The 142,582-nt window shown below is 34.9% G+C and overlaps 5 protein-coding genes across 8 annotated transcripts in view; 4 read left to right on the top strand and 1 right to left on the bottom strand.

Annotated features, from left to right (window-relative positions):
* Positions 1–16,877, top strand: part of LOC110458139 (amyotrophic lateral sclerosis 2 chromosomal region candidate gene 12 protein-like) — a 46,926-nt gene extending 30,049 nt beyond the window's left edge. For both annotated transcript variants that reach the window (XM_021509726.1, XM_021509725.1), the window contains 14 exons: positions 465–575; positions 2,852–2,963; positions 4,313–4,425; positions 5,134–5,157; positions 6,033–6,126; positions 7,040–7,101; positions 7,521–7,618; positions 8,745–8,897; positions 9,820–9,923; positions 10,988–11,059; positions 11,819–11,908; positions 13,159–13,268; positions 13,758–13,857; positions 14,509–16,877. In XM_021509726.1, coding sequence (XP_021365401.1) covers positions 465–575; positions 2,852–2,963; positions 4,313–4,425; positions 5,134–5,157; positions 6,033–6,126; positions 7,040–7,101; positions 7,521–7,618; positions 8,745–8,897; positions 9,820–9,923; positions 10,988–11,059; positions 11,819–11,908; positions 13,159–13,268; positions 13,758–13,857; positions 14,509–14,883 — 1,618 coding nt within the window. In that variant the 3' untranslated portion in view covers positions 14,884–16,877. The remainder of the gene's footprint in view (positions 1–464; positions 576–2,851; positions 2,964–4,312; positions 4,426–5,133; positions 5,158–6,032; positions 6,127–7,039; positions 7,102–7,520; positions 7,619–8,744; positions 8,898–9,819; positions 9,924–10,987; positions 11,060–11,818; positions 11,909–13,158; positions 13,269–13,757; positions 13,858–14,508) is intronic.
* Positions 16,878–33,185: 16,308 nt separating this feature from the next.
* On the top strand, positions 33,186–59,091 carry LOC110458129. The gene is made up of 23 exons (XM_021509706.1): positions 33,186–33,291; positions 34,516–34,569; positions 35,363–35,485; positions 36,685–36,744; positions 39,361–39,405; positions 40,016–40,093; positions 40,717–40,794; positions 41,243–41,287; positions 42,508–42,579; positions 42,777–42,842; positions 43,083–43,133; positions 45,036–45,113; positions 45,397–45,444; positions 47,536–47,607; positions 48,587–48,673; positions 49,791–49,829; positions 50,475–50,531; positions 51,365–51,448; positions 53,692–53,742; positions 54,948–55,001; positions 55,772–55,938; positions 56,570–56,689; positions 58,805–59,091. Exons 1-23 carry the CDS (start codon positions 33,264–33,266, stop codon positions 58,910–58,912), a joined length of 1,665 nt encoding a protein of 554 aa, XP_021365381.1. The 5' UTR covers positions 33,186–33,263; the 3' UTR covers positions 58,913–59,091.
* A 3,720-nt stretch (positions 59,092–62,811) lies between these two features.
* Positions 62,812–93,499, top strand: LOC110458140. 2 transcript variants are annotated; one of them, XM_021509727.1, is made up of 23 exons: positions 62,812–62,851; positions 63,593–63,646; positions 66,153–66,212; positions 66,831–66,875; positions 67,941–68,018; positions 69,035–69,112; positions 69,676–69,720; positions 70,768–70,839; positions 73,407–73,472; positions 73,773–73,829; positions 74,758–74,835; positions 76,760–76,807; positions 78,656–78,727; positions 80,344–80,430; positions 81,100–81,138; positions 82,677–82,736; positions 83,792–83,875; positions 85,803–85,853; positions 87,323–87,361; positions 88,376–88,429; positions 88,698–88,864; positions 92,440–92,559; positions 93,167–93,499. In XM_021509727.1, exons 1-23 carry the CDS (start codon positions 62,824–62,826, stop codon positions 93,272–93,274), a joined length of 1,590 nt encoding a protein of 529 aa, XP_021365402.1. In that variant the 5' UTR covers positions 62,812–62,823; the 3' UTR covers positions 93,275–93,499. The 2 variants fall into 2 exon arrangements, with proteins under 2 accessions (XP_021365402.1, XP_021365403.1); XM_021509728.1 differs by lacking the exon at positions 88,376–88,429.
* A 1,284-nt stretch (positions 93,500–94,783) lies between these two features.
* On the top strand, positions 94,784–106,306 carry LOC110458137. The gene is made up of 4 exons (XM_021509722.1): positions 94,784–94,955; positions 100,471–100,525; positions 100,758–101,680; positions 104,887–106,306. Exons 2-4 carry the CDS (start codon positions 100,482–100,484, stop codon positions 105,054–105,056), a joined length of 1,137 nt encoding a protein of 378 aa, XP_021365397.1. The 5' UTR covers positions 94,784–94,955; positions 100,471–100,481; the 3' UTR covers positions 105,057–106,306.
* Positions 106,307–111,122: 4,816 nt separating this feature from the next.
* Positions 111,123–125,825, bottom strand: LOC110458131. Of its 2 annotated transcripts, none has more exons than XM_021509707.1 (5): positions 125,731–125,825; positions 119,919–123,561; positions 119,567–119,610; positions 118,250–118,418; positions 111,123–117,545 (listed from the first exon to the last, which is right to left on the bottom strand). In XM_021509707.1, exons 2-5 carry the CDS (start codon positions 123,379–123,381, stop codon positions 117,220–117,222), a joined length of 4,002 nt encoding a protein of 1,333 aa, XP_021365382.1. In that variant the 5' UTR covers positions 123,382–123,561; positions 125,731–125,825; the 3' UTR covers positions 111,123–117,219. The 2 variants fall into 2 exon arrangements, with proteins under 2 accessions (XP_021365382.1, XP_021365383.1); XM_021509708.1 differs by having other exon boundaries at positions 111,123–117,542.
* Positions 125,826–142,582: the final 16,757 nt, after the last annotated feature.

Here is a 142,582-nt window from a genome sequence, read left to right as displayed (position 1 = left end):
AAAATTTATTATGGTTTATAATGGCAAATGATACTTTGAATATTACATGTTAATAACTTGATTGGAATTATAACCTTGAATTGACAGTTTGATACTTTGAAAATTTTGAGCCAGCCCTACCCCCAAGGGCTGTAGGGTGGGGCTCAAAGGAGTCAGTGTGCTAAAATTTCTTCATTTTCCTTGTTAAGAATCAGAGGTGCTAGTTTCAAATCCTTTTTAGTCTGAAATCTGTATGCTAGATATTGAGTAAGGTGGTTTTATTGTTTTTGTCACTTTGAATAATATTTCTGTTCATGTTAAAAACAAAATCAACTCTCTGTATAAACATATCAGGTGACCGTTAAGGCCCATGGGCCTCTTGTATGGTAAAAACTGTCGAAATTTATATAAATATGAGGCTACATTGGCTACTTAATTTTTATTGTCATGAAACTGATGAATTTGGTTTTTTCTCTGTGTTTCAGATCGACCCCCGGTACGATGAGGGTATCCTTTCAGAATGGGGCAGGATCTCCAGCTCGTATGCACCGTCCAAAAACAGCAGCATCAACCTTGTCAGTGTCGCCTCGCTCAGAGTAAGGTTTCTTTATTTTGTACATCATCAGTACTAAAAACAATATATAGTTTTGACTCAATCACCCCTGAATTTTCATAATGAGCTATTCCAACCTTTAAATTGGAGGAGTTCAAATGTTTTTTTAGGGGTATGAGTTAAGGTATCATGACACTAAAGTTTGACATCGAGTATTTGCTTATGCAGCACGATCAGTTTTTCTAGTTTTTTTAATTAGAGAAAATAAGTCAAAACTGTTGCTTTTAAAATAGCTTCTGTCAGAGGCACTAATTAAAGCTCATATTAAGTTTGTACTACGTACTATTAGTTAAGTACTAAGTATTTCATTGTCATCTCTGTTTATTAAAGCATGAGTTTGTCATATATGTCACTTCAATTAGTGTTGGTTAATTAAGATGGTCTGGTTTCCACAGGTATTTTGATTGAACAGGATTCGGTTTAGACAGGTTAAATTGTACTAATATGACCAGTAAATATTACAAGTATATAGACTAATACAGGTTATAATATTTGTTATGACAAGGCTTAACATGTGTATATGTACTTAGGATGTCTATCAAAAGCTTTCAAGGTATATATGTAAATCAATATTGTCATAGCAGGATGTAAGGCTTAAGTACGGTGAATTAATTTTAGGCCCATTTCTGTTTATTCAAAATCGTGACATAAAGACAGTCTTTAATCTGATGCATACAATTGGAAGTTAAGGAAGCCTGTTCTTAGATTTCTTATTCTCATATTTTCTAAAAAAATAATAATGATATTTTCAGTTGGTGTCACAAATGAAAACTTAAGGATCACTGTCCCACTGCACTGTAGTTTTTCATACAAAGAGTTACCTCCCTTAACTTCCATTTAGATACAACTGTAGCACAGTTGGACCAGGACACTTCTCTTGACTGGGTAGCTCAGTGGGTTAGAGCGATAGTACAACAGTCTGAGGTCCTGGGTTCGAATCCTAGTCTAGCGCCGCTCAAATTTCACACATGGAACACTATTGTTGATTTTAGTTTTGTTTATTTCAACTTCATTATTTTTTCATAAAAGTCCTGCAAGGTTTGGTTTTCTATTAAAAAATGACTCATCAAATCTTAAGTCATGCTGGAAAAATCAATTTTGAACAATAAGTTACAGGTTTGGGCACGGGTACGGGGGATCCGGGTTATTACACTTACGTGGTAATGTATTCATGGCAAAATGAGAGTGATTTAAGAGGACCCTGTGGAAGATTAGCTTTGCTAAACAGGTTTTGTATCCTCAATAAATAAAGTTTATTATTATTCAAATACGACCAAGTCTTTTCAAGATTGATTAATCTCCAAAAATAGAAAATGAAATTGAAACAGATGTGATTGTAGTGTAATATTTCATTCATACTGAAATTGATTTTTAATGGACATGCTTCATAAAAGGACCATTTTGGAACTTGATACATACATATAATGTATATATTTAGTACGAAATAATGTAAATGTGTGATTTTATATTATATCTTTTATTCCAAACAGTTTTGAATAAGTATTGGTATCAGTCTCATGTACACTAACACCTGAAGTGTCAGATAAATTGAAATTGATCTTTTTTTAAAGAAATTGATTAAAGTGAAATCCTTTGCAAATTCTGATGGCATTTGGTAACTGTCAGATATGATAAATTAGAATTAATAATAATCTGAATTTTTCGGACTGAATTTGTGGTATAAATTTAGTGTTCAACAGCTTTTGTTATTCTGTAATGGAGGAAAGTGATATAGGTAGTGAATAAGATCATATTTGGCTCTGCTCATACAAAACATTACAGTTAAGGACCCCCGTACCACTGCCAAAAACCGTAACTTATTGTTGGAAACTTTTTTTTCTCGCATGACTATAGCTTTGATTTTGAATTATTTCTGAAAAGAAAACCATACTTTGGAAGGTTTTTATGAAAATACAATAAAGTAGAAATAAACAAAACATTATCAGTAAGACCTTGGACTATGATATGTAGCCAGCAGCATGCTTGGATAAAAATCTATCAAGTTTTACTAATGAAAGTTCTTAACTCACTTTCAACTCTGATTTGTAGACTTGCACAAGCCCATAATTCGTGTGTTCCAGCCTTGTTAAATGAAGATTACATCAAGTCTTGCTGTGTTGCGGTCACATTTTATTTATTCTTTATTCCGTGTGACATATAACACACATTATCTAAGATGATTTGTACTTTGGGAACTTAACACAAATTCCACATAATGATTATTAGCTTTATTAATTGATTAATTTCATTTATGCTTAGGTGTGACCGAGTGTTCCAGGTGGAACGTGAGCCAACACGCAGACACAATCTCGAGTCACACATACCCCACAAACGCTCCGCCAAGGCACCGCCATGGATGAAAAATGTAGAGGTAATACAGTCACAATAGCAAAGATTTTTATCCGACTGCTTTTCCTTCAAGATTGTCATGTTATCAAAATGTTAAGTTTTCATTCAGATTGAGGTAAAACATACTATACTATGTGTTTGTATTATTTTTCATTTTATTTATACTTTTTCTCAAACTGAAATACACAATATACATATAAAATTAACTATTTTTCATTTTTGTCTCGCTTCCGCCACGTAGTAGCAGAAGCGAGACTAAGGTATTGCTTTACCGGCGACGGAGTCAACATTAAGTTTTTGCGTTTTAGTTTCACTGAAAGTATAGATAAGTGTTAGACCAAACAAACTTGAACCATAGATGAATCTTAGGAAGTACATGTCAACCCATGCATCAAGTGCTGGATGCGGCCTACCTTTCATGGTCCATTGACTTTGTCAGCATCTCCATCAACATTAAGTTTTTGTGTTTAAGTTAGTTTCTCTGATATGTGCATTGATAGTCAAAGCGGGGCACAGGCGAGATATAACAATCCAAATGGCTTGTTATTCTTGAAATTTATATATATTACTACTTAATAAACAATTTATAATACATCTATAAATATTTATCCAAGTTTTCATATTTCCATGTACAGGTAACTGGTCCTTAATAGGCGGTCCTGTGTGCCAAAATGTACATGGAAATATGAAAACTGGAAGAAATACTTATAAATGTACTACAAATTGTTTATATTACTAGGTTTATAGACTGGCTACCAGCCCCTAAGTTTTTATGAAGAATTTTCATCTGCATTTTACTACTAGTTAACTCCCCCTATTTTTTTTTCTCTCTAAATAATTCAATTTTCTAGAGACAGTCTACTAGGTACAATGTATATATAATTGTATATCGTTTGATATTTAGAGTCGATGCAGGGCATATATTTAAATAAAATTGGATTGCTAAACTTAAATTGTATTTATAAATATTTACCTAAGATGTATTTATTTTGACAATAGTTTGGTCCTGTGTGCCAACATGTACATGATTAAATATGAAAACTGGAATACATACTAATATATATGTATTACCAATGGTTTAAGTGATTAATACTGTCCACAATAATTTGGAGCAAACATGTGAAACAATCAGAAAAGGTAGAGTGACCGAAAATATCTTGCAATGCTGATTAAGTGCTAACTTTAGAAAAACTTGACATAATGTGTGAGTTTTGTCCGAAAATGTCTTCTGAATGCCACGATTAGCATCTGTAATGAATTAAGGCTTCTAAGAATAAACTAGTTTGATTTATGACTTTTCTTTATATAAAAATTAAAGAGATCACTGTCTTTGAGCATCACTATAGGGTATCAATAATTCCTTTGCTCCAGCCTCCTATGGTGCCCTGTGTTGTTGCCCCGGGATATCTCCTGTCTCGTAGTAAAAGCAAATTTGCAGTCACAATCAAAGATGAATTTTTTGACCCAGTCATAGACGAATCACAGTGAGTATATGGTCTGCATGATCTCCATAATTCACCTATCTTTCAAGAAAATTGTTAAGGTTTATTTTGGTGAACACATGCACTTGCAAGAAAGTTCAAGTTTATTTTTGAGAATACAGAAATCACCTCTATTAAAACAGGCACCTTTGCTGTTGGCCACTTTGAAAAATTGCCAATTGCAGTTATTTTCATGTTAAACTAATGCCATATTGTCATGATTATAAATGATTTTTTTACGTCCTTTCCAAAAGAAATATTCCATAAAAATCATATGTTGCCATGCATTTTTCAGAATCAAAGTTCTTACAGAGTTTAAATGCTTGAAAATAGAAAACTGCCAGGATTATACTTTTTCTTGTTGAAGTCTCCCTATATATATTAAATATATTGCCAAATCCCATCATTCCATAAAAAAATAACTTGAAAAAAATGGTGGCAGTGTTGCACGGTTCTATTGTTTCTGAATTGTTTCAAGCAATATGTCCTTGTATTTTATCTCTTTTTTTACTGAAAAATTAAATCAGAATAAAACCAGGTCAGATTTTATTTGTTCTATAATAGTCTGTGTGTTAAGATTATGTAGATGATCATTGAAAACAAGCATTTTGTTTTTAATATTTGATTACATTAGACAATCATATATAATAAAGGGATACCTATTACATCCAACAACCGAATAATAAATACTGATCTATTTCTGTTATTTAGGAAGAAACAAGCAAACAATGAAAGGTAAGTTTTACCAATTTATATATAACAACAATATCTAGAGTTGGGGGGTTTATTAAAGAGGCTGTACTTGTTAATGAAAATAGCTGGACCTGGTAAATGCTGTTTAACCTCACAGCGGTATCGGGGACCTTTTTTTATCCTAAAGATCCCCATTTCACTGCCAAAATCTGTAAGTATGTATTGTAAACTGGGTTTCTTGGCATAATTAGAATCATTTCTGAAAAGAAAACATGTGCCTTGCAGGACTTTTATGAAAAACGAAATAAACAAAATATGATCACCCACAGTGTTCTTGGTGGAAAACAATCAGCGGGGTTAGACCAGGATGTGAACACTGTACTTCAGGTTGTTATACTGTCTCTGTCACCTACTATATAGGTATGTGGTAGACTGAAGCGCCTGGCACAACTGTAATCCAGTTACATCCAAACTAAAGTTCAAGGGAGATAACTGCATATATGGAAAAACCACAGTGTTCTGAGTGGGAAAAAATTCAACTGAAGTTAAAGGGAGATAACTGCATATATGGAAAAACCACAGTGCAGTGGGACAGGAATTAATCCTTAGATTTGCATTAAGCATCTGTTACATAGTTAGGTATCATTTATGCATGTAAGACCTATATACATTGAGAAAAACAAGAAGAATTGATTTCTATGCAAATAATTACATATAGGTGAGTTTACTAAAAACTATATAATGTGAGGTAACAGTTCAACTAATTGTCCAATAGTACTATCTGAAGGGTAGGGCCTAGCTTATAACTCTTCAACAGATCAAATGTATAGTTAAAATTATAATTGATAGAAATTTGGACATTCAATAAAATTACAATGTCCTGTATTAATAAAATGTAAAATTTTGTATGAATTCAGGGAGTCCCTTGTTGGCCAACTACAGCAGCAGATATCAGATCTTAGCTTATACCTAGAGGAGGAGAGATTAAACCATCGACAGACAAAGCAGAAGGTAAGAAAAGACAACTCTGTATGTCCCAAATATACAGACAGACAAAACAGAAAGTAAGGAAAGACAACTCTGTAAGCCCCATGTATACAGACAGACAAAGCAGAAGGTAAGAAAAGACAACTCTCTATATCCCTAATATACAGACAGATAAATCAGAAGATAAGAAAAGACAACTCTGTATGCCCCATACAGACAGACAGACAAAACAAGAAGGTGGGGAAAGACAATTCTTTATACTCCTAATATACAGACAGACAAAACAGACAGTAAGGAAAGACAACTCTCTATATCCCTAATATACAGACAGACAAAACAGGAGGTAATGAAAGACCCCATATATAGATTTGCTGTTAAGCTTTTCCAAACCCCTTTTATTTTAATGTGTTACCTCAGGTAAATAATACTTCATCCTAATAATAATAATACTGTTATTGTTTGATATCTATTCAATCTGTCACTCAATTTTTTGCCATTAACTTCCTAGATAAAAAGGATTTAGTCATTATGTCTGTATGGCATAATATCACCCCCATATCCACATATATCATTGACTCTGATAGTATCTGTAAATCTCCCGTCATTTGGAGAGAAAAATCTGGTCAAAATAAATAAAAGATCAACTTTATTTAATACAACAATTATGAACAAATTATTGCAACATATATTAATCACTCTTGTTGGCCGGGATGGAAGCATGCTGAGGCGGCAGTGAGGGTCTAAATGTGGGAGGAAATCGGAGTACTTGGAGAAACCAATGTATTTGAGCAGTGCCAGTGCCTTTTCACGTTCGAATGGGGAATTGAACCCCGGCCATCTTGGTGAAAGGCTTGTACGCTGTCTACTGTGCCACCCGACCACCCTATCAAATATTTTTGAAAAGATTGACTCATATACATTCTTAATTTTATCTCAGGCAGAAGATTTTCTAAAAGACAAGGTGGAAGAAATGACTAATCACCATAAGGATAACATTAGGTAATTATTAATAGATGCTCTACTGAACTCATTCTGCAGGTTTAGGGTAAAAGGTATCAATTAATTGAATTATATTACTATCACTGTCACTGCAATTGTGGAATATATTTAAGTCCTTGTGGAAAAAAAAAATCCTTGAAAATTACATGTCATAATAAAATTTTACAGAATTATAATTGTTTGAAAATTGTTTTAAATTGAAAAAAAAGAGGAATTTTCCGGAATTTTCCTTGTCAAATCACAGAAAAAAAGACAACTATTTTCTTTATTGGTTGTTTATGATTTGAAAATTACTTCGTTATTAGTTAAAGCATTTGATATCTTGATACAGCTTCACTCTTTGAATATCAGGCTTGGAGATCAATTATTTTTGGAATCGAAACAAACAGCTAACACATTTCTTGCTTATTTTCTGTCAGGGAACTACAGGAGGACCAACAAGAAGAAATGGAAAAACTTACGAACACATTGAGTGTGGAACACAATCAGTATAAGATTACAACAGAGGCTCAGATCAGTAAGTTTACAGTTTCAGTATGTAGTTACAGTAAAAATTGAGGATGTAAAGTTTGTGACAGAGATTAAGAACAGTAATTTATTAGTGTACTTTCAGTGAAGTAGCAGTATAGATTTACAACCATCCCGACTCAATACAGATTCAGTATGTATTCAATACAATACAGGTAAAGTATTACAGAAGATGCCCGATTTAGTTTTTATTATACATTTAATAATATAAGATTGTACTCCCATAAATATCCTGCAATAAGCCCAGTGGTCAACACACAATCTCTCACTCAATGTACGGGGACAGTCTTATAACAGAACAATTGAATAGCAATATCTGTTTGAATTTCTACTGAACTGTAATATTTTGGATGGGCTTATTACCGAGCATGGGCTTATTTGTGGATGAATACATAAAAGATTATTTCATAATCCCTGGTCAGTTCAATAATCAGACTAAGTGTAATATAATACATTATTTAATAACAGTGTATACATGATAACAACAGTATCATACCATGATAGAATAGAACAAATAACATCAATGTTTAATCAATCACAAAACAGTTGTATAAATATGGAGTTGTATGACACTAGTGATAAACAAATGACATAGTATATCGGATAATATAAAATACTGACAAATTCAAATTGAAAAGTTCATTTCCGGTGTAGATCAAAAGGTTGATGGGGTCTGGAACTCGCTTTCATGCGCAGGGGAGGTAACTTGTGCAGTAAATGACTCGCTTACATATGCAATTAGGCATAAATAGTTCGAAATAAAGGTTGTTCCTTAAATAACACAAGGCTGATTTTATTTTGCTATTTTTGATTAACTTCAAAGAAATGATAATGTGAGTAAATAAGGAGCATTTATATACTGTATACCAGGAAATATTCGCCCAGTCAAATTTTTGTCTTTACTTTAAAATCCATTTTCACCCAATCTAAAATTCCCCCTTCACATTGAAGTAATTACTATGTATGTTCTGTTGTTAACAAATGATAAATGTGCCCTCATTACAGAGGGCAAAAAAAGACGAAAATTAAACTGCATCGAAAAAAATTCCTGACAATTAACAACTTATTGTGGAATAAAGTTTAAATTTCATTTTGATAATCCTTTATTTAAACAGCCAAGATGAAGAAAGAGATTGAGTTCCTTCAGGGAGCATTTGAATCGTACAAGAGCTCACTTCATGATGAGATGAATGAGAAGTGGAATAAACGGGAACAGGACCTTAATGTGGAATTAGAGGAACAGAAACTCAACTCCCTCCACGAATTCAGTAAGGCTCATGAACTAGAAATTGGTAACTTTATTCTTTTAGGATTAGAAAATAATTAACTGCATAATTAGATTACTTTAGGAGGTAAGAATTAATCTATCTTAAACAAGAAACCTCTCGATTACAGGGCCAATTTGTTCAATCACTGATTTTAATTAACAAGTTGTTAATGTTTTATACTGAGAGTTTTGGAGAAATATTTGAAAATTTACAAATATTTGTATGTTTCCTCAATGCAAGGTAATAATATTGAATATCTATGTATGCAGTTTTAGTTTAAATTAATATGAAAGATGAAAGTGTTGCGTTAAACATTTTTTACATAATATGTAAAACCTGTTTTTACCAATATCAAGAGTCCTAAATCATTTGGTTGGCTTTGAGACATGACTTTAAAATCAGGGCGTTTGAGTCCGAGAACCAGTGTTTTAGGACAATAAAATCAGTTGTCAGATAACACTGGATGTTTTTTCACTCAAGTGGACCTGAAGGCACCCGTCCTGTATTAGTAGCTCTGAATAATTCAAAGGTTTGCTTCTTTCCTGTTTTCCACACAAATCATTATTGGTCTAATATATTTGTACTAAGTAAAATATGAAAAGAGAAAATGTATTTAACAAATTCAAGGACGTGATATTTTGAAAGGCCAAAATTTTAGAAGCATTGAAAATTGTATGTTTTACAGTGTACTAAGATGTAACATATAATTTACAAAACTTCCCTTGAAGGACCATCATAATCAGAGGCTACATTTTTGCGTAACCAGAACTGTGAAATCAGAAGCAAAGAACCTGTAATGGGAAATCCCCTGTCATGAGAAACAAACTTTTTCGCTAGAAGAATAGCTGATCTGTTGAAGCATTTTATACTTTGTTCCTTAAGATGAACATCTGTCTTATTAAAATGATGATGTTTTTAACAGAAGCAAAGATGATGCAGGAAAAAAATTCTGAGAGGATATCATCGGGGAAGGAGCATGCCCGAAATTTGGACAGTCTACGCAAGGAGCACAAGAAAGAGTTAGACGTAAGTAGATTTATCAATGGAAAGATTTTTCTTATTTTTTCTTAACTTTCTAGTTCTACAATATACAGATACAATATATGGAGAAAATATATTACAACGATTTACATTATTGAGTGTATGTGTATAAAACACATTTTTTGTTCACAATAATGCCATCATCTTTTCCAGCAGAGCTACATCTTATTACCGTAGTTACTCTATATCACTACACGTCCAATGATGTCAGCACAGTTACAAAGGATTCATATATTTTTATTAAACAAAGTCAAAGTCTAAGGAATAGGATATTGCTCATGATCTATTTGTCTATGTGTAATACCTGGCACATGTAATTTGTATCGGAGAATATTTAATTACAGTAATTCATAATATAATTAAGTGTTTTTCAGACATGCATTATTGTGTGCAGTTGAGTTCTTTATCTAGCTCCCTTTATATAATATCTATTGTCACCAACAAAGGGCTTGTAAGTTTGTCATATCAATTTTGACCATTAAGCAACACTGTATACTAACTAGTGCTAGATCTATTTTGCTCAGTAAAATTTCTGCCCTCTAAGCATTAAAATTTGCCTTCATTTCAGGGGGCAAAACAGGCAAAAATCTTGATCCAATACATTCTATTTCTATTTATTTTTTCATTTAAAGAAGTTTTAGCTTTAGAATGACATCAATAAAGAGATCCTTTTTGTTCAAATGACTCACCTAACTTTCTAAATGAACACATTTTATGACCAAAATTAAGTAGAAATGACAAAGAAAACACTTATTTTTCTGCTTTTTACTGTATATAAAAGTTATATTTATGTGTAATAACACTTGAATGTTGATTAGATATGATTTATTATTGGGAAAAAAATGTATAGATCTCAGCTTTATCTTTTGTATAAAACATTATTACATGTGTTTGATGAAAGAAATATCAGTTTTCAAGACAGTCATTAATCTTGTAATAAAAACATTATTACATATGTCTGATAAAAGAAATATCACAGTTTCCAAAGCAGTTATTTTTATTTTGTGTAATAACATCTGTTATATCATTTTTTGTATCTCTGTCCTCAGGCAGTCATCAGGCGGTTTTCTAATGTGGCTGCAGACTTGGAGCGACTAAAGAAAACTACAGCAGAACTCAAGGTTGGGACACATCAACAGTCGGAATTAAAACACAAAGATTATGTGTACATACTTGTCAACTTTTCAAAAATGTCCATGGACAAGGTTACGCGTGGCTAGAATTAAATGCATAAATAAAAAGTGTGTATGTACACCCTAGGGAAACAAATAACACTTTTATATGGCATTGATACAGGTGAAATCATCAGAAAATAGGAATAGTTTAGCAAATTCACAATCGTAGGGTCCAAAATCGAAATCAAGATTCTCCCTCCTAAATAGGGAGAGGTAGCAAGTATGTGTGTATAATAAGTAGTCAAATTACACACAGAAAATTGATATCTAAAAACTTCCTACCTCATGGAATCATTGTGGAATCAGTTTAATAATTATTTAAAGAATACTGGCAGTAAACCTTAGGCTTGTATTTCTTATAATTAACTGACTCTGTTACTTAAGTTTAATGAACTCTCATTCATTACGGAATCTCTATGTACCAGTTACCAATAAGGTATTGAGCATTTTATGTAATGTTTTTCAACAATAATTATAGCCTGAGTTTTCTCCCGCTCAGACATCAGACTTAGACATTTTGACAGATAGACCATGCAGACATCTGTCCGTCAAAATGTCAAAGTCTAGTGTCAGGACCAGTGACTACAATAAGTACTACCTTTTCATGTACTCAAAAACAATTTTCCTATATCATCAAGATAACAGTTAAGGTATTATGCTTTGAGAATTTAGTGTGCATTAATTTATGCGTGTGTCTGTTTTCAGGAGATCAAATCCGAGATGGAACAAGTTAAAACAGCCTATGATTCTACGTGTCAACAAATGGCAAACACTACTCGGGAACTTGCTGATGCTGTAAGAGTTGTCTACCCTTCTTCTTTGAATTCATTAGTGGTTACAGTGCTTGAGTACATCTTATTGATTTATTTTCCATGTTAGCTTTTCTTTAAAAGTCTAATTTTGACCTGAAATAAATTCACAATAACATGTTAAAATCCACTAAAACTATACACTTTCGAAAGTTAAATATCTGTAGATTTCATTCAATAAAAAATAAGTCAATATTGATATTTACACATTTAAATTACTGACAGAAGCGCTGTATTTAACCGGGAAGGATTACAATGGTATGAAACATTTGATGATTGGCTGATTTAGTTGTGTGAGTCGTTAAGGGTCAGATAGAATAGTTTTATTTTTTACTCAGTAATGTCACAGAAAAATATTAGTAAAACAAATGTTATCAACAATAACACAGATGATTGTCATTCCCTGCATTATCTTAAAGGATCAGGAAAGAAATCCTTGTGGCAGACTCTTGTTTTTGTACAAAAGAAAATCTATTTCTTTCCTTGCTCTTTTGCCTCAGAAGTTAGTAAACGTCAGGAACTTGAAAACAAAAAAAAATGCTGCACAGATTGGAACTCTCCGTTGTTGGACATAAAAAAGAAGAACAAAACCACCAAAAATGTCAAGTTCTAATTTAGTATGGTGATTCATACCTTGATATAGATATTCCTTGTTTTGTTGTATTCTGTCTTTGCGTATTGCAGAGTTATCTTCTCTTGTGAGCAGGTATTGATTGTTACATCATTGGTTTGTGTGAGAAAATCATGTCGTTTTCTCAAAAATTGATGACGTTACTCTCACAAACCAATGACGTAAAAATCAATCCCTGCTCACAAGAGAAGATACCTCTGCAATACGCAAAGACGGAATTGTTACACTGGTAATATTTCTTTGATTGGGTTGAATACTTCTGATATTTTTATGAGTATGAATGAAACTCAAGATGAAAATATGAAATTTTCCATCCCCACCTATAAGTTAAGGGATAACTAATTAATCTTTTGCAATGGAGATCATATATATTCTGATGTGACAAAATACCATTATCGATAGCAAATCAAAGGACTTTGTCCATTTGATTATGATTTCAAAATAAGATAACAGAATGTGAGCTCTCTGATTGGTCAGTCAGTTGACAGTTAAAAAATAAAAAATATTTTTTTGTTTCACACAAGGAATATACAAAATGTATCTTAATTGAAAAAAAAATCAACAAAATGAAAACTGATTTTGGAAATCTGTGTTTGTTGATACAGAGAGTCAAGCTGATGTCCTATGAGGAACAGTTTGAAGACAAAGTATCCAGTGTTGATGAGAAGTACAAGAAGAAAATCCATGACCTAATGAGACAAAACATTGAATTACGGTAAAATAGTCTGAACATTGTAACAGAAAGTAATGATAATTCCACCAGTTGTGTTACACTTTTAATATCTTATTCCGGTCAGTGAATCATTTTCCTGAATCATATATAAATTCACTGTGCAGCATTGAACCAGTTAAATGTTTGCGTTGAAAATTTGACTATTGGATGACATGCTCTGATAATATAATGTACTGTAAATCGTAGGATTTCGGAATACATTTATTTCACGTTTTTTTTAAATCTTTTAAATTTTTCCCAGGGTTTGAATTCATAAGAGAAACCATGCCTTTGTTCTGTTATGTTGTTTAATTCTGACTGAACAGTTATTTGCAAGATATTTGAACTTATAATTGTACATCTGTCATTAACAGTAACTAAAATTGGCATTCTTTCTGCAGACCATAAGATGTAGATAAAAAGAAAGCGTTAAATGTATCATGTTATGTGTGTCTTACATTAACCTATTAAATGTTGTATTGTTCATTGCAGACGATTGTATGTAGAAAAGTGTGAAGAATTGTACAATGAGAAAGTACACAGTGAAGCAACACGAGTGAAAAGAGTCTCATCGGCAAAGGAAGTGATGCATGTAAGAAACTATGTCTGCCTCAATACAACACTAAACATATATATTTATATTTACTTTTTCAAGTTAGTATTCATTGATAGCAGTGCTTTTTAGTCCCTCATCGATTACCAGGGGGACTATAAGTTTGCACTCCATTCGTCCATCCTTCCATCCCGTCCGTCCTTCCCTCCCCGGGTTCTTCTGTCCGAGAAGTTTGTCTAGGATATATATCTCCTTTACTATTTCACCCGGAGTAACCAGATTTGGTGTACAAGGGCATCTTGGGATGGCGGAGTGCAAAGTGCAAGAGTTAGGTTACTCTGACTGATGACTTGACCTTTGACTTAAACTTTTGAAAAAGTCTATGCTGTAAAAACTAAAGGTTCACATCCATAGAGTTTCTCTGATATACTCAAATGCATTTGTTAGAAACATTAAATGGTGCCGTGTTGCATTTCATTAGTTACATTCACTAAATAATCACTCAATGTATTACTGAAGTTTTTATGTTGTCTTTTCATTACTGTATTCTGACCGTTTTGAAAATTTGATAATGTCATGAGAATAAAGTTAAACACTAAACATAAAAAGTTTTTACATTTATTTACTGTACATTAATTCACTGTTTTTTACTTCTATATATCCCTCTCAGACTAGTGTTTCTGTTTACAGTCGATGATAAAATCAAAGCACAAAGCAAACGTGAGTTTAAGTCCTGCTGTTCAACCTTCGTCGGAAACTCAACCAAACCAGTCCAAGCCGGATCGTCCTGGCAGTGCCCCAATCACACGAGTAGAGACAGACAGTGCTCAACAATTCGCTGGCAAGTTTGAGGACATTTTGAGGCTGGAGGCAGAAGAGGATGCAATCCTCAGTCCCTCTGTGATTTTACCAGAGGACAGTGAAGAAGTGGTAAGAATGAGGAAGGAGTTAATGAAAGACATAATGGAAAAAGCAAAAGAAGTTAAAGAGGAAGAGGATAACGCAGACAAGGAGCAGGAGGAAGAAGATGAAAAGGAGAATGATGATGGAGATGATGACTTTTAAATTAACAAGCCATTGTGACAATGATTTGGAGTTTATTAATAATGAAAACAAACAAAATAAATATTTATTTAAAAATATCAGTTAAACATGTTTTGTAGAAGAAGCTTGTTGCAGAGAACTCTTGCTTATAATGAATTCCTGATTCCCTGTGGAAGGAATCATAACCTACATCATACTCTATAGAAATTGTGACTTCTACAAACTAATTAATGCCTTAGCTTCCCTATTCAGGGTTCAGCACAGTTATGTAATCATGTTCTACTGTACAAACTACAAAAGCCATATTAGGTTTGATCAGAACAAGTAGTTTGTTACCACTTAGTAACAATAATAAAAGACATGCATTAATGCAGATTTCAAAATCTGTTGAAAAGTTTGTTTAGATACCTGAAGAAAATACCTATGATACAATATATTATGGGCACAATTTGGACACTTAAAGCATGAAATGTTTGGGTGTTTTTTTGTAAAACTTTTACCCTTTTATCACTATGTAACTTAAGTAAACTCATCAATGCTTTGAACTGGATGATTCCATTATAGTCTACAGTGGTGAAAGGGTTTGTGTTGATTTTTATCATACTTTAGTGTGTAGAACTACCTCAAATGACCGATGTATCCCCTAATTTTTTACCGTATGTTAAATTTCAGTTTATAATATTGTTTTCTGTATACATGACAAGTGACGAAGTGCAGATTATTTTTTTCCTTTAAAAGTAATCAATCGTCCACCGACAAAATATAATCTTGATATATCATTTGCATGGTAACTGTCATAAATTATTAAGAGTTCCACATGCCAAAATTTATTTAACGAGAAACAAGATGTGTAAAAATATGTAAGTGATGTAAATAATTCAAAAAATAATATATTTATATTTGTAGGTATTTGATTATTATATTATAAAATCTGTTTGAAGAATTTCATATATAGAGTCTGCAAATAAATTTCAAAAATCCAAATGTCATGAACATACTTCAATTTGAAGTATTATATTCACTGTGTTTCGATGAATATGGTCAAACACATACCAAATACCTATATATATATATATATAACCATATATACTGTTGGCTGTAGTTAAAGTCAAAAGGATTTCACTTTTTAATCACTCAATGATCAATGGCTGACAGCAATTTTTAATTTTTAATATTCAATTATGAATTTGGCTAAAAGATCAGTGTTGAAGATGATTTGTTGTTAAAAGAGTATTTCCCCTAAGATGTGTGTAAATATAGACTATGAGGGAAGTCTTATTGATCAAGTAAAAAGTTTCTACTTCTATGCCAGAGGGTAAAGTTTGCTATTCTTATTTAATTTTCTGAAACATAGATGTGAAGTTAACAAATGTAATCATGTTTCAATGTTTTATGTTTTATTTCGACATACAAAAATATGAATCTCATTAAAGTTGATATCATTATGATGCAGATCATGCCAGTAGTTATTTGTCGCAGAAATCTGCTCTCTTGAATGATTATGTGGAGCTATAAAACTTCTTAGGAGCGGCAGTGGTTAAGGCGTCTGTCTATTTGCTACCACTAGTCCTCCACCACTGGGTCGCGGGTTCGAGACTTGGTTTGTATTGCTTAACGTCCTGTCAACAGCTATGGTCATTTAAGGACGGCCTCCCCTGTGTGCAACATGCATGCGTGTAGTGTATGCGTGTGTGTTTTGGGAGGCTGCAATATGTTCGTGTTTGTCTCCTTGAGATAGCGGGGAACTGATGCCAAATGTTATAGTGCTACCTCACTGAAACATATACTGCCAAAGGCAACCAACAGGACACCCCACCTGGTCACATTATATTGACAACGTGCGAGCCAGTCGTCCCAATCCTAAATTGCTGAGCGTTAAGCAGTAGTAGAAACTACCATTTTTACCGACTCTGGTTTGTCTCGACCAGGGGACAGAATCCAAAGCCTTCCTCACAGGGGCGTACGCTCAACTAAAGGCCAAAAGTGAGGCATTGTCAAGGGAGACATTAGGAAAAAGAAAGTTGTTTAGAAAGAAGAGAAAAGATCTACGTGGGGCAGGCACCAGGTACTGGCCGTAGGTCGGTGGTTTTTCTCCAGAATCTCCAACTTTCCTCCACCACCAAAACCCGGCACGTCCTTAGATGACCATAGCTGGTAATGTGCGTAAAACACAAACAAACCAAATCTCTAAATAGATCATGTGACAGACAGTTTGTTTCGCTTACAACAGTTCAATTTGAAAAATATACAATGCATTGATCTATTGGAAAGTTAATATACTGAAGTTTGTTTAATTACAGAAGTGTGGAGAAATCTACACAATAAATGGATCTTGTTGAAAGTCCAGTTCACAGAGGCTAGCTACTGTGTGTGTTTAAGGCTTAGAATCAAGACTTGGTACAGAGGTTCTACTTATTGTATATTTTGAATAATGACAAAAAGGGTATAGTTTGTGGAACGTCTTTTTTTGTTTGTTTAAATGTGTTTTGGCTTTATTTTGCATGATATTCATACACATTTTCAGGACAAACTCATTTGTGGAAATCAGCATTGGACAGTTTTGTTTTTTTGTGTCCAGCTGCTGTGTTTTGCAGTTTGAACTCACATTTTCAGAAATATTCATATTTCTTTTATTTCAGGATTTGTGTTTTAATTTTCATTTAAAATAGATTTTGATCGGGGATATTTTGAAATATGTCAAGAACATTGCAGTTTTCCTGGGATGCAGATGCATCATGTTTAATGATTGCCTCTTGAAAATAGTTCAAAACTGAAATGTTTCTATTGAAGATTTTCTTTTTCTTCAAATTTTAAGTATAATTATTGTGTTTTATATGCTTTTTATGCTCAAGCAAAATCTTTTTTTTTTTTCATTTTCTTTTCGAATTCACTATGTCTGATTGTTCAATGGATATTTGGGTGCTGATGATATTTTCCATACATTCTGTTTGTACTTACAGAAACTAAGACATTTTTTATTAATTTATCATGAGGTGAATGTTTTATAGATCCAAGACTGCTGAATTGTTTTCGAAAGTATTTCTTGTAAAAGATATTCTATAATCTTAAGACCAATTAAAACCTTGCTTTTAGATCATTGTAATATAAAGGATACGTTTTTGGCCTCTGTAATATTGTCATACTGTAACAGGAGGATGAATTCAACACTTGAATAAGTGGGCCATGAATAATCTGTCAATGCAAAGACAAAACGATGATATGATGTAAAATTTTATCTAGTATTTGAACTCCTTTTTTCATTATATCAACGAATAGTGAGAATAATGCTGGTTTTTTGACAGAGCGATAGGTTAATTGTCAAGTGATTTGTTAATGTTAAGGTATTAAGTTAAATGATATAGTGTCCACTCTCATGCTCGCGATGTCATATGACTTGTGTACAGTGCAACCTCTTGAAGCTCTTTGAACACCATACTTGAGACATTTTTGACAGATAGATGCCCGGTATGTCTAGTGCTGGGGCCACATGAAAGTTGGGTTGCATTAATGGTTATGGTACATGGTAGCGTGAGAAATGTAATAGTAGAAACATTATTATGGTGGCTTTTTTGTATGATAATCAATTATTACATAACTGTTTTTGGAAATTTTCTAGAAACGTTAAGAGCTTTCCTGCAAATCTGTGATAGACATTTTATTAGTATGATTGTTTTTTTAATGTGAAAATTACAATAAAATATGAAATCAATTTTTTATTTTTTTATACTCTATTTACACAACAAATAACAAACAATGTAGGATAAATTCTGAGAATTTATTAACAAGTCTGCAGATAGGGGATGCTTATCACCTGTAGCAGTACCTCCCTTGGACCAGATGGAGAATAGTCGATAAGCTTTTGACCCCATAGTGCTGAAGAGCAGAGTGCTGAAAAGCTGTGGCAAACAATCTGGTTCGAACATGGGCTTGGATTACTGTCACTGACCTGAAGCTCATGGAAACCATAGCCTGGTCACTTAAATGTACGATAGTTGGCAAGAGTTGGGAGTCACATCACTTAGGCCTGGAGTTCAACCTAATGTCCTACCCTGGACCATATAGAGTTGATGTATACAGTCCAGCTAACTCTAGGTTCTAGAGTTGGATTGACCGATTTTGGGTGTATATCAACAGACTGGCAACATTAATAATCCATGCTACATGTTATTACATGGCCTCTAGTGAAGAGTGAAGCTGTTTCTGTTGATGGATGGTAAATAAGGTAGGAATGGAATATTACAGTGACAGGCAACTGATAAACATAAAGGCGGTGGTGGGGAGGAGGATGGTATGAGTGTATAGCTTGACCATCATATAAAACGACTCGGAAATTGTCTAGAACTTTTAGATCAAAGAGCACTAGTCATGTGACCATGTCAGGTCCTAAGATTGGATCGGATGCTCTTTCCCTTGTCAGTAAGGAACCCATACCCAATATGGTACATGTAAATTAGGCAAAGAGGGAAGACCCTCTGTTTACTGTGATGCAGTCAGGACATTGCGGTTATGGGAGGTCAGAATGCTCAGCTGGCTGTGCTGAGAGATAAGAATAATCTTAACCCCTGCATTACTTATTGGTTGTATGCATGTCCTTTCTATGACCGGTGATCATGATATGCAGATAGGGGAGAGGTCGTCTCGTGATAAGACCGTCTAGACCCCAGATGGCCCTGTGAATTATTTTTCATGTTGATAGGGAACCGAGGAACCAGAGTACATTCTATACTACATCTGCTCTGATGTTTGCTTATAATGAGATGGAAGCAGATGAAAGGTAGACCCCTTCTATGCTGTGCAAACCTAACCAATATTTCATATACATACCTGGGTTTTTTTGTGCTGGTATTTGAAAAGTTTGGTTTGAATAGAATTGATTTTTTTCAAACGAGCACATTGGGCATACAACTTTGATTTGGGGAGGCTAATACGAGGAGGGGAAGAGATTCTAATATTTTGAGAGAAAAAAATCGTAAATACCTCAAGATTCGTTGAATCCTATGTACTTGACCAAGTGAATCACCTCTCCCTATCAAATAAATTATCACATTGCAGCAGCACTATTACTATTACTATTTTCTGTAAAACTGAACATTTCCCGATTATCTATTGAAGCACCTGTGCATGTATTTTACTCACCTTTTAATGACCTGTGCTGTTAATAGGATATTAACAAAATAAACCCAAACCAAATCAAATTTGATATATCGTCGGCAACATGATGGTTTCAGTTGTCCTGGCTTTCACACGAGACATTTTAATGTATGTCGTTCTGGAGTCATTGTCACATGTAACTGCAGACATTACTGTACAAATTACTGGTACACAAACCAGGAAAGTATTTCATCACGAAAACAAAACTAATTCAAACACTGAGCAGTAGTGCTTGATAAGCACTGCGGTTCCAGCGCCGGGCGAGTGTCAGATGCAGTGTAATTCACTTTTTAGGCGGGCAAATTGTAAATTTTTAAGGTGTATGTAATCACATCCATCAAATGTGGACAAAGAACAGAACATTGTTGCACACCTGTAATTATATCAAATGTGGACAAAGAACAGAACCTTGTTGCACACCTATAATTATATAAAAAAAGGACCAAGAACAGAACCTTGCCGCACTCACTATTAATTTGGTTAATGCACACATGCCCTGTGTTTCAACAGTATTTAGACAGTCAGCAGAGAAAGCATATAATTGGTTATTGGTCAAGAGGAGAAGCGCTGGCGGCTAGCCACTGACCCGTAGTGTCTCATCAGATTGGCAGCTCCCAAGACATGTGACAGCCTGAAACCAGAGGATCTTGGTCAGGAACACACCCATAATATTGGAGACCTTTCAGCGACTGAGGAGCTTAGTACCTAGTACTTGATGACGACCAAACGCGGAGTGGCCCAGAGACAAACTTAGTCTTAATGCACGGCACCTCAACAGCAGCTCACAGGGAGGATGGATTGCCATGGAAGCCAAAAATATTCTGACCCAAGACTGCAAACAAGAGTGTCTGGAAAGATCTATATGAAGACCTTTATGGAATAGTTGAGACAGCACTTCAAGGAACTGGAATCCTTAACAAGACTAGTTCACACCGTCGGCAAAGAAAGGTTTGGACAGATCCTTCAGAAAACTAAAACAAAAAACTACACCTGGACAGACAATCAGAAGGCAGCGGCAGATCTAGGGACAGATGGTCTTGAGAAAGAGATATATAGAGGCCAGGGAAGAAGAGAGGTCAGACTGCAGCACTTGAGAGTGTCTCCCCTGAAATTGATGATGCAAGGAGATGCATTTTAAGTGTGAAAAAGTAGTATCTGGTCCTGTTCAATTTAAAGGTTATTTCTGTGTGTAACAGTGGTAAAACAGCAGGAATCATTTTGGGCAAAGAAATGATCGGCCAATTAGGATAAATTCAGGAAACATTTTCTAAGAAATTCTATATTAAACCAATCGAGAAATGGCCCATTACGAAAAACATTGATGAGTCATTTTTAATTTGAATGGGCAAATGCCCACATAGCCCCTCAAATAGGATTCCTGCTAGTGATACTAAGTTATCATAGCACACAAAATAAACAAAAACTGCTTTATGACTAGAAGTTCTTATTCGCTGATTGAATTTGATACTTAAACAAGATTGTATTTTTTTGCACTGTAATCCTGAACAGGGGGGCCAAGTCATTTGGCAGCAATGGCAACTCCATAATTTGTTATGTCTTCTGCTGTCATGTTCTGTGATGTCTTTACATTTATTGCACAATTTGCTTTACTTTGGGGGCGTTTTCTTCTCTTCTTAGCTTGGGGTTAGTTTTCAACGCGTTTTCCCGTTAGCAAATTGCAGGATTCTGACTCAAGAGCTGGGCCATTCAAAGAACGCAGCGCACAGGTAAACAAATCATTCTTGATGAGGCTGAAGGCGGGTTTTTGATCAGCTTCAGCTTAGACGCACCTCTCTCTGGCCAGGTATTCGATACAGGTATATCCATGATTGCCTCTACAATCAATACCATAAGGGGGAAGTTGACTTTGTACGTACACATCTGACGGCATATCCTTCGCATAACCCACTCAGTCGGGGATAATGTTCCAGACTTTATATCCTAGGATGACTTCCACTGAGCGATATCGTACTGTAAATACCCCACTCAGTCTGTGACTGAACTTTGCCTTCATTTGTTTGCAGATACTAGCCTCCATGTACCTCAACATGTTCCCTCCCATGACCTTCAAACCCCATTTCACATCTGATCGGGATGGCTGTGCAGTCAAACATCTGTAGTGCTGATAATATTGGACTGGAGTAGTGGAAGCGACAAGAAATGTTTCGGACAAGTGCTTCGGTATACTCGTGTAGCGGACATCATCTTCTGAACACTTGAGGTCTGCTAGAGCGAGAAAATCATCCTCGCCCATGTCCTCCTCAAACCTTTTTACAGCAGCTCCGGTTTCAGACAGTTGTTTACGTTATCCTTTGCAAGTTAGATTGAAGGTTCAATCGCAGCGAGGTTGATAGTGCCCTGCTGGAAGATCTTGCTTTCTTCACTGAGGATTGGTAGCGTTGCACCACAACCAGGGTGGAAATGTTCTTCAGCTTTGACAGCTCCTTCCGGATTCCGTAACAGACTGGATCACTCTTCGAATTCCTCAATGCTTGAAGGATTGCAGGAAGGTCTGATAAACGGCTTCCACAGCTTTGTCAAATAACAGCTATTTTGTGTTGCAAGCCCTTTTTAGCCTCTTGCAAGTTTTGTGTTTACGTTTTTCCCCCAGTTGAACGTATCGAAGTTCCTGTTGGACTGAGAAATACAGACAGCTTTTAAACGAATTGTCAAAAATGTTCCATAGCTGTATAAACTCGGTTTCAACATCTGTTATTTTCTTCAGGGAATTATTTGTATCTGTCCACGCAAGAGTCAACTCATGTCAATTGCAGTGTACAGAAACAAAACGGGGCATAGCCTTCTTAATAAGTGATCAAAGACCATTTTTTGTCCAGTCATAACAGCAGCCCCTTCAGTTGCAAGACCTCTAACGTTCTTTAAGGGTATCCTACAGGACTGACGTTCCTCGCTGATGACTTTGAACATGGTGTATGAATTGGCAAGGACATTACTTGAGAAGAGAAATCGACATTCTGGTTCCTAAAAGTCATTGATATATTGAATAAACCCCACCATCTGTTCCATATTACTGTCATTAGCAACATCGTCAACTAAAAGCGCANAAGATCTGAAATTTTAAAGATCACTAAAAAACTGTCAAAATTGTACCAATTGTGGTAGCGTGACGTTAGGACCCCTTTTATTTGTTATACGCTCGTCGTCCGACTGGTCGTATATTGGTATGGGCTGCGTTGTCCGTCCGTCCGTCCGTTAACTGTTTTTCCTTGTCATCGCCCTTTTGTTTTCATTCATCAACCTATCATGATGAAATCTGGTATACATATTGCATACTAATATAGCTCGAACGAGATCGCATTTCAGACGTTTGCGTGCATTTTTGGTGGAGGAATGCCCCTTTTATTTCCAAATAAGGGCATTGTGAAGTAAATGCAAGATATTTTTGATTTTTTAATCAATTTCTTTCAAAATTTGTACGGTAATGCTAGAAGCAATGATGTACAACACATATTACGTTTTTTTCTGTCGAGTTTCAACTTTCCGCGTTTTGGCATTTCACGCTTGACATAGAAACGCTAACTGTTCATCATTTCAGCCGTTAACTTTTGTTTGTTTACGTGATAACTCAAACATTTGTTCTTCAAATTTTGCCAAACTTGGATGGTTAATTACCTGAATGTATTGGATGAGTTCTTAAAACGTGATATTTAAATGCTATTCGGCAGAGTTTTGTCCCTTTTTCATTGCGGGGCTATGCTCCTTACATTGTCAAATAAGATCACTGTGTAGTAAATGAAAGAACTTTTTTTTAAAAATCCTTTCAAATTTGGTATGGTGATGCTAGAAGTGATAATGTTCCAACATATATTACGGGTTTTTCTGTCGAGTTTCAACTTTTCTTGTTTTGGCGTATCACACTCGATATATTAACACTGTACTTCATATTTGTCTTTAACTTTTCAATGTAAATGAATGACAAAGTCAGAGTCAACAAACGGTGGCAGTAAACACATTTATATCATAGGTCAATACCTGCTTCCCTATATCAATTCCCTTCCGAGGGTTCCAATGGTTAGAATTATATAGCGAATGGATCCTGCTGATGTTTTGTGAGAACCGTATTTGAGGAATATCCTAGACTTACGAAAATCCTCAAATTGAGGGAAGCTTTGTGAGAACGGGGCCATGGCCCACTTGTATAAAACATCTCAAAGTTAAGGAAAATCTCAAGCAATGTATTGTCTATGGGAAGTCTTAGACTTGAGGAAATCTCAAGAGTTGAGATGTTTTATTCAAGTGGGCCCAGGTCTTCAACTCTAAGATTTTCCTTCAAGTGTCCGCAAACTACCATTTTTGTGTGTTTTGTGTTGGCAATATACTCTTTGTCTTACCAATATCAGGATAAACAGCCTTTTAAAGAACAACATAACATACTTAAGATGACTTACAGTGACTGTAGAATGGTTAATGATGCCTCAGGTGGACAAAACAATAACATTTACATTAACAATTACAGTTTTGTCCTAGAGTAAATCTGACCCTTTGCAACTTGTAATTCAACGAATAAGTTTCTTAACAATATTGCATAAATCAAAATAATGGTATTAGAATAATTGCATTGCAACAAATTTTTTCATGAAATGTTTACTTGATGGTAAAAATATAAAATGAAATAAAATCGTGAAAATAAAAACAAAATAAACGATTTACCTGTTCTGTACGTTATCTTACTATTTAAAAACCAAGAAACTGCTTTGTTACATATTATAGGAACTCAACTTTTTATGTCAAATGTAATTATTTGTGACATTGGATTTTATTTTGACCGCTTCAGCCCTTGGCCAAAATAGTCTTGTATCGACCGCTTCATATTACTGTAACAGGAGCGAGACGGGCCCAGTTTATTATGAAGAAACCACCCCAGGCTCGCTACCTTTTCCTCACAAACCAGGTTCGAATTGGGTAGCTTGTTTCTGCTGGTGAAGGTTCTAACTCGACTCCGGGATGACATACAATAACAGCATTTATTAACAGAGATATATGAAGCAATGAAACATGAACAACACAGGCCTAGATGAAGACACGATTCAAAGTTGCCGAGACGACCCCCAACCCTACATAGTACTAGGCTACCAGACTAACATCCACCCAACATTCCCAACCTGGTCTATCTATCTATACATGAACGATCTCTAATCCGCTATTCTAACATTACAGTACCTACTATCCCCTACAGAAGTCTATGGCAGTCGTAGCAGGAATCTAATTCTTCGCTCTGCGCTAAAACCGAAAGTAACATCCCACTATAACGAAACATTCAAAGTACAAAACTCTCGACCAATGAAAACAAAGTGCTGACGCAGGCACAGACAGAAAAGCATGAAATCATGAAATTTGCCTTCAGTGTTGAGAGGTCTACATTATCGGCGATGAAGGTTGGGAGGCAGTTTCAGGTACGAATTGCTATAGGAAAGAATGAATTTGCATGATAATTTGTGGAGCTGTGTGGAATCTGGAATTTGTGTTGTCGGGTTCGCTGTAGAATTTGGAGGTTGCCATCATATGCCACAAGGCCGTTTATGATGTTATATATTAATATGGTGGACGTCATTTTACGGCGTTGTTCAAGGGATTGCCAGTTCAGGGTTTTGGAGCATTTCTTTAACACTACTGGTGTAGTTGTAGCAACCAAGGGTGTACCTGGCGGCTCTTCTCTGCACCATTTCATCTTTATGTGTAAGGGTTGCCTGCCATGGATCCCAGATGGGGCTATAAACAGTATTCAATGTGTGGGCGGACATAAGTTTTATACGCTAACTATTTTGTTTTTACATTGGTGGTTTTGATATTTCTCCGAATGAATCTTAGGGATGAATGTGCCTTGTTAGTAATGTTATTGATGTTGGTGTTCAATGAAAAGTTTTCAGTGATGGTTAAGCCCAGGGTATTTGCCGAATCTGCTTGCTTTAGAATTTGTCCATGGAGATATAGTTAAATTTGTGAGTTTGTCTTTTCTTTGAGATGTGTAGAATTTCACATTTATCAGGGTTGAATGACATCAATCAATTTTGTTCCCACTTTTCCAGCAGATTTAAGACTTTTTGTAGAGTTTTTGCATCAGAGTCGGATAAAATAGTTACATAGACAAAAGTGTCGTCTGCAAAAAATCTAACTTGGATTGTGATGTATATAGATTAGAAAAAGGCAGGGCCCCCTGGCTGAGCCTTGGAGGACTCCAGAGAGGACAGGACGAAGATATGGTGTTACTTTCAGCAACTTTCTGACTACGGTCAAGGAGAACATTTTGGACCGAAGCAATGATTTTGCTGTGAATGCCGACATGAGTGAGTTTTAGGATGAGTCGGGCATTGTCGACTTTGTCGAATGCCTTTGAAAAATCCATAAGGGCTACATCTGTTTGATGACCTAGTGCTAGATTATTATAGATGTCTGAGGTAAAAGCAAGAAGTTGTGTTTCGCAGCTACGTTTGGAGCGAAAACCATGCTGGAGAGGGGCAAGACGGTTATAGTTGTCTACGTGAGTAATGATGATTCTGGTAAGGATGTGTTCCATCAATTTACTGAGGATGCAGATTAGCGAGATTGGACGGTAATTTTTCGGTTTGTTTTTCGGTCCCTTTTTGTGTCGCCTGCAAAAAGCTGGTGACACATAGGTATTGCTATGCCGGCTTCGGTGTCGGCGTCGTCCACACAGAGGTTTTCGTGCGATAACTTGAGTTTCCTTGAGCCGATCAAACTAACTTCATACAGTGCTTCCTTACCAAAAGTGCTTGCTTGGGATTGCTTTTCAGGACCGAAGGTCAAAGGTCAAGGTCACTGTTAATATAAATAGAAATCTGTTTTCGTGCGATAACTTGAGTTTCCTTGGGCCGATCCAACTTCATACAGTGCTAAGCACAATCTCCCAGCTTCCTGCGCAGGCGACACATCCACTTCCGTGGAATTCTTGTTAAATACAGGTGCTACAATGGCAGTTTTCCTGTCTGAAGGAACTACACCGCTTGAGAGAGAACAGTTAAAGAGATCTGTGAAAATTGGAGCTATTTCAACATAAACAAGTTTAAGGAAATTTGGAGAAATTTTATCAGGGCCTGTGGCTTTCTTGGGGTCCAGGTTTTTATGAAGTTTAGAAACACCAGGAATTGTGATATTGATATCTGACACATATGTAGTTTGCAGGCTTTTGAGGGAACTTGGTTGGTAAAACAGAGTGGAATTGTCTGTTTAGTGTTTCTGCTTGGGATTTTGGGTCAGAGTATGCCATCGACCTTGAGTGGCGATACCCCAAACCTATCAGATTTGTTTTTTAACAAAGGACAAGATTTTTTTACTTTGTTTGGCCTTGTCGATATTTTCAGAGTCGTTGATTAGTATCGACATATTTGGAATCGATTGTAATGATTACAATCGATTCCAAATATGTCGATACTAATCAACGACTCTGAAAATATCCAACTTCATACAGTGCTAAGCACAATCTCCCAGCTTCCTGCGCAGGCGACACATCCACTTCCGTGGAGTTCTTGTTAAATACAGGTGCTACAATGGCAGTTTTCCAGTCTGAAGGAACTACACCGCTTGAGAGAGAACAGTTAAAGAGATCTGTAAAAATTGGAGCTATTTCAACATAAACAAGTTTAAGGAAATTTGGAGAAATTTTATCAGGGCCTGTGGCTTTCTTGGGGTCCAGGTTTTTAAGAAGTTTAGAAACACCAGGAATTGTGATATTGATATCTGACACATATGTAGTTTGCAGGCTTTTGAGGGAACTTGGTTGGTAAAACAGAGTGGAATTGTCTGTTTCGTGTTTCTGCTTGGGATTTTGGGTCAGAATATTGCCATCGACCTTGAGTGGCGAAACCCCAAACCTATCAGATTTGTTTTTTAACAAAGGACAAGATTTTTTTACTTTGTTTGGCCTTGTCGATATTTTCAGAGTCGTTGATTAGTATCGACATATTTGGAATCGATTGTAATCATTACAATCGATTCCAAATATGCCCAATAACTTTGCAGTATTTTTCTTTGAATTTCTGTTTTGATAAGTTTCATTTTGTGATGTAGTTTTGATTGATTTGCCAAGGAAGTGCTCTTAATTTTCTTATAAAGTTTGTCACGTTTTCTGATAGATCTTTTTATGTCTTTATTGATCCAGGGCAGGTTATCCTTTGATTTGGTCATTTTTGTTGGAACATGTAATTGGATAATACTATCTAGTTAAGTTTTTATGATTGACAATTTTTCTTCTGTTTGGAATTCTGGTTTGATCACAGGTATAAAGTAGTGAATTTTTTTTAGGTCAGTCTTAATGGCATCCCAGTCAGCTTTATTATGTAGTTTTTATTTGACGAGGTTGTTTCCGTTGTCGGCCAAAAATGACAAGGATTTTATGAAAAACTATGTCGTAATCAGCAGTTCCAAGACTTGACAGGGTTATTATTACGTGGACAAGAGATGGCTGATTGAGAAAGTAGAGATCAAGTGTACTCTCTTTACGAATAGGTATTTTCATAACTTGTTCAGGGTTGTGATTTTCTATGATGGTAATGAAGTCGGAATAAGGTGCAGTATTGCAAATGTTTTTATAGCATTGTTGTTGCAAGTCATACGTAGGGAGATTAAAGTCACCAAGTAGCCACGTGTGGGCATTTCTAGGGACACGTTGGAGGGATACTTCTGATTCAAATTCTCTTTTATTTCCTAGCGCCTTCTTGACAACACCTGGTGTTTTGCTTGAATGTTGAACATACGCCTAGGCCGGGACATACCAAAGTCCTTAACAATGGTAGTTGTTTTTCTCTGCTTAAATTCAGCATTTATGGAAATGGCAACAACTGGTTCACCCGTTGTTAGTATAATGTGACCGGGTGGAATGCTGTGCTGAGTGCCATCGATGGTATTTCGGTTAGAAATCACTATAAAGTCGGCATCAGATCCGCGTTATCACCAGGAGGCAAGCACACCATCATACCCTGACTCTTGCATACACACACGCAAGCACGCATATATAACACACATGGAGGCACGTCCTTAAATTGCCTTAGCTGTTAATAGGACGTTAAACAAAGTTAAAACCAAACCAAAATGAAGCAAAAAATGTCCAAACCGCAACGCTGGGGTTCGGCAAGTCAAAGGGAAAAGAGCAAGACGATACAGAAGGATATAAGGGAAACTGAAGAAGAGAACAGACGAGCTCAATCAGTCAAAATCGGAGGAATATGTACATGGAACCAGTGCACCGCAACGGAGCGGACGCTGACTTGGGCAGACAGTTGGCAGTACGAGCTAGGTAACATGGAACATATCCTGGCATCGTGCCAGACATCACTGACACAGGGCCGGTACAGGTGGAGGAATGATAAAGTCCATAGGGAGTGAGCAGACACACTGGAGCGTGAGAATAGGAAGACAAGATCTACAAAGAAGAGAGCACCAACCATGATAAACTTCGCAATACAAGAAGGAGACAAGCATGAAGCCAGTTTTAATTAACGCTTCGATCCTGGACGAGTCCGACCAGTGGGAGATGAGGGTCGACTAAGGAAAGAAGTTGGGTCTTCTCAGAGATTTTCAGACCACAAAGAGGCCATACATTGTGATATGGACTGCAGTTGAAAAACATGGCTTTTCCCGAATACGATTTGCGCGAGAGGATTCCATGCACAATCTGTGTTGATAATGCTAAGTGCCCTAGGGATCGAAGGAAGCGACAGAAAGCGAGTTGTTAGGAGACTTGGTGCATCAAGAGGGCGAAGAGCTGGCAGTTAAATACCGAGCATTAGTGCTTGATAAGCACTGCGGTTTAAGCACCCGGAAAAGCGTCGGATGCAGTGTAATTCCCTTCTTTTGGAAAATTGTAAATTTTAAAGATGCAGTGTATGTGTTTCTATCAATTGTGGACCAAGAACAGAACCTTGTTGCACACCCATATTTACATCAAAATAGGAGCAAGAATATAACCCTGCTGCACTTACAACTAATTAGGTTAACGCACTTGCCCTGCTTCAACTTTAATTCAGACAGTCGGCAGAGAAAGCATCCAGTTGGCTGTGGGTCAAGAGGGAGAAGAGCTGGCAGTTAACCACTGATCTGGGGTGCCTATCGCCAACAATATCACTTAATAATACTATTTTTTTTAAATATTGAGCTTAGCCTACCTTTCCCTATAACATATAAAAACCATTGAAACAGAAATTATCTCTTATCGCACGCCAGATGAATTTTGGTTATAAGACACTACACTAGGACCACTCACCTTCTCAGCGATTATCTCGTTACTGTTATCGTGTGCACCAAAGTGCGAAGTCAAACTCACTATCCAACATCTTGACTGGAAACTCGGCTTCAAAATATATTAGCAGGTTGAAAAACTTCAAATACGGAAACCCAAACTACTTTTGAAACCGAAGGGGAAGTGTATAAAACCCCTTACTAAGTTGAATTTTAGAAATAAGAGTAGATTTCTGCAGGTTGATTCAGAATAATAATGTATTCTATGAACTATGCCGCTACTCAAAAGACCTTATTGTGGCCATAAAAATTCGAAACTTAGCGTACTAACGACATCCACCAGTCTGCTACACATTGTATCTCTTAGAAGATGAACATAACAGATGAACCTTAGCCTAACACGATTTTACTGTAGATGAAATGGAGATGTTCAACGAAGATTACTGTTTTCGGCCGTGAAGTGAATGAGCAGTATAATTTGAATATAATATATTCCTGAAAGATAAACAGGTCACGGACAGGTCAATTAAGACTATAGTGTAACGTCACTGATTCTGCCGCATGGATCAAATGTCATCGTGTACGTTGAAGAATAAGTTTTTTATAAAGTAGAACGTTGAATGTTATCTCATATATACAGCCATATTTATTTACAAACAAACGTCATCATTTTAGGGGTTTAAAATTTTGTTACGTGTTACTGAAAAGTTATTTTATTGTCGTATTATTAATTGCTGCTTGAAACATTTTTTCTCGTTTCTTCTTCAGTAACTGCAATCGGTCATCTGTATTTTGTGAATATATTTTCCACGATATTACACAAAACGTCATACTGTTATCATAATCCACTTCCAATTATACTAGTCGTCAACTCACCATGTACATCAAAATTATGTTCTGCTATCTTTTGCGAAAAATATATTTTTGCGCTAATAAGGCATTTGGAATTATTTTAAGGAAATCATACGTAACATTTGTTAAAAATTAAAACAAGAAACTAAAGAAAAAGTAGCCAGTAGTTTATGTTTAATGGAAGGCATTACATAGTGGTTTTAATATGACGAAATGAACATACTGCAGCTGGAATTATAGCGTGGTTATGATATACATGAAACGGGGTTTATGACGTGATATTACGCTACACAAAACGGGAGTTATAACAGGGTATTAAATAATGTTTTCAAATACTGCATAAAATATCAAGAGAGTCTCCTTCTGAAAAATAATGATCTGATTCGACTGATATATATTCATATCAATGAATAATTTGAAGATAATTATCGGGATTTCTACCTGTCTGACAAACGTTTTATCAAGGATTTCCCTGCTACAACGCATGCGTATAGCACGCTATTTCATGGTAAAGAAAATGACTAGCCATGGGAGTTGTTGGTTAGTGAAAACCGTTACGGCCCCAGCTACGAAGCGAAAAGGTACCAAATGGTCAGAGGATAGCGCAAGGATTACGTTACGGAATCGTTATTGCAGGTGGGAAGAATTCAAATGAGAAAATAACTTCCCTAGCAGTTAGTACGGTGCATATATTCTTCCGGATAGCTGGTTAAAGCTAAAATGGAATCTTCAGAAGTTTCATGATGTAATGCTTAACATAACTTTAGTATGCACACACAATACCTACACCAATCTTTGTAGGTCAAAAACAAAATATCCAAATATCCCTACCGTGACGTAACCCATATCCCGACGACAGAGCCACCGTGTTGCCTGATAGCATACTAAATTAACTCACTGAATTACTGTGGAGGAACAGCCACAGACTGTGCAACCACCACCGGTCCAAGTGCATACAATCCATCGGAGGTAGTCTGACCGCGCCAGAAAGCCGCGGAATGACCTCCTGAAAGATGGACCCATTGAGGAGGGCCGATGACTCACAAAAGGTCCTGATCTCATGAGCTCTCACCTTATTACGTCTCGGTAGGGATATTTGAATATTTTGATTTTGGGATACAAAGATGGGTGTAGGTATTGTTTACGCATACTAAAGTTATGGTAATTATTACTGAAATGAAAATGCTGTTCATGTTATGAACACATATCTAAAACTATTTACCTCACTAGTATCTTTGTCTAAGTTGGTACACATATGGACTTATTTTGTTATTGTAATGGGCATGATCAGAGAGAGTTTACTTTGTGTTTCTATATACAGTAGTTTATGCGAAAGGAAGGGATAAGTGACTAGTTAGTTTGGTTTTCCTATGAGGCCTGCAGTTAGGGCGTAAGAATTGTACCTGCTGCCCCCATTGCATGATCGTAGTGTCGACTAAGTTCGCCATTGTGAAGAAGGCCATGGGTTCTGTCCCCTTGCCGCGACGTACCAGAGTGTGTACACATTGTTGTTTCTACTCCTGTTTAACGCTCAGCAATTAAGTAGTGGGACGACTGGTTCGCTCGTTGTCAGTTAAATGTGACCGGGTGGGGTCCTACTGGGTGTCTTCGGCAGTATGTTTCAGTGAGGTATCACTATAAAGTCGGCATCAGTTCCGGCGCTATCACAGAGATAAACACGAACATATCGCAGCCTCCCAAAACACACACGCATGCATCTTGCACACGGGGAGGCCGTCATTGAATGACATGAAACGGGGATTATGACGTGATATTACTGTACCTTAAACTGTAATTATGACGTGATATTATAATGCCTAAAACTGGAATAATGACATGATATGTCCATACCTGACACAGGGATTACATTGTATTACTGTACATAGAACAGGGATTATGACGCGATATTGCGGTACATTAAGCAAGGATTATGGCATGGCATTGCAGTTCATAAAACAGGGATTTAAACATGGTATTTAATTTGGTTAACTGTAAATCTGTTTACTAAAGCAAAATATAAAATTGTATAAGCGAAAAAAAAACCCAAAAAACATAATTCGGTCGTCTCGTCCATGAGTAGTTCCTACACGATAAGAGCGCCTGGGTCACGGAAAAGTTAGATAATGACATTGACTTCTTTATACTGTGAATTTAGTGAATAGCCTACTGTTATAAACACTACCACCATGGATGGTATAGTTTTCTTTCTTTTAGGTAAGTATTGTACTGTAAATTTCACACCTACTCTCTAACTTCATCGCAACAAATCAAATTGTCACGTTGGCGGATATATTGGTCCACATCAAATTTAATAATTAGTGCGTTGAGTTTGTATTTGTATATTATGTGTGAAGTGACCTTATAACGTGTAACAAGAGAAGAGAAATGCACGGCCAGACAAGGATTCGAACCCGGGACCCTACGAACTCTAGAAGGAATATCTACCAATTGAGCTACCTGGTTGCCGGCGATCGCCATGTCCAGTTCCACTACATTCTTCCCTCGTTTTTTAAGTCATCGCTCTCGAAGACAACGCTATTTATATCACAGGTACCGCTGTAACAGGAAAGGAACAATGCATGGCCAGACCGTGATCGACGGACCCTCTATCGACCCAGCCCTAAGTTTACAGCGACACTGGCTCTAATACTTAGGTGTTACATAACATGGCAATGGAATCTTATGGGATATGGAAATTGTTAAATGTATCTCGTGTTCTAAAATCCCTGTCTAATACAAAACCCCATATGTTATGCTACAAACAGCTCATCCCGATACCTTTCCTTTAACTTATGATGGCATCTAATGACCTATCCTGTGTTAATAGGCCGTTAGGCATTTAATAATAATGATATTATAATAGCACAAACGTTTCACGAGCCAAAACATCAAAATAATGTAGATTTGGTGAACAGTAAGTAAGATTGTGGTTATAATGCTTAGATTTTCTAGTATCGTGCTTACCAAATAATCAGGGAAATATGCTTAACTATTTGCAACAGCATTGTCAACATGAAAACCATTTCCACATCGTTACAATTAAAGTGAGTTTAAAAACGTTAATTTCCATTTTTATGTTATGAAGAGAAATAATATGAAGATTAGCTTGGTTTCTTTTTACTTCCTATTACAATCTATGGTCATTTAAGGACGAGCCAGGGTTTGGTGGTGGAGGAAAACAGGAGAAAAAATAACGAACTGTGGCCATTTCCTAGCGACTGCCAACGTAGGCCTCGAACCCGTTACTCGGTGGTAGCGAGCTAGTGATCATTGATGTCACACATGTTAACCACTCGGCCAACGTGCTTTTAAGCAAAATCTGAAGACATCAGCTCTCTTTGCAAAAACAAGTTTTTTCTGTACCACCCAATAGTTGTAATTATAATGTTTTTGGCATTGTAAGCAATGCATGTAGATGACATGTTTTGTTGCTTTCAGGGGGCTTATTGTCATTAGCTTGCTTAGTGGAAACACGCCAAGAAGCATCGAGGGGTAAGCACATTTTCAGACATCGTAAATTATTTAATATATCTGACTTTCTGTACTTATAATATAAGCAAAGCCATCAATTCGCACTTACAGCCCCCGAAAACGACGTTTGGGGATGATAGTAGTGGGCGGGGTAGATAGGAGTGACCCAGTCCGTCCACGAAGCTTGTAACTGTTCGTCGGATTTGTTTGTAACTTGGCAAAGTGACAGTACATTATGTAAGGGGGAAGAAATATGGTATTTTCGATTCGACTATTTTTCGGGAAATTATGGTCATTGGAACTTTACTTTCTTCTCTTTCTTCTCAAGAAACCTTATTCGGACAACTCCTTAACTCCGTAACTGTTTGTTGATTATTTTTTGTCATTTGGCACAATGAAAGTGCATGTAGATGTGCATGAAGAATGGAGTTTTTTTATTGGAATTATTCCTCTTGAAACTTAAAATTTCCTCTACAAAAAACTTGAAGGCGCAGCTCATCCTTAGCCGTTTGATGTTGTTTTTGTTACTTGGCACATTGGAAGTACATGGTATGTAGATGTGTATGAATGAAGGGATATGTGATTGAGGTATGAATTATACCACCTGCAAAAAACGTTTGAATAGGTAGATAAACATGGCGTGAGTGTTGTATCCTTGTGAGCTGGCTCACTGTTTCTCTATTTTCTTATTGGTGTGTGCCTTCAACTATGCACAGAAATAAATAATCGAATTTCAAGCAAAACTAGTCATATGCTGTTCATATTTAAAGATTTATGTATTATATAATCCAATTCAGGCATTGTTCTCTTACAGATCACACTTGTGCAGACACCAGTTATAGCTGTAACTATTGGGCTAGCAACGGGTTTTGTCACACCTATCAAAGCGTGAAGCACCAATGTCGTCTGTCATGTAAATTGTGTTCTTCGACAAGCGGTATGCAATTATAGCCATGTTTATTTGACAATTTAAATATATCGGCCACGCATATCACATAATTCCAGAACTACTTTTTGTTTATGTATATACATTTATGTGTTCGTGAAAATAACAGAAAAACAGTCATCTCGATTTGTATAAAACTTTGCTAAGGTTAATGTTCAATTCTGATATTATCAAATTTTCTTTTAAGGATAAACATTATAAACCCTCGACAAATTGGCTTACATGGTGGGATTTTATTCTAATTTAGTCTGGAGCATCTTGGGCGAAAGGGACTGAATTTTGTATAAACGGTGGGTGTGGCGCCCCTCGGGGCAGAGGGGCGGGGCCCATTGGGGGAAATAGAGGTAAATCTTTTAAATCCTTCTTCTACCATAGAGATTAAGGGATTTCATCCCAATTTGATCTGGAGCATCCTCGGGCAAAAAGGACTAAAATTTGTATAAACATTGAGTGTGGCCCCCTGGGGGAAGAGGAGCGGGGCCCAATAGGGGAAACATAGCAAGTTCTTCAAAATACTTTTTCTGTAGGAATGACAGGATTTAGTCCAAATTTGGTATGAAGCACCCTTGGGTGAAGGGGAACCAATTTTGTATAAATGGTGGGTGTGACCACCCATTCTATCCCCACCCCACCCCTTTGGGGCAGAGATGCGGGGCCCAATAAAGGATGTAGAGGAATAGTTTTAATATCCTTCTTCTTCCGTCTTCCGTTGGGATGAAGGTATTTTGTATTTTGACCAAATGTGAACAGTAACATACTATTTGGAAGGGATATCAATTTTGTATAAATGGTGGGTTTGAATCCCCTGGGGCCTGAGGGGCGGGGCCCTATAGGAGAAACATAGCAAATTCTTCAAAATCCTACTGTAGGAATGACAGGATTTTGATTAAATTTGAGATGAAGCACCCTTGGGTGAAGGGGAATCAATTTTGTACAAACGATGGGTCTAACACAAACACGAACACCATTTAAAGCTTATTAAACATTTAAGCAATCATCGTAACGTGATGGGTTTCATCTCAATCACAACACATACACAAAGAGTAGATTAGTTTTCCTTTTTTTTTGTTTTCCTTAAATACAAATATAAAAAATATATATGATCATATTGACATATTTGATGAGAATATCACGCGGACGTTTTGTTGGGTGTACTTTGTAATGAATAATTCATCTGAATCGTGTTGTAGCTTCTTCTACCACGAGCTTCGTTGAGAGTTATGACTGCCTTCAAAACAGGCATTATAACCGTAAGTATATTTCATTAATGTATGCGTGTGTGCATATTCCTTCTGTCAAAATCTGCACTGCTACATATTGTCAACATTGCGACATCTCAGGATTTCTTGTCCCACTAACATACCGTATAAACTACCAACATTTTGCATTAACTTTATTTCTTGTATAGCATTGCTGTTGATATGAATCACTTTATCTTCTGTGTGTAACAGGTTTGGTTATTAGACCTTAAAACTACTGTTTTACATTTAAAGTAGGGTAGCTTGTCAATTCTTAATATATTTAGGTCACCTGAGACAAAGTCTCAAGTGACCTATTGCGATCGCCTTTTGTCCGTCGTGCGTCCGTAAACAATTTACATTTTCGACTTCTTCTCCAAAACCCCTGAACCAATTTCAATGAAATTTTGTAGAAACCTTCCATGGCCAAAGGTCAACAAAAAGAGTTGCCGGTTTAGTCCCCGGCCCCAAGGGGCCTGAGGGGCGGGCCAAAAAGGGTCAAATTGACTAATATTTCAAAAATCTTCATCTCAAGACCCAGATATGGTAGAATCAAATACTCTTCATAGATGGAAGGGTCTTAAGGTGCTCTACCAAACTTTCTTGACCCTGGGGTCTCACGTTTCACCCTGGGGAGGGGGTAAACTTTACTATAGTTTATATAGGGAAATCACATTTTGGACCAACATTTGTTTAATTGCCATTGGAGGTAATTCAATTTAGGTTAGTATTATCAGTATTGGGTAGCAGTTTGATGGTGTGCACATATGAGCCCGGGCTCTTTAGAGGGGCCAAAAAGGGTTGAATTGACTGAAATTTCAAAAATCTTCCTCTAAAGACCCAGATATGGTAGAATCAAACACCCTTCATAGATGGAAGGGTCTTAAGGTGCTCTACCAAAATTGTGAATTTCATTACCCTTGGGTATCACGTTTCCCCCTGGGGAGGGGGTAATCTTTACTATAGTTTATATAGGGAAATCACATTTTGGACCAGCATTTGTTTAATTTCCATTGAAAGTAATTCAATTTTGGTAAGCATTATCAGTATTGGAGAGCAGTTTGATGGTATGCACATATCAGCCCTGACTGACCCCCCGGGGCTGATGGGTGGGCCAAAAAAGGGTCAAAATGACTGAAATTTCAAAAATGTTCTTCTAAAGACCCAGATATGGTAGAATCAAACACTCTTCATAGATGGAAGGGTCTTAAGGTTTATGACCCTAGGGTCTCACTTTTACCCCCTGGGGAAGGAGGGGGGGGGGAATTATTATGGTTTATAATGACAAATGAAACTTTGAATATTACATGTTAATAACTTGATTGGAATTATAACCCTGAGTTGACATTTTGATACTTTGAAAATTTTGAGCCAGCCCTACCCCAAAGGAGTCAGTGTGCTAAAATTTCTTCGTTTTCCTTGTTTAGAATCAGAGGTGCTGGTTTCAAATACCTTTTAGTCTTAAATCTGTATGCTAGATATTGAATAAGGTGGTTTTATTGTTTTTTGTCACTGAATAATATTTCTGTTCGTGTTAAAAACAAAATCAACTCTATGTATAAATATATCAGGTGACCGTTAAGGCCCATGGGCCTCTTGTTTTACAAACAGTTGCCTAAACTTACTAAGATTATGTAAGCTACTATTTGTTAAATATATTATACAAATAAAATTTATGATAATCTTTATTTGCATTAGACATTGTTGTCTTTGTGCTTGATACACTCACAATATCTGTAATATGGTAGTGGTATAGAATACGTTCTGACACACAGTCTTTATACAATCTGTACATAATATTTTCAAAGGGTAACAACAGCATTTAAAGCAAGTTTGCATCATTCTGAGCGGAGGAAACATTGACATAATTTAATGTAATTTTAATTTAATAATACTCCATTTCTAATTTTATAGCTTTATAAATACACATTGCTTAATTTCGAAATATGTTAAAGGGACATNGGCAGTTATTTTCTCCTTTGAATACTGCCCACCTGCAATAATGATTCCGTAACGTACTCCTTGCGCTATCTTTTGACCATTTGGCAACTTTTCGTTTCGTAGCTGACACGGTACAACACTTTTCTTTCGCTTACTTCACACGGCCAGTCATTTTGTTTACAAAGAAATGGTGTGCTATGCGAATGCGCTGGTAGAGGGAAATCCCTGAACAAAACGTTGGTCAGACAGGTAGAAATACCGATGATTTTCTTAGATTTAATCATTTTTATGAATCTATTTCAGCCAAATCCGATCGTTATTTTCCATAAGGAGTTTCACTTGATATGTTTATGTAGTATTTGAAAAAAAGACAAAAAATAAAGTTACTTCACCGTGATGCCCCTTAAATAGCAATTGACATACTATCAACATACAATGTACGACTCCAATTATTAATGCGACATTGGCAGGAGAACAAAAAAAAAGCTAAGCAATTTCGAACAATAACAGGGTTCAGAGCATAAGTTTCGAGTAAGAAGCAAAATACTTAAAATGGATGCGAACCTTCACGCATATTTTTTTCCAATGTTCTGTGATAATATCAAACAATGAGTAAGATTTGAATTGCAATATTCCCCAATAGAACAGAACTAATGCATAACTAATTGTATTAAACTTTTTGTTCAGACCTGAAAAGCTTAATTGGAAACAGCTGTTCATCTATGGATGAACGTAAGTACAAGCTTTGCAAATTTTCATAACAGCACACGTCTCTCCACTGTCAATGGTATCTGGTAAATAAACTGTTGGGTGAATATTCTGAAGACGTATTAGTCATCAGTCGATAAAGATCGAATTCCACCGTTGGTCAGCCTCTTCGTATATATTTTAATAATCGGAAACTGACATTATAAATGCCCATCGTACAGTTTTCATTACGATTGTGTCTATATTTAATGGTTTTTTTATAAATATCTTATAAGAGTGTGGACCATATCTCGCCCACTATGGAATAAAGTTATGAAATCAGTATATCGAATATCCAACAGTATTGATGTGCTGTAGATGTTTGTTCCACGCAAACAATATTAATTGTTGATGAACTTATACTCTAGACTGTGACTAGACGTCCTGAAGTTCTTGCACGTTTTTATTCACTTTATCCATTTTTAGTTTCGCACAGTTTTATAATTTGCTTCGACATGAAAAATACAAACTTACTTGCGGTAAACGCATGGCTAGACTATAACGGGACTCGAAACAAGATTAATTCATTTACTGTTACAATAAGTGAAACAGCAATGCAAAGATATTTAATTATATAGTGTCTGATGTTATACAGAATGGTATTACCTTTACCACTTGGTGAGTTCATCCGTTCTTTCACACTGCGCCAAAGACGCTGCCAGATATCTGAGAGGTAATGATTGAAACATGACATGATTGTCGATGTTATTATTTATTTTGCATGCTTTTTATTGTTTCATTGTTTGAGTTGTAGGTGTTTATAACTACGGAGATCGCACTTGACCTTTTAACCGATCGCGTTTATTGCTTTAAGTCATTGAAACATGTTTAATAACAATGACGCCATCTGATGATGGGACCACACAGAAACTATTTTTAAGTGCCCCATTGATATTTCGCAAGTAGTATGGTCATCTATTGTGTGAGCACATGATACAGTGCATCATTGGCATTTATCATATAATTATACATTTCATTTTGTTAAGTTATGTTAAGGAATGAATGAAACGGTGATTAAAAACGTAATTTTGAGTTTACAAAATGGCTGAAAAATGTTTAAACGAAAAATATATATAGAAGATTTTTTTTTTCGAAATAATGCAGTGTGGACTGATTTTAAAAGAATTCTAAAGGATGTTTTTTGTGTGTTTTGAACGATGAGATTTTTGTTTCAAATCGTGCCATGCAATCATATGCCTCGACCATATTTATTCGATTTTATACTCCATCCATTTAGGGAAGAAGTAAGAGCTATTAGCTTATATTTTCATTATTAAATGTAGCCTTGTATTGTAGATTACTACAGACACCATGCTCCGAGATCTGACTGTTCCTGTGTTATACAGAACGCCTCGCTTACACACTCAGTAATTTGTAAGTATATACATATTTAACCTCGATCTTATAGTGTCAATTTAACTGAAAGGGTTTCGAGTCTTGTTTTCGCCTTTGATCGTTTGTAAACGTCATTACTTTGTAAGGTTATTCTTGGTTAAAGGTGATTATACTAGGAAACCACTTTTTATGGCGAGAAAAATGTTGTTTGCATGTTCATATCTACCTTAAAAGGTTCTTTTCGCAAAGTAGCATTTTCGCGAGTCGGTCGTTTCTGAAATGAGTGCAAAAAGAAGTCGCCACGGAATTAAAAATATGTATTTTGATAGAAAGTATATATCAGCATGACTTCATAATTAGAATATAATGTTGTAATGTTTGTTCTTATTTCTTAACCGTTTTCTTAATTCAAAATTCAATTGATTGATTTATTTTAAATAATTGATTTTAACTGATTAAGTTAACCCAATACAAATTGTATTCTCAGCTAACACATTTCTGCAGTGCATGAGCTCGGATGAGAATTATAGAGGTAGGTACTGTCTATTCCGTCTTTGCGTATTGCAGAGTTATCTTCTCTTGGGAGCAGGTATTGATTGTTACGTCACTTGTTTCTGAGAGTAACGTCATCATGTTTCGAGAAAACGACGTAATCATCTCGCTAAAACCAACGACGTAACAATCAATACCTGCTCCCAAGAGAAGATAACTCTGCAATACGAAAAGACGGAATACGTTTCCTTAGATTTCTGGTGATAATCAACTTCGCACATACACTAACGAACGCTTTTCACTTAGCGTCTCTATTTGTGTTTTTCTGTTTGTTCGTTTGTATCTCTCTGTCTCTTTCTTTCAGTCTCTCTCCCTCTCTCTGTCTCTTTATCTATCTTTGTTTCTCTCACACATTGCTAAGCATGTACGTAAAACTGTGTTGTACACTTTTTCATAATAAATGCTGAATGTCAATAACTGTATTATTCGTCTTGTCACTTTAGCAGCTTTAGGTGTTGTAATTTAAATATTAAGTTTTGCCTGCAGGATTGCAAACAGCAATTTGCTATGCAGAAATGTAAGGTTTAACCTACTGTAGTGTGCCAGGTGTATGGTGGAAACAATAGTTTCGCCACAATGAACTATATACATGTATATAATGATTGCATATTTTCCAAATCCTGATTCTATTATTGTAATTGTGTTGACATTTACGGTTCATGACATCGCACTTATGATGAAACGGTACACAAACACACACACACATAAACACACCCATGTGGATGAACCCTAAGAACGTTTACAATAGATACAGCAAAAATGTGTGCACTGCATCATATAGCTATTTCGTCCTTCTAGGACGCGACGGTGATGCTAGGAGCAAACAAGTTGAAAATCTTAATTGGTCTAAACTACTGTTGAAACAGAAAAAAGGGGGAGGGGGACATAATAACCCTCTAATTTAACTGATTTCAAAATTAACAGAAGTACTGGTTGATTTTATATAACATAATGGGTAACTTCTGTTTATTACGAACCGTGTAACTACTCAAAAGGGATTTCTGTTGTAATTAAGATTACGGAATACCTCAAGTATTAGAGATAATCCCGCGAGAATCTGCATGTATATGGATAAGTGACTTATTAGTATTAGTGCAGCGGTATAGTGCTGTTATTTTCATAAAGATCGGCATAGTATATGCAGGACCTGTTTTTTAAATACGAATTGATATGTGGTATATATGTTTTATATTTCTACAGATATTTACGACACGACCTTCTATGACAGCCAGAGCACGCATCATGTGCGCATGTGTCTACGCCATGCTGAAGGTACAGACTTAGTTTAATAAAAATATTCTCGATTATTTTTTATGAAAATGGAAACAATAACAAATTAAAAGAAACAAGTCAAATTACACCATATTTCATGATCCTGAAATACGTAGACTGGTGCGAATCAAAGACATTCATTTGCAATCATAAAACCATATGACTAATTTGGTAGTAAAATCAGTTTTGTATTTCAGAATGGGGAAAACTGGCAGAAATAGCAGACAACAGTTGTTTTGTGGATTTGGTTCAACATTTTGGGAGTATGAATATTACTTTTTGAATATAAATCTACTCTTGTGACTTCAAAACAAGTAAATTTATGATAAAGGTAATTTTATAATTCAAATTCCTGCATGATACATTTGATATTATGATATCACTATTTCAAATAGTGACAAAAATAATCATAATAAATTAATTTAAAAAAGAAATGGGTAAAATTCATACCGTTCGTTCGGTTTTGGTACAAAATGAGTATGTTGAGTTGAATTCTTTTTCAGGAAAACTCTTTGTGAATCATGACGAAAGGTGTTCGTGTCAAACGACAAACGGTGAATATAATGCATTATTTATCACCTTAATCTTCATCAGCATGGGATTATAATTTTGCCTGATAAACAATAGTGCTGTTCTTCTATCTTTACTATCTATGCTTTCCTAGACATTTCTAGTGCTGCTTTAAAACAAACAACATATATCTATCGAGACTATAGGCAATATACAGTATGCTATTCTGGATATAATCTATTTTGCTTCATTTTAAGGATCCCCATACCGTTACCAAGAACCGTAACTACACATTGGAAACGTTTTTCCCTGCATAGCAACAGCTTTATTATATCATTTCATACCACATTAAACATTAAATAAACATAATGAACAAGTGTTCTGAGCTAAAAAGAAATCGAGTCACGGTACGGCACTGTGTTTATCTTTGAGCAAGATACTTTACTCCGCTTGTTCCAGTCTTCTCAGCTGGAAATGAGTACGTGGTGGGGCAGTGCTAGAATTGTAGAATGCTAGCTGTAAGCGCTGAAATGGCAGCACCGGCTGTATGCTCCCCAGAAGTTGAGAAAGATATAGGCTGGTTCCAAAGGCTCTATAACCACAGATAATAATTGTGAACCGCTTGAGACGACCTACCAACTAGGTTGTGATTAACCGGTATAAAAGAACCTCGAATTATTAGTATTATTAATTCAAACCCTGGATCTCCGGTTATTATACTATCGTTTTAACCAACAAAGCTACCAGGTCAACGAATGTGTCTTGGCATAACTGTTGAACAGCTACGTGTACATCCAAATCAAGATAGCTAGAAAACTCTGATTGCAGTGGGAAGGTGACACAATGTAAAAAAAATGTTTGTCAGAAGATATATGAAATGAAGTTGACAGCGTGTATTGCAACTTTTTCTTATTTACTGCTTGGAAAACGGTTTGATCCTGATAAATGTGATTTTTTTACAATGGAAGAGGGACTATATCCAGTATAGATACAAGACCATATGATTTAATAGATAGGTACTTAACTCCCACATTGTATACTAAAAAGTGGCAAAGACACGTTGAATTGATTTATATTTTGATGGCTCGTCAAAGGTTTTAAAACAATATAAAGGCACATGTTATGTTTTACTGAAACCCGTTTAATTCTACACAGGTTAACGTCTATCATGAGCGCTCGTTTTTTTCCAATACAAGCTGACACTAGTAAGCTTATGTATGAATGTGATAATATTTACCATTATCATCTATATACTTCTTTATACCACTTACCGGTACCATGATAAATTATCAGTATTAGAAAAAGTTGTGAACAACTTAAGAGATTTTTCCCATTTCCCAGCAATTGGGAACGTTTTTTCTCAACTCAGAACGTCTGCTCGCGTTAGATGACGTCCGAAACCGGATATAGTGTCCAGACAAAAGTGATCCGCGTCGTCATAAATATATCAATACAAAGTTACGAAAAAATATTGTGAGAATAACAACACCATTTCAGGTGTAAATGTGCATATGGAAAAGCCAATGACGATAGGATTGTTTAAAAAATGTTTTGTCTGCGTAGTTTTAAGGTCCATTGTATTCCTCCGTGCAAAACATCTATTGTTTACGTTTGTCACAGGTGATCGTTGACCATTGAGCTTAGAAGTCGTTTGGAAAACATGGTGTTTAGTTGACTTTTTTTAATTGATAAATATATAAGGTAGTAGTACATGTATATAGATGATAACTAGTTTATCAAACAGTATTTTCAGTGTTTGTCGGTCGAACAATTTTCTCATCGCTCGCACGTAGATAAACTCTCCGGAAGCCTTTCGATTTTATCCACGTGCTAGCGATGAGAAAATTGTTCTCACGACAAACACTGAAAATACAGTGTGATAATCTATAATTATTTAATACCAACTGGAATTTCTTAGACTTAACTGTTGATTGACTTACACGCAGGAGGAAGCGGACAAACCACGCAAGTACCACATCATCAGACCTCAGGCGATGAGTGTATGCAGTATTCACAATACCAGTGTAAGCGAAATTGCAATGATAACTCATATCGACAAAACTAGTGCAGAATATGAACAAAGGATTTTTTTTTTACACAATTGAAAACGATACAAGGATATTCAAACCAGGTGTTCCGGAAGGATAACATGTGAATTAATTTGCCTTACATCACGTTAAGAAAATGACATACGATGGCAGTTCTGTTTCAATTTAAAATCAAAGGAAGGACAAAATAACTTTCTAACAATCGTATCTTTACATTTATCTTGTTCTTTACATACATATGCATCTTCTTTGCATACAGATCTCGACAATCTACTTGCACACGACACCTGTATTAGTCATTATGAAGGTAAGTATATCATTTCAACATTGGTGTCCTTTATAACGGTTATTATAAGTACCTTTCCTTAAAAAAAATAAGAAAAAGAAAAAAACAGTCAAGAAGAAAATAATAACTATATAAATAGCCTTACCTTAGGGCTTTTCTACTCGATTGTATGTTTATTTCACGTTTGATTTCAATTTAATGTAACATAAATATTGTTACAAGGACGCAAGTACATTGACTAAAGGTTTGTATTTAATGTGTTTTGATATTCAACAGTCAAGGGTTAAATTTAAAATGTCACTACCGTTTCCTGCGATATTTATTACTTATTCTGGTGGGAGTGAAATGATACAATAAAGAAGATGATTGAAATCGTATTCCTGCCTAGCATATAACGTGACCATATTTTAAATTCTTAGTAGACAGATTTTCACGAGAGTTTCTGTGAACGTTTTGTAAAAAGATTATTTCGATTATACGTTACATGATATAGATGCTTAGGTACAGTTGCGATATATATATCGACTGTGAATCTCGGTATAATAAAACCAATAATTTATATACAGTTTATAAAACATACACGTGTTGTATATCATCATTTCGATAAATATCAGAAATATTGGATGTCTAAATTAAGTGTTTGTGAAACTGTTAAGCTGTAATATTTGAGGTGAACAATGTATACAATACGAGTCGAAAATGAAGAAACGGAACCAGCCGTACACGTGTCAATAATTACTAGTTTGATTTGATTTGTTCCGGTTTTACGTCTTTATAGAGATATTAAAAATAAACCTCTAAAGTTTACGCATAAGTTTATAAGTTTATCCGTAGGGAGCTATACACTATCTTTGAAAATTCTTATTAATTTGCATAACATTTAAAATGATATATTGGAATAGAAATACCATTAAGAAACAATGTTTTGTGTTGATAGAAGAGTACGAGACACAAGTTACCCAAACAAAACATTACTTTTATACGCATTTCATTCAGTACAACTGGATATAGCTCAACCGTATACAGACAGGTGTATAGGTGTATCGGTGGCTTTGATACACTGACCACAGTAAAAAAAAAGACTATGGCAGGACATGGATAACACATCCACACAACAATTTAATACTAACATGCAAAATAAAATGAAAAACAACTGACTAATACTTATTTGATAAGTTTGCTGGAGACGGACAAACACGGAAAAATTAAAAAGAAAAAATCATGGACCGAAGACGAGAACAGGAGTTCCAGATGAATACGCTTTTGTCCCGCGTGTAGAACCCGCCATAATGTCTCCCGACACATCAGGCAATATAAGTAAACATTTCAGACAAATTGAACATGATATTAATCATAACAGATACATAAATCCCATAGACGGAAACAAGATCTGAATAGCGATCGTACCATTTCTTTAGCGTTGATTGCAGTCTCACAAGTACACACATCTGCTTATTTACATAACGTATTTGTCAACAGTAAGCATCTTGCAAGAAACTCATGATAACAGGCTCTGTAATATCTCAACTCCATATGTGGGAGAGGCTAGTATGTTACTACAATCTCCATAGTTGTCGTAAGATGGGTAAACGATACGATATGAAGCTCCGCTGAAGCAGAGAAGTCAGTGGCATCATGGAGGATGTGTGGCATGATACGGCATGTACTGTAAACCACTTATATTTCAATCATTATTTCACGATCTGACGCCTCATGATTTATTCTCATTTTATATCAAAGTTGGCGAATGATGAGAGAACCCTGCATGCGAGAGTCTTTAAATCGAGACGAGGGGGCTTAAAGACTCGCACATCTAGGACCCAGTATTTACAAATCGTAGCTGAATTGAGTCATCTCGGTACATATATAGCAACTATTGTACAAACGCTTACAGCGTAGCCGAATTCGACATCAATTTTGTGGACAACTCGTACACATTTTACACCTTTGCGTACATATGCTTCACTGGTCATTTGTCTGATGAAGATGACAGCGTACATATTGTACTAGTCAACTAGAATGTTAAGTTAGTCTTGTATTGATATGAGGCCAATACTGCTTTGATAAGGGAGGTTTGGGTATTTAAGGTTTGTTTTGTTTGTTTGTTTTCAGTGTGGGGCTATCTCGATCAGCTGACTTCATACAGTCCTTCGTGCCGGATAAAAGTTATAAACAGATTACAGAGTACGTATGATAATGGAAACATGATTGAAAGATTGTTTTTGCTAAATGAGATACACTCACTTCATTTTAAAACATTTTGTAACTTCATGAAACTTTAAAACAAAACTTTTAACAGAAATGCCGATCGACCGCTTGATTCATCAGTAACAGTTAGCTATATAAAATGGTGATTTTTTCAGACATATTACTTATTTTTGCTGATTTTGTTTTTTCAATCTATTTACATTAAGTGCTGCTGTAGTTCCTCACTATTTAAATGTACCGTTACATCATGGTTTTGTCCCGGATTACATTGTACTCTGATAATAGGAAGGATTGATGCGAACTTTTCCCCGTTAGATTTGATAATGGAAACATCTTGTCAAATGAAATTACTTTGCATCGTACCATACACAAGTTTCGTCCTTCTAATACATGTTTCGTCCTTCTAGGACGATAGGAATCAAAAAGATGGAAATCCATATTGTTGTAATCTATAAATACAAAAGGGGTGTTTTTGTGAATATACCGTTATGATTGCATTAGTAAATTAATAGTACTGTATACGAGACAATTTTTCTACCAGTAAATTGTAATGCTACACACTATGCTATACATATGTACATAGAAATATAATATGGATTGCACGGAACAAAATAGTTTAAATTAAGAAATTAAGAAAATTAAATAATACCATCACGTATATAAATTTAGAATACAATAACGACCCAATATATTGCAAAAGGACCATTTTACTTGTGGGTTCATTGTTTGCTGTTACATGGAAGGAAACATATATAAGGAGCGTTTTAGGGGAAAAAAAGCAAATGTGAACCTTGAAATATTTCGAAAGTAACCGAGATTAAATGAGAAATAGGGGGTGGGGTCATGATATACAATTTTAGTTTGGATCTTGCAGACCAATATGTTTTTAAATGTTATGACGCGTTATGTCTTCGAAATTTTGCAAAATGATATTGTTTGACTAATTGACTTCCAGATGCATATGGACATTATACACAAACACCTTCCAATTGCACTTGTGGTACCAATTTTGATCACCTTAAGATGGTCCATGACTCGCACGGTAGGTATAAATATATATATTCATCGATAATTTTTCCTTGCTCGACTAAATTGCTTATATCAATTGACGTTGTGTTTTTGAATTATTATTGAAATTACCTTTTATGTTTGCATGGTTACTGCTACCTTTCACTTTTTATATGAGGGTTTTCAATAGAATGATGGTCTTCGAATGTAAGGCTGTAATACAATGCAAGATAATTGAATAATTCAAAACTATGTATAACATCAAATGAAAGTACGAATTAATAAACTTGGGGAAAGTATCCCTATCCTGAAAATAAATTCCACGTGTAAATTATTAATATACATTCCTCTTTCGGGCGTTTTACTTTTCTGAGATAGGAGAAATTAACGAAAAGAAATTTATCTACCGTAATCGTTGCAACATTACATTCCTATTCATTTTTACTATTGACAATATGGCACGTGTCGTGACAATGTTATCAAAATTACACCTACACCTCCTCTTCCATTAAAAGAGATCGGTAATTTTTCAGACCAATTTGTGGTGTATTTGTATATATAATGAGACCAAGGTCCCGGATACAAACGTTTCCTTAATTTGTTTTATTCAACTCTAATGGGGTTTTTTAACAGCAGGATATAAGTCTGATTGAATTTACAATATAGTTATTTATAGGAGATGTTGGAATGACTTGACTAGAAATTAGAAAAGCATAAATAGCTGAAAGTGATATTTCAACATTTATCTTATCAAACTATTGACTAAACAATGCTGACTGTTGGCTGTTTCATTTTTTGAAAGTGTCCTTTCTTATTGGAAAATACAAAACTAGATTAAGGTATCGCACTCCCACAATAAGACTTCTGCGAGCTAACATTCGGGCCAACAAGTGTGATTAATATAAGTTGAAATAACTTGTTTCGTAATTGTTGTAAAATCAATAATGTTTATATATATCACACTAGCTGAATGAGAAAAGAAAATGTATAATCAAAATATGAATTGTATTTCATCAACTTGAAAATATGCATAAATGAGTCTTTCTTTTTTTGTATAAAGATTGCATTTTCCAACGTATTCGATTTAAATCTTGATGCAAGTTTATTTTTGTAACCAATGGGTCTTTTAAAAGGAAAAAAATCTCTTTCAGGACACTGGCCATATTGTTCCAACGAATCGCATTATAATGGTAAGCGAACACTTTGATTTAATTCCTAATAATAAATTATTTTTCCTATTTTAAAACTTTTCAAATCCTCATCATACTTTTTCTATTGATTTTTTTTGTATGTGGCTAAGCAGACGATGAACTTTATAAAGTTTCCAACATCTTTTAGGTAAGTTCATCTGAGGGAAGTCAAAGTCAATTTCGTAATATTGACGGAATAAAAACAATGTTTTTTGTTTCCTATTTTATTTTATTTTTCTGATTCTAATTATCGTTTTTATATTCTTATTTGTTGGTATGTGGATTAGCAGAATTCAATTGCGTTCACCCGAGGGAAGTCAAAGTCAATATCATTATCTTGGCGGAATACAAAAAAAATACGATAATTAAAAAACATTTATTATTAAAATAACACTATGAACGGTTAACTGATTAAGCATTTTCTTTTTCAATCCCAACTGGAGTACAGCATCCGGCATGCTTAATAGTAAAACCTTTCAGATCATGTTGGTATTGCCAAGTTTTGGTAGCAAAATGGCAAAACTCATCGTTGTTTACGTTCATGATAATCTCTGTTTTTGTTTTCTTATCGAGTCTACTTTTGGATTCTCTGATGCTAAAAAAACACTATAGACAATTTTGTATCCATTTGTGTTTGCCGTGTAGGCCTAACGTCGAAGTTGATTTCCTCGGATAATCAAGTGTGTTCGTCTCATCATATCGGTGAGTGTGTTAAATAAGTAACAAAACTTGTCGGTTTCAGTTTTAAATATTTGTAAAAATATACCAAGAATACCTTTTAATCAATATCTAGTATTTTGATTAGCGTTAAGGAAATACATGGTTTCTGTTTATTTTAGTCATTGTCTTTCCATGTGTCTTTCGATTGAGCTAGTGCACTGAAGCTATGATAGCACTTTCTCGTTTGATAAAAAGCTCTTTGTAACATTTAACAATTTCGTTCCTGTGTTGTTGCACCTTATATAATCTCATTAGATATTTTACTTTTGGATCATTTATGACAATTAAAACACATGATATTTTTCGATTAAGTTATTGATTTTTTTGTGCTTGGAAAAATGACTTTGTTGAAGATTCTGGTGACATTTTAGTGTTGCACAGTAGAATGTAGAATATCTTTATTAAGATATGACTTTGTGTTGTACCACTAGACGCAATCTCATTTATATTTCTGATTTCAGGCTTAAATATATTACGAACATTAAATGAAATAATATATTCGATAACGCTATTGAATACTCAGTGTATGGAACCGTGGCCTTGATGAACGATACGTGTGAAATTTCAGTATTACACAAAAGAATATAGTATTTCATTATTGAGATATGACTTGTTCACTAAGGTACAACCTTTTTTTATTTCAGGCTAAAATATAGGACGAAAATGAAATCAAATCAAATAATTTGATTACAATATTGAATATTCTATTCTTTGGAACATGTCTTTGTTGAATGATACTCGTATTTCAGTGTCGCACAGTACAATGTAGTATGTCGTTAATGAGATATGATTGTTATATGTGCTTTGGTTATCAGTGTGGCAGGACTTGGCGCAGATACCACATTACACCAATAGCAACTATCACTTCTGTCAAAAAGACGCAATCTCACATTTAGCAGGTAAGTTTACAAGTTACAATAAGTGTGGTTTTATGGAGGTTCCCACACTAGTTTGGGGACATCTTCCCCCTCAACGTTCAGATATTATATCAAGAAAACCATAGTTTTCTCTCGGGAATAAACTATTCCCGCTTCCGATCGGGAAAACAATTGCCATTTACTATGACCTCTCACTGGGAGTTGACGTCGGTAAGTATTGTCACCTCGCATTTGAATTAAAAAAAATGACCAATGTAATCATGTCCAGGGTGTTACCCAGTGGATAACCAACAATATTTACCAACTCCTAGCGGAGTCCTATAGTGGTTGAGGAAATATTCATTTATAGTCACAACTAACAATTAAATTGCAGATTGTAACATAATGCCAGACAACGACATTTGTCATTTTTATTCTATCTTTATAACTTTTAATTTCAAAGGACTTAATTTTAACTTGCCACAGTTTCCTCCAATAACAAATTTGCTGCGTTGAAAGAAAATACAAGAACAATACTCCTAATTAACTATCTGTATGGACAGCATCACATTCAAGAAAATGCCTTTAGGATATGGCAATCATTTCGATATGCCACGATTAGTATACGGTTATAAATAATATTAGTACATATTTGTATGTTTGTGAAGCAAATATACTTGGTAAATTGTTTTTTCTTTCTTTCAAAAATGTATTCAATGAGTCACCTAGCCTTTCAAAAAGGCTTAGATTGAGTCACATGGCGACTGACGGAAACGTAAATTATCTAACTGGTTTTAGTGTACACGTGCATGGAGTAGCATGGCTTTTATGTAGAGGTGGGAAAAGTCCATGGTATTTCATGCAGACGTGGATAAAATCAATGGTATTTCATGTAGACGTAGATAAAATCGATGGTATTTCATGAAGACGTAATTTTTTAGGCCACCTTGGACAAAGTCTCAAGTGACCCAATTGCGATCGCCTTTTGTCCGGCGTCGTCCGTCTGTAAACAATTTACATTTTCGACTTCTTCTCCAAAACCCCTGAACCAATTTCAATGAAATATTGCTGAAACTTTCCATGGCCAAAGGTCAACAAAAATAGTGGCCGGTTTGGTCCTAAGCCCCCCGGTGCCTGAGGAGCGGGTCCAAAAAGGGTCAAATTGACTGAAATTTCAAAAATCTTTTTCTCAAGACCCAGATACGGTAGAATCAAATACTCTTCATAGATGGAAGGGTCTTAAGGTGTTTTACCAAAATTGTGAATTTCTTGATCCTGGGGTCTCACGTTTCCCCCTTGGTAGGGGTAAATTTTACAATAGTTTATATAGGGAAATCACATTTTGGACCAACATTTGTTTAATTTCCAATGGAAGTAATTCAATTTAGGTTAGCATTATCAGTATTAGGTAGCAGTTTGATAGTATGCACATATGAGCCCTGACTGACCCCCAGAGGCTGATGGGTGGGGCCAAAAAGGGTCGAATTGACTGAAATTCCAAAAAAACTCTTCTCAAGACCCAGATATGATAGAATCAAATACTCTTCATAGATGAAAGGGTCTATGGCCCTAGGGTCTCACGTTTACCCCCTGGGGAAGGGGGGGGGCAACATATATTATGGTTTATAATTGCAATTGATACTTTGAATATTACATGTAAATAACTTGATTGGAATTATAACCCTGAGTTGACAGTTTGATACTTTGAACATTTCGAGTCAGTCCTACCCCCAAGGGCTGTAGGGTGGGGCCCAGACGAGTCAGTGTGCTAAAATTTCTCCTTTTCTCTTGTTTGGAATCAGAGGTGATAGTTTTAAATACTTTTTAGTCTTAAATCTGTATGCTAGATATTGAATAAGGTGGTTTTATTGTTTTTTGTCACTTTGAATAATATTTCTGTTCGTGTTAAAAACAAAATCAACTGTCTGTATTAATATATCAGGTGACAGTTAAGGCCAATGGGCCTCTTGTTTATAAATGCATGTTGAATCCCATAGCCTTTGATATAAACGTGGATTGGGTCTTTGTTATTCACAAGTCAGATTTAAAGAATAAAATTGTTCAATCTATTTCGTGTCTGCCTTATGCTCCTGCCTGGTGCTACATGTTGTTATGGCCAACTGGTATCGTCTCCGATATGTCTTACGTAGGTTTTTTTTAATTTTGTTTCCATTTTGATTGTTTCTTATCTTGCTTTTAGGAAATGATATTGCTTTATAGTAGCTCGAGTAGATATTTTAAAATCCGTGTGTTTAAGAATGGAACGGGATGCGTTTTTCTTTCAGATTCAGTTGCACAAGTCCAAAACCTATGCAGATGTGTTCCAGTCAGTGATGGTAAGTGTTAGGCGTATGGTAGTCAAGATAAAAATGGTAAATAATTGGGGACGATGTTTTAATATTCAATATTATAACAAACTCTTTCTTAAATCAAAGTACGTGTTGATGTTCAAAAATACGTCGGAAGTTGACCTGAAATGTTTTCTCTACGTCATTGCAGAGGGCTGTCATAAATTAATGTAACATCTTGAATTTTGTAAACCGAGATTTTATCATGAACTTATCTTAAGAAAATCGCGTTTTTTGATAACAATAGGCATTTATTTTGCATTTACGGTTCTCATTTAACTTTCTTATTAATGGTTTACCAGATTGTGCACACTAATAAATTTAACCAGTTAATTTAATTCGTATTTGAATTGACGGTATCATTCATCTGATGTTTTCCCTGTACGGTAAATGAGAACATGTCATAAAAGATTACCAAAACACACGCTTATGTGATTGCCTTTTTAAACCTTTGTAATTTATCCAGTATGTCAAAAATGAATCATTGCATCATTCAGCCAAAAAGGTGGAAGACTAAATTGGTCTAAACTGATTTTGAAACAGACGGGGAAGTCATAAAACCCCTTCATTACATGAATATTCAAGTTTAATCATAAGTAAAGCGTGTATATTTTGAACCTTGCCACTTCTAAAAGGTGATACCTGTGGCCATCAAACTACAGGCAATCCTCGGGGAATAAGGAAATTCTCCAGCAAAGTCTAACACGTTGTACCTTTAAAGCCGCATGTAAGAAACATGCTTGTGATTACATCTATAAAAAAAGTAATAACTAAATTAAGAAAATACGGTATACATGTTGAAGTACTTTAAATATAGTTTTCAGAAGTTTCTACTTATACTGTATCCTGCTTGTAACAGCATCAATCTTCTCAATATCAGTTTAGATATAATATCCGTGATAATTTTTTCAAATGACATTCAGCAAATAAATTATTGATCATTCAAAGACAGATAATTGAAAAAATCATGTTGAATCCGTTGTCATCGTTTAACAATGAACCCGATTACAAGGAAACACCACACGGTAACATTTCTTTGATTACAAGATTTTTGTTTAAGCGGCGTTCCCTCTGATCAACCCGAAATATATCAGTTTATCAAATGTACTACAAATACATACATTGCATATACGTCGATAAAATGATGACTGTAAAACATAGTATCTTTATAATAGGATCAATTCTATTCGCAGTAACAACTACATTACCTCAAACAGTGACACCAAGTATTGCTCCTACTTCACCAGGTAAGTTTCCCCTTCAGATGAAATAAATTGTAATAGGTGTACACTATTTAAGTGCCTCCGCTTGCGATGCAATACATTTAGTTTAGTTATTTATTAGTCTTACAACGTAGCGAGATGGGAATGCTTTCTGTAATTGATGAGAAGACTTGGATCAGATGTAATAAAATGTGCTCTTCCAAAACTCTTTGTTGAAAATGGTTCTCAAGATTGTCTTATGATACTTTACTGTTATATGCATATTAAAACATTCATGAGCTAAGGATGTGCTCTTCTGAGGTTTCCATCACGTTCAAGTCTAATTTTGATCTGGTGTAACGGGTTTTTGTAATATTTAACAAATTATGATCAAGTTTATTAGCAAACGTGCATCTGAAAAATATGTCAAAAAAACCTAGATGCCTGTTGTTTGTAGATCTTTTTTTACAAGAATTAAAAAAATAAAAAAATCGGCGGCCATTTTGAAAATGTATATAAATGTGTATTTCGTGCGCTTCAAAAAAGGCCAAAATTTCACCTTTTTGTGACACTAGATTTGATTTTGATAATGATAATGGGACAAAAAAAAGCACACGGACCTAAAATCACATTTTGTATTAAATTGGTATCTTTGACCGATCATAGCACAAAAACGAAGATACGGACATATATATTTTTTGCATTTTCTACTATGCTATTAACTCCCTTTTCCTACAATCCATATAAGAAAAAAAGTTTAATACAGGAATTTTTTGACTTCTCATTGCAATTTGTGATTTATATTTCACACAAAGATATCAAAATGTGCAGTACTACCGCCTTGACCGTTGGCCTTGTATATGGTGATGTTTTAAAAGAAGGAAACTTCACCTGCAGTGATGGAAGCCATGCCCTTTCTGAAGCTGCACCAATGAGATTGTGCAACGCCACAGACTCTTCCACGTGGATCAAAGGTCAACAGGTACTTCGTAAAACGGAAACAACCGTTTCAAATAAAATATTACATTTTGGTACGCGGTTAAAAATCATATCAGTCATTTGTGTTTGTTTGTTTGTTTGTTTGTTTGATTTTGTTTAACGTCCTATTAACAGCTAAGGTCATTTAAGGACGGCCTTCCCTGTGTGCAAGATGCATGCGTGTAGTGTATGTGTGTGTATTTGCGGAGGCTGCGATATGTTCGTGTTCATTTGTGTTTAAAATTGGGTTCAACCGTATTTGAACAATATCATATAAAATGTCTACTTGTTAAAAAATGCTTACCCAAATTTACACCAATCACATGTTATTTTCATTGTCCAAACATGTCGTCTACCAAAAACACATTGGCGGTATCTTTTTACACCAGCATCATTAGTAAAAAAACGTTGGTCTTATAAAGGCGTTCTGCGACGTATTGAGGTTTTAATGAACACCATTGTGTATATGTTTTTATGAGGCCCATTCTAGCAGATAGTGTCAATAGTTAAATGTATACATGTACCTATGGACATTGGTACATGCATTTTCAACTAGAGCTATATTATCAAAGTGAAATGTAAACCTACCAAAAAAGTATCAATCTTATTTTGTATATCCTGGCGACACTTTCCAGGTGACTTCCCACTGTGACAGTATACCACTGTACTCCGCCATCGCGTCGTTCGCCGGTCCTGTGTACACTCATGATGGTCTAGCCGGGGTGTTCCTTGGATGCAACAGTACACATGTTTCTGTAAGTTACAGGGAATTAATTAACTGCGTGATCTATTTGTTAGTCGGCGGCATTTTTTTGTTTTTTTATGTTAAACGTTATTACCTTTTTTTTACACAAAGAATACATTTGAACTAGTTCAGCAGACCTCTTTATAAATCATCATGAGATGAATTCATTCAAGAAAGGAAATAGCATAACATCACCGAACCTTTTGTTTTATAATGTTGTTTTATCGATAAATAAAATGAAAGCTTTTTCTCCTGCTCCATATCTTGTAGCATTTACAAACAGCATGGTTACATATATAACTTAACTAGGTCGTATCATAGAAAGATTTCACGCCTTATAGTATGGTTTTCACGGTCTAAAGATCTATAGTATGATATCACGGTCTATAGGATGGTTTCACACCTTAAAGTATGATGTCACTGTCTAAATATCTATATTATCATTTCAAGGTCTATAGATCCATAAATCCAAAACGGTGTGCATGCATTTTTATCAATTACGTAAAATGCAATTGAAGTATACAATTCAATCAAATCCTTCAAATCTATCCTATTCACTCTTATTAAATCCAAATTATGAAACTTTATTTAAAAACAAACCAACGTGTATTCCAACCTTTGGTATTCGCAAAAAAAACCCGCCAAAATAAATTTTGATGCTATTCAATCATTTGAAACAATTGATGTTCCTTCGTAGATTTTGACCTCGCCCAAGGTTGACTTTACATTCCACGAAACAGTAAAATATGACACTGAAACTGTTGCCTGTCGTTCATCCTTTTTCTAAATTGCATTTGAAATATAAGGACTTTAAATCATTTTATACTGATGGTTCGAGAGACGATCGTCAAGTCGCTGCAGCCATAGTTGCAACAGACGCCGCTTTTGGATGCCGGTTACAAAATGATGCATCACTATTTTCTGAAGAAGCCCACGCTTTCTGTCTTGACCTTGAACACATTTAATCAAGTGGTGTACCGAAGTCAATAATCTATTCTGATTCTTTATTTGTTCTACAGAGCATTCGCAACAAAACTTTAAAGAATATCTCAATTAGGAAATATTTAACACTATTATATATAGTATTACCTCAAAATGTTACATTACATTATGCTTGGTTCCCGGATATGTGGGAATACCAGGTCAATGAAAAGGCAGATCGCGCCGCCAAAGCGGCTTTATTGCTACCACTTGTTGATTTTAAACTTCATTTTCCAGATTTTAAACCGTTAGTAACAAATTGTGTAAGGTCAAAGTGGCAATATGATTAGAATCAATGCGTAGACAAGACATTAAACCGTGTCAAACCGAAAATCGGTGAGTGGTATCCAAGCGCTTTAGAAAAAACTGCCGAGACAAGGTTGTCCTGTCCAAGACTGTCGGTCTGTGTTCAAAAAGATATAATTAAATCATAGCCACTTTTACAATTTAGTTAAGTTGACGTTTGCCTTATACCTTTTTCGTTCGTATGATGATTGTTTCCCCTTTAACATGTTTTGTTTACTTGTATTGGCCCTCATGACCTCTTATGTGTTAGTGGGCCGTTAATAATAGCATAGTAATGATGATAATTATAGCTCTTGATATGATTTTACAGTCTATTGTATGTTTAATGCGTTAAAGTAAGATTTCACGGTCTATAGATCTATAGTATGATTTTACAGTCTATTGTTTGATTTCACGCGTTAAAGTATGATTTCACTTTCTATATATCTAAAGTGTGATTTTACAGTGTATGGTATGATTTCACGCGTTAAAGTATAATTTCACGGTCTATAGATCTAAAGTGGGATTTTACAGTCTATGGTATGATTTCACGCGTTAAAGTATAATTTCAAGGTCTATAGATCTAAAGTGACATTTTACAATCTATGGTATGATTTCACGCGTTAAAGTATGATTTCACGGTCTATAGATCTAAAGTGTGATTTTACAGTCTATGATATGATTTCACGCGTTAAAGTATGATTCCGTAGGTCTATAGTATAACGTCAGGATCTATAGATATTAAACACAATTTCCTGGTCTATACATCTATAGTTTGATTTCACCCTCTACAGATATAAAGTATAATGCCGCAGTCTACGGGCAAGCATTAATGGTGTTATATTGTTTTCCGTTGCAGATAGCCTCCGAAGATTGTACACATGGACTGTCCGTGTTTTCCATTCCTCGGGACAGCAGAGATAGTTATGTCCATTCCGCCGTTAACTACTTCACTCTAACATGGTAATAGGATCTTTCAAGAACTAACTGCCTCCCTTGTCATGCTGCCTGGATTTTATAAACTTAATATAAAGACTTGGTGACATGCTTTAAGATGGATTATCCGAGTATTCCCATATTTGCAATTTGGAAAGCTGTGTCTGAATATCTAAAATGTGATTGCGTATATATATTAAACAAACTGGGAGAGATATTTTATCTTATTTTGTTTTTGTATCTCATGAATACATACATGTATACTATGCTTAAGATACAAAATCATTTTACCTTGTCATTTTCAAAAGACGAGGATAAAGTTATATTTGTTCAAATATACAATCTTACATGTTTTATACAACGACGTGCTTGTTGTGAAATCTTGCCTGTGACAAATTCCTCATAAAACTATAACTTGAGTAAGATTAAGAAAGGCAAAATGAAGGGCCGTGTTTAACTTGAGCCTGCCTTTACAGAATATCTATATATAAGTATACAATCGGATTAATTAACTGACAAAGACTTTTTCGTACCTTTGAACGTTTTTGTTGTCTACGTGTATACATGTACAAGTAATATGACAACGACCGTGGGGGTATTGGTCTAAAAGCAATAACAAAGCATTCGGACCAGCGTCTGAACTTCAAATAGCACCGTCCTTTGTACCAGACATTAGGCAGGGCTTGGTAAGCACGTTACTAAATAGACCAACAGTGCAAAATGCTTTACCAAAATATTGGGCAATGAAAACACTTTGGCATCCGAAGTCTTAAAACAGTTTCAATGTAAGAGGAAGACAAAGCGAAGGTCAAGCAAGAAGAACAGGACAGGTGGTCATCCCGTAGATCAAACGATTATTCGAAACCATCTAAAGAATAAAGCACAGCCATGGCATAACAACAATCATGAATTTATGTCACGACCAAATCTTGACCGAACGCGATTCATCGTAAATGTGTCCATAAAGCCAATGTGTTATGACTTGATGAATGTTGAAAAAAATAATTTCATTCCTTATATTTACATTTTTAAAGCGCTTTAAATATTCCGATGCAAACGTGAATAAACGTATACAGGTATTGTTTTCTATTTATGCATGGGGGCAACGCAGTAAGAGAGAACAGCTTGTTATCGCGGGAAAATGTAAAACTTTTGTTTGAGGTCCTAGCAACAGCATGACAACAAAACAAACCATATAAAGTTCCATTTTCAGATTAAATTTGTGGAATATATACAAGTGGTATAAAACAAGAATCTCGTTCAAAATATTGCCCTCCGTATTAACAGAATTTTAGTTTTCTGTCAACTGATCTTGTCTTGGATTCTCGGTCTTGTCGGAATGAATAGAAATGAAAAAGTAGATAGAGCTGCTAAGGCAGCACTTAACCTCAATACGAAATATATTAAACTACCTTATTCTGATTTTTAACCTTCAATAGCTAATTTTGTTAAAACGAATTGGCAAAATAAATGGTTTGAAGAAAGAAACAATAAGTTATTTTCAGTTCAACCTGATGTAGTAGGTTCATGTGTAAAAGGTAGAGCGGACCGCGGAGAGGAAGTTGTCCTTTCGCGACCACGCATAGGCCATACATACACCACACATAGCTACATGTTGCATCGGAAAGACCAATCTTATTATCATGCCAGTGATCAGCCATCAACAGTCAAGCACTTTAGGATTGAAAGCGCTGATTTCAAACAAATACGTGACAGATTTTATAATGTACCCCCTATGAAACGTTTGTTCAACACAGTTTCTGTGCAATCAATCGATGATTATTATCCCCCGCTTTAACCGAAACGGGTGATATTAATTTAGGGTTGTCCGTCTGTCTGTCTGTCACGCTTCATTTCCGTGCAATAACTACAAATGTTAACCAACTGTCTGCAAACTTGGTCACATGGTTAAATGCCTTAAGGGCTCGACCAAGTTTGATGACCACTTCCAGCGGACCCCATTTGGCGGAGTTATATGCCCCTTGAATAACAAAAACATAATTCTCTGCTGCGTTTCGTTTCCATGCAATAACTATTACAAATGTTAACTGATTTTCTTCAAACTTGCTCACAGGGTTAAACACCTTTACGGCTTGGCCAAGTTCGATGACCACTTTCAGCGGACCCTAGCCGGTGCAGTTGTGGCCTCTTGAATAACGAAAAATGTCATTATCTGCTGCATTTCGTTTCCGTGCAAGAACTATGACAAATGTTAACCAACTGTCTTTAATCTTGGTCACAGGGTTAAATGCCTTAAGGGCTCGACCAAGTTCGATGACCACTTTCAGCGGACCCCATTTGGCGGAGTTATGGCCCCTTGAATAACAAAAACATAATTATCTGCTGCGTTTCGTTTCCGTGAAATAACTATTACAAATGTTAACTGATTTTTCTTCAAACTTGGTCACAGGATTAAACACCTTTACGGCTTGGCCAAATTCGATGACCATTTCTGCCGTTTCTATTCATTAACTCTTGCAAATATAATCCGATTGTCTTCAAACTTAGTAACAGTGTTAAACGCATTAAGGGCTCGGCCAAGTACCACTTTAATCGGACTCCAGTTGGCAGAGTTATGGCCCCTTGAAAAACGTCTTTATCTGCAGTTTTCGCTTAATAACTATAACGTGATAATACAGTACATAAAACAGAGATTATGACGTGATAATACAGTACAAAACACTGAGATTATGACTAAGTATTACGGTAGATATATTAGGGATTATGACTGAGTATTGCAGTACGTAGAACAATGATTATGACGTGGTATTACAGTACATAAAACGGAGATTATGACTAAGTTACTGTTCATAAAACATAGAATTGCAGTGAACAAAACAGGGATTATGACTAAGTATTACAGTACATACATTTGGGAATATGACTTTGTGTTACAGTAAATAAATTAGGGATTATGACTTAGTATTGCATTACATGCATTAGGGATTATGACTTCGTATTGCAGTGTACAAAACAGGGGTTATGACTTAGTATTACAGTACATACATTAGGGATTATAACGCGGTATTACAGTACATAAAACGGAGATTATAATTTTATGTAACTGTTCCTAAAACAGAGGTTATGGCTTAGTGTTACAGTACATAAATTAGGGATTATGACTTAGTATTGCGGTACATAAAGCGGAGATTATGACTTGGTATTACTGTACATAAAGCAGAGATTATGACTTGGTATTATTGTACATAAAGCGGAGATTATGACTTGGTATTACTGTTCATAAAGCGGAGATTATGACTTGGTATTACTGTTCATAAAAAGGAGATTATGACTTGGTATTACTGTACATAAAACGGAGATTATGACTTGGTATTACTGTACATAAAACGGAGATTATGACTTTGTATTACTGTTAATAAAACAGGGTTTATGTCGTGTTGTTGCGGTACATAAAGTAGGGATAATGACTTAGTATTACGGTACACAAAATAGGGATAATGATTTGGTATTACGTTACAAAATTCCGGGATTATGATGTGGTATTAGTGTTCATAAAACGGAGATTATAACTGCATGCAGACTATTACGAGGTAGTAATGCCATTCGACGTGGATTATTACGATGTACAAATGTATTACTGTACATTTAATGGTTAAAGGGAGATTATGACGTAGTATAACTGTAAATCTAATGGAGATTATGATGTGCTATTACTATACATAAAACGCAGATTTTTGACATTGTATAATTGTACGTGAACTAACGTGTAACCTACGAGGTTTACTGTAAGGTCTTGATTGTATTTTCTAAACCATGTCAAAAGTAAGTGGAAGTGGGTCATCTCGTCTTTGACCATTGTATTCATTGCTGACTGATAAGAATATGCCGGTCACGAAAAGTTAAGATAATATAATCAGACGACCATCCCTACTACATGTCAAGGTAAGCACGTAATAACCTACTGCTTTAGATAACACCACCATGAATGGTATAGCTGTCTTTTGTTTTGGTAAGGTTTGTTTTCAGTATCGTTCAAGCTAGTTTTTAACGTTAGGTTTGATAAGGCAACGCAAATTGTGATATTTACTTAAACATTGATCCAGATCAAAATACATAATGACTGTACGATTGGATAGGATGATTGTTTAGGTGAATATGTGAATATGTGTCTGTTGTGTGTGTTGTGTTCCTTATAATAAAATAGTTTAAAACCTGTTTATTATAACACCTTCGTATTCTGACACCCTGTTTAATCAGATAAATGACGTTATCCGATTTGAAAAGTGTTAAATACGATCCATGTATTCGACATACATTCCTGTTTGCACATAGCATCACCGCTGGAGTCTCGGAAGGACGAATTAGCTGCATAATTCATTTTTAGAATACTGTATCTATTACCAAAATCTATTGCTTCATCAGGTGTGTGTATTTTTTTTTTTAATTTTACAAGCACTGAATTCAAATGATATGGTTTTTTGTCAAGAAGCAAGTTGATTAAAATTATTGTTAGCAAGGATTTTTTTTCCCTTTTTACCTCTCGTGTTTGCGAAATAAGGGCGAAAACGTGTAATTTTCAAAAAATACTTCTATATCTNAGTTAAAAGGGGACAATTACTATGATTATGATATAAAGAAACAAACGAATCAACTGGTTTGTCTGTGGCAGGGTTTTATCCTTACTCTATGAAGATCTTAGTATATGTACCTGATATTATTAGTAATCTATAACATGTTTTGTTATTTTCAGGTTACATTTTTGCAGTAACATGTTTATTAGGAACAAGCCAAGCATCATTAAGGGGTAAGCATATATTAAACATTTTCACTAAATATTTACATCTATATGACGTTTCTTGTACTGTAAAACCATATAGCAGACTACTTATATTTCGCAATCGCGTTAATTAGCAAATTTACTTTCGTTGCTCATTCGGAAGGTATATATTAGCGTTTCGCTTGGCTTTAAATATTGGACGCTTTGTATATGCACAATTCATAAGTTATTGAACTCCAAGCAAAATACAAGTAATATGCTGTAGTTATGTACACCTTTAAATACACCAAACTACATAAGGCAGGTGGAAAATAAGAGGTGTTGCCTCGTTAGTAACCGATACTATCGTTTGTTTGGCCTGTAGTGAAATCAACAACCTTTTCATGTAAAGGTTGATATTTAGCATGATAAAAAGTAATAAGAAAATTTGTATGCTATGAATAAGTTATAAACTTAAAATAAAATAAGTTTGTCAATTTACAAACGACGCATACACCCGATCCGAAACACATACCGCTCTGAATCCGATACATAGACGATATAACCTCCTCATTCTTGCCTACACATCATCATATCTGTCGACACCTTGTCGTTCGCGCTGCACATCGTCATATTTGTTTTTATCCCACACTTTTCGTCGAATTCTTTCATTTCTCTTTTACAACTTGTTTATACTTTCTTGTTCGTACTCGTTCCTTTGGTCTTCACATCGTCGTGTTCATTTCCAATTCGTAATCCTTGTCTTAACCATCTTTGTCTACAACGCAGCTGTAACTGTTCATCATTTCATCTACTTTCGTTCAATCGTCACATTGTCAACTCAACGTAACCTTTGTCTATACTTCGTCACCTCGTCATCTGCATTTCTACTTCGTCGCTCTCGTCATTATCGATGCGTTGTCAACCTTGTAGTCATCGCCTACATCTCATCACACACTCAATCTATTTTTTTGCTTCCTTGCCATCTACTTTGGACACAAATGCGACTAAAGTAAATCTGCTGCATCCATTGCAATATATGGAATTTTATTATTTTTCAATACTTCTAACTACCTTTTATTTCCTAGTGCCTTGCTCGGCAATACCTCACTTTTGGCTTTAATGTTCGCCCATTTTTGGCAGGCAATGCGGTCTGTCCCCAGGCCAAGACATAGCGAAGTCTTTGAAAATGGTAGTTGTTTTTCCATGCTTAACGTTCAGCTTTAAGGGTAATGACAACAACATGTTCACCCGTTGTCAGTATGATGTGACATTTTGGAATACTGTGCTGATTGTCTTCAGTTAAGTTGCACTCTTAAGTTCGGTATAAGATCCGTAAGGAGGTAAATACACCATCATACATTACACACACATGGAGGTACGTTCTTAAATAGTGTTAGTTGTGAGGACATTAAACAAAAGAAAACCAAACCAAACCGCCCATCACACGGTTCCAGTTTTGAATTATTATTGTATCTCCGCGCAATGCATGCACAAGTTTTTCTTTCCAAATTAAACATAAATCATTAATATTTTAAATTGGTTCATATCAATTTAAATGAATAATAGTATATACGATTTTATGCTTAATATGTATATCAAAATCCTGATAGGAATGTAGCGGTTTCGTTTTTATTTAGTACAAAATAGTTCTGTTTTTGCCTTATCAAAACATTTTCCTTTAGTTCATGTAGTGACATAAAAGAAAATAGAATTGGGTGCCTCGGTAGCCGTGATCGCTAATGCGCACAGTCATTGTACTACTGTGTACAATCAAGCGTGAGCGTCAGACCACTCGCTCTCCGAAGAATTTCGGTTCGATCCCCAGCGGTGGTGGAAAAAAAGAGAGTGATGTCTGATAGGGTTAGTTGTTATCCCTCCGATAGTACGGTGGGTTTTCCTCCACCACGAAAACACACACCATTTGTTCCCTTAGCGGCATCGTAATAAAAGCTCTACAGAGCTTATGTTTGTTATTGACCATTGTACATGACGTTAAATAAAGATTATTATTATTAATCTTACAGAAATGTGTAGACTTTTCCATTCTGATGAGATTTTTTCATGATTCACCCTTTTTATTTAGTTTTCATGAAATAGTTTGTTTATATCAAAACAGAATTGACTGTATTATACCATCAATAACAGAATGGGCTGATATGACGCTGCAATATACTAAAACATTAATTCCATCATTCATTGATCAAATCGGTTTTCAATAAAGTCTTATATAATGTTTAGCAGTTTTGCTTCAAATACAAAATGGAATGTTTGTACGCTAAAAAAGTAAAACATAGACTTCCTTAATTATAATTTTCACCAAAACATTTAAAAACATAAGGTAAAACATACTTAATTTATCACCAAATGCTTAATTATCGTAACTTCGTCTCACATGCTCAGAGAGTCAAGTATTTTTATGAAGCATTATTTTACGTAAACATATGTATAAAAGCTGATTAAATATTGTCATTCATATCTGATAGAAATGCCGCATGAATCTTTGTTTTTGTGTTATTCGATATAAATGATATTGGTTTGCCTCACCTTGTAGCTTCTCATACCACGAGCTTCAAAGAGAGTCAAGACTGTCTTCAGAACAGTCACTATAGATGTAAGTATATTTTCTATGTGTATGCCTGTACGATCAGTCAAGATCTGCATTGATCTCAGATTTTTCTTTTTCTTCTATATACCTTAGACAAGAGATCCTAGAATGATCTTGGCGCCTTTCATCAAATAATCTTTACCAGATCTACAAAAGATGATATTTTTCCTTCTTTGCTCTTCATTGCCCTTACAATTACTATTACCAGTCCTATGTTGAAAATCCTAAAGGGGAATTTTGTACAATACCTTAAATCTCGTAATAACATATATCATTTGCCAATTTGGCAAATGTTATTGTACAACAACTGAATAACTATATGCAAAATGCTACAATTTATAATTCTTACATGATAAAGTGCTGTAAAAGGGAAATTAATTCTCATAAGGGTCAGTAGTAATTTTAGTAATTTTAAGAAATATTCCTCCAGTACTTTCATAGAAATATTGATAACAAACCTTAATTGTCAAATCTAAAGTTGTGATGTGACCGTGTCATTAGAACAAAATCGGAACTAACAAGTTAAACAAGATCAAACAAAGACTGGGCTCATGTTTGTGCTTATGATAAATATATCACACATATAGCTTAACATATATCTAATAAGAGTAACTTTCTGTACAGACCTAAAAAGCTTAGTTGGAAATAGCTGTTCGCCTATGGATGATCGTAAGTATAGTATGCTTTCAAAATTGTTTTCTTATATGAATGACATTAGTGAAGTTTTAAGTGTTCTGGTACTGTGGTTAGATGTAAAAGTCATCATCCTGTAATGTAAAATACTATCGTTCGTCGGTCTTCTTATGAGAATATATAAATATCTGTTATTCTGCTTTCAAAACTGTTTTGTTTATACGCGTATGTTTGTGTATCTCATGATGTATCATATTTCGTCCATTATGTAAAAAAAGAATAGAACAGTTCTGAAATAAAAAAAAATTATATATAATGACCAAGAATATTATTTGGAGAATATAATTCATACAAATTTATATTGGCTTATTTTATTTATTTTGTGTTCGTCACAGTTTAAATTTTAGCTATGATAAGGGAAACTATACATTGGTTAAAGGTAAAGTTTGCTGTTTCGGAAAAGTTTGATTATAATATACAAAAATTTGTCACTAGAACTCCTTGAAAGTATTCCCTGCAAGTAGGACGTAAGAATTGTACCTGCTGCCTCCATTGTATGATCGTGAGAGGCGACTAAATTTGGAATCGTATTTTTTCTCTTCTTTCTAAACAATTTACTTCCTAATGTCCCCCTTAACAATGCCCCACGTTTGGCCTTTAGTTGAGCGTTTGCCCCTGTGTGGAAGGCTTTGGGTTCTGTTCCTAGCCGAGACATACCAGAGTCAGTAAAAATGGTAGATTTTACCCCTGCTTAACGCTCAGAAATTGGGACGACTGGTTCGCCCATTGTCAGTATAATGTGACCGGGCGTGATGTTCTGCTGGATGTCTTCGCCAGTATGTTTCAGTGAATTAGCACTATAAAGTCGGCATCAGTTCCGCGCTTTTACAAGGAGACAAACACGAGCATATCGCAGCCTCCCAAAACACACACGCAAACACTACACGGATGCATCTTGCACACAGGGGCCGTCCTTAAATGACCTAAGCTGTTGATAGGACGTTAAACAATACCAAACCGAACCAAACCAAACTTGAAAGCAACAACAAGTAAACGTTCATTATAGATATGTGTATTTATATATTGGTTGATGTTATACAGAATGGTATCACCTACACCACTTGACGTTTTACCAAAGTCTTGCGCACTGCGCCCGTGACGCTGCCAAATATATAAGAGGTAAAAAAAAGTAATATGACAAGTTGTTCTAGGTTATAATTTTGTATGTTTTTGTTACCTTGTTTCAATTGTACTTACATGCAACAGCTAAGTTCATGCTTGATGTTAATGCCAATTTAGAATGTCATTATTCAATAGATTGTATTTTGATAAAGATTGCTCTCATCTGATGACCATACATGAACCACTTAACGGTACCACTATAATTACGTACGCAGATTACAATTAGCAGGGATGGCTATTGGAAGAATACATTATATGGTGTGAAGTTGACCAGCGTAATTTAAAAGATTTTTGTGGATGAAAATGCTTATTACAACAATCACAACAAATGAATTAGTTTTGTGCAGTGATTCAAAACGTAAATAAAAAATGGCCAAATCAATTATATATGAATAAATAAAATATCAGTAAAAGGAAAAAACTCGTTTGATAAATTGCAGTGCAATATGTAGTTTAATGTCAAAATCACTGCAAAAATATTTCATGTTTTCTTATTCATATATGTTGATTTCGAATCGTACCAATCAATCTCTTTCTTCGACCTTATTTTTCCTGTTTATATCCTACACCTATCGCCAATAGGGGAACATCCAGTGTCTATCTACAACCCCGATACTTTTCTTCGTTAAATGACTCGCACAACTAAATCATTGACTTTATGTTATTACTTAGCTTTATCTTTTGAAGTTTAACACTTCTGACATGTTTAATGACCAATAGGAGCTCTACAGGCTTCTGAGACAAATCGGTGAAGCGGAACGGGAACACCCCCTGACATTTGACCTTATGTAAATACGCCATCACATATTAGAATGTACTAAAACCATACATTTTTTCGAAGTTAATTATCTGTATATTTCATTCAATAAAAATGTGTCAACAATTACACATGTAGATTTCTCAGATGTACTGTATTTCACCGGAACTTTAAGGTAGGGAGTACAATCATGTGAAACCCTTGATGCTGCTGCTAATTTAGTTATGCGAGTCCTAAATGTATGTTTACATTGAAGATTATTACCAACACCACCATGCACGTTCTGACTGTTCATGTTCTGTCGGAAACACTTCGCTCACACACCTTTCACATTGTAAGTATACGTATTTCCCACCTCCAAGTAACATCTAAATAATGAAAAAACGCACATAGCTCTTGCTATTGTCATTAATCCTCTCTCTACTCTGTTGTTGGCTCCTCCTTGATTTTAGAGATTGTGTTTTATATCGTAAATCACTTCGTTTTGGCGTGGTATATACTTTTCCAATTTTTTCTGTAATATTTTTGTCAAAAAAAGGTTGATTGTGTTATTGTTCTGTTTTACGAATAGGTATCGAGAAATAAGTGCTAATATGAGTTGCCGCGAAAATATGTTTCTAACAGTATAGATTCAGCAATAAATCATCAATATATGATATGTACATATTTGTTTTGTTTTTACCATATTCAATAAAAATTAGATTAATTCAATATACAATTGATACATTTATTTAATGAAATATAAATGAAACTTGTTGAAACATTTATCATGATTCGTAAATAACAAACTCTTTTGAAGTAACGTTGCTCGAAAAAAATCAGAATGATGTAACAATATAACACATGGGAGCATTTCTAAATAACTGAATATACACTTATTAACATTTGTATTCCCAGCTCAAACACTTGATCACTGCAGGAACTCAGATAGGAATTACAGAGGTAAGTCAAGTTTCATTATTAACATACGCATTATCAGCTAAAAGAGGTTAGCAGTACCGTTGATCAGAGGTGAATTACATATATTGTTTGCATACACTGTCTGTTGTAGCCAGGTTACAGATTCGTAATGTTATAACGGAATGCTGTAGGCACCTTTCACTTTCAGATGTATTCTACATAATTTTATGAGCAATTTAGACATGTATATTTCATTTTCTGAACTTAATAACTACATGCTGAGACATGAATGGACGATATGCCCATATAGAATACATTGTAGTAAAATTTGTAAGGCATTTGCATCCACAATAAACATTTTTGAATAAATTCTTATTTGGTTCGTTTTTCTAGTAATTGTCATATAGAGGTAAATAAACAGCTCTGCATGAGCGCAAATGTGAATTATACACTGTAAATGTATTGGTAAGCAACACAACAGGAGCGCAAATGTGATTTACACACTGTAAATGTATTGGTAAGCAACACAACAGGAGCGCAAATGTGAGTTATACACTGTAAATGTATGGGTAAGCAACACAACAGTAGCGCAAATGTGAACTATACACTGTAGAGTATGGGTGAGTAACAGTACAGAAGCTCAATTGTGAACTATACACATTAGAGATAAGTGAAAAGCACAGTACAAGAGCTCAAATGTGAATTTTACACTTGTGCTGTACAGCTGAGGCTGTTTTACCTTTTGTAATTTCGATATACACTTTGGTCTTCACGTTCAAAATAGCTGATGACATTGTAATGGTAGGACAATGAATTTGCTAGCACTATTATTGAAGGAAGATATCGTAAATACCCTTAAAACAGTAGTAGGTGTCTGTACATTTTAATTAATAAAAAGTACAGGATTTTGGGCATATTTGTCTGCACAAAAACAATTGTAGATGTTTTCGATTTCTATATTTTATTGTAAATATGATTACAAGATAGATATTATACAAGATATTGGTGATTGTCATGTTCGTTTAAAGTCATTGATTCTCAGACGTATGTATATTTCACTTTTAATTTTTAATACAATGATATTTTCAGATATTTTCGACACGACCTTCTATGATAGCCACAGTACAAGTCATGAACGTATATGTCACCGCCATTTTGACGGTATATACATTCATTGTTATTTAAAAAGTTTGTAAAACTGAAAAAGCATCATGCTATATATAAGTATCATGTCTTAAAACCTCTTATGAAAAAAATCGATAATAATATTGCTGTATATATGATTAGTTTAAACAATTTATATTTTAATGATTCAAAAGGAATTGGACACAAGTTTATACAGCTTAAGAACGTATTTTGGGTACTACCCCAGACGTGAATTCATTCGCCATTCATCTTAATAAGTATCACATAACATAGTAAAAGTTTGTTTTTGTCTAAGTTGATAATCAGAAATCAGGGTTAAAGTTTGCGAAAATGAGTCCCTTTGCGTGAAGTTACAGGAGATTCAATAACATATATCTCTTTCCCATGGATACGCGGCAAAGAAATAGCAACCTTAGTCGTAACATTCCCGAATAGTCTAATATGATGCTAACACAAAATCGTATCAGAAGTAGAGTTGCTGAAAGTTACTTTTTCCTTTTATCTTCCCCAAATTAAAACTTCGCCGTAATGACAATAATTTAACAATTAAGTTTTAAAATAATATTTTCGAACAATTTATCACAATGCCAAAAATTAATTATGAGCATCTGTTTAGTCCGGATATTGTTTACAGTCATGTTATAATATTCGTTTAATTTATTAGGCGACGTAACAGAACTTCCTTTTTCTAGAACATTACTATGCGGCAGGCTTTCTGACTCTGAAGACAATTGCACATTTTAATACTGAGAAAATATTTTAATTGGTGGAAGGGTAAAATTTGCGATTGTCTTCAGAGACAGAAAGAGCCTGCCGCATAGTAATGTTCTAGAAAAAAGGAAGTTCTGTTACGTCGCCTAATAAATTAAACGGATATTATAACATGACTGTAAACAATATCCGGATCAGCACTTGCATTCCGCACTAAAACAGATACTCATAATTAATTTTTGGCATTGTGATTAATTGTTTGAAAATATAATTTTAAAAGTTATTATCAATTAATTTTATCTTTAATACTGATGTCTTGGCAAGTTTTTGTCGTGGTATATTATACAATTATGGACTTTTGTGCTGGTGAATATGATGTGATATGAACCTGAAAGAGTGGTATTGACTGAGGCGAAACCGAGGTTAATATCATTCTTTCAGGTTCATATCACATCATATTTACCAGCACAAAAGTCCATAACTGTTTAATTAAATGCTTCAACAATAAACTAAAACAAAACAAAACTAAAGGTTCTGATTTTTGTACGCGAGCCTCCGTGTAAAATTTAGCCAGGTTTGAATACAACAGTTCAGCATTGTAGCTTTCGAAAGCATCGTCTAGATTATTTTTCTTAAGATAAGCATGGAGGACATGCAGTGCGTGTTCAATGGCCCTTTTTTACGTTAACAGCATCTTTATCCTCGAATAGTTTTGGTAATTTTCCTAACGGAGGAGAAACGTTCGCCATCAGCCATCTTCTAATGTCGTCTGACAAATCGCGTTCCAGTCTAACTGCGCATGCGCTACGACAGGTTCCGGGAAATTTCCATACAGGCTATATTTAGAAATCGATATTCACCGGATAACCAGTCTACATGAGTTTTTGAGGACTGGTCACGTGTATAGGATCAGACCAATGTGATTGCGAGAAATGTTCATGGATATAATAAAAATATATATAAGAATAATTTGGAGTGACCAGTGGGAACAAAGAATCACCCAAATTAACTTTCCAGCTAACTATAAAATTGATATGCATCAATTTATCATTGAACGGGCATACAATTTCAGATCACCTGTTTCTATAGCACATTTGAATAATAAATTGATGCACATCAATTTTATAGTTTATAGTTTTTGACAATAACTTGCCAAGACATTAGTATTAAAGATAAAATTAATTGAAATTGTTGTGTTGTGGTTAATTTGTGGCTTTTTGATAAATCTAGTTCAGATGTCTTTTTAATATGTGTCAAATTGAATAAAGCACGGTTTTAAAGTTAATCTAACGTTAATTCATTGATATCTCTTTTCAAAACATTAATTTAATTTGTCTCCTTGCGAAACGGATTTGGATCAAATCAAATATTTTACAAATGTATATCGTCAATGTAGCAATCATTTTCCTAACTATCACGTTTCGTTTGTGATACTCTGGGTTTATTTAGAAATATTGGGTTTATTTAGAAATATGTTTAACTAATTAAGCAGAAGATGGGATTATCAGAGATGCCAGGCAAAATAATAATTGCATACTCAAATAGCCTACATACTTTACATAATGTGCCAAGGAAAAATGGTTCCTATATTGTTGCAAACTTGGTGATTTCCCAGATAGTGTTAATTTAAATGAATATTCGATGAGAATAATTTATCATGACAGCTGATATGATTTATCAAGTTGCAAAACATATTTAATAAAGTTTAGAAAATAGCGATGTGCGAATTCATAATTGTCCGTATAAGTAAGACAAATTGTAAGGTGCAAAAACCAAAACCCTTTACTGCATTTGAAATGAGCGTTGACTGATTAGTTTAACAACCATATAATTATGATTGTTTTGATAGTAAAATAATTGTTCTGTTTCAGAAATGGGAAAACTGGCGGCAGTAGCAGAAAACAGTTGCTTTATGGATTTGGTTGCACATTTTGACAGTATGAATATTAATAAATAGTAAATAACCTTGCTCTGTTAACATAACAAACAGCTTAATGTAAGCAGTGCTGTGGATTATCTACGATCTACGATTAAATGCTTTTGAGATACATGTAAAAAAAAAAAAAAAAAAAAAAAAAAAAAAAAAAAAAAAAAAAAAAGTATTTCTTGATTTCAATTAAACGATTAAAGTAAAACTACCATCATTTAATTCAGAAACATTGGTCACCGAAATCTAGTATAATACCACGTGTTCGTCATTTGGTAATTTGGTATAGAGAATTTAAACTTTTTTTCAGGACAGTTCTTTCATAGCCATGGCAGTTTACGTAGATGTTCTTGCCAAATAACAAACGGTGAATATAATACATTGTTGATCGCCATATCTATTCTCAGCATGTAATGCTAGTTTTACTTGAAAAAGGAATGAGGCAACGCCCATCTGGTTTACTTTCATAAACGTTACCATTGATGCTTTGTTTAGTAAAATACAGTTCGACAACGAAATTATGCATAATGTATCATATTTTGCATACAAAATATTCTGTGTTCTATTAAAGTAAATATTTGTTTCTTGTCAGCGGTATTATATAAGGAAAATATCATACATGGTACTAATTCCAAAATGATATCTTTAGAAATATTTTTTATCAAGAATTACATTAGGTTCATAAGGACTTAATTCAGTGACGTATACTTCGTATTTTTGTATCGGATATGTATTTTTACAATCTAAAAATGTAAAACACGGAGAAAAGGCAAAGATACTACGTATTCCAATTTTTCTGCGAGAGCATTCTTTGCTACAAAATGTCACATTATGTTTCTATTTCAGTTACAAAACAAAACTTGATATACAACGACAAACAGCCGTCCAAATACAAAAAAAAATGTTATCAATGTCTTAGTGTTTACCAATAATATTCAAAAGATAGTCTATCATTGAAGTTGTGAGACAAAGTAGCTATGCTGATGTGTTAATCGCTGATGAAATTCTTTTAATTCACCTTATGATATCTGCTTTGTCAGAAAGATCGAAAAGTTTAGCATAATTACATCTACATTGTAATCTTTGTGATCTTTTCTGAAACTCGTCCATACGATATTATTGTGTTTCTCTGAAGTTCGATGTACAAAACTACTTTGAATAATAGTTAGTTTAAAATATATAAACATGTTCTTGCTTTACACTATAATACATAAATGTGTATATGACTAATGTATACATCATTAAAATGCAAAATACAGTTACCTTGCCTTAACTTTTGAGTGAATTGCTTTTAGGTGGAAACGGAGGGGCGACACACACACCACAGCATCATACGTCAACAGATCAGTGTATGCAGTATTCGCAATACCAATGTAAGTCAAGTCGTAAGTACAAATGTCTACAAATACGTTGGTAAATGGCCATGACGTCGACAACGAGACGTAATGTCATGTCATTATCAACAGTAGATGTGGACGGTGTTCAACAAGGCTAATGCAAATTTCAAGCTCTTCCTTTATCGAACTAATCAAACGTTGATATCGTCTGAAAATTAAAAAATTGTCCAACTATCAGACTTGTGTATAAAATATGTATGAACCATTTGCAGAAAAGCACTTCACTTTACATTTAATTCACAAATAGAAAACTTTTCTTTAAATATGGAAACATTGCTAACGTTCATATCTTTGCATCAACTAACATTATAGACATGACAGGCAATAACAGTTCTCTTACGTTTTACTATGGCAGTTCTCTTACATTTTACTATGGCAGTTCTCTTACGGTTTACTATGGCAGTTCTCTTACGTTTTACGATGGCAGTTCTCTTACGTTTTACGATCGCAGTTCTCTTACGTTTTACTATGGCAGTTCTCTTACGTTTTACTATGGCAGTTCTCTTACGTTTTACGATGGCAGTTTTCTTACGTTTTACGATGGCAGTTCTCTTACGTTTTATGATGGCAGTTCTCTTACGTTTTACGATGGCAGTTTTCTTACGTTTTACGATGGCAGTTCTCTTACGTTTTATGATGGCAGTTCTCTTACGTTTTACGATGGCAGTTCTCTTACGTTTTACTATGGCAGTTCTCTTACGTTTTACTATGGCAGTTCTCTTACGTTTTACGATGGCAGTTCTCTTAAGGTTTAATATGGCAGTTCTCTTACGTTTTACGATGGCAGCTGTCTTACATTTTACGATGGCAGTTCTCTTACGTTTTACGATGGCAGTTCTCTTACGTTTTCGCTTTACGATGGCAGTTCTCTTAGGTTTTCGTTTTACGATGGCATTTCTTTTGCGTTTTACTATGACAGTTCTCTTTCGTATACTATGGCAGTTCTGTTACATTTTACGATGGCAGTTCTGTTACATTTTACGAAGGCGGTTCTGTTACATGTTATGATGGTAGTTCTGTTACATGTTACGCTGGCAGTTCCGTTACATTATACGATGGTAGTTCTGTTACATGTTACGGGTAGTTCTGTTACATTTTACGCCCCTGCAGGTAGGAGATCGGGACAAAACACACCTGCTGTTACCCACTACATATCGTCGGAGGCGACTGATGTGGGGACCCCTCGCAGAATTCGGGATTTGCTTTGGTGTCCTCTATTTGGGGACACAAAAGCGACCAAAATAAGTCTACTGTGCCCATTGCAATATTTGGGATCTTATCTTTCTTTCTACTTCTAACTACCTTTTAGTTCCTAGCGCCTTGCTTTGCAACACCTCACTTTTGGTTTGAATGCTGAGCGTAGGCACAGGTGAGAAAAGCAATGGGCTCTGTCCCCAGGCCGGGAAATATCAAAGTTGCTATTCCCTGCTTAACGTTCAGCATTTATGGTAATGACAACAACTGGTAGACCCGTTGTCAGTATAATGTGACCGGGGGGAATGCTGTTCTTGGTGTCTTCGGCATGGCATTTCAGTGAGATAGCACTATAAAGTCGGTATCAGATGCGCGCTATAACAAGGAGGCAAACACATCAACATACTCTGTCTCCTGCATGCACACACGCAAGCACGAATGCACTAAACACATGGAGGAACGTCCATAAATGACATTTACTGTTAATAGGACGTTAAACAAAGTTAAACCAAACCAAAAGCTACATTTTAAAAAACAAATATAAGACCGAAATATTTTAATCAACTTACGTATACAGGAATTCACATATCGTGCTTTATTATCCTAATGTTATTATAGCATACATTATGAATACGCGGTTAATTGAGAGTTAAACAATAGACATACAAGTGATGATATTAATAAAGTTATTCTTCTTTACTTTTAGATCTCGACACTTTACTTGCGCACGACACATGTATTAGCCATTATAAAGGTAAGTGTAAGATCATATCAATATACGTGCCCCTAATAAAGATGAATCAAAACTAAGACCAATTCCCCATTTCATAAAGCTAAAACATCATCATCGGGCTCGTTCGTTACTGACTGAACATTTGTTATGAAAATATACAGAGCACTGCGATAAATACTTTTTTGTGTTTTGATATTTAACAGCGAAAGGTTACGCTTCAGTAACCTATTCCATTACCTGTGACATATTTTTCCAACTGCATTTTTTTTGTCTTCTGGAAATAACATTTATTTCTTCAGTAAAGCAGGTCCATACAGTTGTGTGCACAACGCACCAAAAATAGCGTGAACACATCATGCATACATCGTTTTCACACCGTCCACACATGGTGTACACAACTGTTCGATTGAACAATCGTTCGCTAGGTTATGCTCTTCCCTCCGCACAACTGTACGATTAGGTACAAATTGATGATAAATATTACGGAATGAATAATATACGGAAGGTTCGTATGCAATAACGTACACTGTATATATTACTGTAATTTCTCATCACAATAATTAAGATACTGTGCAGTTTTACAAAACGCGTTAAACAGTATCACAGTGACTGTTAGACTGTCAAGAATGAGTTTGGCTCCACGGTTACAGAACATGTAAAAACAACTTAATGAATAACCGGAGTTTTACCTGGCCAGTGCCTGATACTAAGAGCTGATAATTATTTGATACGGTATTAAAAGCACAACTGGACGTTAAGTATTTGTTATTTGCATTCGGTTCGTGCCCCGGGTGAGGGAAACTACGGTCCACGTATGGGACTGTGTTGCAATTGTACATGTGTCGATTAAGGGCGTTTAAATACACCGAAAATACCATTATTGATTAAAGAAAGTAAAACCAGAAAAATAAGCTTATAGATGTAGCTAGACTATGGAAACATGCTTTAAAGTCAAGTTTATATGTTTAAACACGAAACCGTATATATTGTGAAGATATTTCTCAATTTACATAAATCACGATTATCATCGCACAATGTTCGTCCATCGTCTGCACAAATGTGATAAGACAGAATTCGTCCAATTATGTATCGTTTTCACATCCTGCACAAATCGTGCAGACACCGTGCATCTATTGAGTGCACACCGCACATCGTGTAACATTATGCGATCCCACAACTGTATAAACATTTTGTCATAATCCTTCAAGAGCGAATTAGATTACAGCTTTTCAAGAATTTCACTTCAGATTCAGATTGTACTGATAATTTATGATTTTGTAGTACATACACGTTTATAAACTGCGAGATATTATCTTCGCGGTTAATTAAAGAAATGTAAGATCGTGTACCAAAGTTTGTAAGTAATCTACAGTTTTTGCTGTAATAATGTGTACACTACATAATGTGCATTTTAATCACTGGTTTTACTTTAATGAACAAATAAGCCAAGCCTGTCAGGAAACGTACACAAAGAGATTCAAAGAGATTCAGTAGAATCGAGAAAGACAGTAGAAATTGCTACATGTAGCCGTTAAAGTAAATACAAATGCTTGGTTAGCCTGGTATTTGTACAAAGCCTAAGCTGCCTTGATCTAAGAGGTCCCACTGTGTAACTGTAAGGGACCACGGCGGTCGTGTGGTTAAGGCGTCTGACGGTCTACTATCACTAGTCCTCCATCACTGAGTCGCAGGTTCAAGGCCTAGGTGGGAAGTTGCCAGGTACTGTTCACAGGTCGGCCTTTTATCTCCAGGATCTCTGGGTTTCCTAAACCACCAAAACCTTACACGTCCTTAAATGACCATAGCTGTTGATAGGACGTAAAACACAAATAAACCGAAATGTGTCACTTTGCATCTATTTGTTTTCAGTATGGAGCTACCTCGATCCGCTAACTTCACTCAGTCCAACGTGCCGAGTAAAGATTATCGAGAGATTAAACGGTTAGTATTATAAAAGAGCCATGGTGTTCTTTCACGCTAATTAAAAAAAATCTTAAAAAAGACATGAAAACGTCATTATTTTGAGTAAGGATATTTCTATTATAAGATGAACAAAGAAATTACCAAAGAAAGTCAAACCTTATACTTAATTGTAGCTTATATTGCTTTGAACTTCGATATTATTAGTCCCCTGGTCTCAAACCTGTAATCAGGCAGTGTTTGTTCACTAAAGGAGATGATGTACCGCTATGACACTGGCTAGACTTATTGTTTTGCTGATTTGCAGTTATTTATCTGCTATTAAGTTTGTCAAGATTGTTAAGATAGAAAATATAACAAAATGTCTCGCTTTGCAATAAATATTGTGCTTAACAATTCAGCTGCCGAAAGAATATGTTACATGCGAACTGTGATATTATTGATATCTTCATTCTATACAAACACTTCTAGAAAATGTTTCAGCAACATTGCGGTGTTAATATAAATTTAATACGTATACCATAACATGTTCCATTTCACCGATGTAAAATAAATCAAAAGGGATACTGAAATTAACATCCACTTAACAACGAAATATTGCCCCCTTTGCCCATCGAAATGTTAGTGTTTCGAAAAGATTCTTGTGAGATGCATGGATAAAATAGCATAAAAGGATTGTTTGAAAAAAAGATTGGGGGGTAACGTCTTTGCAACGTGTAAGGTTATATGAAGACTGATGAAAAGGAAGACAAAGCCGAAATGAAAGATTAAGTAGGTGACACAAGGCAGATGAAGGTTTCTTATGTTGCATCTTCGAACACCCTATTCAGCAGATACATCAGTCGACTCTTAGGTAAATATGCGGTCGGATACAGCATAATCACTGCCCACCAGCAGTCCAACCCATTTAACCCCCAAAGCCTGCACGTATACAATGGATTATTACAAAAAGAAAAGGGGCGTTAAAATTATGCAGGAATCAGGAAGTCAGTGCTATGCATGATTATACAGACTGTAAGTAAAGAGAAATGCGTAGCCATTTAGTCGACTTTATTGTACATGTATATCGACATTTTATTCGGATTTTAACCATTATAAATAAATCAAATATACAGCTTTTGTAACAGCACACCATCTTTCCAGACGAAGCCACAGTTTATAGATTTACAGATTTAATACGATTAATATATGCATTGAATAGTACCGTAATTATTACAATTTGATGGCTTTCCAGGAGCTTATCAGGCGCTAACTAATAGTCCTATGTCAGCTGGCTAATATTTTATTATGTGAATGTGCTGAAGGGTATCGAGTTCTGTTTGTGGTGGGATCGTATTTCCAATGGCATTTTTATAGTGCCACCTCACTTGAATGCTACATCATAGATACCGCAACGCCAAACCCTGTCCATTTTTTTTTATTTTTTTTATTCCACATGGGTTATTGGAGTTGTGTGGGCAGGAGAAAAACACTTTCTCAGAATATGAACGTTAGTTAAATCGAACTTTTCTTTATTTGAAAAATGCTGAAACCGTTATAATTGTAATTTATTTGTATGTGTAGTAAAACGTTATTTTTTAAATCAATCGATACAAGCGTTTTCTTATTGTCAATATTTCCCACTTTTTAACTTCCAGCCGCCTATGGACATTTTTCACATACACCGTCCAACTGCACATGTAGTACCAATTTTGATCCCCTTCATCTTTACAATGACCCACATGGTAAGTCAGAAACCCATTCCGTGTCATAAACTACTTTAATTGAAAGTGTCTCCGAAAACATCTGATCAATTTTGATGAATTGTATATTACTTTACTAATATCAGAAAATGGGAACAACATCATCAGCCTCAAAAATCTAATATACTAAAATTGGTGTCAATGCAAAGGATCACTAGTCATTATTTGACTTTTGATTTCGTGGATTCATTGAGGAATTCTATTAAAACACCTAAAAAACGCAAAACTTTGAATAAGTTATTTACAGTTGATACATCTAATTTCCTCGAAGTATTTGCATGTTTTTGCACAAACTTTTGTAAAAATGATTTACGTTACAGATACCTCTCTTGTGGTGTTGAATAAAACATCGACTAAGTTCTGTAATATTATTGATAATAATAATAATTTGTGAACCGCTTTGAGACGACCCACAAACTAGGTTGTGATAAAGCGGTATACAAGAGCCTCGAATTATTATTATTATATTATTATTATTATTATTATTCTATTCTATTTAGGACTGTAGTCAACGGCACGTCGGTGTGCTTTATTAGCTTGCATTTTCTGAAGTTACTTATTGGTAGTTCTTGCATGAAAAAAAGTATATCTTATCTCATGACAATCATTTTCGTAGCGATTGAATGTTTTGCGAAATGTTGTTTCTTTCAGGCCATTACCAACAATGTCGAAATGCAAACCATTACCAAGGTAAGTTAAGATGTTTATGGAAATGATTATTTAGAAATGTTCAAATGCTTAAAAGCCATATTTAATATTCTATAATTTTTCCAAATATATGGATGAAAAACAAAACATCTTTGGATTTGATAATTGGACAATTAGCCAATAGTTTTATCTAATCTTGACAATTTCATTGACAACTGAACCACTACTGAAACTGTTACCATGCATTGAAAAGGAGATGACTATAGCTTTGATAAATTATTTTCATAAAAGGATTCTATGCCTTGTATGACTTTCATGAAAATGAATAGGATATATTCAGCAACCAGGAATCGAACCCTGTACACTCGAATTGCTATACTATCGCCCAAACGCCCAAACGCCCAAACGGACTGAACTACCTGGTCAATAGAAAATCAACGCAATAGTGCTACAGTTATATAAAAACCGGAACTCATCGGAGGTTACTCTATATACGATAAACGACAGTTCAGTGGAACAGGCACTCTTCAACCACTCTTTAAAAATCAACTGTTGTTGTGACTATAATGGCGATGTTGTTTCATTGTTGATATCTACAAAATATAATAAAAGGGTCGATATTTTAAAATATAAAAACCGAATTGTCTCCGAGTGGGAAAAAATATATCCGGCTATGCTAGAGTAATTTGAAAAGTTAACCAAGAATTTGAGAATAAAACTATTTTATGTGAGAATATGATCTAAACTAAACTCTGTCCGTGAAAATAAATGCTTAATTGATTAATATTTTGCAAGGCTACTTTAATAAATCTTTCAATTCCTGTGAATAAAACACTGCAGGTGGGGGATGGGGAAAAGAATACACCTGCTCTTACCCACTGCATGTATCGTAAGAGGCGACTAATGTAAGAACACCCTGAAGAATTTCGGATTTGCATTGTTGTCCTCTATTTGGGAACACAAAAACAACAAAAATAAATCTGCTGTGCCCATTGCAATATATGGGATCTTTATTTTTTTTTCTACTTTTGGCTTGAATGTTGAGCGTTCGCCCAGGTAAGGAAGGCAATGGGTTTTGTACCCAGTCCGGGACATACCATAGTCCTTAAAATGGTTAACATTCAGCATTAAGGGGAATGACAACAACTGGTTCACCCGTTGTCAGTATAATGTGACCGGGCGGAATGCTGTGCTTAGTGAGATAGCACTATAAAGTCGGCATCAGATCCGCGCTATAACAAGGAGGCAAGTACACCAAAATACGATGTCTCTTGCATACACACACGCAAGCACACATACACTACGTACATGGAGGAACGTCCTTAACTGACCTTAGCTGTCAAAAGGACGTTAAACAAATTTGGACCATACCAATCCTGTGAATAACGAGCTTTTTGGTCATAATGTTCATGATGTGTTTCCTTTAGTTTAGAAATCTGTTAATATCCTGTCGCTGCTCTTTTATATCGATTACGATTTTGGATTTGGTCGTGGTTTATTGCTTTATAGATATATAGATATATTTCATTTGGCATTTTCACTTATTTTCACTTATTTTATTCTATGTATTTCCCGTTCAGCCCTAACGTCGAGATTGTTACACAATCAGGTCAGTCAGGTCTGCTCATCACACCATACCGGTAAGTACGTCAAAACATTGTCACACCCTAACTTAATTAGGGAGGTATATGGTAATTATACATTATCACACTGTGTTTTCAGGGTTTGTCGTGAGAACAATTGTCTCATCGCGGGCACGTAGATAAAATCGAGAGGCCACCACAGGTGGACTCAAGATGAGAAAATTGTTCTCACAACAAACCCTGAAAACATTGTGAGATAAACTTTTTATCATCTATATACTACTGCATTATTTATTTCTCCATTCATAAAAAGTCAACTAAACACTGTATTTTCCAAATGACGTCTGGGCTCATTGGTCATCGATCTCAAAACCTTGGTTTGTTTCAAACGTTAACAAAAAGAATATATGCGTGGAGGAATACTTAGAACCTTAAAACCTTGTAGAAAAAAATGTTTTTAAAACAATCTTACCGTCATTGGCTTTCCCATCTGCACATTAACGCTTAAACTTGTGTTGTTTTCCCCACATTTTATTTTCGTAAATTTATATTGAATTGTTTATGACGGATATTTCCGGTTTAGGACGTCACCTGACGCGAACAGATTTTTTTTTTGAGAAAATTCGTTCCCAACTGGTTGGAAATGGAAAAATCCCTTCTCAAGTTGTTTTGAGGTTGTTCTCAAGCCGTTCTTAACTTCTTCGAGAGTATTCCCATACTGACAACCCATACTACCGGTAGGTGGTATAAATTAGTATATAGATGATAAGTGCGTCTGCCTGTTAGTAGTAAAAAGCTTCTATACAAGATATATCATGAACCCATTTACACCATGGTATGTCGAGATACACAGCTGATTAAATTCTGGTGGTCATCGGTCAAGGTTAAAGGTCAAAAAAGGTAAAAAAAAAAACAACACTTGACTAATATCTAAAGAAAAAAAGAGTCAATTGATTACAGACTATGACCATAACCATTACTTATGTATTGGTATTCTCGATACATTAGGGGTAACGCTAACTTTCGCTCTCTTCACCTCTAGAATCAACTCCGAAGTTACAATATTGAAAATGATCTGTTTTGTTATTATTTTATTATTCATATCCTACTAGTGTGGAAAGAACTGTCACAAATTCCGCACAACAACGGTTACAACTATTACTACTGCCAAAAAGATGCCATCTCACACATTGCAGGTAAGTTCTCGGGTTTAAATTTGTGTGGTTATATGAATTCAGATGTACTTTATAGCCGACAATGAATATATTGACGTAGCCAAGTTGTAACACTGGCCTTGCATACACCTTGCATTTCGAAGGGACAAACTTCCATGATTTGCTCCAGGAATGAATATTAGAAATACCTAAAAGGAAGCACCTATTTGAAAATATAGAACGTCGATGAGGAAAGGCAAACAAAGTAAGTTTTTACTGCACTATATGAACTTTTTTCATCTTATGACTTATTACTGGTAATTAAGGTTAAAATAACAAAATTACATATCTATAAAGTATACCGAAAGATACGTAAATACAGAGTAAGGGCAGTAAATACCAGGGTTAAATAAAATTGAATATACTGTATAACATGAAATGTTCGTTGTGTATAAGTTTTCGTGGTTGTTATGGAACCACGAATATAAATCCAACGAGTATTTCTACAACTCGAAAGAATGTACAAAACGAAAATGGCCATGTCAACTGTAACTCGCACCGACGCTTTCTCAAAACTTTCAGTGATCAGTGATGTTCAAAGTTCATTGTGGACTTGAACGAGCGAAGCAGCATGAATTGGCTTCACAACTGAAGTCCTCAATTTTTTTAATTTTTTTTTCGCGGCAAATTTACAATTCCGGATTCCATAAGGCCGTGTTCCTATTCTAGTTTATTAACCAATTTTACATTTCCGTGACACAGCGATTCACAAACGAATATTTCAAGATAATTGGACAATTAATTTAAAATATAGGTATGTTTTTACTGAAATGGACATGTGTTATCAATCTGTTGTATACATATAATTCATTATTGACTAATTAAGTATGTGACCAATCAAGTGAAACGGTAGGCCTACAGGACGTCGCGAGAACAGGTCAGTGTTTTCTTAACATGATGTCAACACTCTCACCGCAGTTATGTTTACTTTACCTGTGTGATAATTATTGTCATTGTTTAACATGAACAGAGAAGTATGATGATGATTGAGACTCTTTGTCATTTTCAAACATACCGCAAGTGTGTTACGCCAATGATTCTCGGAATGGTGGATACATTTCGTTGTACGTGCATGGCTAACAACGAAAATTAATGCATTTCTTTGTTCAGGCTAACCACGAAAGTTTGTACCCACGAAATAATTTGAAAGCTTCAAACCACGAAAGAAAGTACACACGAACGTTTCATGTTATACAGTACCAAATGTAACGGACATAGCTACATTTCTGTTAACTATATGCGTTTTGTTACAGTATATGCCAGTTAATAGGATAACACTTAACAGTGACAAAAAAGTAGAAATCAGGACAACTTTGGTAGATGCATACAAAGTCACTTGGAGAAAAAAAAATACTCAATTTTCCTATACTAGTGGTGTGCAGCCGGATGATAGGGTGATTTACAGTTTTAATTCCATTTCACAATTGAAAAAATGCTCGTTTACATTTCTTTTTCTTTCACGATACTAAGAATATATGCTTCTTTAATGAATGAAAACAAATGCCTGAAGCACACCACAGACCCCCTAACTAGTGGTTATTAACAAACGTGATTTGCATCAGATATAAATTGTATCAATCAGCTGTTGTATTTTCGCACGGAGTTTGAGTTTAGATATTTTACTTGTGTGCTGACGCTTTGGTATATTGTATAGTATTTTGTTCCTATAATCTAGAATGTAATACCCAAATAAAACATCTTCAGAAGTAACACACATAAGAAGTATTTTATGAATACTAGTTCTGGTATTTGCATATTGAGGTACAGTTATGAGAACGCATTACTACCAAAAAGAGCGTGCGCATATCGTGCATGCAACGTCTGCGATCCTATAACTATATCTAGTATGTTATGAGTGACTTTTCTTCAATCAGTTTCAACATTGATACCAGATGTACCTTAATTTCAGATTCGGTTTCTCGAGTCCATAACCCGTGCGTATGTGTGCCAGCCAATGTCGGTAGGTCATCTTTTGACGTTGTTAGTAGTAATGTTCTCGTTAAAAACAAATAATAGATCTTGTATATTCTTTACCCCAACAATAGAATACACGTACGATATTCATTCCGTTAGTTTTTCGTGTGAGAGAAATTATTTTCGTAGTATCTTTCACATAGGTTTTACCATTGGTTTTGAATGGTGGTTAAGTTGCATAACATTTGTACTAGATAACCATGTTCAGATTCCATTGAAAGATAAGAAATGTGTAAAGTTGTGCTTTTATCATCCAAGTTACCAAAACATGGTGAAAGAAGCGTGTTCAAAGGACTGTATAAAGAAGGGTATATATAACACCCTCATTGGTCAATGTTTTAACGAGAACCATTTAGCTGTAATCTTCTTGAATGAAGTCATATCTTTCTTGAACAAATTTAAAAGCTATGTCATATTTGATCACAATTTTTTGCATGTTAAGTATGTTAATGAAAATTATCAAGGAGTGAGTAATACTTATTTTTTATTTATTTTTTGAATACGACAAGAGTTTGTTTCATGTTAACTAAAAACATTTTTGTTTCGTAAATCCAAATAAAGCATTTAGATATACTTTTACGTACATTTAAGGCAAAATCTTTATTTGGTTTTTATTTGACATATTAAGGTAATAGGTTTGTGTCACCATTTCTCAGTAGAATTTCTTCAAATTTTGTAGTTATATTGCTTTGAAGAAAAGAAAAATTTCTGCCACAAAAAAAATATAGGTTGTCAGAATTTTAAGGATTTAAATGGAAATTTATGTTTTTTGCCAAATAATGTCAATAAAAAGGATACTGCCATAGATTAGTATTGCATTAATGTATATCAATTTAATAAATGCTGAAATTGTGTAAAATAAATGACCTATAAACGATTAAAAATTGACATTTTATAATAAAACCATATACACATAGTAATTGCATGTAAGAGCTATCTCTCTTGAAAAACTTCACAATAGTGAAATACACAGGTAGCCGGTTTCCTGATGTACAGAAAAATGGACACATGTGACTCATTGATAAAAAAACAGTTGAATTAATGCATGGATTGCTTTGAAATACTTTAATATTGAGAGAACACACTGTGCTGTCAATAGTAAACATACAATATTCATCAGTTTAAGATTCAACAACTCTAGACTCAATAGAATATGCGGAAATTGTGATACTGTCTCCCTACGTTGGATTTTTAACTAGGGATGTACTTCCTATTTCCGTTTATCAATACACTCATTCGACCAACAGGGGAAAATCGACCTTCAAAAAACAAATAACAAACAGAAATCGAGAGGAATTGTAAAAGACTCGTCCCTGGACAGTGACCTGGTTTTGAAAATATCTCTTGCACGTTGTCAAATGACAATGTTATTTTTATCTAGTCGATATGCTAACATGTAAATGACCGGGGCCATTTCACATCCAAACACTTACTTACCTATCTTTGATTTTGCAGTAACATCAACATCAACTACGACAAGTCCTCCTATAACAGGTAGGGGTTTTCTTCAATGAAGCGTTATGCTTCTCGTGCATTTTTCATATGTATTGAATATTTATTTTATCGTTAATAATCGTATGAATTGAAATGTGAAAGACAGAATCCGGAACGGGGCTCTTATGGTGAAGCAGCCCTTGTAAACGGCATGCAATTTAACGAAGTATGGATGTAGTTCTCACTTACATGATACTTTAATGCTAGTTTATCTGTATATCGGCTTTATCAGCTGTTGAAGATGATTACATGAACTGTCTGTTTAAGTTTGGAAATAGTTACGAAAACACAACTTTCTCTATTTATTTGTCATGCGATACTATGTATTTTGGATATAATTTTTAGAATATCTTTTTATATTAATGTTTCATTAGAAAAGACCTTTAATCAGAACCTCCTTTGCCTCTAGAATATTCGAACTATCTGTAATTGTCTGCGTATGTAGATAGCTAAGTTCCCAATATTACCCAAAACACCAAAGTATCTCTTTCATTGTACATCTACACCTGTTCAAGACCCTAATACGTGACCCTAAATGAATGTTTCTTCCGGCACGATGAAGAACCAAGTGCAAAGAATATCATGTTATAAAAAGAAAACAGGGTGGTACTTAAACAACATTATGGGAATGGTTATTTCTTTGGTGAAAAATCAATATAAACTTAAAAGTCGTCTGTTTCGATTACTCTCACGTTAGCTTTATCAATAACTGTATCCATCCATCCAAAGAATGGGCGAAGCTCAGGCCACCACCTCGACTTGCTGAGCAGGTAATCATTAGATTAGGAAACTATTTTCTATGGTTTGATATGTCTTAGTTTTAAATGTTTGTGGACCTGACTGTGGTGAAACATTATGTGGGATGTTCACACCGTTGTTCGTCTGCATCTATTTCTACATTTTTCAACCTTTAACTTGATGCTAATCCTAGAGTTTTGCGTTGAAATGTTGCCGTACTTAAGCACGGGTCATTTTCACGTCGCACCATGTACTTACATTACTTTGTGTTTGCAGTTACATCAACATCGAATCCTACTAAAACTACAACTACAATTTCTCCTCTACCAGGTACATTTACTGGCTTTCATCAATACAGCGTTATTGAATAAGTGTCTCATTAAAGAGTCTAACCAGAGACCACAATGCTAGTTGACCTCAGTCTTAGTTGTTAATTGTTCTGCCTACTCACTGAGTGGAATGGAAGTTATTCAATTGATATGAAGATCAATATCTAAATAAAAAGTTCATTTGAACGAAGCCGTTTGTTATCTTATGCTAAATAGTGATTTGGCTATGGAAAATTAATTAGTTTAATTGAAATTTATATTTCACACAGATTTTAAATTGTGCAATACCATCGCCTTGACCATTGGCCTAGCGTACGGTGAAGTTTTAAAAGAAGGTAATTTCACCTGCAGTGATGGAAGTCACGCCCTTTCTGAAGCTACACCAATGAAATTGTGCAACGCCACAGACTCTTCCAAGTGGATCAAAGGTCAACATGTAGGTAAAAAATGGAAATTGATATTTCAGAAATATGTTGATATAGACTTTAATCGATGCATCTTTATAAACCTATATACATTACTAATACATTTTCATCATGTGCTGTGTAATAGTACCGCAGACATAATTCCGAGTAACGGCATGCTAATATTTGTAGGATTATTAGCCAAGCCTAGGCTTGTCTCGTCTCAGTTATTTAATTAAATCATAAGTTTTACATAAGTATATTATTTCTTAACAACCAACGCATATTCATTATGGAAACGTTCATTTATACCATTCTAAAAAGTATGTGGGAAATACTCTATATCCTTGTGCTCATGAGCGTGCCATTTGTTGCCCCGTTGTCCTTACACTGGTTGTCACTTTGAAGATGTTGTAATATATGGTTATATACACATATTGTTCAGGTCTTTAGTGTCAACCTAATTCTCTACGTCACATACACGCTTAACTTATGTCATCCTGTTCAAACGTTCTTGTGACCTGATTAAACATGGATTGTTGTAACCTGACGCCATCTTGATTGTTTGTATCATCGAAGTCCAACTAAAAGACCCAACATGGTGTTCAGAAGTGAGATACAAACATTGGTGTAAGATAAACCACTTTCCAAGTCTGTAAAAAGGACGGTAAGGAACAAAATGGAAACACTGGCTGGCGCAATGCTCCATATGAACTGGGAAAACCATGACCTCGAAGGGGAATGGAAATCTTTTAAAAACCACGTGGAATTCATTTTCTCGGGTCCGCTCAAAGCCAAAGATGAGAGCGATAAATATGCATACCTGATAATATGGATCGGCGAAAAAGGTAGAAACATTTATCAAACTTAGAACCTAATGGCTGATGACAAAAAGTCATTACAAAAACACTATGACAAATTCCAAGATTACGTAAAACCAAGGTCAAATCAGATATACAACCGCTACAAATTCCATAAACGTGTACAGTCAGATTCAGAATCATTCGATCAATTTGTAACTGATCTGAAACTTTTGGTGAGAGATTGTGACTACAATGACCTTCAAGAAGTTATGGTCCGTGACAGAATAGTCATAGGAATAAAAAGTCACAAAATCCGTGAAAAACTAATAAATGTAGGAAAAGAACTAACACTCTCTAAAGCGGAGGACATTGCTCGCCTGCATGAATTATCATCGGTTCAAGCCAAAACAATGTCGAGTTCGGTTTGCGGTGACGTTAAAGTCAGTGCTGTCAGGCAAAAATATTAAAAAAAACACAACAAAAGCCAAAACCGAATACTTGGAGAAAATCTGAAAACATGAAATATGGGAAATGTGGATATGAACACTCCAGTGATCCTACTAAATGCCCAGCTAATGGTGAAACGTGCGGACAATGTGGAAAGTTAAACCATTTTGAAAAAGAGTGCCGAAACAAAACCAAGTGAACATTCAAAAGAGGAAAAAAGGTTCATGTCTTAAACGATGACGATTCTTCTTCACACTAACTATTCCTTGGGTACATAGAGTCAAATGTACATGCTGTGGACATAGAATGGACTGAAAATATAAACATTGGCCCTAAAGGCAAAACTGTAAAATTCAAGTTGGACACAGGAGCCAAATGTAATATCCTACAACAAGCAGTTCTGAGGAAAGTAACCAACAAAGGTTACCGACTCGACAAGACAAATGTCAAGCTGAAGTCGTACTCTGGACACCGAATCATACCTAAAGGATCGGTTCAACTAAAACGCACCTACAAGGATACTGAAACGCACATAAGATTCGAAGTTACTGACTCTGATGCAGAAGCTTTCTTGGGCGCAGAAGCATTTGCTGCTATGGGACTGATCAAAAGGATTCATGAAATAAAATCCACACCGGAGAACTGTGGCAGTGTACCAAACGACATTTACTGCAAGTTCAAATAAAACTTCGAAGGGCTCGGATGCCTACCGGACACTTACTTGATAAAAGTTGATAATACAGTGGGACCGATCCACGTTTAATACACCTCATGGCAGGTACAGTTTTAAATGCCTTCCTTTTGGCATAAATTCCGCGTCCGAAGTCTACCAAAGAACAATCTCAGAAATGGTCAAGGACATTGACGGCTGTGATGCCATCATAGATGACATTCTGTTCTAGGGAAAAGACCAGGAGGAACACGATTCGCGACTCGAAAACGTCATGAGACGCATACGCGAACATAGCCACAAACTCAGTGTTCAAAGGTGCGAATTCCGGAAGGATCGTGTCACATATGTGGGTCACAAGCTGACCGCCGACGGAGTCAAACCAGACTACGAGAAAATAAGAGCGGTACAGGAGATGGAACGGCCTAACAACGTGAGCGAGTTGCGAACTTTCATGGGATTCATTCAATATCTCGCGAAATTCCTACCGAATTTGGCAAATGTCAGTGCTCCACTTCGTCTGTTACTTGAAAAAGAAACGCAATGGCGTTGGGACAAGTTACAGGCAGACAGTTTTGTCAAACTCAAAGAAATGATAACGAAAGCACCAGTGTTGAGATATTTCGATCCGAAAGAACCAGTAACCCTAACAGTTGACGCTACTTCCAAAGGTCTTGGAGCAGCTATCGTACAACACGGGCAACCCGTCGCCTTTGCGTCGCGAGCGTTAACAAAGAGTCAACAGAATTATGCTCAAATCAAGAAAGAGGCCCTCGCTATCGCATTCGGATGTGTGAAATTCCACCAATACTTATTTGGAAGGACCGTGACCGTTGAAAGCGATCACAAACCGCTCGAATCGATATTCCGAAAATCATTATACCAGGCACCTGCACGACTGCAAAGAATACTGCTATCTGTACAGCAGTACGATTTGAACATTACCCACAAATCGGGTAAAACGATGTTTCTCGCGAACACGCTCAGCCGAGCATTCATGAAAGAGTCGGGCGATGACCTAATTCCGGATCTAACCGTGAATACGCTTGCATATCCTCCGATAACGCCGGAAAGATACAGTGATTGAATTTCAGCAGGCAAAACAAACGGACGAGGTAATTCAAGTACTACAAAATGCTGTCAAGTCAGGGTGGCCGGACTGTACAAACGTTTTTGTGACCTGATTAAACATTGATGGTTGTAACCTGACGCCATCTTGATTGTTTGTATCATAAAGGCCCAACTAAAAGATACAACAGATGTGACAATACTTGAATTCATCCTTAGATTTACATGGCAGGTGACACTAACCTTTTCAGAATAATCCATATAAACCGCTCCCTTGTTCTAGTGTTATCGGTTTTGAGCTCGAATAACGGTTTTGTTGACTCATCGGTAATCTCATATCTTTTTGAGTCCACATCGATAAACATTTTATTGTTGTGCAAACCTAGCTAAAATAAGTAGATATAATCAATACATTGTTACGTAAATTTAAAAAAAAATCGAAGGAAACGTATTGACGATTTCTGAAGAATAAATTGAAACTGTATAATGATAAATAAAATATTTAGGCTTTTGATTATATGTACTAATGAAGATTTGAAAACATGAATCTCTGAAGAAAGATATAAACTATATGGGATAGAATATTTATCAATATTATCGTTCCTGGTATCATTTCCAGGTGATTTCCCACTGTGACAGTATACCAATGTTTTCTGCCATCGCTTCGTTCGCCGGTCAAGTGTACACCCACGATGGTTTAGCCGGGGTGTTCCTTGGATGCAACAGCACACATATTTCTGTAAGTAACGCATGCATGAAATCGTCCAAAAGATTCCACTTTAGGTCGATATAAGTTCTGATGAATTCATGAAAACCATGACTACTTCGTTACTGAAAAAGGCTATTTTATTAATTTATTTACATGAAAAGCACTCTGTCCTCACAGATGGTCGTACGGCTCATGGGTCTTCTGCTACATACATCTGCATTTCCCGTTTCTTTTTAAGGATCCCTGTCCCAGTTCCCCCTGGTTTTTACTATATATAATAACACCCCCTCAATTTCGTTTCGGATATTATATATCACTGTTTGGCCAGAATACCTCTGTTAACCAGGCACTTCATTCGGTTGGCGACAACGCAACATTCTGATGTGTAGGATTTAAATCCCAGTCTAGCCTCGCTGCTGAGTGTTTGCAAAGTATTGTTTCCTTTTTACGAATGCTTTATCAAAGCTATAGTAAACGCTAGAACAGCAGTTTCCGACGCGTAGATAAGTACCTGTCAGTGGTACGGGGATCCTTAACGTTTTGCTAGATGGACATACATGTAGATCTTAATTATAAACAGACCAACATTGTTGCAGGAAATATGTATTGTAAACTTAATATTGTTTTTTTATTGCAGATAGCCTCTGAAGATTGTACGCAAGGCCTGACCAGATTTTATATTCCTCGGGACGGAAGAGATAGCTATATTCATTCCGCTATCAATTACTTCACCATAAGTTGGTGAAAGGATCAGTCAAGTACTAGTAATCTTCCCGACATACTGCATGGACTGTAAACACTTGTATAACGACAAAAGTGTACTGAGTACACGGCCGTTACAGATTGATTGTCGCAGTATTTACCGAAATCTATCATTTGGAAGAGCGTGCTTAAGTTTTGTTAGGTATTAAGGTAAATACTTACAAAATTTTAGATGCAATTACTTAGCTAATCACAAAATAAATATTATGCAAGTATGCTGTTGTTACTTCTGTAATTTTAAACGGTTGTATATAGGTGTATTTGAAGTTCACCACTGTACAGCTAGGTCACAAACATGGAACCAAATGAACCTGTTAAGAATTAGCATTTCATTTCACAAAGATTTTATTGAATATTGCATCTTATACAAAATCAAAATGAACTGGGCAACAGGCATAATGCCTATACAAGCCCTCTCCTGGAAGAATTATTTGCATGAATGACATATAATTTTATTTAACTTTTAGTTGATTGATTTTATGTCATGATAATTTCCTGAAGCATTGCTTCAAATGAATCATTCATTTACTCTTTTCGTGAAAACTATCAGAATAAAAATATGCATTGTACTTCTAATGATCTGGATCCCTTGTACCAGTAAAACATAGGAATATGCAATAAAACACGGATTTCGAGACGATAAAAACCTTATACATGCACACGCATCAATTGGAAAAATAATAGTTATACGCAGGACCACAGTTTTATTAGTTGCTATGGAGATAGATTATATTTTACATATCAATTCTTTACTGCGCAATGACCATCTGTTACAATGTCGATATCTTGTAATAAATCAGAAATCCATACTTTGGTGAACACTGCTTGTCAACTTAATGAAATAGTCTAGCTCAGTGATGTTGACATGATGATTTCGTTGTAAGTATGATATTCATAAAATATTACCAACACTGACATGTACTGTACACGCATTTATGTACACACCGAATTGTAAATACTCTATATTTCTTGTTTTGTTACGCTATAGATCACACGAACATGATACACTGTTTGTACTTTGTATATATAAGCCTCTCTTTGTCTGCATGCCCTGAAACCGTGAATATATTGACTTAGAAATTTGCATATTCGAAACCATTGTTGTAAATATTCAAATATTACAAAGATGAAATGTTTAGTTTTAGTTTGTAAAGTTCGTGACATGTCACATGTAAGTAGATTCTAAGAAAATACCTAATTAAATGTACTCTGAAATAATCTTCTAATGTATCGCATCAATTGTATTTCGCTGTGTGAATGTTTGTTGTACATATGTGGCCTCTTGTTACACATTGACGTACAGTTGAATGAAAAGAAAATATGAAAATTTAAAATCTTATTAATATTAAAATGAGAGGTACAGTGTACCAGAACGTCCTGAAAAGATCAATATAACCAACCTCTTATTTAAATATAGGATCGTTAACTTGCACACGTGTCACAGTACTATACCTAGACAATTACAAACACATTTCAGTGAGTGCATCCTCGGGCATATACAGACGTACCACTTAGTATGTACTTCGCGCAAATAGCGCAGAGTTTGCTGCCGGAAGATTATTTAACCTTGTCGACGTAAGGCTACAAGTTTTAAACGTCATAACCATACATTTAGTAGTGAGAAGGGGAGACCTAGTTTATCAAGCTGTATAATTCAATACAAGGTAAGTATTGCTAAATATCATAATACATACAAACAGTCATTTTCCTGCATATATTGGTTTTGATTTCCTCAAATGTTACATATTTTGTTAAGCATCAACTCTTTAATTACTCTACTGTGTGCATATTTATAAATTTCCTAAACAGATGAACAAGAAAGTGTTCATGTCATACTCAACGAAAAGAAGTTTATCACTAGAGTATCGATATATCTTACTAAAATAATTTTAACTATGATTTTGGCGACTATAAAACTACTATATATAAATATAAAAATATACAACAAAATTATCTTAATATAAATAAGGTATACGGGAACATATTCGCCCTTCGCCTGTACATTCCAAATTCGCCCAGTGTTAACAACGCCTTTCAGATTTAGTTATTATGTAAATAATGTTGTTCGCTGTAATGATAAATTTGCCCTAAGTTCAAAGGGCGAAAATGGCGAAAATTAAACTGCATTAATTGCCCGTTATACAGTAAATATATAACATTATGTAAGCATGGCACAAGTAGTTTAATTTACATGTTAAATGTCACGGTGTTCTGTTACTGTATACAAAAAAAGATGTTTATTTTATCTTCCAAAGTCAGTGTTAACAAGATACACATATTAGTAATATATTTAACAAATTTCCAATGAACGGTTACATCTATTGTTTAATACGAAACTTCTATGATCCAAACATCTTCAACATTCGAGGCGTAACGTTACTTTCGTTCCCTGTAAAGAACGTAAAAGTGTGTCGCACCTGAAACTTCGAGGATGTATTTTTCCCAACGGAAATAGTTGATACCGGTNTGATGGGTTCTTTCAACTAATCCGCAGTTACATAATGGACTTTCCTCTAAATTTCTTATGTATGAGTGTTGTTTAAGATTACTACATTTAAGCCTTAATCGTGTATGTAAAATTTGAAGATGTCTACTTCCAATGTTAAAATATTGAGGTATTATTACTTTATCCTTTCGTAAAAAACTTTTGATTATGTTAACGGACGGATTCTCACGAATATCTACAGGCAATGCATTCCATAATTGTACTGAGGAATTTAAAAACGAGTCTTTATAAAATTGAGTTCTACATCTAACAGAATGTAAATTGTTTGAATTTCTAGTATTATGCATATGACTATCTGATACTTTCCCTGGGATTAAGTTTGAGAGATAGGATGGAGTTTTCTTATGATACATTTTGTGGAACTGTAAAATTTTATGATTTTCCCGTCTATTAGATAATTTTTCCCAGCCCACATCTTTATACAATAAAGTAACACTTGACAATTTTGTAGCACCTGTAACTATTCTCGCAGCTTCTATCTGGACGTTTTCTAAATTTTGACATAGATAGTACCGGTGTTATTATGTTTAGAACCATCAATGAAATGCTTTGCAACAGACAACGTTAAATAATAGATGTAAAAATGTATACGGCAGACGTGTCAAGAAAGACATTAAAAGCAGATTATATAAAAGCCGTAGAAATATGAAAATCCAACATGTTGCAATGGGGGGGAGATCGGATCAATTTTAATGACTGCAATAAGACCATATAAGAAACCCCAGTGTGTACAACGGTTTCACATTAGACGCACCTAAGAATCATGTATTGGTATACAGTCACATCACGCCTTTACCAAGAAGGTGGTCAAGCTGTTACGTCCGGTTTTATCTGACCTGTCCAGAGAGACCATGCTGTTGTAAATTTAGAAGATCAATGTACGAAAATGTATCATGATATAAGAGATTACTAAGCATAACGTGAGACTGTCTCAAAAATGGGGCATATCGTATAAGGGATTATTGAGCAGTCACAAGTTATCTACTGCACTGTGTAGAGGTTCATATAACACAACCAGTGAAAGGTTTAAGTGTGACATTTGAACGATTACTCGCTTTTTCATATACCTGGTCATAGATGTGCGAGACTATACGAGCCCCTCGTCTCGCTGGCTTACTTTAAGGTAATTTGCCCGTTGAAGATGACAGATTACATCTCGAAATACCACACATAAATATTTCACTGATTTAAGTACAGTATATCTACCTAAAGACGTCCTTAAATGACCCTATAAACCTAATCAAACCAAACTTACCTGAAGCAGATGTTAAGAATTATATTTACTGCAAAAAATAAATAAACGCTGGGAGGATTTTTATTTACCCATTTTCTATGTGCTGGCACTCCCACCGGTTGCTCGTTTTTTGAGATTACATTAATACCCAATTTTTCAATAATGCAGGCCTATATGACGATGTTTATTTGACGGGGTGTAAAACAATATATCATTGCCTATCTATCACGATATATCAAGATTCAATTTAGTCATAAGATAGAAGTTTTAACATGTAAGTTTGCTGATCTTATTGTTTTCAGTTTTACCAAGTTAATGGTGTATGGTGTATTTTACCTTACATAACATACAGATTGTATACCTTGAGGATGTGTTATTCACTCAATAACCTAATATTAATTACTATTCATAAATGATGTGTGTATGAGAAGAGACGTAAGCATTTCAAGGTAGGCTACCACAAACAAAAAGTACCTGTAAACGTTTTAATTAAAAAAATGTTTTCGTTTTTTTCATCATTGTTTAAATTGAACTGCTGCTTATTCTTTTCTTCTCTTTCCTATTCTGCTTCTTCTTCTGCATACTCTTTTACTTCCTCTTCTTCGTTCCCCTTCTTCTTTCTCTTCTTCGTCTTCACTCCCCCTCCTCCTCCTCCTCCTCATAACTGTTTAGACCTTTAATATTCAAAATGAATATATATTTAACATCAAAAAGTGGGATGTAACTTATGAAGCATGCTATAATTGAATTCGAAAGGCATTGCCGAGTGTAGTAGACTTTCACACACTACCACATGTTACATACAACGTACACCATATACAATAAAACTATCAACATATGTCAAATCAGATATCACATGTTTGTTACACGACCTCCGTCCGACCTGTTTCAAACGACCATTGATAAGTGGGATTGATGTCTGTAACAGATGTCCAAATTGTATTATTCTTTTAAGTTCTGAAATCCAATTGTGATGTACGACAGATTATTAATTCATTTTAAAATCAATTGCGTATGACTGAAAAAATATTTCGTGATGTATACTAAAAAAATTGAAGTATCAAGCTATCGGTTGCTATATTCATCTGCGAATTTGCGGAGCATGTTTTCATGTTTAATTGGTGAGAGGGAAACGGGGAAAATAATAAAACCGAGCAGTATCCAGATTATCGGATTTGAAGTATTCAAAGTCATGTGGAATGTCTTTTATTTTAATGCGAAAGCACAAAAATAACACCATCGAAAAGCGAAGTTGGCCCTATATATATAATAGCATACAACAATAATGATAAAATATGCTCGATCACTTGGCATGGTCCAAAACAAAAGGTTAGTACTCCAACTCCATTACAAAAAAAAATGAAAATAATAATGTATGAATATAATCAATAACAAGGGAAAGATCATCCACATGTTCATATTTTAGTACCTCACTATAACTATTTGTCTTAACTGTTTATTTAATTGGCATGTTAAGCAATGTCTGGCTTCTCCATACTTTTCTTTTCAATTATAAACGTTTAGTCGTGTTACTTTCATGATATTTTGGCATACCTACAATTTGTCTATTTTGGTCACTTTCAATCAAATGTTGTACCGTGAGAAATTCTTGACTTGTATTACAACAATATGATAGGCTACTGTGTTTATAAGTCCTGCTATATAACGTATTTCACGAGGATTACAGCATACAAAATATAACATAACATCAAAATGTAAACACAATGTAATACATACAACTACGGAATAAAACAAAATGGAATGCATGATATAACACAGTCCGTCGTTAAAATATGCCATGGCAAAATCGAAGGCAGTCGTTTAGCAATTGGATTTGTTTTATGTAAAAAGTGTTTAAAAATCGCATGCTTCTGTCTACAAGTGAAAGTTTGTGTGTAATGTCTGTTTGATGTAGATGTAACAAAAAACTTGAAAAAAAATAACAATATAAAAAAAAAAAAAGTGTTTAAAAAGTGACCAATCGTTAGGACAACATCTGTCCTTTGAAGAATGTTAAATACAACATAATACACTCAAGTGTGACTAACAACTAGATATTTTCTTAAAGTATTTCTCTGCCACACATGTGTTTCCCATTTTACTTTCTTTTTATTATCAACGAAAGTTTGTTGGCCTCAAGGTAGAAAGTCAATGTTTCCTTTTTAGTTGAGTATATTTGTATAGAAGACCGGGAAACATATTGTATAAATTCAAACATAAACAGTTACATAGTTTTTCTTGTTTCGTAACTGTCTGTGAAACAAAATATTATTATAATGACGCCTGTTTGAAACATCGATAAAATATAAATTAAATTTAAATTCAAACTGTAATAGGATTTGCGCTATGTGGAGTTTATTGATCGATGGTTGAGCTTTCTCAAAATGAAATGTTGATGCACCTAAAACACACACATAGGAAATCACCATCGAATTTTGGTAAAACATGAACATTTTGCCGAAAAACAATCACATTGCACCATACAACTGTTTAAGTGGACTCATCAGTGATGACGTCAGGGACCGCAAAGTTAGAATCCGAATTGATCACAATAACACAACTTGGGTAAAAGTCGTTCATTATTTTAAGTTTCTCGACATCAAAGCATTCCCACTCAGCTGCTGCTTTTTCAAGAAGCTACTTCAACAGTAAATTTTCATTTTGGCATAACATAAAATCAATTGATAGAACTTGATACATTTATATTATATCATTATCACATCATCTTTTAATCCGAGTACACCAAATAAACCGGATAATTTAGTGAATAGCTCCGACTAATGCCGGCTAATTTTAGGGGAAATCGCTTGCATGATCTCATACATACACCACTATATGTAATGAAAATAAAAGAACTTGGTCTCCATTTTATTTCCGCATTCTTCTCCCTGTTTCACACGCTCTAACTTTCAGAACTATAAATGGCGCATTTGACGTATTTCTCATAATAGTTATATATACGGTCAGGTATTTTATAATGTGTTGTTGGGGGAAAAGGCTTCATGTAATCTTGGAAACATGTTTCCAAATTTCATAGTAATTATATTGCAATAAAATAGGTTTAAAACTCTGAGTTAATGTATGAAGTAAGCTTGTGCCTGTACAGGTCTGGCCTATACCACGTAACTGGTGGACATTTCACACACATTCAATTTTGCAAGTTGCAATAAGTGTTCTTTTACAAGGTTTTATTATTTTCACGGTTACTTGCATATAAACACATACACAATTTAATGATAAACAATTACAATTAAGTAATCCTTAAAATCTAACGATCTCATTACCATTAATATAATAATGCAGACGTTTGTATTTTGCGATAATACTGCACCAAATCAGGGACGTATATACTGTCCCTGACCAAATCAACTCTATACTCCGTAATTCATATGGCAATTTTATAAATGACTTTATGTAACTGATGTTTATATCTTTATAGACGAAGTCGTCATGAGCGGATCACAGCCATCAGTACAAGTCTCCAAGCTAGAAAGGTAAGAGCCCTTTATCATATACCAATATACACCGTTACATGTCAGGATTGCGTAGGTATTTCTCTTAATCCATTGCTTAATACTACAAAGCTATTTTTCGTTGCCTTCATATTAATATACATTTTTCGCCAAGATTACGATTTATTCAGAACTGGATGTACTTTTCATAATTTCGACTTTGCTGAAATAATTAATCATAAATAGTTTTCAAACTTTAATATTTCTTTTTCAGATTGAAGGAAATCAGCGGACATGGCGCCATTGGTTTACCTTGCATTCTAGTCATCTTGTTTATGATTGGACAATGGCTACACTACAAATTCATCGTCACAGGAAACGAATTACTGGTCAACATCAACTTTATAACTCTACCAGCGGTACAGTGTACCCTAGACATTTTAACATTTTTTCTATTTTTCACAATCAACTCATCAACATCCAAGGATATAAGCGACAAAGTGGAAGGGATTATTATATGTTTTGTATGTCATACTTTTGGGATATTTTTAACACAATTCGTTGTTCACCATGCCGAGAGCATATATTTCACGCCAGCAGCTTTCCTCGGCTTGCTATTCCTGGTTCTACAGGATCGTATATGCACCGGAGTCTGGGAAAGACCCATCAGATTGGTGTGTCACGTCGTTATGACATGCGGAGCAATGTTGATGACGTCACATCAAGATGACAGCAACGCAGGAAATGGATCTGTAGCAATAGCTATCGTGTTTTATTTCAATTTGCGGAACATAATGCTAAAACGACTTGCAACAGACAATATACGTCTCGTGCTGCGCATGCGTGTGCTATGCACGTTTGTGTCAACTCTGATGTTGGCGTTATTTATCGTTGGTCTTCTTGGAGTTCCACACGTGACGTCAACAATAATGACTGCATTGTTCTCCTCTGCTGCCTCAGTTCTTACAATGTATATTTTATTAAACTTTGTCTTTCTTACACATTCTGTATTTTTTGTTACGATACTACACTTATGGAGTCGGATTCTACTGCAAGTGATGTTCTCGTCCCCGGCATCCTACGTGTCTCTCCTTACAGTAGGCGCTGTGATAGGCGTTACAACGATCATTTACGTTACCTACGACCCAGATAAAAAGGGCACAGCGATACCATTGAAACTAAAGGAGCACACCAAACGTAAGATATGGGTTTTTTTCTTTCATCATTTATGGCTGCAATAAGTAACCTAGATAATCCGTAACGAAAGTATACCTTGTCGATTTGATGAATTCAATGTTATATACACAATTATATTACGGGATTTTTTTCAAAATAAGTGTTTTATTATAAGCCATTGTAGTTTTTCTTCTTCATATATGATACCTGTCTCCCTAGTGTTACGTTAAAAAGCACTTTAATATATTCTATATTTATGAATATTTTACAAAATATTTCAATCTTTTCGTTAAAGAAATATTTTTTATATATGTGTGTGTCTGTGTGTGTTATCGGGGGGGGGGGTCTGCAGCGAAAACATCGTGTGACACATACGAAAGTCTTCTGAAGAATGATCGGGCTTGTTTTGTATGGTGTTGAAATTTATGAATCTATAATAAAATTGTTTGTATAAATACCAGTTGAAGAAAATAACATGTTTTCAGAACACTTTAGAAGGATTTTGTAACATTCCTAATAAGAAAACTGGTTATATGGTCAGTAAATATGTTTACCTTTTACTTGTCTTACTTTCTGCATCGAAAAAATAACGTTTCTTTCCTTGCGCCTTGTTTACTAAACGAGTTCTGTTAACCTGTTTTTACTAGACAGACAAAGCAAATATCGGTAAAACTTTCGTGGTATCTCTGCGTTCACGGGAAAGAAAGAAAAATAAGAAAAAGTAACTTTAGAGCCGAAGTCGTGTTCCCCTTTCAGATAATTTATCCATGGCCAATTTTGTAACAAACAATGTGAAATCGAGCAGTATTGTGTCGAGTATTGTTGATCTCACTGATGATGGGGTATGTGTTACCAGTATTGTGTCGAGGGTTGTTGATCTTACTGATGATGAGGGATGTGTTTTAAGTATTGTGTCGAGTGTTGTTGATCTCACCGATGATGGGGTATGTGTTACCGGTATTGTGTCGAGTATTTTTGATCTCACTGATGATGGGGTATGTGTTACCAGTATTGTGTCGAGTGTTGTTGATCTTACTGATGATGAGGTATGTGTTACCAGTATTGTGTCGAGTGTTGTTGATCTCACTGATGATGGGGTATGTGTTACCAGTATTGTGTCGAGTATTGTTGATCTCACTAATGATGGGGTATGTGTTACCAGTATTGTGTCGGGTATTGTTGATCTCACTGATGATGGGGGATGTGTTACCAGTATTGTGTCGAGTATTGTTGATCTCACTGGTGATGGGGTATGCGTTACCGGTATTGTGTCGAGTACTGTTGATCTCACTGATGATGGGGTATGCGTTACCAGTATTATGTCGAGTATTGTTGATCTTACTGATGATGGGGTATGTGCTACCGGTATTGTGTCGCGTATTGTTGATCTAACTGATGATGGGGTATGTGTTACCAGTATTATGTCGAGTATTGTTGATCTCACTGATGATGAGGTATGTGTTACCAGTCTTGTGTCGAGTATTGTTGATCTCACTGATGATGGGGTATGTGTTCCCGGTATTGTGTCGAGTATTGTTGATCTCACTGCTGATGGGGTATGTGTTACCAGTATTGTGTCGAGGATTGTTGATCTCACTGATGATGGGGGATGCGTTACCGGTATTGTGTCGAGTATTGTTGATCTCCCTGATGATGGGGTATGCGTTACCGGTATTGTGTCAAGTATTGTTGATCTCACTGATGATGGGGTATGTGTTCCCGGTATTGTGTCGAGTATTGTTGATCTCACTGGTGATGGGGTATGCGTTACCGGTATTGTGTCGAGTACTGTTGATCTCACTGATGATGGGGTATGCGTTACCGGTATCGTGTCGAGTATTGTTGATCTCACTGATGATGGGGGATGTGTTACCAGTATTGTGTCGAGTATTGTTGATCTCACTGATGAGGGGGTATGCGTTACCGGTATTGTGTCGAGTATTGGTGATCTCACTGATGATGGGGTATGCGTTACCGGTACTGTGTCGAGTATTGTTGATCTCACTGATGATGGGGCATGTGTTACCAGTATTGTGTCGAGTATTGTTGATCTCACTGATGAGGGGGTATGCGTTACCGGTATTGTGTCGAGTATTGGTGATCTCACTGATGATGGGGTATGCGTTACCGGTATTGCGTCGAGTATTGTTGATCTCACTGATGATGGGGTATATGTTACCAGTATTGTGTCGAGTGTTGTTGATCTTACTGATGATGAGGTATGTGTTACCAGTATTGTGTCGGGTATTGTTGAGCTCACTGATGATGGGGGATGTGTTACCAGTATTGTGTCGAGTATTGTTGATCTCACTAATGATGGGGTATGTGTTACCAGTATTGTGTCGGGTATTGTTGAGCTCACTGATGATGGGGTATGTGTTACCAGTATTGGGTCGAGAATTGTTGAGCTCACTGATGATGGGGTATGTGTTACCAGTATTATGTCGAGTATTGTTGATCTTACTGATGATGGGCTATGTGCTACCGGTATTGTGTCGAGTATTGTTGATCTCACAGATGATGGGGTATGTGTTACCAGTATTGTGTCGAGTATTGTTGATCTCACGGATGATGGGGTATGCGTTACCGGTATTGTGTCGGGTATTGTTGATCTCACTGATGATGGGGGATGTGTTACCAGTATTGGGTCGAGTATTGTTGAGCTCCCTGATGATGGGGTATGTGTTACCAGTATTGTGTTGGGTATTGTTGATCTCACTGATGATGGGGCATGTGTTACCAGTATTGTGTCGAGTATTGTTGATCTCCCTGATGATGGGGTATGTGTTACCGGTATTGTGTCGGGTATTGTTGAGCTCACTGATGATGGGGGATGTGTTACCAGTATTGTGTCGAGTATTGTTGATCTCACTAATGATGGGGTATGTGTTACCAGTATTGTGTCGGGTATTGTTGATCTCACTGATGATGGGGTCTGTGTTACCAGTATTGTGTCGAGTATTGTTGATCTCACTGATGATGGGGTTTGTGTTACCGGTATTGTGTCGAGTATTGTTGATATCACTGATGATGGGGTATGTGTTACCAGCCATGCGTTAGTTCTATTTGCTAATACACGCACGTGTTAATAAACTGTGAAGCCTATTTATAATTAATATGCGACATGGCCCCTTTATAACAGTACAAACCTGTGTTTCGAAAAATGAGTTTTGTTCATATTTTGTCTTGGGAAATTGTTACCACTTCGACTTTGTTTTTTATTGCAGTTTCCCAGTATGAAGTGTACACCCGGATGGAGTTCCTTATATACGTTGGATGTGTAATTGGACTGATAAAGTGCCTAATGCAGCCAGGTCTGAGTGAAAGAGACCGATTGAATCTCCAAAATATCGGCATACTCAGTACTGCGGAGGATAGACTTTCCAATATCTCTTGAAATTGGGCATTAAAGATAACTATAACCTTTCCAGTACGTTTGAACTAGGCCATTAAAGATAACTATAGCCCAGCAAGAATACACAAATATTCACCGGTGGAGTTGTCAGTACTGTGAATGATAGTGGAATTCGAGCTTATATATATTATGGCTAGATTGCTTTAAATGTGACATTTAAGAATCCTCATCCCACTAAAAACTGTCACCAGGTATTGAAAACTGTTTCGTCCGGCATGGCCATGGTAAAATACATAAATTCAACAAAGAAAACCATACCTTGGGGCACTCTCTGAGAAATCGTAAGGATGAAATAAAGAAAATATAACCAGCACCAGTATTCTCATCTTCGCTAGCCAAGGGTTACAATCCGGTACGACCTACCTATCCTTAGCTAGCGAAGATGCAGTATTCTGAGTGTAACAAAAGTATCGGGCCTAGACCTGGATTCGAACCCCAGACTTCAGCCTGTAATATTACCGTACTAACCGACTGAGCTATCTGATCAACAGAAAAATCCCGCCCAAACAGTGCTTCAGTTATATCCAAACGGAAGTTAAAGGGAGATAAGAAAAAACACAGAGTAGTGGGACGAGGATCCTTAAGACGAGAGAATAAACATTCCTATATAGATAGTTGTAGGGTATATATTATGTCAATGAATGATGTATCCGTTATTTATTATATTACACCTTATATTCAATCACCAATTGGGGAATTTGATTCTCGGTTTCCACAACTTTATAGAGGAAACCATAAGCGAGGTACTTAGAAGCATCTCGTGTGTTTCAAAGTAGGACACCATAACCAGCCGTGGAACATTTTGGCCGTTAATACATGTATATGTATCTGTAACAGTTAGTAAAAGAATGTCCGTCTGCAGGGATTGTCATACGGAAAACGCATGTTAATATGCGTTTTGGGGTAAAGTGATAAAATATTGCCTCAATGCATACTTGCATAGTGCATATGACTAACTTTCTACTAATAGAACAGGCGCTGTGCAAAAATGTCCATCGTAGGCACAGGGACCAGGGAATGTGTTACAGCTATAGTTGGACCTAAACAAAGGTGTTCAAAGATATTTGACATGCTTTAGGGGTTTAGATCGACTTTCGGTAAAAATGACACCACCAACGATCATAAATTCAAGAAGGAAGGAAAGCTCTCTATGTCGAAATGTTGACCCCACCTTACTTTCTTGCATCAAAAACAACATTTCTAGTTGATCTACGAATATATTATCATTGGGATGTTATTTTTACTGAAAGTCGATCTAAACCCCTAAAAAATGTGAAATTACTCTGAACACCTTAGTTTAGGTCAGAATATAGCTGTAACAAATTAGCAGGTCCCTATGATCGCAGGGGCAATTTGCAATTTGTCTTAAAAGAATAAGAACTCAATGTACCATTACATGTACGAAGTAAGTGAAGCAGGGTAAATGATGTAATGTTCATATCAAAGTCCTTCTTAATAATATGACAAATACAAAATGCAATTTGTGTCTGAAATGTACATGGCCTTCACTTTACTTAAGATGAAAACAAGCGAGCCAGTCTCTTGTCAAATGAGTGCACACCTTTGTTGTTTTGATCTGAAGATTTGCTTACGAATAAACTAAAGTTTCTATTTTCCCTCTAGATATACTAAAAAAGTCAAGCTCACGAACAGAATGTTTTGGCGCATTTAACTTGAAGGTGAATTAAAAGAGTTTGCAAGTCAGTCGAGTGCCGACAAAATGTGTTGACGGGCGATGTCGATAGGTGATTGAGTGCAGTAAACACCCTGTATAAAACATGGTGTCTATGTTGATTGTTTATCGCCTGAAAATTGCGAAACAAAATGACGAATATAAATAAAGTTTGTCGGGTATCAGAATTGTTTGGTCTTGAGTTCCAAGTAACCAACAAATTCCAAAATAGTAAGTCAAGAACGCAGTCTGAGAAACTAAAATAACAGACAGTAGTAACAAATCAAGCGACTTCTTACCGCTTCCGCTCTAACATTTAATTATCTATTGCAACTGGAAGAGAGGTAGATAATTCTCTTGGGAATCAAAACCAAAATGATTCTTTATATCTGTGACACATGAACTATACTGGCTTCCTTCAGTTTGATTTCATTACAGAAATAGATCATTCAGCCTTGATAGAATTGTTATATGTATAAATTCATGGTGCGATGTTTAAATGGCATCTTAGAATGTACCTTCCGTTACACATATGGAGCAAAAAAGTCATTCCAACAGTGTGGACAAGTTTAGGTTGTCAAGTTTTTGGAGCGATCCGCTCCTTTTTCAAGACACGGTGAAACAGAACATTTACATGTACATATACATCATATTACAAGAAGATAGAATTGATATACTATAATTGAAAATATAGCTATTATATAAAACCAATAGTCCCCTCGGCTAAAGACAGCCGAAGGCAGCAATTAAGCTGAGAGCATCGCGGACAAGGAACGCTGATGTAGAGGACCTATTCTTGCGCAAGATGCACTTTCATATAAAGTGAGTCAACGAGAGATATCAAAAACGTGGAACATGTGCATTTGGAAATCTGGCCCGGTAAATGTGAAAAATCTCCAATCTGCTACGGAATGTCTGATTAGTCGCCTCTCAATACTGCGATGGATCTAATTGACCCATTCCGGTACATATATGTATACCCAACGAATTCAAAGAAGCTCACATTTCGAAGGTCCATATTAACTCAAACATTTCGGGAAAATTCCGGGCTTTTTCTCGATAATTTAAAGATGAATTGATTCCTTCCCATTTTCCTCATACAGTGCCAATATAAAGTAACAAAAATGTATTTCTTTCCAACATTTCTTTTATTTCTTTGATAATAATAAATTGATACTTGGTTCACTTGGAACACAGATCATCTTGATAGTATATCTAGCAAATACTCATTCCTTTAGGATGAGAAAAAATACAAACAGGGTGAATACAACATTCATGTTAATTAAATATCACCAAAAAATAGCTAACGATCAATAAATAGGCATGACACGATCAAACAATGACGTCATAAATGGTGAGGACTTGTAATTACAACATCAATAGAAATAGCTCTTAATTACATCAAGTGGGCATCTATTTATAGTCTATAGAAAGTCTATTTATAGATATTATCAATATGAAATGAACAACACGATTGACACAACATCAAATAAACATATTCAGATGAAAACAAACACGATTTCAAAATATATAACATATTGTAGAACACAGTCCACAACAATCATGCATCCCTAGGCCTACTTCTTCAGGCTTTCCTTGACTTATGGAATTTCCTTTACTATGATTTTCTGTTAAATCATCAACTGAAATTATTAAAACAAATTCCTTCTTTCAGATTTTTCCTTCTTTTCAGCAATGCACTCTCTTTCAACATTTGATCCCGTTGTAATACATCCTGGATATCCAGGGGTAAGTTACGCTCAATTTCACTCTCTGCACCCCTGGAATATGTAATGACAAAATTGAAGTCGGGTGTCGCTCCTATGTAATCTTTAAAGGACAGGTATCATCATAGTCCATTGGTCAGGTTTCTTTACCAGAGACCAATCAAATAGCTAGCCGTGTGCCTTCGATTTTGCTATGACATATTCCAGGGGTGCAGAGAGGTTACGTGAGCATAACCCCTGGCGTATGAGGAGGGTTGTAATCTGACACATATAACATTCTTTGTGGCTTGTTTACAAGATTAATCGTTTTCGGATAGCACCCTACAAATCGTTATAACAACAAGTTAATTGTGACCCTATTTCAACCCCAATGTTTTTTTTTTCTCTCTAAATGTATAAAACATCTTAAGAACAAAACACTTGTGTTCACAGCAATAAAAATATTCAGTGCTTACCACAATATGACTATTCCTTTAAATGAATAATCAGACACTGGTAATTCATTTTCAAAATAACAAATTCCTTTCCTTATCTGCGTGTAATCAAGAAAACATAAACCTATCAGTTAATGTATGCTGCAAAGTGTTTGTCATAATCTAATCTCAATCTGTTTTTTGTCCTTTTTATTTATGATCAGGAAGAATTAAAAAAAATACACCATTCATCTTGTTTGTTTGTCTGTTTGTGTTTCACGTCCTATTAACAGCTACATCTGTATGGTCATTTAAGGAGGAGCCAGATTTTATTGGTGTATCCGCGGAGTTCCCAGAGAATAACAACCGACCTACAGCCAGTACCTGGTGACTGCCCCACGTAGGTCTCGAACCCGCGACCCAGTGGTGGAGGGCTAGTGGTAACAGAATGTCAGACGCCTTAACCACTTGACCACCGTGGCCCCTACAAGTATTATATTAAAAATAAAGATCAAAATAATTTCTTAGTGAAAATTAATAGTGCCAATGAAGAGCAAACCACTGGAGAAAATATCTTTGTAGAAAATAACTTGGTACAGGTACTTGTTATATTTTAACCACATATCAATTAACAGGCAGTTCAAAGTTGTTCATCTTCACAGTATCGTTTTTTCACCCATTTTTATCCGCTTAGTTTTTCATTTCGCCAAGTGAAAATAAATAATAGTGAAAACAATATAAAGTAAGGGAGGTTGAAGAACAAAGCTTCAACAAACTCAACGTTTAACTATATAGGTAGTGATTTCCTATGACAAACGTGGACATTAAAATTAGATGAATAAACCCATAACTACAACACTAAACAAGGAACTTTTGTTTACATGAATAAATAACTATGCAGTTAACAGACCCATAATTTAATTTATGTATCATTCAATATAATGAAAGGTAATTTGGAGGAACAAAAAACAAATATCGTCTTTTTGATTACATACCATTTACCAGGAAATTTTTCCCCTGTAGCTTAATTTTTATCTTTTTCGCCCGCCGTAATGACAGCAAATGTATCATTAAGCGAACATAAGTACACAACATATCATATACATTGTAACTAAATGTGGAGGGGGAAACTGACATTGGGCGATTATGGATTTTACCATCAAAGGGAGAAAGTTTGACTGGACGAACATTTCCCGGGGATACATTAGCTCTGTTAGTTACTTTAATTTCAATACTGTAATACCTATTTCTAATGACATTTCAAACAATATACATTGTGTTTGTGACAAAGCAGAATTAATGACGGAAACATTGATATTCCTCTCTTCGGATTTATACCGAGTAAATATTCAAAATTTAAATCTATTTCCATCCGACTGAATTTAAACACGATGTAAGCAGTTTACAGTATGGTTGGTATTGAGCAAAATAAATATTTTGATTTTTTCTATTAGCCTGTAAGAGCACATGATGTATGGTAACTCATATAAGAATCTGACAATACCTTTCTCTCACCAAATACATTAATCTGATATAGCAACTTTCAGTTCAGTGTAAATCAAGAAATGATGCAAGATTTCCCTTTATAAGTCATTTTATATCACCCACCATGAAATTTATGAAAACAAATTGCACAGGTATTTTTGTGCCCTATATACAACTTATCACCTCCTTTCTCTAACTAGATGTATCATACACAGGCAAAATTCCTTGAGGTAAATTTGACCTGCAACAATCTTTACCAGAAATTTACTGGAGGTTCAGGTCGATTTCAGGTAGAACTTAGGTCAGGTTTTTGTCTTTTTTTTGCCATTTTCAGGTAACACTGACCTGAAAATTTGACATAAAATGGACATGAATTTATATCAAGAAATTCTGACTGCATCTCTTTGAGTGTGATTTAAGGATAAAATGAAACAAACTTTCTCTCAATGACTATACATGTACATGTATAACTTTCAATGTGATTTAGATAAAAAAATCAATAAACATAAACTAATACCTATAATGATTTTGCACACAAAACAATAAATACAAAATTCATTAAACAAAGTCTGCTGCTGTTAATGTAAATTGAACCATTTTTTTATTTCCCTAAAAAATCAATCGAAGTCGAAAAATATGAGTAACCTTTTTATATAAGGTATCTGTATCTTCTTTGTTCTCTGTTCCACAATTATTTCCAAATCTGAGGAAACAAAGTTTAATAAATTAATTAATAAAGACATGTAGATAACCTATTATCAAATAGCGTGCGCACAACTGTGCAATTGAAGATGATTCTGATGTGTGATAAAACATCCACATTTGTGCAATACCGTCACATCAGTTGACGGATGTTACGGAATGGGAAAAATCTGGAAGGCATATGTGTTTAATATTCAATAAGTATATTCTGCACTTTTCTAATTCTTCAATACATATTACACATTATAACAATGACTATGAAATTTTCAATAATAAGGTTGTATTGCCAGGTAATGTGTATGATCGTATCTATAAACAAAGGTGTCAATTAAGGCTGTTTAAACTATTTTGGTACGTCATGTGACTGTTACTGCTACACAAATAGATAACAATAAAATCCAGCTGAAATATTACAACATCCTTGAATCAGAAAAGATACTTTTGAATAGGATATCATATCTATTCTCAGGCCATTCCTTAATATATATATCAACCGCGATACCTCAATAACAACTGTGCGGTAGCTATTGCACAGATGTGCGCACACTATCATTGCATTTTCTTTCATTCTGGGCACACCACACATCGTGTAACGTAGTTCAATCCCACAACCGTGAAACCTGGATTTCAAGAATGACATGATTACTCTTGGCATGACCAATGTGTAGTACTTATGATGACGATAAATTGCTCTACAAATTTGAATATGATTGTGACACCGGGATTTTGTAGATTTCAGCTCTCTAAAGGTACACAGCCTCTTCATGTAGGAAAGCTTTCAAGAATTATTTCTATGAAAACAGGAGAAAAAGTACCAATGTTAGATATTTTTCAGGCCCTGAATGAAAATAATTAAAATTCATGGTTGTTATTCTATTGCTCTGACAGATTGAGCTGCCTTGTCATCTGTTCAAACTTTTCTACAGTTATATCCAAACAGAAGCTAAGGGGAGGTAACTGCATATATGTAAAAACATATAGTGCTGTTGTATAGGGATGCTGAAGTCAGACTTTAGAAATTATACACTTTATACAAAACAATGCATGTCATACAAGCTTTAATTTGATCTTGTGTATTAAAGGGCTATCCAATTATTGTTTAGGGTTCCAGGGTGTATACTCTACTGACAAATAACTACACACTTTGCAAAAAGTTTCTGTATAAAATACATGAACTATTCAACTCCTGAAAATCTTGTTCAACCCTGATAAATTAATTTTAAAAAGACACATTTTCAATTAGTGTAAGTGTCGTTTACCAGACATCCCCTTTAAAACAATATGTCTGAAAATCAATTCATGTATGTGATGTCATTACTGTTTTTGAAGTTAAACCAAATAACTAGTAAAATATGTATCATGGGGGAATAGCCTAATTATTGTTTATTTTTTACTTTAATCTAAAAATGAAGGTAGTACATGTAATACATGTTTCATTTTTTTCTTTCTTATATAAATGAATATTCAATGTTACCAAAGGAAAATATGCATAGTTCGAAAAGCGAAGACCACATGATAACACACCACATTTGTGTACAGTAAACATTGTCAGCCTCAGTAGCACCTCACTGGTCTGGACAGCGACACTTTGAATTCTGAAGTTAATTACTCTGTTCCGAGACAGAAGTAAGGGGTATCGGAATTTACATATATTTCAACTATCTTTGAAACCCAAGTTTTGCCTCCATCATAAGTTTTCTTTACAAGAACTACTGCTTAGGAAATTCAGCATCTGATATGAAATTATATGTAGCTTCCACCATCTTTTTTTCTACATTTAAAAATAATGAAGACTTATCAACACATCCATTGTTTAACCCAAATTTTGTAAACAATAACACCATATCAACTGATTTGTGACTTACAGCATGAAAATATATACATCATTTATAACGCAAAAGAAAAAGAAAAAGACAAAAAAAGACAAAACAAATAAACAAAACAAAATGAAATCTTACCAGTTATACTTAATTAATATACATGTATTCCATAATATTTTCCTCCAATTGTTTGATGTATCTACAATATATTTTGTATACCAGTTTGTCTAGCACAACCAGTGAAATGTTATGGATGATGTTTTGATGACTTTGGCACGGTATTAAAGCTGACAGTGCAAGTTAAAAAGCTTTCAATTGAAATTTGAAATTTGAAAAAAAAATCCCAGTTTTGAGATCTTCCCCAGTGACAATCTATTCCGACGGTCATATCTAAGGAATTCGGAAGAGATGGGGAATGTCTCAAAAACAGATTTTTTTTAAATCTCGATTGAAAACTTTGGGAACTTGCACCGCCAGATTTAAGGATATCTTCTCTGTCACCTTCGTCAGATTTTTTTCTTTCTGATGAGGTGATAGGGTACATATCATACTTAAGTCATAGAAACAACCCACAAGTCCCTACTTAACCCTTTTTCAGTACAAATTTATGTAGAAATTTAATACTTCCCCAAAAACTATTTATGTACTAAAATACAAATTTGCGTAGAAGTAATGATTATAATGCTTTTGTAAACAAGTTATTTGTTCAGGAATTAATGATATTTATGCTGTACTGCAAGTACATAGCATGTATTGTAGAAAAAACATTGATTTATACATCTATAACTTAAGCTTACATTTAAATCATTAAACTAAACTACAGTAAACAAGCACCATATTTAACTGATAAACATATAAAACAAAAACCTGTCCCATTTGATGGGCCCACAAACATTTATATTCTCCTTCAAACTGAAGACCGTAACCCAGGAACATTTTTGTGCACCTTAAAATAATATTTTCAAAAGGCTCTTGAAGAGGTATTGAAACCTGGCTATCTACTGTATGTGTTATTTCAGTGATCTCCATGATGAGTCACTAGGGTTAAGGTACTATCTCGACAGATTTGGGTATAACATGATTTACTTTCATTGGAATTAGCTTTGTCAAACATTAAATGCGCTATGCCATACATTTTAAGTTTTATCACAAATTTAACAGAACACAGGGAAAAAAAGGGAAAATAACAAAAATAAAAAGGTTACAATCTAAATAAATAATACTGATTTGGATAAATGTTGAAAAATAAGAAAATGAAAACTGATGATAATTAATGAGCAAATGAAGAATTTTAAATTCTGGAATGGCAATATTTCTTAATTAAGGAAGTATATGTTTTGACTTATATTTGTTTGGGTTATACAACACATTTAAGGATCCCTGTACCACTGCCAAAAACTGGTAATAAGTTTAGGAACCTGTTTTTTCCAACATGAATATGTTTTGATAAATCATTCTAAACAGAAAACCACACCTTCTGGGACTTTTATGAGAAGTAATATAGATAAAGAATCAGAGGATAATCAACAATACTGTTTCAGAGTGAAAATTTGTGTGACTAGACCAGGTTTCGAACCCTGGACTTCGGATGGTTGTGCTATCGCTCTATCCAAATTAGCTACCTTGTCATCGGAAATGTGCTGGGCAAACTGTTCTACAGGAAAAACCACAGAGCAGTGGGACCGGGATCCTTAATATATATTCTTACTATAGTTTGATAATCTTACATATACAAAGTGAACAAATGTCAATATTTATAAAAACAAATAATGTAAAAAAAAAAAATGAACCTCCAAAATCCTTACATTTTGTTTATCTACTCAAAACCGATATCTCTTCAAACAGCTATGTGCTATATGACATGATCACTATAAAAAATACGCTACAGTGTCTCTTTCAGATTTGACAAATTAGTTTCACATAAATATTTCAGGTGAGATTGAGCTTTGTAAGTCTGAGATTCTAATGCTGAATGCCACATTTTGGTGAATATCATTTTGTTTTTTGACAAAAGACACACGAAACTTAAAAGAAAATTTGTCTAGAAGCAAACCAAAAGACAATGTCTAGATTTTTTCATGAAATTTATATTGTTACTTAATAATACCTGTGTGCAAGACTTAGTTGTTTGTTTGTCAGCAACAAGGTGCCAGTACATAGCCTATGGCAATAAAAATACACAGATTCATTTAAAGGATGACAAGGGCATGATAAAGTTGTCTTACACGTAATCATAAAATTCAGATATTTGCCATATTCAAATTTAGTAACATGCAAATTAAGTACAAATGCACAAATGCTGTGTATGCAGTAACATGGTCCATTTAATTAATAGACAAAACTTTGGTACATATAAATGCATTATTATCACTACCCCAACATTTTCATAATGAACTATTCCAACCATTAAATTGGAAGAGTTCAAATGAGTTTTCAGGGGTAAATGAATTAAGTGATCTTTTTCTAACACTTACAGTATATTTGAACAAATAGATATGTTTGACAGTAAATGTCACTTTGTCACTTATTTGACAAGTAGATGATTTTCAGAAATGGGATCACTTTGGAAAAGGTTTCCACACAAACAGCAAACTTTGGTATATTTTGGCTTGAATGCTTTTAATACTACATATTTAACTGTTATTGTTTATTTTATTATTATAATGAATATAAAGAGCAAAGCATATAATCTTAATTTGGACACCATCAACTTGAATGTAGTATATTGGTCTAACGTGTTATACTGACTTTAAATTGAAAATGTTATCAACTATTACGGTTTGAGAATTTCTTTTAATAAACTCCAGATGTTTCTATATAACTACTTACTCAGAAATAAATAGGATTTAAATGATGTACAGTAGGGAAATGATTTCTGGATTTAAATCATGTTTACCTAAAAAGTGACTTATAAGATTAGGGGAAAAAATCCTGATTTTATTTTCTGTAACAAATTATGCATTTGGCAACACATTTACATCAGGTCTATTAATCCTAAACATTAAGTACAGTGCCTTCAGACAAAATCACAACTATTTGGTTTCCTCTATATTCATAATCAATAAATATAGCTTTTAAACTCTTACCTGTAAAATTCAACATATGAATACCGTTTCTATAAATAAATATACTTCATACATCAAAAGTCCCCTTCAACTGATGCGTTCTTAATACCAAAGTTTGACAATGATCGGTAAAACTATCACTTCACCAATAACTTCAAAATGTTATCCTTGTCATTCTATGCTTAGTGCATTGTGTTGTCTATATCATTTCTGAAGTAAAATTACTGAGATGGCGACACAGGGTTAGACACTAACTATCTGTGAATGCTAGGTCACATGACCTAGCGTCACATGACCAGTTGAACAGATAATTTGCTAGTCCTACTTCAAATAACTAGTCTAATATTTCTTTACGGAAACATCGTCATCAAGAAACATATTTTTTTTTATAATAATTGACTGTGAGAGTAGGGAACACAAGAAGCTACTGCCATAAATATATGAAAAAAATGACAATTATCATCTGATGTATCTATCTTGTAATCCTTTCACCCCTATGTGACTTAAGTAGACTCTACCATGTATTGATCTAGATGAGTCCATTATTGTCTGCATTGGTGAAAGGGTTTAGCAGTTTTCTAAGCGGTACATTCTTATTTTTTAATCTATCTATCAAATGATAACATGTGACTTTGTTTTTTAAACAAGTCCAAATGACCAGTTAGGTTAAGTGATTCACTAGTCCTTGCTGAAATCTACTAGTCTCGGACTAGAGGACTACATCATTGATACTTCAGGGGTTACGCTCACTTTCACTCTCTGCACCCCTGGAATATGTCATAGCAAAATTTAAGGGAGGCGGCTAGCTATTTGATTGGTGTCAGGTAAAAAACCCTGACCAATCACTAGGCCGACACTTGTCCTATGAGGATTGCAGAGGAGCGACGCCTATCTTCAAAGGCAGTAATTATATAAGTTTTACCGTTACGCGACAGCGAGATTCTACTGTTGTACATAAAAGGATCAAACTAGTCATCTCGTCTCATCCACAAGGTGCTGCACACTGAGCCATCAATTTTGCTATGACATATTCCAGGGGTGCAGAGAGTGAAAGTGAGCGTAACCCCTGGATACCGAGGATGAGAGGACTAGTGGTAGAGTTGAACCATGTTAAATGTTTCATCAGCATGTGACACTTATATAAACAACAAAACGTACCCTTAAAGCCATGCAAACACATGAAACAATTTCATCAGGATATCATTTGATTTGAATAATATATTTTTCAGTTTTCCATTCGCTGGGAACATCATTCTTGTATCTAATCTTCTTCCAGGTATTCTACGTAGTACTGTGGGTCTTTGAGATAGTCCTTTATCTGTGTTGGAATAGGCAGTTTGTCTATGTGGTCCCGACGAACTTTCTGTAGGATTTGAAATCGACACATGTGCTGAAGGGACTGCATCTGTTTGTAACGCGAGATTGGATGTAACAAGTGTACAGGCATTGGAGGTGACCCGGGGCCAGATGGGCGGATAAAATACAAGAACTGGCCATTACGCGAGTTCTTCACACACTGCTCAATGAATTCACGGATGGTGGCCTTTCCATGAGAATCAGGCTGGGACCAGAAGCTGAACTTCCCTGCTTGGAGAAAAAAGAAGAAGATAAAAGTCTTTCTGTGTAATAAGTTATCGAGAAAAAACCCAATACTGTTATCTACAGCTTAACTTGATTGACAAAACATTCAGCTGCAAAATTTATACTGAATATTTCAATTATGTGAAGTGATTTTAAGTACTGTTCAATTAAATTTAGGTACTGTTCAGTTAAATTTAGGTACTGTTCAATAAAAGTTAGGTCCTGTTCAATTAAATTTAGGTACTGTTCAATTAAATTTAGGTACTGTTCAATTAAAGTTAGGTACTACTGTTCAATTAAAGTTAGGTACTGTTCAATTAAATTTAGGTACTGTTCAATTAAAGTTAGGTACTGTTCAATTAAAGTTATGTTCAATTAAAGTTAGGTACTGTTCAATTAAATTTAGGTACTGTTCAATTAAAGTTAGGTACTGTTCAATTAAATTTAGGTACTGTTCAATTGAAGTTATAGGTACTGTTCAATTTAAGTTAGGTACTGTTCAATTAAAGTTAGGTCCTGTTCAATTAAATTTAGGTACTGTTCAATTAAAGTTAGGTCCTGTTCAATTAAATTTAGGTACTGTTCAATTGAAGTTATAGGTACAGTCTAATTAAAGTTAGGTACTGTTCAATTAAAGTTAGGTACTGTTCAATTAAAGTTAGGTCCTGTTCAATTAAAGTTAGGCACTGTTCAATTTAATTAAAAGCTACCTTTGTGATGTTCAATACGTGTGTGGTGGACCCGCCCCTGCATGTTGAAGGAGAGACTGAGGATGTAGCGGTCATCGGAACTGTCCCTCACCAGGAAAGAGCCGTCTGGTTTGTTCATCAGTTTGATCTCTGCTTCATCCCAACTCAGCGGCCCCCAATACCAACCACACTGTATGTCACAAATAATAGACAGGTCATAAATCCCACAGACAACACATGGATAAATATCACTGTTAATAACGTGGAAAGCTGGAAGTCAGAATCCATATGAAATAATTTTCTGCCAGAGCTTAAATACAAACAATTGATTAAAATAATATAATTCACGATTAACACACACATTTCTAGTTAATAGAAAATACCAAATTCAAATCCTAAGCACATGTGCTTGTCTGGAATCTCCAATCTTTTCTTTAAATTTTTATTCAGAAATGGATTAGGAATACATACGGTGAATTGAATTGATTATAGAGTTCATTAATATACAGTTATGAATAACAAAATAAATTGGGATATGTCGGGCGGCTGCCAAACAGAAGCTGTACAATTTTATGAAATGACAGAGCCAATGTGAATCCCCCACCAAAATATCTCGAAAAATGATCAAGGCTAGGTTGGAGTGGGACATATTTCATGCCAGGCAAGAGAAAATTTTCATTGTATACTGTGAAAAAATATAGTAGATGGACAAGGGACTTGTAAAATTTTTGAAGTATGTGCGTGGGTACATACTTCAAGTATTCTCCCTTCTATAGGTAACAAGGAGGAGTTTTCTGACTTACAGTAACTTCCTCAAGCTAAAAAAAATATTCATAACATTGATGAATTAAAGTGTAGGTTTTGCCAACTCTCCCTATGCTGACTGGTCATATGAAGACTCCTGATTTTGGACCCTTCAACTCAGTATTTTCAACCATGAATTTGCTAAACTATTTCTATGTTTTACGATCTAATGATTTCATCTGAAAGATCAACTCATAATACAGGTATGTCATTTTAACTGGTTATTTTGTCTCTAGGGGGGTATATACAGCACTATACACATTTTATTGATATTTTAATTTGAGCAGGCAGAATCTCCCCCATGGCATTTTTAAAAAGTTGGCAAGTAATATGAAGTATATATATATGCTGTTTTCTATTTATCATATCTGTTTTCAAACATTCAAATTTTGAACAACTATAATTCCGGACGCTCCCCATACCATAAAAATGTCCGTCACAATTTCTGACAGAAATATCATAATATAATTTAATGTGTTGGTATTCTTAACCTTAAAATATAAACTGTATGAACACAGTAGGCTATATACTTACATCTTTAAGTTGGCGCATGCTTTCCATGAAGTCTCGTTGGCTTTCTGAAATGATACATTTAAATCCCCAGAATCTTTAATACGAATTAACAAATACAAAATTAAATATTCCCTAGGATATCAAATACAAATTTACAAATACAAAATATTTCTCTATCTCAAACTGTAAAATATTTTCAAAGGAAAACAATTAGTGTCATTTGAATATATTATAAGTGATATATAAATTAACATACAGTTGCCTATTGATTGCCAGGTACTCATTATATATGTATATACATGATCCTTTTCCAAAAACTTTGAACTTGATCTTCAATTTTTTTTTTTAAATATGATTGAATTTGATTCCTTACCTTCCTCTGGATTAGTCCTTGGGATTACAGCCGGAGGTCGCGAGTCAAGACGCTTCATAAAGTCTTCATCCCTTCTATTCTGAAAAGATGACACTTCCACAGAGTATGGTCTGCGCGGTCGTGCTCCATGATTATTGATGTAAGCAGGGTGCATTACGGGATGGCCGTGACGCCGAACATTCACATTTGTTTCCAAATCTTGCTGATCATCATCGTCAACAGTTTCGTAAACATTGCTGCATTGCTGTGTTGAAGGAAGAAGCGAGTGGTCCTGTGTTGAATTGGAGCTGCGTAATTCTGTCGTGTAGTCCTGTGGGGACTGCCAAAGCGATGGTGAAGGAGTATGAAAATGAGACTGATGTTCACGTTCGCCCTCGTAATGAGATTTTGATCTTTTGAGTTCGTTAACACTCATGTGAATGGGTTCAGTTTCAACCCACTGTTCATCGGACATACCTAGTTCAGAAAGAGACATGTGAACAGGCTCAGTGTCCTGGTAGTAATAGTCAGGAAGACGAGCAGACGGACTCAGGGTTGATGCTGAAGAAACTATATCATCACTTGGATCAGAAATGGATTCCGTTTCCTGTTCAGCTGAGTCGGTCTTGAGCGTTTCTGATACGTCTGATGGCGGGTCATAGTCCTGTGAAAGGTTCATACCTTGAATGCCCTCCAGAATTTGGTTGTTTGAATCACATTGAACACTTACACTTCCAGCCATAGACATGGTCATTTCATCTGCAAATGAATCACTCTGAACATCCATGCTTTCTAGCACGGCATCAGCATCATCTTCATATGACACAACACGCTGTTCAATGGATTTCTCACTCAAACAGTCTGTGCTGCCACCTAGACTGTCAATAGAGGGCTCAGTGCTGCCATCTAGACTTGACTCAAAATCCCTCTCACAAAGTGACTGATCGACACTATTATTTTCCAGACCTAGAGTCGACCTGAGACAAGGGGTTGCACACTGGTCAGGGCACTCCCTACCTTTGCTGGGTATTTGTGAGTGAGTATCGTTTGATATTCTAGCATTTCTTTGGTCTTTTATAGTACTATCAGCACACACAGGTTTATTGTTGATGATATGTATGTTAGATTGTTTTTGATTAGTAGCATCTAGCACTGTATTTTGTAAATCTGTTTTAACACTTTGAGAATATCTGCCTGCCCCTCCACTGTTTCTAGTCTCCCCACCACTGATCCTGTGCTCTCCTATGCTGTTTCTATGCTCCACGACACTGTTTCTATACTCCACGACACTGTTTCTATGCTCCACGACACTGTCTCTTTGCTGGCCCAAGCAGTTTTCCGCACTATCAGTTGTCCTTACACTACTGCTTGACTGCACTGATGGCATTTGATCTGATAATAACCCAGTATTTGCTGTTGTGTTTTCAAAGGCAAGCTTTTCCAGACTAGCACTTTGGCAAACTGTCATTTCTTTATAAGAAATTCTTGAACCTGATGAATTTCTTTTTTTAAGAAGCTGATGATCATTTTGGTTGCTATTTTGATCAATTATCTCCCTTTCGACCGTGTGTGGAATTACCTCCCCTTGAACCTTGTATGATGCAACAGCCCTGTCATCTGACCGTCTTAATATGGCACTTGTTATATCCCTCCTCTGTCCTTTTGAATCACTGATAACATCCCAAGGATTCTGATACAAATCATCACTTACTTCCCTTTGTGAAATATGTTCCTTTAAATTATCTATTATCTCCCCTTTCTTCTTCAATTCAAATTGCACGTTTTCACTGTCAGTCACAGATTTGGCACTTTCTGGTGCTATTGTTCTAACATCTCCTGTGAGAATTACTCGTTCATCGTTTTCAAATCGGATAGCTGGTGATGGTTGTTTAGATGTATTGTGAATATACTTGTCAATGTCTGATCTATCGCCATGGATACTGGTATCACATGACCTCAAAATATCATCATCCTCTGACAGCCAGAAACCAGAATCTTGACCGAAGGTGTCAGCTGATTGATTCAAAATTCGGGAAGAGACAGAATCTGTTATGGCACTATCTGCGAGACCTCTGTGGTCTGAAAACATGCTGTTTTCTGCCATTGCACAAGTAGATTCGTTTGATTGGGACTCATTAACACTAGAACTATAACTAGAGTCCACCGAAATTGTATTGACATGTTTATCCTGTGAGTTTTGTCTCTTATTTTGTTGATTTAAATACAAACTATACTTACGTTCCGGAATCGGAGGCACAGACTCCTCTTCAAATTCTCTGTGTTCAATTTGATTATCACCCGTACTTGATCTTTTACCATCTGTATCAAAACTTGTGTTTCCTTCATCAGAATCATTACTTGAAGTTCTATTTGACACATGGCCTGATAACCTCAGTTTTGCCTCGGTTTCCTCCCTTTGAGATTTTTTCCGCATCAATATTTTTGGATTAGCATACAGTTCACTTACTTCATGATCTGGTAGATATGTGTCAGAGTTATAGACCCCTTGTGACCCCCTAGGACAGAGTAAATCCTGTGACCTCCCTGGACTCATATCATAGGTGTTACCTGGACAACTGTTCATCCTCATCGACGGTAGGTTTGAGGGACTAAGGAAGTTATCGTGGTGTGTATAACCTACAGAATTCACACTCTGATAAGCGCTGATGTCAGTGTCACTAACAACTGAAAGAGATTTTGTCACAATGTCCGATGCTCTCATACTGGACGAATTGTCTGACACTAGCGGACTTCCAAGACCACTGTCCAGCATTCCGTAGAATTCGCCAGGGTGTGCCATTTGAGGATGACCAGTGGACTGTGACCGTCGGTGTTGAGGACCTTTCGATCGTTGGCACACAAGTTCTGTCTCAGGCAGGCAAGCACTACCGTTCATTTTCTGCGGCTGATTAAACTGCATTTGCATCTTTCTACGAACTTCATCTAGAGTCTCATAGCCGGGATCCATTTCATCAAAAATATCACCTGTAATGCCCCCACCGTCACTTTCAAGGTCAATAACGTTGGTGTCAGACACTACATACTCATTTGGTACGTTCACTTCTTTACCTAAACAATTTCTTTGTACAGCACTATTGGAATCATACAGCATATCAGACCTTGTTTTCCGTTCATCCTTCTTGTGGCCACCCCGGAACTGTGGGGGTCTTTCAGTGCGCCTGTCTGAGTGAGTCCTCACAACATCTGCAGGTGCAGGCCCCCTTGCTGCTGATCCTTCTTCTTGCAACCTCTGACCTGCAAGATTCTCTTGGCACTGCTGGAAGCGAACTCCTTGGACAGCAGCTTGATTTTCAGGTTGAAGTTCATACCCTTTGCTTTTGAGCCTGAATCGGCGCTTCAGTCTACCTAAAAAGCCACCACTAAAGGAATGAGACGACAGCTTCTGCTGAGCTTTACCATGTGATCCCGAAGAAGGTGGCGCCATTCCTGCAGGCAATGTAGCAGACTTCTTTTGACTGTCCATCCTTCAGTTCCCTGGAACTAGTTGATTAAAGATGGATAGTCTCCCTTGATAGGATGAAAATTATCTCCCTTGTATAGGGAGACCCATGCCCAGGCATGATGCTTTCCCACTCTTTATTCTTTGGATCCATGGATGGAATATTCTTCTTCTTTGTCCAAATTCAGGTTTGATCTGTCATGTCTGTAATAAAAAAAAAATGATCAGTTATTATCAAGGCATTTAATGCTTATGAAAAACATGTATTCTGTCTCTGTCATATTATGCATGTACAGAAAAAACACCATATATATATATTTGATTATTGAAGGATAAGCTACTAAAAGTTACTTTAATGTGAATACAAACTTAAAACTAACATTCCAAAATAAGATTAATACTGTAACAGGAGAGGAAAAATACACGACCAGACCGAGGTTCGAACCCGGGACCCTCCAACTCTAGACAGACGCTCTACCAATTGAGCTACCTGGTCGCCGACGGTCGACCCAGTCCAGTTCGGCTACAATACATTATTCCACTTTTGTTACTTTTGGCACTCCATCTAAGAATAATATTCATGGTATGTGGACTAAGCCAATATTGATCAACAATAAATCTACAGGCACTGGATGTCGAGCTAATGAACAAAAATGCAAGGCCCTGTGTCAACTAATGCATGCCTTGAAGTCTAAGTAATTTCTAAGAGTTTTATAATCATAAGCTGTTGACTTGCAACTTACAATTTGACAGTAATTTTGACGAGTTCTACAGCATGGGTGTTCAATTTAACATTATACATGGAAGTCAAACACAACACAGGCCTACTTTCAAAAGCCGTCCTCATGGCAAACCGCGCCAGCAGCTATAATATGTTAATCTTCTCATAAAGGGTGTCATGTCTTTTCGCCCTAATTCCTGTTTGCCCTGGGTTGTTTCACACTTTTAAGATGTGTATGGCTAGAATACAGTTTCATTTGAAATTTTCGTAAGTCTCCTTTGGTCTTATTTTTGTCATTAAGACTTGTTAGATTCTTACTGTCAACCAGATCTGCACATGTACATACAATGTCGCATACACCTGCATAAAACTCTTCCGCCAACATAAGTGTGTGTGAAGCATGAAAACAGTTATTTTTTCAATCCATGAAAAACATTTTAAATGATTTATATAACTTAAAAATATATATCTACTGTATATATTAGGGCAAAACTTAGTAAATCAGGTTGTGTTGTGATTGAACCTCCATATTCTTATCCAAATTCTACTCCTACATCGTAACATATATGTATATAAATTAATAACTGATGATGCGTACACCTTTTGTTAACTTACTTAGGTAATAGGTTACTATAATATATTACCACATACCTAGCGGTTAGGTATGTGGTAACATATTATTATGAGTAAGTGCTAAGTTTATAGATAATATTAAAAGTCTTCGTGGCAAAAAATAATGGAAAACATCATAATGTTTGAGTTTCTGTATCCAAAAGTTTGTATTTACTCAACCTTGGTTAACCTACTTAGGTTATAGGTTATCAATTTAAACTGAACTGCAAGAAGAACGTGTTCTTGTCATGCACTTATCTATGAATTTGTATGTAACGACATTAGATTTTCTGTTGTGCCTCAGGATATAAGATAATTAAGGACCCCGTCTAGAATAACGTGTTGTGTTTCTAGCTATCAGGGATAGACACTAACTTTTTTTTGTTTGGTAGTCCACAGGACTAGTTGAATAAATTGTATTACTAGTCCTTCGTCAATGTAACTAGTCCAAGATTTCCTGATCAGGAAACATCGCGATATAGAGCACAAAACATCAAAAGTAATCGATTGTAGAGGACTTCAAATGTCTACTGCCATAAAAATATGGGGAAGTTTTAGGTAAATTTTGACGATTATCATGCAATTTATCTTATTTCGAGCAGTTTTCTAAATTTTAGAAAGTAATATTCTTGATAAATCATATTTTTCACAAGTCCAAAGGACCAGTTAGGGTAGGTGATTCACTAGTCCTTGCTGAAATATACTAGTCCAAGACTAGCGGACTAAAGTTAGTGTCGACCCTGGCTATTATTACGAACGCTTAAATATTATAGTGTGGCCATGTCACGAGTTGTGTCTGGTATATAACCAATTCTATACCCAAATAATTGTCACTCTTTAATTGGGTGTATGCGTACCGAAGTACATCCGGATTTTGTGTTCTGTACTGGCACGGACTTAGATTTATATAACAATTCCGTGGTACTGGATCATAACGCGATTCGTCATTCGTGGTCTACGTCCAAAACAAAACTAGCAACACTTTCAAGACACATGACTGTACGACACCAAGATATATTATATAGAAAGTGAGTGCTTACTAAGAGAGAAGTGAACAACGTGTATGTATCCGCTGTTTTGACAGCTCCTGTTTCGGAATGTTCACTCCTGTTGGGAATTGATACTTGATGCTTCTTGGAACAGGAAGTGGAAATTTATGCCGTAGTAATGAGGTTGAGTACATTTTACGAAATCGAAATATTACATAGTAATTAAACGAAACGAGTCTCGGTGGCCGCCATCAAAATCGCTCATTCAGTGGTTATTTTAAAGAAAATAAGTGTTAGCATCATGAATCATGTATGACGTAAAATGTCCACATCATTTTTATAATTTTGATGACAGCTACGATAAGGTACAATATCGACCTAGGCAAAAGTACAAATTGTCTCCCTTGGTATATGCTTGCCCTGTATAGATTTGCCTCAATCCTCAAAAAACTTGACTTAGGCAATGCTATCACTTGCAGTAGTATAAGAGACGAATACATTAGTACATAAATCTCAAACAGGACGTCAAGTTATATCAAAATTAGATCAAACGAAGTTACAAACAGCTTGGGAAAAAAAGTAAATTAACATAGAATTCCATTATTATTATTATATTTATTTCCTCCAAATGAAGATTAAAATACATTTCATATTAATAAAGACCAAATAATACACTAGCAAAATCAAAACAATGAATAATAACATACATGACAAAAAAATGTATATGTTATTGGACATATGGTAAGGTATGCGTACATTGTACAATACATGGAAATCTTCCTGATGGGTATAATTTAAATCTACTGCTGTATGGAAATCCTGATATGCCAGATCAATATAACTTAAATATGTTTGACTCTGTCCAAAAATTTATCTGTAAGACGAAACGATTTTAGTGCAAGATTTATTTATTTTATTTTATTCTTATGTAATTTTTGCGTTTGTTTAAACAATGTACATTCACTTTGAAACCTATGTTGTTCGACAACACTTGTGACACGTCAGTATGATATTTAGACTAAATGAGTTTTGTTGATACTGGAATTAATATAGACTACAACACTCTTGCATTTTGCAGGACATCAGTATATTTTTTGTTTGGAATCAACGTAAAGCAATTTAGAGATGTTCAATGTATTTAATGCATCCTTATATAGAGCTCATTAGGGTTACCTTTTCATGAATCACATTCCAACCAGATTCAATTAAGTAATGCAGTTCTCCTATTTATTCTTGTTATTGTTATAACCACTTTCTTTCATTTCCTGATGCACCCCTTCCACCGTCCCCTCGCTGATTTCTTCTTCTTCTTCTCGTTGTCTGTTATCCTATCAAAATATATGTAACAGTGTCGTCCTACTGCCAGGTTTATTAATAAGGAGACGAATTAATATAAGTACTTTTGTACTTGTTTTCGAATCCTCTTTGTTGATTTTGTTTTAATATTTTGTCACTGCCATATATTGAATAAAATACTGTTTAAACTAATGGAAATCAACGCAACATGAAAGAATTATAGCACGTTACTGTATATTCTTCAATGAATCCCATGCACTATTACACAGGTCCTCAATCAATCTCTTTTAGAAACACACATTTTAAGAAATGAATGAATGTATATATATATGTATAGTGTTTTGTTGGTATATATCGTTAGGATTTGGTAAATTAACTAAAACTCAATTATGGCGATATTTGAACTTTGAAGACCATACAATAAAAACATAAAATCATCGTGCATCCGAAATAGTGTATAGGCAGCCGTTTTACGCATATGATAGTAAATATATAATAATAAAATATTACTGGACGCAGGCAAAATCCTATATATCCAGATCATATATATGTATTGTCAGCATTTATGCTGACGCCCGACGGTGAATAAGCTCATTATTCTCAAGTTCATGATTATAATAACATTCTGGTTGTTCCCAGTGCTTATCCAGGCAGGCTTCAAACGTTTTTATTGTTGGTGATGTGACGACGTGATTAGGCAGGGAATTCCAATAATTGACCACTCTTTCTTTATAGGAATATTTTCTTCAAATTCACTTTAGACATTCCCTTTTCAAGTCGAAGACTATGACCTCTTGTTCGTTTGTTCTCGTTTATATTTAAAAGGCCTTCAGCTACAGAAGTGTCATACTATATATAACTATCCATGTATTAGTTTCTAAACCTGTATCATATCTCCTCGTAATCTTCCATGTTTTGAAGTTGGTAATTTTAAAATCCCTAAATTGTCTTGATAACTTAGGTCTTTCATTCCTGGTATCTGTTTTGTGCCTCTCCTTTGTACACTTTCAATTTCGTTAATGTATGGATTCCATATGCTAGCTCCGTATATACAGTAGTCAAAACGTTGATGCGTCTTAATATATAGGTATACGTTCTTCTTATTGTTCCCATAATCCTTTTTGCTTTATTTACCGATTCTTCTACATGATCATTAGATTTAAGTTGGTTATCTGTACTTTCTCCAAGTTCCTTTTCTTTGTTAACGCTTTCCAAAAGGACTTTGATCTCCCTTTCATTGGTGTCTTTACGGTATTGATAGTTTCCCTGAAGTACTTTGCATTTTTCCGGGAAAAAAATTTCAATGTCCAACTATCTGACCATATTTGGATATGGTCCAGGTCTTCTTGCAGCTTCATAGTTTCGATGTGATTATACATTTTAGCGTCAACTGCAAAAATGAATGTTGGTGGATGTATATTACAAATAATGACGGACCAAGAACACTGCCCTGACGAGTTCGCTGGTACAGTAACATCCATCCATTTGGTACTTCGTCATTAATGTGTATATCTTTATACCGAGTATCTGTATGTACATATATGTATACTGCGTGTCTGTATGTCATTTACATGTATACTGTGTATCTGTTTACCATGCATCTGTATACCACGTATCTGTAAACCTTGTATCTGTATATCATGTATCTGTATACCATGTATCTGTATACCTTGTAGCTATATACCATGTATCTGTATACCTTTATCTGTATACCATGTATCTGTATATCATGTATCTGTATACCTTGTATCTGTACATCTTGTATCTGTATACCATGTATCTGTATACCTTGTATCTATATACCATGTATCTGTATACCTTTATCTGTATACCATGTATCTGTATATCATGTATCTGTATACCGTGTATCTGTATACCATGTATCTGTATACCGTGTATCTGTATACCGTGTATCTGTATACCGTGTATCTGTATCCCATGTATCTGTATACCGTGTATCTGTATATCTTGTATCTATATACCTTGTATCTGTATATCATGTATCTATATAACATGTATCTGTGTATCATGTATCTGTATATCATGTATCTATATACCATGTATCTGTGTATCATGTATCTGTATATCATGTATCTATATAACATGTATCTGTGTATCATGTATCTGTATATCATGTATCTGTATTCCATGTATCTGTATACCTTGTATCTGTACATCTTGTATCAGTATACCATGTATCTGTATACCATGTATCTGTATACCATGTATCTGTAAACCTTGTATCTATATACCTTGTATCTGTATATCATGTATCTATATACCATGTATCTGTGTATCATGTATCTGTATACCATGTATCTGTATATCATGTATCTGTATACCATGTATCTTTATACCATGTATCTGTATACCATGTATCTGTATACCATGTATCTTTATACCATGTACAAAATGTATCTGTATATCTTGTATCTATATACCATGTATCTGTATACCATGTATCTGTATATCATGTATCTTTATACCATGTATCTGTATACCTTGTATCTGTATATCTTGTATCTGTATACCATGTATCTGTATACCATGTATCTGTAAACCTTGTATCTGTATATCTTGTATCTGTATACCATGTATCTGTATACCATGTATCTGTAAACCTTGTATCTATATACCTTGTATCTGTATATCATGTATCTATATACCATGTATCTGTGTATCATGTATCTGTATACCATGTATCTGTATATCATGTATCTGTATACCATGTATCTTTATACCATGTATCTGTATACCATGTATCTGTATACCATGTATCTTTATACCATGTACAAAATGTATCTGTATATCTTGTATCTATATACCATGTATCTGTATACCATGTATCTGTATATCATGTATCTTTATACCATGTATCTGTATACCTTGTATCTGTATATCTTGTATCTGTATACCATGTATCTGTATACCATGTATCTGTAAACCTTGTATCTGTATATCTTGTATCTGTATACCATGTATCTGTATACCATGTATCTGTAAACCTTGTATCTATATACCTTGTATCTGTATATCATGTATCTATATACCATGTATCTGTGTATCATGTATCTGTATACCATGTATCTGTATATCATGTATCTGTATACCATGTATCTTTATACCATGTATCTGTATACCATGTATCTGTATACCATGTATCTTTATACCATGTACAAAATGTATCTGTATATCTTGTATCTATATACCATGTATCTGTATACCATGTATCTGTATATCATGTATCTTTATACCATGTATCTGTATACCTTGTATCTGTATATCTTGTATCTGTATACCATGTATCTGTATACCATGTATCTGTAAACCTTGTATCTGTATATCTTGTATCTGTATACCATGTATCTGTATACCATGTATCTGTAAACCTTGTATCTATATACCTTGTATCTGTATATCATGTATCTATATACCATGTATCTGTGTATCATGTATCTGTATACCATGTATCTGTATATCATGTATCTGTATACCATGTATCTTTATACCATGTATCTGTATACCATGTATCTGTATACCATGTATCTTTATACCATGTACAAAATGTATCTGTATATCTTGTATCTATATACCATGTATCTGTATACCATGTATCTGTATATCATGTATCTTTATACCATGTATCTGTATACCTTGTATCTGTATATCTTGTATCTGTATACCATGTATCTGTATACCATGTATCTGTAAACCTTGTATCTGTATATCTTGTATCTGTATACCATGTATCTGTATACCATGTATCTGTAAACCTTGTATCTATATACCTTGTATCTGTATATCATGTATCTATATACCATGTATCTGTGTATCATGTATCTGTATACCATGTATCTGTATATCATGTATCTGTATACCATGTATCTTTATACCATGTATCTGTATACCATGTATCTGTATACCATGTATCTTTATACCATGTACAAAATGTATCTGTATATCTTGTATCTATATACCATGTATCTGTATACCATGTATCTGTATATCATGTATCTTTATACCATGTATCTGTATACCTTGTATCTGTATATCTTGTATCTGTATACCATGTATCTGTATACCATGTATCTGTAAACCTTGTATCTGTATATCTTGTATCTGTATACCATGTATCTGTATACCATGTATCTGTAAACCTTGTATCTATATACCTTGTATCTGTATATCATGTATCTATATACCATGTATCTGTGTATCATGTATCTGTATACCATGTATCTGTATATCATGTATCTGTATACCATGTATCTTTATACCATGTATCTGTATACCATGTATCTGTATACCATGTATCTTTATACCATGTACAAAATGTATCTGTATATCTTGTATCTATATACCATGTATCTGTATACCATGTATCTGTATATCATGTATCTTTATACCATGTATCTGTATACCTTGTATCTGTATATCTTGTATCTGTATACCATGTATCTGTATACCATGTATCTGTAAACCTTGTATCTGTATATCTTGTATCTGTATACCATGTATCTGTATACCATGTATCTGTAAACCTTGTATCTATATACCTTGTATCTGTATATCATGTATCTATATACCATGTATCTGTGTATCATGTATCTGTATACCATGTATCTGTATATCATGTATCTGTATACCATGTATCTTTATACCATGTATCTGTATACCATGTATCTGTATACCATGTATCTTTATACCATGTACAAAATGTATCTGTATATCTTGTATCTATATACCATGTATCTGTATACCATGTATCTGTATATCATGTATCTTTATACCATGTATCTGTATACCTTGTATCTGTATATCTTGTATCTGTATACCATGTATCTGTATACCATGTATCTGTAAACCTTGTATCTGTATATCTTGTATCTGTATACCATGTATCTGTATACCATGTATCTGTAAACCTTGTATCTATATACCTTGTATCTGTATATCATGTATCTATATACCATGTATCTGTGTATCATGTATCTGTATACCATGTATCTGTATATCATGTATCTGTATACCATGTATCTTTATACCATGTATCTGTATACCATGTATCTGTATACCATGTATCTTTATACCATGTACAAAATGTATCTGTATATCTTGTATCTATATACCATGTATCTGTATACCATGTATCTGTATATCATGTATCTTTATACCATGTATCTGTATACCTTGTATCTGTATATCTTGTATCTGTATACCATGTATCTGTATACCATGTATCTGTAAACCTTGTATCTGTATATCTTGTATCTGTATACCATGTATCTGTATACCATGTATCTGTAAACCTTGTATCTATATACCTTGTATCTGTATATCATGTATCTATATACCATGTATCTGTGTATCATGTATCTGTATACCATGTATCTGTATATCATGTATCTGTATACCATGTATCTTTATACCATGTATCTGTATACCATGTATCTGTATACCATGTATCTTTATACCATGTACAAAATGTATCTGTATATCTTGTATCTATATACCATGTATCTGTATACCATGTATCTGTATATCATGTATCTTTATACCATGTATCTGTATACCTTGTATCTGTATATCTTGTATCTGTATACCATGTATCTGTATACCATGTATCTGTAAACCTTGTATCTGTATATCTTGTATCTGTATACCATGTATCTGTATACCATGTATCTGTAAACCTTGTATCTATATACCTTGTATCTGTATATCATGTATCTATATACCATGTATCTGTGTATCATGTATCTGTATACCATGTATCTGTATATCATGTATCTGTATACCATGTATCTTTATACCATGTATCTGTATACCATGTATCTGTATACCATGTATCTTTATACCATGTACAAAATGTATCTGTATATCTTGTATCTATATACCATGTATCTGTATACCATGTATCTGTATATCATGTATCTTTATACCATGTATCTGTATACCTTGTATCTGTATATCTTGTATCTGTATACCATGTATCTGTATACCATGTATCTGTAAACCTTGTATCTGTATATCTTGTATCTGTATACCATGTATCTGTATACCATGTATCTGTAAACCTTGTATCTATATACCTTGTATCTGTATATCATGTATCTATATACCATGTATCTGTGTATCATGTATCTGTATACCATGTATCTGTATATCATGTATCTGTATACCATGTATCTTTATACCATGTATCTGTATACCATGTATCTGTATACCATGTATCTTTATACCATGTACAAAATGTATCTGTATATCTTGTATCTATATACCATGTATCTGTATACCATGTATCTGTATATCATGTATCTTTATACCATGTATCTGTATACCTTGTATCTGTATATCTTGTATCTGTATACCATGTATCTGTATACCATGTATCTGTAAACCTTGTATCTGTATATCTTGTATCTGTATACCATGTATCTGTATACCATGTATCTGTAAACCTTGTATCTATATACCTTGTATCTGTATATCATGTATCTATATACCATGTATCTGTGTATCATGTATCTGTATACCATGTATCTGTATATCATGTATCTGTATACCATGTATCTTTATACCATGTATCTGTATACCATGTATCTGTATACCATGTATCTTTATACCATGTACAAAATGTATCTGTATATCTTGTATCTATATACCATGTATCTGTATACCATGTATCTGTATATCATGTATCTTTATACCATGTATCTGTATACCTTGTATCTGTATATCTTGTATCTGTATACCATGTATCTGTATACCATGTATCTGTAAACCTTGTATCTGTATATCTTGTATCTGTATACCATGTATCTGTATACCATGTATCTGTAAACCTTGTATCTATATACCTTGTATCTGTATATCATGTATCTATATACCATGTATCTGTGTATCATGTATCTGTATACCATGTATCTGTATATCATGTATCTGTATACCATGTATCTTTATACCATGTATCTGTATACCATGTATCTGTATACCATGTATCTTTATACCATGTACAAAATGTATCTGTATATCTTGTATCTATATACCATGTATCTGTATACCATGTATCTGTATATCATGTATCTTTATACCATGTATCTGTATACCTTGTATCTGTATATCTTGTATCTGTATACCATGTATCTGTATACCATGTATCTGTAAACCTTGTATCTGTATATCTTGTATCTGTATACCATGTATCTGTATACCATGTATCTGTAAACCTTGTATCTATATACCTTGTATCTGTATATCATGTATCTATATACCATGTATCTGTGTATCATGTATCTGTATACCATGTATCTGTATATCATGTATCTGTATACCATGTATCTTTATACCATGTATCTGTATACCATGTATCTGTATACCATGTATCTTTATACCATGTACAAAATGTATCTGTATATCTTGTATCTATATACCATGTATCTGTATACCATGTATCTGTATATCATGTATCTTTATACCATGTATCTGTATACCTTGTATCTGTATATCTTGTATCTGTATACCATGTATCTGTATACCATGTATCTGTAAACCTTGTATCTGTATATCTTGTATCTGTATACCATGTATCTGTATACCATGTATCTGTAAACCTTGTATCTATATACCTTGTATCTGTATATCATGTANGTATCTGTGTATCTTGTATCTTTATACCTTGTATCTGTATACCTTGTATCTGTATATCATGTATCTGTATACCTTGTATCTGTATATCATGTATCTATATACCTTGTATCTGTATATCTTGCATCTGTATACCATGTATCTGTATACCTTTATCTGTATACCATGTATCTGTATACCATGTATCTGTATATCTTGTATCTGTTATACCGTGTATCTGCATATTATGTATCTGTATACCAGGTATCTGTGTATCTTGTATCTTTATACCATGTATCTGTATATCTTGTATCTGTATACCATGTATCTGTATATCATGTATCTGTATACCTTGTATCTGTATATCTTGTATCTGTATATCATGTATTTGTATACCATGTATCTGTATACCATGTATCTGTATATCATGTATCTGTATACCTTGTATCTGTATATCATGTATCTATATACCTTGTATCTGTATATCTTGCATCTGTATACCATGTATATGTATACCTTTATCTGTATACCATGTATCTGTATACCATGTATCTGTATACCATGTTTCTGTATATCATGTGTCTATATACCTTGTATCTGTATACCATGTATCTGTGTATCTTGTATATGTATACCATGTATCTGTTATACCGTGTATCTGCATATCTTGTATCTGTATACCATGTATCTGTGTATCTTGTATCTGTATACCATGTATCTGTATACCATGTATCTGTATACCTTGTATCTGTATACCATGTATCTGTATACCTTGTGTCTATATACCTTGTATCTGTATATCATGTATCTGTATACCATGTATCTGTATACCGTATATCTGTATACCTTGTATCTGTATACCATGTATCTGTATATCATGTATCTGTATACCATGTATCTGTATACCATGTTTCTGTATACCATGCATCTGTATATCATGTATCTGTATATCATTATGTATACCTTTATGTATCTGTATATCATGTATCTGTATACCAAGTATCTGTATACCATGTATCTGTATACCATGTATCTGTATACCATGTATCTGTATACGTTGTAACTGTATACCTTGTAACTGTATATCATGTATCTGTATACCATGTATCTGTATATCATGTTTCTGTATACCATGTATCTGTATATCATGTATCTGTATACCATGTATTTGTATACCATGTATCTGTATACCTTGTAACTGTATATCATGTATCTGTATACCATGTGTCTGTATACCTTGTATCTGTATATCTTGTATCTGTATACCATGTATTTATATATCTTGTATCTATATACCATGTATCTGTATATCTTGTATCTTTATACCTTGCATCTGTATACCATGTATCTGTATACCAAGTATCTGTATACCATGTGTCTGTATATCTTGTATCTGTATACCTTGTATCTGTATATCATGTATCTGTATACCATGTATCTGTATACCTTTATCTGTATACCATGTATCTGTATACCATGTATCTGTATATCTTGTATCTGTTATACCGTGTATCTGCATATCATGTATCTGTATACCATGTATCTGTGTATCTTGTATCTTTATACCATGTATCTGTATATCTTGTATCTGTATATCATGTATCTGTATACCTTGTATCTGTATATCTTGCATCTGTATATCATGTATCTGTATACCTTGTATCTGTATATCTTGCATCTGTATACCATGTATCTGTATACCATGTATCTGTATACCTTTATCTGTATACCATGTATCTGTATACCATGTATCTGTATATCTTGTATCTGTTATACCGTGTATCTGCATATCATGTATCTGTATACCATGTATCTGTGTATCTTGTATCTTTATACCATGTATCTGTATATCTTGTATCTGTATATCATGTATCTGTATACCTTGTATCTGTATATCTTGCATCTGTATATCATGTATCTGTATACCTTGTATCTGTATATCTTGCATCTGTATACCATGTATCTGTATACCATGTATCTGTATACCTTTATCTGTATACCATGTATCTGTATACCATGTATCTGTATATCTTGTATCTGTTATACCGTGTATCTGCATATCATGTATCTGTATACCATGTATCTGTGTATCTTGTATCTTTATACCATGTATCTGTATATCTTGTATCTGTATATCATGTATCTGTATACCTTGTATCTGTATATCTTGCATCTGTATATCATGTATCTGTATACCTTGTATCTGTATATCTTGCATCTGTATACCATGTATCTGTATACCATGTATCTGTATACCTTTATCTGTATACCATGTATCTGTATACCATGTATCTGTATATCTTGTATCTGTTATACCGTGTATCTGCATATCATGTATCTGTATACCATGTATCTGTGTATCTTGTATCTTTATACCATGTATCTGTATATCTTGTATCTGTATATCATGTATCTGTATACCTTGTATCTGTATATCTTGCATCTGTATATCATGTATCTGTATACCTTGTATCTGTATATCTTGCATCTGTATACCATGTATCTGTATACCATGTATCTGTATACCTTTATCTGTATACCATGTATCTGTATACCATGTATCTGTATATCTTGTATCTGTTATACCGTGTATCTGCATATCATGTATCTGTATACCATGTATCTGTGTATCTTGTATCTTTATACCATGTATCTGTATATCTTGTATCTGTATATCATGTATCTGTATACCTTGTATCTGTATATCTTGCATCTGTATATCATGTATCTGTATACCTTGTATCTGTATATCTTGCATCTGTATACCATGTATCTGTATACCATGTATCTGTATACCTTTATCTGTATACCATGTATCTGTATACCATGTATCTGTATATCTTGTATCTGTTATACCGTGTATCTGCATATCATGTATCTGTATACCATGTATCTGTGTATCTTGTATCTTTATACCATGTATCTGTATATCTTGTATCTGTATATCATGTATCTGTATACCTTGTATCTGTATATCTTGCATCTGTATATCATGTATCTGTATACCTTGTATCTGTATATCTTGCATCTGTATACCATGTATCTGTATACCATGTATCTGTATACCTTTATCTGTATACCATGTATCTGTATACCATGTATCTGTATATCTTGTATCTGTTATACCGTGTATCTGCATATCATGTATCTGTATACCATGTATCTGTGTATCTTGTATCTTTATACCATGTATCTGTATATCTTGTATCTGTATATCATGTATCTGTATACCTTGTATCTGTATATCTTGCATCTGTATATCATGTATCTGTATACCTTGTATCTGTATATCTTGCATCTGTATACCATGTATCTGTATACCATGTATCTGTATACCTTTATCTGTATACCATGTATCTGTATACCATGTATCTGTATAGCATGTATCTGTATACCTTGTATCTGTATATCTTGTATCTGTAAATCATGTATTTGTATACCATGTATCTGTAAACCATATATCTGTATATCATGTATCTGTATACCATGTATCTGTATATCATGTATCTGTATACCATGTATCTGTATACCGTGTATCTGTATACCATGTATCTGTATTCCGTGTATCTGTATACCATGTATCTGTATACCTTGTATCTGTATACCGTGTATCTGTATATCATGTATCTGTATATCATGTATCTGTATAGCATGTATCTGTATACCTTGTATCTGTATATCATGTATCTGTATACCGTATGTCTGTATATCATGTATCTGTATATCTTGTATCTGTATACCGTGTATCTGTATATCTTGTATATGTATACCGCGTATCTGTTTATCTTGTATCTGTATATCATGTATCTGTATATCATGTATCTGTATACCTTGTATCTGTATACCATGTGTCTGTATACCGTGTATCTGTATACCATGTATCTGTATACCTTGTATCTGTGTACTTTGTATCTGTATACTATGTATCTGTATACCGTGTGTCTGTATACCATGTATCTGTATACCATGTATCTGTATACCATGTATCTGTATACCTTGTATCTGTATACCGTGTATCTGTATATCTTGTATCTGTATATCATGTAGCTGTATACCGTGTATCTGTATATCATGTATCTGTATATCATGGTATACAGATACACGGTATACAGATACATGATATACAGATTCATGATATACAGATACACGGTATACCTTGTATCTGTGGACTTTGTATCTGTATACTATGTATCTATATGCCTTGTATCTGTATATTATGTATCTGTATACCTTGTATCTGTATACCATGTATCTGTATACCGTGTATCTGTATATCTTGTATCTGTATATCTTGTATCTGTATACCGTGTATCTGTATATCTTGTATCTGTATACCGTATATCTGTATACCTTGTATCTGTATACTATGTATCTATATACCTTGTATCTGTATATTATGTATCTGTATACCTTGTGTCTGTATACCATGTATCTATATACCTTGTATCTGTATACCATGTATCTGTATATCATGTATCTGTATACCGTATGTCTGTATATCATGTATCTGTATACCTTGTATCTGTATATCATGTATCTATATACCTTGTATCTGTATATCATGTATCTGTATACCGTATGTCTGTATATCATGTATCTGTATACCTTGTATCTGTATACCGTGTATCTGTATATCTTGTATCTGTATATCTTGTATCTGTATACCGTGTATCTGTATATCATGTATCTGTATATCATGTATCTGTATACCATGTATCTGTATACCTTGTATCTGTATACCGTGTATCTGTATATCTTGTATCTGTATACCGTGTATCTGTATATCTTGTATCTGTATACCGTATATCTGTATATCATGTATCTGTATACCTTGTATCTGTATACCGTATATCTGTATACTTTGTTTCTATCTGTATTCCGTGTTTTTATATACGTTGTATCTGTATACCTTATATCTGTATAAAGTATTGATATACTTTCCGTCTCCATATCGTCTCTCTGTATACCGTGTATCTATGTACCGCTTTATTGTCTACACCGTGTATCTGCATACCAAGTATCGGTATATCAATTATCGGTCTATAACGAGTATCTGCATACCAAGTATCTGTATATCATGTATCTGTATATCATGTATCTGTATACCGTGTATCTGTACACCATGTATCTTNGAGTATCTGTATATCGGCTGTCTGTATACCGAGTATCTGTATATCAATTATCTGTCTATGACGAGTATCTGTATATCGGCTGTCTGTATACCGTGTATCTGCTTATTTTTTATCTGTATATTCGTTTTGTTGTTAATGTATATGAAGCTGATATCAAAGGAGACGTGTTATGAGTATATTTAACTTCCAGAAAGTTAGGTGTGTATATCGGATTCTATCAACGTGATAAAACTGATATTTTTCACACTGCGTCAGATATAAAAAAAAAAGGGTTTTAATTGACAAATCAGAACGGTACTTTCTATTAATTGCATTTCTTCTGTTCAGATGCAGATGAAGCGACGTAGAATCAGTTAGTGGATGTTTAAATAAGCATTTATATTTACTACGTACACAAAACATAGTTACTAGACTAAAAATTGATAATATTTTGAACGCAGATTTGTCCGAGTAAATAGCAGAAAATAGTAGTAGCCTTTTCAAATTGGCACGCAGCCTTGTTTTCAAACGTAACGTCATTATAATATATTACCAAATAATACATATATATGAATGAAGACGCAGTAACATTTTCGTAGTTTAAGGTACATGTTCTTGAAATTGTAATTAATACAAAATATCGATATTTTTCACAAGTGTGGACTTAAGTTGCAATATGTTCGTGAAAAAATATGATATTAAAACCCTCCGTGAAACGCATATAGGTATTGTTTACGCACCGCGTCTTATTTTTGCAAATAAAATATTCTTCCAACATGACAGGGACAAACACTCAAGTAGGTAAATGTCGTTTTCTTTGAGATTGATGTGCTCATCGTTCATGTCTCGGTTTTTAGAAATAAGATGTCTCTCCAACATGACAAAAACTTAAGGTGACAAAGGCTTAATTGCTGACAGAACAGATTACTCGTGATGAAAGTTTAAAATTAAATCGCCGAGTTGTTACATATTTACCTCACAAGATGTCGCCGCCATACCGGTATTTTAATACAAAAGTTGTCGGCATTGATCTTATGCCACGTACACAGCTATTGCCAATGTATAGATTAGATAGAAAATAATGTCTGGGACTTCCATTTGACATGCATACATTGTAACACAAAAGAAATACCCGAGGGCTATTCCATCAGTCACTTTCAGTAATCGACCGACACTGAACGTGTTGCACTTACACAATAAGTTATTTAATCAGGAAACAAAGAACATTAGATATTACAATAACATATTTATGTACTCGTCGTATGTGAACAGTTGAAAGCGTCTAACTAATTTGATTTCAGTTTATATTATATAAAAATACATAATTATCATATGATTTCAATTGTTTCTTATAGTTAAATATCAATCATTCATAGGCGTAGTATTCATGTATGCCTGTATGCTCAGGTATAACCTAAAATTATCAAGAAGTAATTATTTAATCATATATTTTTTATTAATTTCTGTTTTATGATTAATATGGACCGTCCGTATCAATCATTAACAAGTGGCCCAGAGGTAATAAAGCAACCAAGGGAAATTATTCTTGTTACATAAAATCCCACCAATGGTTCAGCAGAAGAAAGATTTTAAGGACTTAAACCTCTATTTCCCCTATTCGGCCCGCCCCTCTACCCCCAGGGGGGCCACACTCCCTGTTAATATAAAATTGAGTCCCTTTAGCCCAAGGATGCTCCAGACCAAAAGTCAAAATTATATCTACTTGCCGTTGAAGACTAGAAGCGTTTTAAAGGAAAAGCTGACGGACGGACGGACGGACGGACGACGGACGACGGACGCTGCGGTATGGCATACGGATCTAACTATTGCAGTAGTGCTGTCCTCCACTTTATACTTGGTACCCTTGTGGAATTTGATACATGACAACAAAATATGTGATGAATAATGGATCTTCAAAACATTGTGTTCCCATGCATTGCTATTACTTTGAGTCGTTTTTTTGGCTGTCAATATGTTATAACTTTGACATGTGTGCTAAATATTTGTTTAGAAAAACTAATATGATAGCCGAGAAGGCTACGGGACTCCATTGACCTGGTGAATTATTACGTATATATGATTAAATGTCAACTTCCTTTGATACAAGATACAAGAAGCTTTACTTAGAGTCGCATACATATCAACATGGAACATTAGCTCTTGAGAGCTATTATTGCGACAAACACAAGTATATAAAATAACAATAACATAATGTAATAGTGTTACATATGTAGTAGTAATGAGTTAATATAAATAGCATAGCAGACATTTTTTTCATGACAGAAAAATACACGGTAATATCACATGTAAGTTAGAATCAATTGCACATTTTTTTTAATATTATCACAAGGCTTGACACTTATTTGTATTATGTATTTTTATATAAAATTCAGAGGTTTGACACATATTTATGGACGATGTTTTTCTACACTCAATGTTAAAACACTATCTGTAATCTTTACAAGTGTATTATACATACATGCTAATATAGCAAAGGGTAATAATTGACATGATTTACACTAACATACTGTGGATTAAAAAAAACACCCAGCATTTCATGTAGTAAAGAAGAATAAGATTAAGAGAGAAAACTAATAATCACATAAGTAGAAAAAATTGATTCAATACATAAAATATTATATTAATCCCAGCAATTTATATCAGTATATTTACCTAAAAATGCTAAACCTGATTTTAACACTAAAATGGTTAAAAGTCAGTCAGCAGAGGTGCGACAGATTGAACAGCTACAGATGGGTCCACTCCAGGTGTGGATCATTCTCCTACAACCCGGAAAGTTGTCTACCTACGACTGTGCAAACTTTGGTAGGATTTCAATTGGCAAGAAGCTTATCTTGATGGATGTTTTG

This window comes from Mizuhopecten yessoensis, unplaced genomic scaffold, assembly GCF_002113885.1.
Source record: "Mizuhopecten yessoensis strain PY_sf001 unplaced genomic scaffold, ASM211388v2 scaffold9433, whole genome shotgun sequence".
Lineage (NCBI taxonomy): Eukaryota > Metazoa > Mollusca > Bivalvia > Pectinida > Pectinidae > Mizuhopecten > Mizuhopecten yessoensis.
The sequence above is the reverse complement of the archived record's forward strand: the minus strand, read 5'-3'. Positions and strand labels throughout refer to the sequence as shown.

Excerpts from the sequence above, each read along its gene's own strand:
- LOC110458129 (XM_021509706.1), top strand. The coding sequence starts at position 33,264 with ATGGATGGTATAGTTTTCTTTCTTTTAG. Across the intron at positions 34,570-35,362 it reads ACGCCAAGAAGCATCGAGGG|ATCACACTTGTGCAGACACC; the intron begins GTAAGCACATTT and ends GTTCTCTTACAG. Across the intron at positions 43,134-45,035 it reads TTCGTGTCAAACGACAAACG|GAGGAAGCGGACAAACCACG; the intron begins GTGAATATAATG and ends ACTTACACGCAG.
- LOC110458140 (XM_021509727.1), top strand. The coding sequence starts at position 62,824 with ATGAATGGTATAGCTGTCTTTTGTTTTG. Across the intron at positions 62,852-63,592 it reads TATAGCTGTCTTTTGTTTTG|GTTACATTTTTGCAGTAACA; the intron begins GTAAGGTTTGTT and ends TGTTATTTTCAG. Across the intron at positions 81,139-82,676 it reads AAATGCAAACCATTACCAAG|CCCTAACGTCGAGATTGTTA; the intron begins GTAAGTTAAGAT and ends TTTCCCGTTCAG.
- LOC110458137 (XM_021509722.1), top strand. The coding sequence starts at position 100,482 with ATGAGCGGATCACAGCCATCAGTACAAGTCTCCAAGCTAGAAAG. Across the intron at positions 100,526-100,757 it reads CAAGTCTCCAAGCTAGAAAG|ATTGAAGGAAATCAGCGGAC; the intron begins GTAAGAGCCCTT and ends TTTCTTTTTCAG. Across the intron at positions 101,681-104,886 it reads ACTAAAGGAGCACACCAAAC|TTTCCCAGTATGAAGTGTAC; the intron begins GTAAGATATGGG and ends TTTTTATTGCAG.
- LOC110458131 (XM_021509707.1), bottom strand. The coding sequence starts at position 123,381 with ATGGACAGTCAAAAGAAGTCTGCTACATTGCCTGCAGGAATGGCGCCA. Across the intron at positions 118,419-119,566 it reads GCATGCGCCAACTTAAAGAT|TGTGGTTGGTATTGGGGGCC; the intron begins GTAAGTATATAG and ends TGTGACATACAG. Across the intron at positions 117,546-118,249 it reads ACGTATTGAACATCACAAAG|CAGGGAAGTTCAGCTTCTGG; the intron begins GTAGCTTTTAAT and ends TTTTTCTCCAAG.